The following is a 101145-nucleotide window of genomic DNA, read 5'->3' on the forward strand; positions in this document are numbered from 1 at the left end:
TTCTTTGGAACTCTGCATTCAGATGGGTATATCTTTTCCTTTTCTCCTTTGCCTTTCGCTTCTCTTCTTTTCACAGCTATCTGTGAGGCCTCCTCAAACCACCATTTTGCCTTTTTGCATTTTTCTTGAGGATGGTCTTGATCACTGCCTCCCGAATAATGTCACAAACCTCTGTCCATAGTTCTTCAGGCACTCTATCAGCTCTAATCCCTTGAATCTATTTGTCACTTCCACTACATAATCATAAGGGATTGGATTTAGGTTATACCTGAATGGCCTAATGGTTTTCCCTACCTTCTTCAATTTAAGTCTGAATTTGGCCAGAAGTTCATGATCTGAGCCAGTCAGCTCCTGGTCTTGTTTTTGTTGACTGTATAGAGCTTCTCCATCTTTGGCTGCAAAGACTATAATCAACCTGATTTCGTTATTGACCAGCTGGTGATGTCCATGTGTAGGGTCTTCTCTTGTGTTGTTGGAATCTGGTGTTTGCTATGACCAGTGAATTCTCTTGGCAAAACTCTTATTAGCCTTTGCCCTGCTTCATTCTGTACCCCAAGGCCAAATTTGCCTGTTACTCCAGATATTTCTTGACTTCCTACTTTTGCATTCCAGTCCCGTATAATGAAAAGGACATCTTTTTTGGGTGTTCGTTCTAGACAGTCTTGTAGGTTTTCATAGAACCGTCAGTTTCAGCTTCTTCAGCGTTACGGGTCAGGGCACAGACTTGCATTACTGTGCTACTGCATGGTTTGCCTTGGAAATGAACAGAGATCTGGACATGGGTCTAGCTTGGACTTTAAACTCCATCGGTCATGGCACTGGCAGACGGTTTCTTTACCACTAGCACCACCTGGGAAGGCCAACTCCATCATTCAGGGCTCCGCAGCCATTTGAAATTGCCATAGTTCAACTCATCTTCTTTGAGATCATCTGCGTTTGTGAGGAAACCTTAGTCACACACAACTGAGGACTGGGAGGCGTTCTAATGTTCCAATAACACACGCAACAGAAGGGGTCTAGAAAAATGTGGAGAGAGAGAAAAAAGACTCGAAAGCATTCAGTGTATCGTACGAGCACCCTCTAAGGAAGCTGTCTTTATTTGTATTTTGAGAGTGAACACATATATGAAGAATGCTGTGATGGTGACACAAGGCTCAGTCCCTTTTTAACTGACTTCCTAGGGAGAAAGTCAAAGACATGGGGAAGCAGAACAATGGAATGCGAACACAGAAATTACCTCTGTTCACCTCGGTGAGTAAACACATGGCCTAAATGCAGCCATTCCCAAGACGCGTCTTTGTTGGAGGTAAAGGCTAAGTAAACAAAACGCCAGGCTGTGTGTCTAAGACAGACGTGATGCTGCATATACTGGCCTCGTGTGCGGAGAAGGAATTTTGGTCAGACCAAGAAGAGAAAGGCAGATGGTCACATGGAATCAAAAGCCCAGTTCTCTGTGACCAGGCACATTTCGCTGGCAACAGTTAACTGTACACACGGCCGTTTACTGGAACGGGGGCTTTGGTTTCCCTTCCCATCCCCAAAGCGCAACAGGTAGGTAACGGACGCGGAACAGACGAGCACGTTGTTAACTGGGGGACTTCAGTGCAGCCTGTGGGAATGAATCCATGGGCCGGGCTGGAGTGATGGTACCCTTGGCCGCATTCCCCAGGGTCCTCTTATGTTGTGCGATGGTTATTTACAGGAGGGTTAGACAAAATAGTTAACTACTAAAGGTATCCCAAAAAGGGCCTGAGAAAATCTGGTTAAAATGTATAACCTTGTATTGCTACGGATGGGAGCAGTCGCTTTTATTTCTTTTAAAAATAATAAAAAGATTCTGTTAAAAAATATATTTATCCAGAAAGATGTTGATTTGAACTCTAAAAAGCAACGTGGATTCACCATTTTCCCTTTTGAGTACAGAGCCACTGAGTTCTGTCTGTAGCTCCTTTGCTCATTTCAAGCCCACCCCTTCCTCTCCGGTGTGCCCAGGGCACGTGGTGGGGTCTTCCCAGGCCTCTGGGTGGAGACCTCTAACCAGAGAAGGCGTGGAACACACCCCTGCTTTGGTGATCCTTTGGCCAGCCTGCCCACTTCAAGAACAAACCTCGGGCTGTCCTAGCTGCTCCTTCAGGGTCAGGATTAGCTGCCTTGGGTTTAGCCTGGAGGATCCTGCTCTCAAAGGAACTGCCTTTATAAATTCAAATCAGACCCCTCCTCGACAAGAAGAGGAGTGAGGTGGTTTGAAACTATCAGTAATTTTTAAGGCTAAGGCAACTTCTGTTGTCATCTGTGTATCTTAATTTGATGCAAATAGTTAACCCTAAATCTAAAATAGATCCTGTACTTATCTCCTCTTCAGCTGGGGTGGGAAGGGTGGAATAAGGTGGCGGTGGCTTAGGAACAGTGAGGGTGCCCTGCATACCTTGTACAAAGGTAAAAATTAAAGAGCAGATCGGCACAGGTGGTCCATTTCTTTGGTGAACTGTAAAGAAGTGTCTCCTAGGTCCTCATACACCACGCTCTGCAAAGGCTACTGCTCTCCTCTCTGAAAGCACCCGACTCTGCAAGAACTCATCATCACTCCTTGATAAAAATTAATCTACAAACCTTGGGGGAGGGGCAGTGGGAGGAGGGGCTGGGTTTGTATCTAAAGCTGGTAAGTAAAAAACGTGACCTGCAAGCCAACAGAGCTAATGGAAAGTGACGATGCTCTCCTCCCCTGATGCCTGGAGCGCAGGGGCGGCGGGACCCCAGCCCCTTCACCGGGGAGCGTGGCGGGTAGGCCCAGAGGAGCCCCGGCACTGCACCTCTGCAGAAAGCAGGGGACAGCTGCCATCTGCTGCACCCGGGTGAGGTGCAGTCCCGCGCAGGCGCAGTTCCTCAGCCGGGAGGGGAGCGCAGACAGGGGGCGGGAGGCAGGCGGGCCTATTTCTCAGTGAGTGACAGCTGGAGGACTTGCTGCAGCTCCGCCTCCTCCTCGCGCAGCCGCAGCTCCCGCTCCTCCAGCTCTTTGGCGGAGAGCTCCATGGCCAGCTGCAGTTCGCTGTCAAAGCGGCTGGTCTCACTGGAGGTGCCGGAGCCCAGGCCTTCGGAGCTGCTGAGGAGGCTCTCCTGGATGGCCCTGCATTAGAACCAGAGGGGAAGAAACAGTCACCCCCGCGGGCCAGCAACACCCATGTTTCTCAGCCCGGGACCCAGTGCCCGCAGTGCCATGCGCTTCCTGTCCGCTCAGTATGCATGAGGCCATCAATCTCACCTAACTGGGGCTGCAGGTACTGGTACACACCTGCCCGAGATTACCCAGCCTCTAAGGGCAGGGCTAAGAATTGAGCTTGGATCTATTTTAAAGCAAATCCCAACTTCTTCAACAGGTATTTATATGTGCCCAGACTATAGGAAGATGCTCCATAAAATGAGTCTTTCCAGTTTAACTCCTCCTCAAACGGATAATCTGGCAACTCCCCAGTGGTCTGGTGGTTAGGACTCAGAGCTTTCATTGCCAAGGGCGTGGCTTTGATCCCCAGTCGGGGGAACTGTATAAACTTCCCACTAAGGGCAACTTAGCCCTTCTGTGATCGTATTACATTCTTCACAGAAAATCAGAACACCTTTAAAGGGTGCCTTTCTGCCCATGACACTGGCAGAGGAACTGGTCAGCGATTCTATCACCAGTTCCTGGAAGCTCAGCCACCGCAAGCTTAGAGCTAATTCAATGAGGAACTGCCACAAAGGACGCAGGAGAGCCAACATTTTATCAAGTCTCTCCCACCAGGCCTGCTGCTGCGTGTCCCAGGCACCTGAACCAACCTCGGGTTAATCAAGAGTCATGTCAATCACCTCTCATACTGGGCGTCATAGGCATGTGCCTGGTTGATCCCTCCATTAGAAGCTGGTCCTGAAAGCTCCTAGGAAAGACAAACAGATGCATGTGAATACCCCTTAGAAGGAATAAAGTGTTATACTGACAACAAAATGAAAGCAGCAAGAACAAGATTAACAATATTTCAAGTCCATTATCACCGGTGCTGGGTGAAAAACTAACAGGGACTGGGATTATTTTAAAGTAACACCCAAACATCACGTAGTATAGGGTCCGCTACCCTGACTGACAGCTACCAGTTTCTCTTACTTGATATCAAACCAATCTATTTAAAACTACTCAACCTTAGGCAAAGTTTAAATGAACAGAGTAAGACCAGAATATGTAACTCATTATTGGTCATCTTTGGCTACTCCTCTTTTCAAAATGTATGGTCAAGGTTGATGTAGCTGTTGGGGGAGAAATAAGCTCACTTAGAATGGGGAAGCACACTGGATTGATGGTGAGGGTGAGGGGAGGGAAGCCGCTTGGCAACATGCCAGCCCTGGGGTCTGGCCCTTGGCCCAGCAGCCTCAGAAAACAAAATGGCTCTAAGAATGGGTCCATGGGAGAGGGGGGCTCATGTTACCAAGCTCTGAGACTCCAGGAAAAGCAAGAATGTGAAAAACCTCGGCTGGGAGGACACTGGAGTGTGAGCACCATTCTCAAAGATTAGTGGCTCCATGAAGGCAGGCACTGAGGCTGCTTCACCATGGAACCTCCCAGCACCTGGCACAAGCCTGGGACAAAGCAGGCACTGTGCAAACATCTGCTGGATGAATGATGTAAGGAAACCAGTGGATAGCAGGAGCCCAGGACCACACCAAAGGGCAGAAGCACACCCCACTCTTGTAGGGCAGGAAGCCACCAAGTCTGGCAGGGAACATCCTGTAAATGCTGCTGACGGGGGCTACACACATGGTCTTATATAAGAAGCTTTCATCAAAGACCAGGGACATAAAATATAATCTAGGTAAATACCACAAATATGCCAAACTTGTCATTTAGAGCCAAAGACTGAGGCCAAAGGGGAGGGTAAAGCCTTCCCAGCCCTGCCACTGGTTCTGATACATGTACCTGGCTTCGGCTGGACTCCAGTAAGCTCTGCTGGATGGCAAACTGCATTATCTCGTAGTCTTCATCCTGCAGGTGCACGTTTCTGCCGTTGTCTTGAACGTGGTAAGACTCGGGGATTTCAAACACAGACTGATCAACCTCGAAGTTTGTCAGAGGGGAAGCTGAAACACAGACGGTGACAGTCCAGTGCCTGAGTTAGCAGGATAAATTTCCACTTCAACTTCTAGAAAGATTTTTTAAATTGATTAATATCAAGATTTGCTGCTAGGTGAGAGAGATTTCGAAGAAGAATAACCTCGACAGGGGAAAGTACTAGAATACTGTTTTGTTTTTTTTCCCTTTTTGCCTCGACTTTTTTTTTTTTTTAGTAATATAATGCATAATCACCAAAAAAAAAAAACACAAAAACACAAGACTGCAAAATTAAAAGTGAAGATCTGTCTCCCTACACCCCGTCTCCTATTTCTAAATGCCAGAGGTAACTAGTGTTTATTGTACCATAATAAAAAAGAAACAGAAAAAAACCCAACTAAGTTTCAATATAAGTGAGTAAACTGGAAAATAAAACTAAGAAACAAACCCATTTATAACAGCATCCAACATCTGAATGGGACTGATGGCAAAGAGCCTGAGGAAATTAGGGGGGGTTAATGGAAATGTTCTGTATCTTGCCTGTGGTGATGGTTACATGGGTTTGTATACATTTGTCAAATGCAACAAACTGTCACATTTAAAATGGGAGGATGTGATTATATGTCACACCTCAGTAAAGTTGTTTTTTAAAATAGGCTGTCTTGTTAATTCAAGAGGGGTCATATTCATACATTCCTACAAATTTTTTGTTTTACTTAATCGAAACTAAATCTAAAATTTTCTTTCATTCAGGACAGAAATCAACTTCATAAAATACTCTTAATTTCAAACTGAATAATCAGTATAATGATTAAATGTATGAATTTTTTTTAAATCACAAAATCCAACTTTTTTTTTACCTGAATCAGGCTGGGTCCCTTCCACATGTTGAGATACAGTTTCTTCAGCAGTGCTACAGCCATTAACATTTCCAAATGTAATCCGTGCATTTAAGACATGAAACAAGGGAATTTCTAACAAAATAAAAGCTTTTATAAATAAACTTTATACAGAAGAATAACAGCCACCACTTACTGAGCACTTACTATGCTGGTACCATGCTAAGTGCTTTCTATAAGTATGACTTCATTTAATCATAACAACCCTTTCCCAATATTCAGATAGGAAGACTGAGATTCAGAGAGGTTAAGCGACTTCTTCTAGATCACAGGAAGTGATCAAGCCAGGATTCAAATGTCATGAATATACAACTATCCAAAATGTAAATTCTTCACAAGCAATTATGTATGTGGTATCATGCGCACTAATTCAAGCCCTAAAACATTAATGTATCAAAGGATCTTAGTGTCAACTGTCTTCTTCAAATAGTAAGTCTAATTTGAAGTTTCACTTCAGTAAGGTTTGATCTTAAAACAAGGCATGTGTTCCCTTTTTCTGCCTTTTTCATCTGTCAGCATCATCTGTAAACAGCACTGATGGCTGGGGGAAATTCCTAATTTTGATGTGCAAAATGAACTAAGAACCAGGACACTTCTGTAAACCACACTGAACTCAAGGACAAGTCTGCCCTCTCCCATTAAGTCCCTTGTCGGGTGCTCCTCTGCTTGACTGAATGGTACCTATTTTGACGGGAAATCCGGGCGGGAATTCCAGTTTGATGAAGTCTCTCAGCCGGGCAAAATGTGCGCTGGTGCGGGCCATCAGGTCAATGATGGGGACTACCTGCTCTACCAGGGACAGCGGGAACTCCTCACACATCCACAGCGTTGCTTTAAACCTGCCGGATTGGGCGAGATGAGACTGACTGAGGCCGGCTCCCCGAGACGGGGAGACTGCGGGATTCCTCTGCAGTAGCCTAGACAGCTCCCGCTTCCCTATGCCCCAGTCTCCCCAGTTCTCTCACATCCCCTGCGTCAGAGCTGGGAAGGGATGAGAGCCACAAAGAACTCGCATTAACCCGAAATCGGGGCAATTGGGGGCAGACGACCTGCGCCACAAGCCTTAATTGATAGCAAGCAGAGAGTATTGGTAGTGGAGGTAAACCATTTCATTCGATCAGTTGAGGCTTGTCAGCAGATAAAAACAAAAAAGGAATTCTTATATCCAATCTATATTCTATTTGGAGAAGGGCTAATAATAAGACAGGACATTTACTGTCACCTTTCATCAGATAAAGTGATTTTAATTTTCGTGGGGGGCGGGGGGCGGTCACTCAGAATGCAGGATCTCAATTCCCCAACCAGGGGAACTTGTGCCCCTGAAGTGGCAGGGCAAGAAGTCTTATTAACCAAAAGACTGCCAGGGAAATCCCAGTAATTTGAAATTATTTTGCAAGGGAGGGGCTGGAAGAAGAACCATAACATGGTAAACAGCGCAACAAAACAAATAAGAATCTGTGAGTTGAAAATGACCGCTGAGTCGCTCTTACTTTTGCGTCCTAATCGTCAGCTCCTTCGGCCTTCCGATGTCCCTGTCTTTCAGATCGAACCCTTCGTTGAAGTACTCGTCAGGCGTGATGGCTGTGGGGTTGTGGGCCGTGGCGCACTCTGTCGTGAGGTCCTGCCGAGCCAGAACTCAGGGGAGTCAGAAATGCCAATGCTGCTGGCAAGTGGAGGTCTATGGCACCCAGCCTCTGAGGTGGCTGTGTTAACCAGCTACAGAGCAGGAAGTTCTGGTCATTAACTCTTTTTCTTTTTTAATTAAGTTACTGCACAGAACACCTACAAACCTATTACCAAACTACATGGCCAAGCCTAATGGATTTCTCCATTTCAAATCATTTCTCCAATCTCCTGCCTTTCCTGATTAGAAAAAGGAAAAAGAAAAGAGATATAGACAGAAATATCTGAAAGCGTATCTTCAGACTGAACCCAGGGTTCAATCCCTGGGTCAGGAAGATCCCCTAGAGCAGGAAATGGCAACCCACTCCAGTATTCTTGCCTGGAAAATCCCATGGATGGAGGAGCCTGGTGGGCTACAGTTCATGGGATCTGAAGATTTGAAGATCAGGGTCCAGCTCTGTCCTTCTCTAGCCTGTGACACTGGAAAGGTCACTTCATTTTTCAGACCCTCAGTGACATCCACGGCAGCAAATTTTACACAGTCATTGGGAGGACTGAGTCAGAAAATGTTTGTTAAGGTGCTCTATTAAAATATAAAGTTCCAAATCCCTTTTTTTTTTTTCGGTCCCATTTTTATAGGGAGGTCCTAGTTTAAAACAGATACGAGAGAAAGCACCTGATTTCTGTGATCACTATCTGCATCTAAAAATCTTTTATTTTCCAAGACTTACTCATCTTATTCTCTTCCAAAAGAACATCTCCGATTTCAGCTGGGGAGTGCTCTTAAGCTTTTTCAAATAAAGTGGCCTGCTTAGGATGCAGAAAATGCCACCAGAAGCACAGAAAAGCCATCTCCTGTTAAACCATGCTGGAAATCACACTCTGACTTACCCCTTGAGCACCAAACTGGTGTTCCACAGTCCCGAGCAGCGATTCCAGCGGGTTCCTGTCAGCTACAGAGGGGGCAAAGTTTATTTGACTTGACTTATGATTACAGAAAGATTCCCATTCTACCTTCACATTTCTCCATCATGCATTAGGAAATCCATCCTCCTGAATAGGCCAATAAAATCATCTCTAATAACCATCAGCTAACATTCTTTCTGGGGGATCCCCAGGTCGCTCAGTGGTAAAGAATCCGCCTGCCAATGCAGAAGACCTGGGTTCCATCCCTGGGTCAAAAAAGATCCCCTGGAGGAGGAAATGGCAACCCACTCCAGTATTCTTGCCTGGGAAATACCACAGACAGAGGAGCCTGGGGGGGCAACAGTTCATGGGGTTGCAGAGAGTCAGATACAGTTGAGTGACTGAGTATTTCTAAGACACTTTTATTAACGTCTCTAAGCTGGATGAACAGAGTTTTAAGAATTCAATCAGAATTACTACAAAGAGTTTACATTTAGGAATGAGCCAGATCTGATACCAACTGTACCTTGTGTGACTGAGGCCTTAGCTTCCTCATCTGTCAAACCGGACTAAAGGGAATAGTGGTGGAGGAGGGAGTTAACAGTGATTGCATGCTTACCACGTGCTGCAGGCCCTGGTCTCCAATGTGCAACAACTCATCTCATCCTCACAATGACTCTTAAGGCAGGTCTGGTAGCTGAGTGGGTAGGTAACCTCACAAGGCCCCACTGGCCTCAGCGAGCTGAGATAAGGTGGCCACATGCTGGCCACGTTTCAGTTCAGAGCCCAAGTCCTGGCTGACTCTCCCACCGTGATGCTTTGCACTAACTCACTTCAGTGATAAATACTCTTCAATATCTTTATCTACTTTTTCGACTTGATTTCAACAACTGTTCTTCATAAAACATCAGCAAGGCCTTGTGAATGGCTTTAATTACAGCTGATGCCAACTACAGGGAAGAGCTGCCAGGAGTGAGTCAGGCAAGGGAGAAATTTATAAGGAGGAAATTCGGATGGCATGACCCCACCACACTGACCCCCGAGTTTAACAGAGCTGATGAAGGTGTGCTCTAGGCTAGAAGTGGGGTGGGGGGGGAGCAGGGAGAAGGGAAGCGATTACCTTTATATCTCTTTTTTTCTTCCTCGGTCAGATGTTCTGTCCGTATTTTGGTAATCACACTCACATTGTTCACTGTGTAAACCTTGAGAGGTGTGTGCAAAAGGAAACAGTGACATGGGGAATCAAAATTCAACAGATAAGCAACAGCAAGAGCAAGAACGCTGAAGCCAAAACAAAACAAAGCCAAAAAAAAAAAAAATCCAGCAAAATAAAAATGAGAAATGGTTAAACATTCCTTAGGACTCTTCAGAGTAAATGCAACAGCTACTGCCTTAGAAGCGTCTCAGGAGTTACTCTGTATCCCTGACATCTTTCATGGCCCCTGAGGGGTTGACAGGGACAGGCTGCTCCTGCCTACTTGCCCTTCGTGTTGCCAAACCCTCTCAAAGAGGGGCCTGCAGTGTAGGCCTCCCAGCTGAACTTCTCCTAAGGGAACTGAACCTGTGTCGTGCCCTTGGACTGATTTTTGGTAATCTTATACCAAGACTGACCTGGACAGCCATCTGCTGGGGCAGAAGGAAAACGGAAGGAACACAAGGTTCTCTATACCAGTAAGATTTAGAGAAAACCAGCAAGCCACTGCTTAAAAGGTATTCCGTTTATTGACCCCAAATTATTTTAACTGCCAGGGTCAATGCTCTTGTTTTCAAGGTTGACTAAGGAATACTGGGATCTGGAAAGTCAAGTGTTATGGTTCACAGAGAATTAACTGAGGATGCCTAACACGGGATTCCCAGCGTTCAAAGATTCAGGAACACTCGCGTACTTCTAAGTGCATCTCGCTGAGTGTGACGTAAGCCTTCCTTGCTCACTCAGAGGTCACCAGAGGACCCTGCCGCTCCTGGCAGTGTGGCTGTGAGCCATCAACCCCCACTGCACTGCAGGCCTAGCGAGAGGCCAGGAGACAGCTTCCCAGTTGACAAAATGCCAGATGACTCGAGCGACTGTCGTCTCCACTCTGACAGCTGTGTTCGAAATTCACTGACGTCATGTGGGTGGGCTGGGAGCCTACTGGTTTACAATGAGGTTGACTAAGAATATTGGGAGACTCCTAAAAGCTATTTTGCAATATAAATTTTTTAAACCTACTGAGGTGATTGAAAAAGAAGAAAAGGAAAAAAGAACAAGCATGTTAAGTCTAGTCCTTTCTTTTCCTTTTGTTTTTAAAGAAAAAAATTGTCACTCCCACCAGGACAACTGATAATGGGGCTCATTTCTCTACAGCAGTTTCTCTTTGGCCTAACTAGAGACCTCCTTGGGATGTGCTGGTTCACCTCCTGCAGGTCAAATAGGATACAAATCCAAGGAAGAGACACGCTAGACAGAACTTATTTCCCAGAGCACCTCCTCAACACAGATGCATGACAAAGTCTGAACAGACCCCTCATTTGCATAGAAGCTAAAGAGCTGTATGAAATCTTATTTTAAGAGTGTCCTTTTACCTTTGCTTCGTAACCATTAACAACTTCTGCTTTATCTGTCCTCCATCCCCAGAATCCGGATTTAGTTCTGATAAAAAGTGAACACCACAAATTTCCACATGTACAATATACCATTCAGATTCATCCCTGCAGCCTTTACAGGTTTTCTTCCCCCAGCCTAAGTGAGTGAGGGACACTTGGAAATTAGGGTCCCTCTGTCCATGGAAGGATGTTGCTAATGACAGATGGCTCAAGCAGCCCCCCGCACCCCCTCCCGCAGTTATTCATCAATCTGCCTCACCCCCTTGGCAGAGAAAGCCTCCCCTCTTGGCTTCGTGACAAAAGCTGCCGGCAGAGGCGACAAAGGCTGTGACACTCGTGGGACAGCTGTCTCGGAGGAGTGAGCACAGATGACAGCGCCCAGGGGCTCGCCACGAGGTTGGGGAGCCTTTACCAGGTCATCCCGATCACAGGCACGACAGAGTCGGCAGCTCCAGCCCTCTGAGCAGCCGTATCTCAGTCTAGCAATTCTTAGATCCGTGAGGCACAGGCATCCTGCTCCTCGGGAAGAAGAAAGCAGGTGGGGCGGGAACTCATGGCTGTGGGGAGCTGTGTGCAGAAGCCGTGAGCACCATTAAAAAGCCTTGGGAGGCAAGCCCTGCGTCCGGTTTGGTGCAGCAGTGGTGGGAACCACGTCTCGAGTGGTTTTTTAGCCTAGCCCTTGAGTCCAGCTCCATCGGAGCTGCTTTAAAGCAGTCAGCACTTCGGCAGCAGCTGCAGCCTTGGTTAAGTGCCTGAACCCCTCGTTACTCCACTCAATATATGCCTGGAAAAAAACGCATTTAGGAAGCAAAAGCAGCCAAGAGGCTGTGGATTGTTTTCAAGGCAGCTCACCCTGGGAAACACTCCCATGCCCCGGGGAGCCCTGCCCAGACGGCCCCTTTGTCTAGGACATCACATCCCAGCTCCTTGTGACTGCTGCACTTGGGCCTGCCTTCTGCCCCGACCCTGAGGTGACGCGGGGCACACACAGGTGGCAGGGAGGGGGTGACCCGCACCCTGTTTTTCAAAACAGTCTGCTTTTCATCTGATGAAATCTGGTCAAAGAAATTAGTCCAGGCTGGGGAGAAGGAGTTTCAGGTGTGTATTACAGTCCATCAGAGAAAGGAGGGGCCAGAGCCTTAGTTTTCCTATTCATTATCTGCCATTAGTGCAACACCAGTCTGCAAAAACAAGACCAGGAGCTGACTGTGGCTCAGATCATGAAACTCCTTAATGTAGAATTCAGACTTACACTGAAGAAAGCAGGGAAAACCACTAGACCATTCAGGTATGACCTAAATCAAATCCCTTACAATTATACAGTAGAAGTGACAAACAGATTCAAGGGATTAGATCTGATAGAATGCCTGAAGAACTATGGATGGAGGTTCTTGATATTGTACAGGAGGCAATGATCAAGACCATCCCTAAGAAAAAGAAATGCAAAAAGGCAAAACGGTTGTCTGAGGAGGCCTTACAAATTCCTGAGAAAAGAAGAGAAGCGAAAGGCAAAGAAGAAAAGGAAAAGATATACCCACCTGAATGCAGAGTTCCAAAGAATAGCAAGGAGAGATAAGAAAGCCTTCCTCAGTGATCAATGCGAAGAAATAGAGGAAAACAACAGAATGGGAAAGACTAGAGATCCCTTCAAGAAAATTAGAGATACCAAGGGAACATTTCATCCAAAGATGGGCACAATAAAGGAGAGAAATGGTATGGACCTAACACAAGGAGAAGATATTAAGAAGAGGTTGCAAAAATCCAAAGAACTATACAAAAGAGATATTCATGACCCAGATAACCACAATGGTGTGATCATTCACCTAGAGCCAGACATCCTGGAATGTGAAGTCAAGTGGGCCTTAGGAAGCATCATTACAAACAAAGCTAGTGGAGGTGATGGAATTCCAGTTGAGCTATTTCAAATCCTAAAAGATGATGCTGTGAAAGTGCTGCACTCAATATGCCAACAAATCTGGAAAACTCAGCAGTGGCCACAGGACTGGAAAAGGTCAGTTTTCTTCCCAATCCCAAAGAAAGGCAATGCCAAAGAATGCTCAAACTACTGCACCATTGTACTCATCTCACACGTTAGCAAAGAAACGCTCAAAATTCTCCAAGTGAGGCTCTAACAGTATGTGAACTGAGAACTTCCAAATGTTCAAACTGGATTTGGAAAAGGCAGAGGAATCAGAGATCAAATTGCCAACATCCGTTGGATCACAGAAAAAGCAAGAGAGTTCCAGATAAACATCTACTTCTGCTTTATTGACTAAGCCAAAGCCTCTGACAGTGTGGATCATAACAAACTGTGGAAAATTCTTAAAGAGATGGGAATAGCTGACCACCTGACCTGCCTCCTGAGAAATCTGTATGCAGGTCAAGAAGCAACAGTTAGAACTGGACATGGAACAACAGATTGATTCCAAATCGGGAAAGGAACATGTCAAGGCTGTATACTGTCAACCTGTTTGTTTAACTAAAATGCAGAGTACATCATGCAAAATGTCGGGCTGGATGAAGCACAAGCTGGAATCAAGATTGCCGGCAGAAATATCAACCTCAGATATGCAGATGACACCACCCTTATGGCAGAAAGTGAAGAGGAACTAAAGAGCCTCTTGATGAAAGTAAAAGAGGAGAGTGAAAAAGCTGGTTTAAAACTCAACATTCAAAAACTAAAATCATGGCATCTGGTCCCATCATTTCATAGCAAATAGATGGGGAACAATGGAAACAGTGATAGACTTTCTTTTCTTGGGCTCCAAAATCACTGCAGATGGTGATTGCAGCCATGAAATTAATAGACACTTGCTCCTTGGAAGAGAAGTTATGACAAACCTAGACAGCATATTAAAAAGCAGAGACATTACTTAGCCAACAAAGGTCTGTCTAGTCAAAACTATGGTTTTCCAGTAGTCATGTATGGATGTGAGTTGAACCATAAAGAAAGCTGAGCTGCTGAAGAATTAATGCTTTTGAACTGTGATGTTGGAGAAGACTCTTGAGAGTCCCTTGGACAGCAAGGAGATCAAACCAGTCAATCCTAAAGGAAATCGATCCTGAATATTCATTGGAAGGACTAATGCTAAAGCTGAAACTCCAATACTTTGGCCATCTGATGTGAAGAACTGACTCAATGGAAAAGACCCTGATGCTGGGAAAGACTGAAGGCAGGAGGAGAAGGGCACAACAGAGGATGAGATGGTTGGATGGCATCACTGACTCAATGGATATAAGTTTGAGTAAGCTCCAGGAGTTGCTGATGGACAGGGAAGCCCAGCATGCTACAGCCCATGGGGTCGCAAAGAGTCGAACATGACTGAGCAACTGAACTGAACTGAGTGCAATGCGACCCACTCAAGGAAAGAGAGGTCTCCTAAAGGGATGACCCTGCAGGCTAGCTGTCTCCAATTCACATTCCAGAAACACATTTAGGGACCACACCTGACTGATCAATAAACCCAAGGCCCCTTTTCGTCAGCGATCAGTGAAAATCCAGATCTTCCTTTGGGGGAACCGATCGATCCTCAGTTCCTGTCTCTCAGTAAGAACTCAATATCCTGGCACAAGAAATCACAGGTTTCTGGCACCTGGTCTTCTGAGGGACCAAAGGATGACCCCGTCTGCTCCACGGCATCCTTTGTGGATGCTGAGAAATCAGAACCACGCTTTCTCCCTGGGAACCACCAGGCTCCTCACTCACCCACCTCTGCACCATCCGCCATCCCGCTGCTTCATCACCTTTCCCATGTACACTCTCTGATAGCTTAGTTCCTGAACTCAACATCTACATCCTGTTTTAAAATCAAGAATCTGGTTTTAACTTCTTGATCCACTGTATGTTCAGAGGCTCTGAAAATGACAGGAGGAAACCCAGCCTCCTCCTCGGCCATTTTCCCTCTGCCTGTCTCCGCTGAGACCAGCACCCCAAAGGCCGCTGAGCTGGTGCTGGGCTCGAAGGCTGCCTCACGGGTTGGTGGCCAGGGCATGTTCTGTTTGAGGTGGGCGGGCAGGAACCTTTCAGACAAGAGAAAAATTCAGACTGCAAACAGAGGGTCTATACCCACAGGCCAAACTTGAATGCGGGACAAGTACATGTTTGCAAACATCAAGCTCCGAGTGACAGATGAGAAGAAAGAAAGGGAAGAAAAAGACTATCTGAATATATCAGACCCTCATCTACTAAATTTAATCAGCTGAATGCTTGCTCACACCTCACTCGGGTAAGAAGCAGGCAAGCACACTTTTTCTATTTCTACCAGCAAACCTCACCTCGTGAGGGTGAGGGTCCTTGCTCGAAGCACGAGAAACTCACTGAGCACATATTTCATTCTGAGCCCCACCAAAACAGCAGCTGCTTTTCAGAAAATTCTCTTTCAGCAACTCCCTGTCAGCTGCAAAAGGAGGGTTAGCCTGAACTATCTGAAAACCCCAAGGCCATAGGAATACAAAATGCAACTCAGTACAAATGGAAGGCGCGGTCATTGCCCATCTACCTGCTGGGTAACAGCCAGTAACCATCACCTCTCTGTAAACGACACTTCGGACCAAACAATGACCCTGCAACTCTGCTGCTGAACTAGAGGGAACAGTGGCTCTTCTCATGACATCTGAGATTTCAGCTCAAGATTCGCTCTTTTTCTCCTTTCAGCTGAGGAAACAGAAACCCAGAGACGAAGCCGCTGGCTCAAAGCCGCCCAGGGAGCAGCTCCGCCAGTGGCGCCAGGTTCCTCCAGCCCTCGCTCTCCCGTCTTCCAGCTTTCAGAGCAGAGCCCGAGGCAGGCGGGCCCTCCTGCCCTGCAGAGACAGGTGCTCAAGCCTGGAGATGTCTTCCCAAGACCCTTCCAGGTATGGTCAGTCCCTAAACCTTGCTGTCCCGGGAAGACAGCGCTGTCACCTGGTGAGACCGGTGCCCAGAGGCTGACGAAAGGGCACTGACCTTGCCTCAGGGGTGTCGCTCCCAAGGCAGCAGATACCTGACATTTTCTCTTCTGCTACCAAACAAACACCTTAATTCCACAGCTTGGTCTAAATTAGGGGGAAGGGGCACTTAAGTCTTACGTCTGACTACACAGAAGACTCTTGGTTTTAGTAATAAATTTTCTAGTGGAAAGAAAGATGAAAAGAAAAAGACACAACAGTTCATACACTCATTAAGAGAGAAGACAGCCTGAGTCCAGGAGAACGCTGTCTGTGTCGGCTCAGATGAGGCGGCTTTGGTCTACAGGGAGCGGGATGTGGCATCCTAGGCAAACACTCAGGGCTCGTGTAGACTCCCTGGGTTCGGTGTGGTCTATGGGACAAACTCTTAGCCTAACTAATAGCTGTGACAGCCTGTGTCTCCCTCACAAAGCCCTCCCCGCCTCGGCGCCGCCCCTGGGGAAGACACCCAGAGTCGGTGTTCTGATCTGGCTTAACCGCGGCAGAGACCTCCCCAGAGGTTGCTCCAGATAAAGTCTGGAATCAAACTGAAACCCTCCAGACTCTTGCTCGAAACCGTTAGGCCTCATGGGGAAGCAGAGGGTGGGCAAGGGGGAGAACCACATTGAACTGTATGCCAAGTGTGAATCTGACTAATAACCTCATTCGATACTGGATCGCTTCTGCCTCAGAAACTCAAACGCTCCATGGTCTGGGACAAGGGAGTTTTGTGGACTGCCAAACACAAAAATCAAATTCAAGTAAAATCTGTTAGAAAAGGGCCCATAAAAGAATATGAAGATGTTTCTCCAAGACTTCACCAACATGTGATTAAAATGCCATATGGTGGAGGATGTCAGCTGTGGTTTCCATTTGGTTGGAGCAGAGATCAACTTTAAAGCCCACTAGTGAATTTCTTACACCATTAAAAAAAAATTTTAATCCACCCATAGTTTCCAATTAATATATACATGCTATAAAAATGGCAGTAATGGGATTAGGTATGAAAATGCATAACTTAAATTGGTACCTTTCAAAAGCAATGTTTTTAGTATCAAGGCTGGTGTTAATGACGGGGCTTGTGAGCCGCCTCTCAACCTCCCTGCTTTTAGGTTTCATCAGGTCCAGAGTGAGGCGTTCCATTTCCTGGGAAAGGTCAAAGTGTTCCGTGGTGACCACTTTGTCATCGTGGTTGACTTCCATCAACTCTGCCCAGTTGTCTGTTAATAGAAATAAGGGCATAACTAAGCACAGCGCAAGGAAGATGCTAAACCAAAGAAGCTTCGTATATTGAACCGCATCATCTTTTTCACACACACACACACACACACACGAACACATTTCAATGGTGAAAAATCACCCTGAACTTAGCAACAGCAGTGACGACTACAAGGGAAACCACTCACCTTCTCCTTTAAAGATGAAACTCCGCCTCCCTCTTATCCAGCTCATGTTCTCAAAGCCCAGCAGCGTGATATCCACACGCAGTTTGGCACCGCTTTTCCAAATGCGACAGACGTCATTCGGACATATTCGGGAAACCAGGGGTACTGGAGAAGAGATGTGTACTACTGAGAAAAGCCTGAGGGCCCAGCAGAACAGTCAGGCCCCGCAAATCAGGATCCTGACTTTACTGAAAGGACAGGAGAGGTGAGATGCCGACGGTCATACAGAACTGGGCCTGGCTCCTGTGCTTATGATACAAGAAGTCATTCTTAAGGAATGAAAGTGGACTTTCAGTTCTAGAACTGTTTATAAAACTGCAGATCTATGCCTTGCCCAGAGAAAATGCTAAATCAATTTCTCAAGTGTGTTCTCAGTCCCAAATGAACCCCTCTTATTGACCACCATTAGGGCTAGTGTGTGTCCATCTGGCCTCAACCCACTATACTGTCATTCCCACGAGTCACGAGATCAGACGCCTAAAATATGCTGCTTTATCGAAACCTGGGGTCAGGGTTATTATCTTCATTAAAAAGAACTCAGATTTATAGAAGATTTTCAAGTTCTCTTCCTTCATTTACTTTTCACTTCGTTTAAATGTTTCATGGCAAATATGACTTCGTGCCTGAAAGGGAAGTCTGGAAGTGAAAATTGCTGAGGCTCTGGGAGTTGGAAGCTGTCATTAACTGATCTACAAGACACAGAAGTAGAACATCTAGGAAAATTACTGTCAGTCAATTTGCCTTACATAAGATTTTGGAGCAATGCATCCATTTTGTTAAAAAATGAGCTATTCCAATATCATCTCATCTTCTTCCTTAGAAAAACAAGTTTAAAAGAATCACATTGAACTACATAAGGAAACCAGTAACTGAATTACGATAAATCTACTTACTAAAGACTTTAGCCCCTTTAAAGTGACATTTTAAAAAATTGAATAATATGGATAAATGTCAGCCACAGGTAACAAAAGGAGACAAAATTGTCTATATATTCTATTGACATGCTTGGGAGAAAAAGTCCCATGCATGTGGGATAAGATTGGAAGGAACACACCTACAACAGTAAGCACTTGTGCTTAAGTAGGACTGTGGGCGACTGTTACTCTCATCTATGTATTTCCTACATTTAAAAAAAATAAATATATAACTTCCATAAAAGAAAAATAAGCCTTTATTCAAGCTGAATAAATTTCAAGCTCACAGCCACTCACCCCAGCTGGTGAATTCCCATTTCATCTGCACGTAAAAATCCGGAGCCTGAAGGACAAAGATTTAAAAGAAATCACTCCTGCTATCAGAAACTAACACAACACTGTAAATGTGACCATACTCCAATAAAAATTAATTTAAAAAATAAAACAAATTACCCTTGGTACCATTAGCTAAACACAAACACAGTAAGGGTTGATAGGGTTGTTCAAAAGGGAGAGGGAGAAAGAACAGAGACAATAAGAAGAAACATAAATTGCAAACCCATCAGACTAAATGCCTATTTTTATATTCAGGCTGTTATTTTATCTCACTATAAAATACGTCTAGACAGTAAAGTTAACTGCAGGCGACAAGGTTGGAGGAAGATAAAAGTCAAATCCGATTTAAGGGTTCAATTGGGTTCCTAGCAGTGAGGGTCACAGGCTGGTCCAAGCAAGGAGAAGGAGCGTGGACCCCACCGGTTCTACAGGGAGCTTGACTGCAAAAGGCTGTGTGTGCTGGGAAGGGTGGAGTGTTTATCAGACCACTCTGAAACCAGGAGGGTATGAGACATCACTGTCCCCAGGAAGTTGAGTTTTCCCTCTAGACTTTTGCCCCCCATTTTCTTCTTAAACTTCTAGAATTTGGCTTTTTGAGGTTTCACACCACCACAGAAAGCCTGTTTAGAATCATTTTCTGACCCACCATGAGTTCCCATAGAAGATTCTGGGAGAGCTACTTAAGAAACCCAAAAAGACAAGAGCTAGAAATTCCAGATTCCAAAGATGGGTGAAGTCACTCCAAGGAACAATGGAAAAGAAACTCGGGCATACCGTGAGGAGACGCCATGGAAAGACAGGCCGTTAGGCATGGCCTCCGGTGCCACAGAGCACCAGGTCATTTGTGGGCTGTCTATAACCTTTAACACAGGGTATAATTCAGGGCAGCTCACTGCTATGGATCAACACAGGTGCAAAAAAAAGTCTTTTACATGGAATTTTAAAATGGCGGGGGGGGGGTGACTCTAGGTAAAACAAGTCATTTTCTGCTTTGTCAAATGGACAGATGACGTTTCTAGTTCCTCCTACAGTGAGTTAGACAAGAAAACAAATCTATGTGATCTTTGTGCACTCAAACACACATCTATTTTAAAATCAATGGATACAACAACTTATAGTTCACGGTCGGTTTCTGTGCAGTATGTGGAAAATCAATGTCTTAGGGAGGATTTAGCTTAAGTGTTAATATTTTTTTAAGAAGAATGCTCAGATTGTCTCACAGCAAAGTTATTCCTTTTCTCAACAGAGCTGTTAATTTTTCTCAAGAAGTGTGGGAAGCTGATTTATCTAGCAAGTATCTTTGGAAGTACTTGGGGGAGCTCACTTCTGTGCTTAAACTGAGAATAAATGACGTGAAAACTGAACTGCTGGCTGCCTCAGGAATACTGCACATGACTGACCAATAAGACAGCTATTGCAAGTGACAAAGGCTATCCGAAGAATGGTAACCATCATCCCAAACAATCCAAGAGGGACTTCCCTGATGGCCTAATGACTAAGACTCCACATTCTCAATGCGGGAGGCTGGGGGTTTGATCCAGGTCAGGGAACTAGATCCCACATGCCACAACTAAGAGCTTCCATGCTGCAACTGAAATACCTGCAGGCTAGGCCGAAGATCCCACGTGCTACAACTAAGACCCGGAGAGGTCAAATAAATAAAGAAATATTAAAACAAGCAAAGAAAACAAACTTGGGAGCTTAGAAGTAAAATCTTTTAAGAAACTTCTCCAAATGTTACAGAGCCCATACCCTTTTACTCACAAGACAGATAAACTGCCCCAAAACTAGCAACTCTAAGTTCAGGCAATGGATTAGAAGTCACAGAATACTAATGGCTAGAAGTGACAGAGGTGTCAAGGAGAGTTGCACACAGACTTCTGAGCCTCAACAGGCCCTGAAAATCCCCAGACAGTAACGAAGTTCATCATAATTTCCCCAAGATGACCTGAGCTCAGGACGCTACTGTTAGGAAAACAGGCAGCTAGACAAATTAATTGCCTGATGTCCATTTGTCCTTAGTTCTAACTTTTAAATAGCACTTAAAAGAGTCGGTCTAGTGACCTGGAAACATACTTTGTGAGAGACATCATACATTTAACAGACTGCAAAAGCAAGAAATCATGCTATTTGGTATTCAATACATCGTTTTCACAATCCTTAAAACTGTTTGGGAAGGCGCACAAGGATGTCAAACTGTCTGCGGCTGCTGTGTCAGCATTCAACTCCACTGATTGTGCTGTCAGTTTTTGTGGCTACCTCGAGAATTTTCTGGAGCAGCTCCGGAACTCCCTCGAGGGCCATGGACGTGTTGTGGAAGTCTCGATGCTGAAGGACCGTGTACACCATCTCAGGGTCGCCGGTGCTCACAGCCTCGTGCAAAACTGGAAGGCAAAAAGATGTAATCTGATCACCCTGTATTCTCATACTTACTCACAAATTCCAAAGCCAGCTTGAAAAGTATCTCTCCGGATCGAAGGCCAACAATTTCTTTAAAGTGGGACAGAGGCTCCAGCCCCACCCAATCTTCATGACCACGACTACTTACTTTAACCCCTACCTGACTGAGCAGAGAACAGAGTACTCTCACCCTCTTGAGCAAACCTGCCATTATTCTCTTTCCCCGGTTTCTTACTACTGACTCTGAAATCCTGACGGTGTCTTCAGAGCTGGCTTTCACTGTGTGATCACACAGCTGTGGAGATGGGCAGCCAGGTTGTGTGTATTCTTGATCAGTCAACCCCAAATTACTCGGGCCAGTAGTACGAGAGCTTGCAAACAAGTGTTGTTGTTTCGTTGCTACGTTGTGTCTGACTCTTCACAATCCCACGGACTGCAGCACTCCAGGCTCCTCTGTCCTTCACTGTCTCCTGGAGCTTGCTCAAATTCATGTCCATTGAGTCAGTGATGCTATCAACTATCTCATCTTCTGCCACCCTCTTCTCCTTCTGCCCTCAATCTTTCCCAGCATCAGAGTTTTCCCAAATGAGTTGGCTTTTTGATCAGGTGGCCAAAGTATTGGAGCTTCAGCATCAGTCCTTCCAATGAACATTCAGGGTTGATATACTTTAGGACTGACTGGTTTGATCTCCTCAAAGTCCAAGGGAGTCTCAAGAGTCTCAAAACAAGTGAAGTGCCAGGATTTCACTGGAAAAGGATACTACTTTCAGCTATAATTTTTTTTGGGGGGCCGGTGGCGGGTGGGGTGCTGAGATATGACCTTTATTTAGCTTATCCACCACACATTTTTTCTTTCGGTATAGAAAAAATGTTTGTGCCAAACCAAATGTTTGTTACTATAATTTCTACATCACAATTAAAATCCAAACAGTTTCTCAAAAACAGTCAACTCAATCAAAACCCACTACTTCAGAATCAATAGCTTCTTTGAAGCCACAGTAACACTTAAACATGGTTAAGACTTGAATGCAGAAATTTGGCTTGTTGGAAGGCTAATTAACCTTCCAACTTGCACTAACAGAATTACAGAAAAGGCAAAACTGTCTTATTCCCACTGGAATCACCAACACTAGATAGCTGTTGGGGTATTTAGAGTCCTGAGATAATAAGGAATCCAGGCTTCCTTTAGAAGTCTTCTGTTATCCTCTCTTCCCAGAGATTTGTGGCTGTGGACTGACATCACCACTAGCAACTGTAGCCTTGATGAGAGAGTCCAATTCTTCATCTCCACGAATAGCAAGTTGCAAGTGATGAGGCGTAATACATTTTACCTTCAAGTCTTCTGACGCATTTCCTGCCAATTCAAGTACCTCTGCGGTGAGGTACTCCAGGATGGCTGCGCTACATACAGCGGCAGTCACATCCACACTCCATGGCTGGTGGGCCTAGATTTTAGGTATGGATGAATACGGTCCCCCAGGAACTGCAGACTGGCTCTCTGTGAATGAGAAAGTGCCTTTGTGTTGGCTTTTCCAGAGTCCTTCCCAGCCTTACCGTCAGCCGTTTCAAACAAGCAAGGCAGAGAAAGGACTAGTCAGACACCCAGCGAGAGCCTGCCGCCTACTCCTTCGTCACATGGCGATTCAAACTGCCTTTCATTTCTTTCTGACTATCTTATCAGGATGGCTTTGCTGGAGTTACCGCCACGCTCCTCAGGGGAAACCGGGGCTCACACTCATGTCTGGTGCACTGAGAGCTGCTTTCTGGATGAGGGGTCACCCCCTACCCTGGGCGCCTGGCCCAGGACACAATTGGGACCATTGTGCTGCAGACAAGCCAGCGGCCTCCGAGGCTCTCAGCTCCTTCCCCGGCCCCAAGTCCCCAGAGAGACAGAGCTCAAGATAAAGATGACTCTGAGGACAATGAGGACTGAGGCTACCCTGTATTCAGAGAGAGAAAACAAAATGGAAGGCTTTATGTTATTTCGCAAGTACACTTGCCTGTCCAACCCTCACGATTTTCCTTTGTCACATCTGCTTTATGTCGGAGCAGGACTCTGGCAGATTCCAAATGTCCCAAAGAAACAGCAAGATGCAACAAGGTGCGACCTCGAGGATCCAGGGCCTCCACGTTCTGTAAAGTAAACACTGGCATTTATGTAACTGGATATATATATAACTGGACACAAAAACATGAAAAGGAGTTTCAGAGGTTAATAATAAGTATAGAAATTTAAAATAGTATTTGCACACTCAAGACAGCAGTACATGGGAAAAACAAATGCTTACAAGTGGGCACGAACTGAAATGTGACTCTGGGGGCTATAAATAAAGGTGACAGTTACTGAGTTCCTTTTTCTATAAAGTTAAGAGCCTCATAAATAAACACCAGCTACAGGCCTCCGATCATCAAACACAACCCCAAGCACTACAGCACTCAAATTAAGTCTAAATAAGGCTAAGGGCTTGCATGGAAACACAGCCACCCCGTGGCGTGGAACGTGGGGGATTTCTCCAGCACATCTCAGCATTCAAGTCCAGAACAGGAAGTGCAAGGACTTTAATCAAAACTGAAAGTACAGAAGATAATTTGGGTCAGAATAAAAGTACGTTCTCTAGGTGGATTCCCACCAAAACACCACTCTCGTTATTGTGTGTTGAGCTCCAAGTGCCCCGACGTGGCAGCATCCGTGGGTCCCACATACAATGAGCGTGATCTGCCAGGCACGCGTGTGGACGCAGGTAAACATCCATTTGGCTTCTACTCTTCATTCCTATTCTGGTCCTCCCTCCAGCACCTGCACTGGGGTCCTGGGCTCCATCTGAACGGGTCAGTGCTGCCTTCCAGAGAAAGCTCTGAATGTTCTTCCAAGGATACAAGAAACTTCCATGGGGCTGTTGGAAAATAAAAACCTTTAAGGGGACTCCCCTGGTGGTCCAGTGGTTGGGAATCTGCTTGCCAATGTATGGGACACAGGTTCAATCCCTAGTCCAGAAGATCCCACGTGCTGCGGGGCAACTAAACCTGTGAGCCACAACTACTGAACCCACGGACCACAACTCTGAGCCCTTGCTCCCCAATAAGAGAAGCCACAGAAATAAGCCTGCACATCTCAATGAAGAGTAGCCCCCACTACTAGAAAACAGAGCCTGTGTGCAGCAATGAAGACCCACCACAGCCCCAAATCACGAGACTGCTTGCTTAGAAAATGGGCTTGATGTTGATGTGCAAGGCTAGTTGTGGGGCAGCCCCCAGAGAGATCCAGGACAAGCCACTGTCGGCCACAGGAGAGGAAGGCAAGCAGGACCGTGGGTAGACAGCCACCATCCAACAGCGACCCGACCTCCCTGTTTTGCTAACTGTATCACGGCCATTGTGAAGTGAAGACAGACTGGTATCGAAGAAAAACAGAAGTGGCTGAAGACATCTCGCTAAGTGAACATGTCTCCTCCTGGACCAACTCCAGGCCTCAGGGTTCTCTCAGGTGCTGAAATGCCATCACGTCTCCTAGAACAGGGCCCACACCACCTCCTGGGACTTCCTGACTTTTCCAGCGGGATGGCCTGTTTATCTCACTAGAGAATTCCAAAAGGCAGGATCTGAATCTTATATTTCTTAGCTTCTGCCACCTTAGTCTCTAATTTGCATTAAGTCATTATTCTTTTTTTTCTTTTAAGCAATGTGACTTAAAACTATTAACTTAGCTGAAGTTTAGCAGGAAAGAAAGACTTAGCAAAGTCATTCTTATCTTTCACGTCTGATATAGATGATGCTTTCTTACTCAACAAGTTTTATCTACTACATGAAAGGTGGTAGGGTTAGCATGCTGCCAGACACAGGAGATGCTTAACAATATTTACCAGGCAAAAGGGGAAACTACTTACTTTAATTCACACCCTAGAACAAAGCCAATATCTAGGACTAAGAAGTAAGGTTCAAGTTTCTGGGCCACTAGATATGATGTATACAATCAAATTCAAATATATTAAGTTAACTTTTTTCTACTTTTGACCACAGGGCAGAGGTGGGGCAACTGTATGTCTGAGTCCCATAGCTGCACACTTTGCATAGATAATTATAACTGTGCAGGGCCTCCTCTGCCCCTCCTTCTCATCTGAAAGGAGATAAGGGAGGAAAAATGATATATTATAATGACAGTGTGATTTAAAACAATGGGTGAATAACGATTAGAGTGGAAACTGGTAAAATGTAAAATGTGCTATGATTAGTCGTGACCGACTCTTTGCTACCCCACAGACTGCAGCCCGCCAGGCTCCTCTGTCCATGGAATTCTCCAGGCAAGAATACTGGAGTGGGTTGCCATGCCCTTCTAGGGGGGAAAAAAGATAGAAAATCAACAGAGAAATATCAACAAAACCAAAAGCTGGCTCTTGGAAAATATCAACAAAATTGACAAACTTTTGGCTAGATGGACCAAAAGAAAAAAGAGAGAGAAGATTCAAGTTACCAAAATCAGTAATGATATAGGGGATATTACTATCAACTCTACAGAAATAAGAAGTATTATAAACGAATACTGTAAACAACTGTATGCCAACAAATGAGAACTTAGATGAAAGGCACATATTCCTAGGCAGCCACAAGCTAGCAAAACTCACTTAGGGAAAAAAACAGAAAATGTGAAATAGTTTATAACAAGTAAGAAGATTGACTCAGTAATTTTAAAATTTCCCAGGGGGAAAAAACCTCAGACCCAGAATGGCTTCACTGGCGAATTCTACCAAACTTCCAACATATAATTCCAATTCTTTACAAACCCAAAAACAGAAAAGAAAGAAAACCTCCCAACTCATTTTATAAGCCCAGTATTATGCTGATGACAAACAAATCACACAAGAAAGACAACCACAGACTAACATCGCTTATGACTATAGATACAAAAATCCTCAACAATATTTTAGCAAAATAAATTCAATAATATATGAAAAGGGTTATTGTACACCATGACCAAGTGAGTTTATCCCACAAATGCAAGGGTGGCTTAACACCCAATAATCAATTAATGTAACACAGCATATTGATAGAAAAAAATAAAAAACATATGACCATCTCAATAAATGCATGCTGTGGTCTGAATGTGAAGTGTCCACCAAAAATTCATATGTTGACATCCTAACCTCCAAAGATGATGGCATTAGGAAGTGGGGCCTTTGGGAAGTACTTAGATCATGAGAGTGGAGCCCTCATGAATGGAATAAGCGTCTTTAGAAAACAGGCTCCAGAGCTTGTGAAGCCTCTCCCACCAAGTTAGGGCACTGTGAGGAGACACGTGCTGTGGACCAGGAGGAAAGCCCTCACCAGACACTACCCAAACACACGGCCCCATGATTGGGAACTGCCAGGCGCCAAGACTACATAAATTCCTATTGCTCATAAACTGCCCAATTCACGATCGTCTGTTACTGCAGCCCAAATGGACTGAGATGAGGCAGAAAAAGCATTTCACAAAATCCTACACCTCTTCATGATTAAAAAAACCCCAAACATTCAACAAACCAGGAATGAAGGGCATTTCCCCAAACATCATCCATCTATGAAAAACTCACAGCTAACATCATACTTAACAGTGAAAGAATGGATGCTTTCCCCCAAGATAAGAAATAAGACAGGGATGTTCTCTTCACCATATCTATTAAACATTGTACTAGAGGTTCTAACCAAGGCTCTAAGGCAAGAAAAAGAAAGAAAAGGCATCTAAAGAAAATGTAAAACTATTTCTACTCATAGACAACATGATCTCACATATAGGAAATTCTAGGAAATCCACTTTAAAATATTAGAACTAATGAGTTCAGCAAGTTGTAGGCTACAACAGCAATGTACAAAAATCAATTGTATATTGATACATTTGTAACAACTCAAAAGTGAAATTTAAAAACTCCATTTATAATGACATTGAAAAGAATAAAACATTTATAAATAAGTAACAAAAGAAGTATAAACCTTATACTCTGAAAACTATAAAGCATTGTTGAAAGAAATAAAGATCTAAATAAATGGGAAAACATCCCATGTTCTTGGTTCAGAAGACTTAATATTCTAACATGTCAAAACTCCCTAAACTGAGCTATAGAGTCAATGCAATCTCCATCAAAATTCCAGCTTATTTCTTGCAGAAATGAACCAGGTGATACTAAAATTCTTAAGGAAATTCAGGGGACCTAGAATAGCCAAAATCATCTTGGAAAAAAAAAGAGTAAAATTTGAGAAATCACACTTCCCAATTTCAAAACTTACTACACAAAGCTACAGCAATCAAGACTGTGATACTGGCAAAAGGGGAGACATATAAATCAGTGGAATACAATTTAGAGTCCAGAAATAAACTTATATACATTTATGGTCAATTGATTTTCAACAAGGGTGCCAAAATAACTCAATTGGGAAAGAATAATCTTTTCCACAAATGATGCTTGAACAGCTAGATATCAACATGCAGAACAAGAATGAAGTATTGTATAGACTAAAGGCAAAAATTAGCTCAAAGTTGATCATAAACATGAATGTAAGATAGAAAACAACAAAACTCTTAGGGGAAAACATAGAATTACATTTGTGTGACCTTGTGTTAAGCAAAGTTTTCTAAGATACAACATCAAAAGCGTAAGAGACAAAAGAAAATATAGGTAAATTATACTCCATCTAAACTGAAAACTGTTGTACTTCAAACGGTATAAAGAAACTAAAAAGGCAACCCAAAGACAAGGAGAAAATGTTTGTAAGTCATATTCTTATTAAGGGGATTCATGGGGTCGCAAAGAGTCGGACACGACTGAGCGATTGAACTGAACTGAGTATTTAGAATATGGGAGCTTCCCAGGTGGCCCTAGTGGTAAAGAACTCGTCTGCCAGTCAGGAGACACAAAAGACACGCGTTTAATCCCTGGGTCGGGAAGATCCCCTCAAGGAGGGCATGGCAACCTACTCCAGTATTCTTGCCTAGAGAATCCCATGAACAGTGGAGCCTGGTGGGCTACAGTCCATGAGGTCACAAACAGTCGGACACAAGTGAGGCAACTTAGCATGTGCACATCTGGAATATATGAACTCTAGCCATGAATAAAAAGACACATGATCCAGTCTTAAAATGGGCAAGGGATTTAAAGACACTTCTTCAAAGAAGATATGCCAATGGCCAACAGCACATGGAAGATGCTCAAATAACTAATCGTTGTGCTGAGCCGCGCTTACTTGCTCAGTCACGTCAGACTCTTTGCGACATGATCTGTAAGCGCTCTGTCCATGGGGATTCTCCAGGTAAGAATACTGGAGTAGGTTGCCATCCCCTCCAACAAGGGATCTTTCCGACCTAGGAATCAAACCCAAGTCTTCCGCATTGCAGGCGGATTCTTTACCATCTGAGTCACCAGGGAAGCCCAAGAATACTGGAGTGGGTAAACTCGACGGATATGAATCTGAGTGAACTCCAGGAGTTGGTGATGGACAGGGAGGCCTGGCATGCTGCGATTCATGGGGTCGCAAAGAGTCGGACACGACTGAGTGACTGAACTGAACTGAACTGAATCTATCCCTCCTCTAGGGGATTTTCCTGACCCAGGAATGGAACCGGGGTCTCCTACATTACAGGCAGATTCTTTACCAGCTGAGCTACCCGGGAAGCTTAGGGAAATGCAAATCTAAGCCACAATGAGATAATACTTCACATCCATTAGGATGGCTACAATCAAAAGGACAATAACAAGTGTTGACAAGGATGTGGAAAAACTAGAACCATTATACATTGCTGATGGGAATGTAAAATGGTGCAGTCAAACTGAAAAAACATTTGGCAGTTCCTCAAAAAATTAAACACAGAATTATAAGACCCAGCAAGTCCTCTTATAGGTGTTTACCCAAGAAAAATAAAAACATACAGTCATACAAAAACCTGTACACAGATAAGCAGAGCAGCATTATTCATAATAGCCCAAATGTCCATCAACTGGCTAAGGAATAAACAAAATATAGTATACACACACACACATGGGAATACTATTCAGCCATTAAAAGGGATGAAGTATTAACATCTCCTACGACATGGATGAACACTGAAAACATCATGTTAGGTTAAAGAAGCCACACACAAAAGGCCACGTATTGTATGATTCCATTTATAAGAAATGTCCAGAAGAAGCAAATCTATAGATGTGTCAAACTGCTTAATGTTGCCTGGGGCTAAAGGGTTGGGGGGAAATAGGGAGTGACAGCTAGTGGGTGTGGGGTCTCTTTCGGGGGTGATGAAAATGTTCTGGAATGTGGCTGTGGTGACAAGTTGCACAACTCAGGGAATACACTGAAACCAGTGAATAACACAGTTAATGGGTGAATTGCATAAGGGAACTGAATCTCAATAAAGATGCTTAAAAATCAACCTGTGTATGTGTTTTATGTAACACATAAATCTAATCTACGATCTACATGCTCTTTTGACTAGTTGCCTAACTCCTCTTGAGCTTCAGTATGCGAGCTTGTAAAACGGGAACAATAAGAACAAAGAACAAAACCCACCTATCTTACAAAAGTCTTACAAGGGTAAACCTCATGGCAAGCTCTTAGAAGAGTCAGCTCTTAGGATTATACACCTACACTACATTGCTTCACATAAGCTGTCGCTTTCTCCCTAAAAGGGATTTATTGAAATCTCCTTACAGCTAATAGGGGAGCTGAGGGTCCTAAACTAATGACATGAGTTGAGTTAGCAAGAGCTCAGAATTTCACTGGAATTCACTGTCATAGCCGATCATTTAAGTTTTTCCTTTAAGTTTCTCCAATGATAAGCTGCACCAAATTAAAACTGCCCACCCTCTTAACGATCATAGTGCCCCCGCAAAGAAGAAAAGGCGTGAGATTTCTCCATGTCTCCTTATGTGCTAATTTTTAAACCCACCAACTCTTCTCATCCAAGCCCTCTTTGGTAGCCTGCTGTTGTGCAGCTGAGTGCGGGCTTCAGTGTCTGACAGCAGGGTCCACTTCCGGGTCCCTCACTAGCCTTGTGGGACCCACTATGAGTGGCACACAGTCAGAACTTCGGAAACTATCACAGGCACCTCCTGGGGGGAAGGCCTCGGGTAAGAGGCTGCTAACTGGCCCTCCCTTTGCTTGAGAGAGTCTACCACCCTCATTCCTGTGCGCGCTCAGACAGCCCTGGTCCTCTGTGGCCAGCCAGGGCCTGAGCTGGTTCTCCCACCCCAAGTCCGGGGGAGGTATAGATGCGTGCCTGGTTTCGAAGATTCAACTGAGCCCGAGGGCTGAGGAGGAGCACTTGAGAGCAGGCTCCAGGCTCTTTCCCTTGGATCCAAGGCTCTGGCTCAGGGCGGGCCTCCAGCCAACAGGCACTGGCTGGAATGAGTGCCTGTGGCCTCACCCAGCCTTGCCCCGGGCTGCGATGAGAACCCCAGGTGGTTTCCAGTCAGGCTCTGAGCACTGCCGCTGCCTAGAACGTCCTCTTTTGCCCAGATTTTGTGTTTTCACTGCTGGCTTCCTAACCGAGGGCTGGCCCTGGAGTCAGGCCTCATCTGCCACCCTCTACCCCACTTGATCCCACAGGGCTTTCCCTCCTCTGCTAAGGTGCACAGACTGTCCTTTGCATCTGTCCCCTTAAATTTTCATTCATTCTCCCAGCATCGGCAGGAAGGCTGAAAGATGTTTAACAGACCTCTCTGGCTAAGTGACAAATGACATAACCAGAACACAAATCATTTCATCTGCACCGACCAACTTCAAGGCCCCACTGAATATTAAAGACAGTGGAGCTGATGGGTTAAGAGGCACTTAATAAAGTGCCTCGGTTGAGTAAACGTTGAAAACTTGGAACAATCTCATCTCTGGCGAAGTTATACAAGCAGTGAACTTTGGCTAAATGAACAAGACACGGTGGGACTGGGGCTGACTCACACACATTCAGAAACATGTGCTTATTCTTCTTCATCTGGATAAACTTGATTCTTTCTGTGCTGCTGTTCCTAGAACAAAATAAAAATTCTTACAGCTACCAGTGAGCCCGCTTCATGTCTCACTCATGGGATGGAAAGAATGAAGAACCGACTGCAGAAAAGTACTGGCAGACAAAGCCTTAAGTGAAACAGCTGGCTCTACTGCTGGGGTGAGGGGAATTTTTTGTTTTTAATTATGCAGCCAATACGGGTTCCCTGTAGAAAAACTGGAACATACATAAAAGGAGCTACATTCCCAGGATGATGATGATGACATTAACAGCAGCAGCTATGGTAAATGTACTGCTTCCAGGTAACCCTGGGCCCGTACCTTCTGATCTGTTCCCTTCCTCTTTCGCCAGAATCCTGAAATGGAGGCACTTTTACCGAAAGAAGGAAAGTGGGAGGGTTAAGAATACAGGATTCTTATTCTGTGAGAGTGACTTCCTCAGGGTTGACATCTTGGTTTGATGACTTGGTAAGCAGGTGACTGAACCTCTCCACTGTTTCCTCATCTGTAAAGTGGGAATCACACAAGCGCTAACCCCTGGGAACTGATGTGAGAATTAAATCTAAAACTGCACATAAAACATTTTAAGGGACTTCCCTGGCAGCCCAGTGGTTAAGACTCCATGCCTCCAATGCAGGGTGTGCAGGCAGGTTTGATCCCTGGTGGGGGAACTAAGATTCCACATGCAGTGCAGAGTGGCCAAAAAAAAAAAATATATATATATATATATATGTATGTATGTATGTATGTATGTATGTAAGTATATGCATTTTTTACCTACAGTATAACACAGGGAACTCTGCTCAATGTTAAGCGACAGCTGGGATGGGAGACAAGTCTGGGGGGGAATGGACACATGTATATGTATGGCTGAGTCCCTTTACTGTCCACCTGAAACTATCACCAACATTGTTAATCAGCTATACTCCAATATAAAAGAAAAAGTTAAAACAAACCAGAAACAACAAAAACATTTCAGCACAGTGCCTGGCAAAATAGTAAGTGTTTAGTGTTAACGCTCCGCATTTTGACAGCTCATGAACTGATTTGTTAAGGGTAAATTAAGCACCCAAGCTTACAATTTAACCAGTATTAGTACTGGCCATTAACCTAACTGCCTCCAAGGCAGAGGAGTAGATAGCTATTTCATAATTAACAGAAGATCTCAGTAAATATGAAAGCAACAAAATATTCCCTGCCTTGCATTCTAATGGTATCAATGATCAACTTTTTGATCCTGAAGCAGCTGCATAATTCACAGGACCCAGATAAAAATCAACATGCAAGGCCCCTTCTTCAAAAGAAAATAGTAAGATGATGACAGATGATGACAACAGAGCATTGAACCAAGCATAAGCCACTTCTGAGGATAGGGCCCTGTGCAACTGTCGAGCCTGCACACCCGTGAAGCCAGCCCCATCTCCACCCCTTCAGCGGCCAGAGTTTCAGGATTGCAATTGGACTGCGAGGTCATGACAGTCCAACTTCCACAGTCAAGATGTTTTTTCTGAATACACTTCAACTATCTCTCCCCCAGAGAAAACAGAATCTTGTGACATGATCTGCAGTTATAACAGATAACAAAGTCAAAACCAAATAATTAGCAAAGATGCCTATTCTTTCTTGACCTCCTTGACACTAAGGCACTAAGGATCAATGTATCCCAGGACTACTTTGCTGCAAAATTAGAATTCGCTAATCACCTGTGTCCTTAATGTTTTTCAAGGTAAGAGGCACAGAGAACTTTCAATGAACATTTCTATCACAAGTTGCAGGAAAAAGAAATAATTCAATCATGCCACATTTTAGATTACAAACCAAGACTCTGTTCTTATGGACTGAGCTTTTCTATAAAGAAAGACGGTGCTTCGTTTTAACTCTCTTCCTCACCTCCCATGAACAGAAAGCCTGCTGTTTTCTGAAATTGGTATTGAACATGTGTGTGGTTCAGTGACGATGTGGAACCACTCTATCAGATAGGATTTTAGTTTTGTGACTTTCCTTGTACTTTATCTCAATATTTCACAAGAAGCTGTGAGGCTCCGATACTGAGGAAGTACAGAGGCAAAACACAGCAGGCCTAAAAACAAAGACTGTCTGGTCATTTTTAAAGTGTCTAAGGTGAGACTTAAAGCCGAGAACAAAACGATGGCGGGTTCCCTCTGAGCTATGTCTAGTAAGAGAAAGGGAATTGAATCATCAGGTATGCTGTGATGCCTAACTGTTGAAAAAAGGGCAACTTTTGACTTCCAGTGGGTGCTCAACAGGCTTAAGAGAAAGATGGCAGGGTACAAGAACACACTTAGGGCTTCCCTGGCGGCTCAGGGGTGAAGGATCCGCTTGCCAGTGCAGGAGACACGCGTCAGATCCCTAATCAGGGAATGTCCCACATGCCGCGAAGCAACTAAGCCTGGACTCCACAACTACTTAGCCTGTCTCTACAGCCTAGGAGCTGCAAATGCTGAGCCCACCTGAGCCGCAACTGCTGAAGCCCACTTGCCTAGAGCCAGTGGTCTGCAACAAGAGGAGCCACCGCAATGAGTAGGCCCCACTCACCACAACCAGAAAAAAGCCCGGGCAGCAGTGAAGATCCAACACAGCCAAAAACAAAAAACACACTTAGCAGTAACTGTTCATCAAGGAGGGGGTGGGGAGGGTTGGCGTGGGGGGGGGCGGGCGGGGATGCTGACCTTGCTCAATTTTTGCAAATCAGAAGAAAACCAATGCCCTCTTTCCTCTAGAATTTCTTGACAATTAGAGCATCAAATTTGAGCCATTCAAAAACCAGAACTTTAATACACTAGATAAAATGAAGTCAACCAGAACAATTACACAAGATAATTACAAGTCTCTATCCTAACTGCTTGGTGCTTCCCTGGTGGCTCAGACTTAAAGAATCTGCTTGCAATGCAGGAGATTCAGGTTCAATCCCTGGGTCGGGAAGATCCCCTGGAGAAAGGAATGGCCACCCACTCCAGTGTTCTTGCCTGGAGAATTCCATGGACAGGAGTCTGGCGGGCTACAGTCCATGAGGTCGCAAAGAACCGGACACGAATGAGCGACTAACACACACATACACATCCTAAGTGCTAAGTCTGTCGGTTTGTAACTTGAGGGTACCAATACCTCCCAGAATCACTGTGCTGCTCTGAAGACAGGGTTTCTCAAGCAAGATGTTACTGACATTTTGGGAAAGACAAATCTTAACTGGGGAGGGAGATGTCTTACACACGTGGAGCAGCCTCTGTGGCCTCTACCCATTAGATTCCAGTAACACCCACTCCCGGCGTGTAACAAACAAAAATGTCTCTATTAATTACCAGATGTGTGAGATGAGGGAGGAAATCACTTCCAACTGAGAACCACTGCTTATAAAGCTGGGAATAAATAAAAAAGGAATCAAAGCACTTTAGAACAGGAAGTGATTTTAAGGATGCTGTGCACCAGAGATTCTCAAACTTTGGTGTATATCAGCCTCCCTGGGGAGCTTTTCCTGGGCATCACCCCAGACCTATTGGTAACAGTCAAGTACAGAATTTGCCCACATGGGTATCAACACCCTCATTCCACAAAGAAGAGAACGTGGGCCAAGAGAGGGAAAATGCCTTGCCCAAGGTCACAGGGCAAGTCAGAACCTGGGCTCCAAACCCAACCAAGCCTTTCCTGACAAAAAGAATGGGTGGGGTGAGAGGTGTGTGTTGCTCACACATTTTGGAGAAAGGCAAGAATAATTGGTTAAGACGGTGCACGCTGGAGCCAGTTGGCCAGAGTTACAATCTCGATTTGGTGTTTATTAGGTAAGCGACCTTGTGTAAGAGACATAATCTCTGAGCGCCTCAGTTTCCTTCTCTGTAAAACGAAAGGATAGTACCTACCTCCTAGGGCTGCTGGAAAGATTAAGAGGGAGAATGTATATAAAACCTTCGACACACGGCCTGGCACACATTAAATACTCAGTACACATCCTGCTGTTATTATTGTCCCTCGATTGCTGAGCGGAAGGGGACGGCAGTGCCCCGTCCCTTTCCCCAGAGGGCTGGAGATGGGCTCAGGGAGGCGTTACGATCCCCGACTCCCCGGCTCCTCTCGCCGGGGTAAGACCCTCGCCTCGCCCCCTCACCTGGTCCCGCAGCTCCTTCTCCAGCTGCCGGTAGTCGTTGTTCCAGACCAGGAGGTGCAAGGGGAAGTCGCCGCTAGCGTCGCGGGGCGAGGACATGGCGAGGGAGGCCGCAGCCGGGCCCTCACCGCCCGCTTGCCAAGCCTCAGCCCCCGGTGGGGGTCTCCGGCGCCCGCCCGCCGGGCGGCCGGCGAGCGAAGAGAAGCAGGCGAGTGAGCGAGGGGGCGCGGTACGCGACCCGCCGGCCTAGCGGGACGGGTGCAGGGCACGCGCGGGAGGTCGGGGGTCGCGGGCCGGGTCGGGGACCGGGGTCGGCCGCGCCCACCCCGCGCCCCGCGGCGCTCCCGCCCGCGCTGACAGCTCGCGAACCGACTTCTGCGGGCCGAACTGCCCCAAACAGGGAAGTGCGGGGAGCGGACCACCGCGCGCCGCGGCGCGGGGGGGAGGCGAGGCTAGCCACACGGGCCGGGGTCCGCCCAACCTCACCCACCTCCAATCCCATACCGGGAATCAGAGCATCATACCGAAAACAGAAATAAAACTCTCTTGCTTAGCCTAGGCTCTCGACCTGAAAAACTCGATCCAGCCTTTATCATCCCCTTTACTCCTGCCCCAGGTCCCTCATATGGTTCGGTCCACAACTGGGCCTCTTCCATCGGCTCTGCGGTCGGGGGGCGGGGTGACAACAGGCTCCTGGACCAAACCATTCTAGTTCCTGGCTCTCTTGCAGCCTTTTTGGACCTGGGCAGATGCTGCCACGATTGGTCAGGAGCCATTTTGGAAGTGGGCAACACCAACCAATTTTCAAGTAGGCATCATAAACTCTTGGAGAAGTGGCGTTAAATAGCTGCCGCATGAGAGGATGGTTCTAGCTCAGAGCTTCTCAACTTCAGCACATTTTGAACCACAGAAATTTATTTGTTTTTGCTGTTCTGGTAACTCTAATTCTTTTATTTTTTACTTTGGATTTATTTTTAGTTTTTATACAGTTTTAAAAAGTTGCTTTCCATTTACAGTTTTTACCAAATATTGGTTATATTCCTGGTATTGTACAATACATCCTTGAGTCTATGTTACACCCAGTGGTTTGTGCCTCCCACTCCCCAACACTCATATTACCCCTCTCTCCACTGGTAAGGACTAGTTTGTTCTCTGTGAATCTGCTTCATTTTTGTTATGTCTACAACTTTGATGTCATTTTTAGATTCCACATGTAAGCGATATCATACTGTATTTGTCTTCCCCTATCTTATTTCACTTAGTATAACGCCTCAAAGTCCATCCTTGTTGCTGCAAATGGCGAATTTTCATTCTTTTTTTATGACTGAATAGAATACCATTGTAGAATGCTACATACTGAGGGAACGTACTGCAATATAATAAAGACTGCATAAGACAAACCCACAGCTAACCTCATACTGAAGGGTGAAAAGCTGAGAGCATTTCCTCTAAGGTCAGAGGCAAGGATGCCCACTTGCATCACTTTTATTCAACAGAGTTTTGGAAGTCCTAGGCACAACAATCAGAAGAAAGAAATAAAAGGAATCCAAATTGGAAAGGAAGATAGGAACCACATAATACTTCACGTGGGGATGTCGGGCAGAATCCCCGCTGTTTCTACCCACTAGATGTCAGTAACACTCCCACCAAAATGTCTCCAAATGTCCCCTGGAGGAGAAAAATTCATACTCCTACCCCCCCACTTTGAGAAGCACTCTTCTGCCTCAACTCCAGACTGGGTTATGATTCAAAGTTACCTAAGTTGCTGGTTTATTCCACATACGAGTATCCTTTATTTTTGAATTTGGGGTTATGGCCGAAAGGACTAATAGATAATACTTACACTTGACCACAGTCAGCCAAACTTAAGTTCATTCTTTGGGTTTCAACCTAAGACAGTATAGTTCCTTGATTCAATGAAGAACCAAGTCAACTCACGGCTGCTCGCCAGCCTGAGCTTTCTGCACAGCTGTCCACAACTTGATCACATAGCCAGGCAAAGTTATTTGATGAATCCTGAAAGCATATTCTCTGCCTTCTCTGCTTGTGGACACCAGCTTTTCAGACGCCTGCAACAACAGCTGTTCAAGAATCCTGGCCTAATCTTTTCTCCACACATGTTGAGGCCAAAAGATTTGTGAGTCTGTGAACCAAAACAGGATGCAGAAGCATCAGGATGGAACCCAGAGGCTCTAATTGTGGAATGTGTGGGATTTATGTGGTTATGCCCACACCACACATTTATAAAAATGGAGAGATGAACCAAAGACCGGTGCTCCTGAGACCCCTTCCAGGACTTCTTTTCCTTTCAGAAGACCTGGGCAATTTAATCCTCTGCCTCGACATCTTTCCATATTTATTGAACATTTCTCTTAATTTATTAGTGAAAAAACTCCACAATGGCTGCTCACCAGAGTACCTGGAGGTCAAGACAGTTTCTGGCCCACAATAGCCACGGAATATTTGCCAAATGGCAATCATAGTTGTGCTTACACATATGTAATACATACAGTGTTCATTAGCATTAGGACCACATCTCTGCTTGCTTTCAGACTGATTAAATTCATCTCATTGTGTTTATGTAGTCCTGTAAATTAGGTTATCTAAGGCAATGGCACCCCACTCCAGTACCCTTGCCTGGAAAAATCCCATGGACGGAGGAGCCTGGTAGGCTGCAGTCCATGGGGTTGCAAAGAGTCAGACAGGACTGAGCAACTTCACTTTCACTTTTCACTTTCTTGCATTGGAGAAGGAAATGGCAACCCACTCCAGTGTTCCTGCCTGGAGAATCCCAGGGATGGAGGAGCCTGGTGGGCTGCTGTCTGTGGGGTCACACAGAGTCAGACATGACTGAAACGCCTTAGCAGCAGCAGCAGCAGCAGCATTCTCACTCTCAAAGAACAAAAAAAAAAAAGTTGTGATTAGGAAATAATAGCAGTATCTAATTCCAATAATAGGAGCAACTATTATTGAGGGCTTACTATGGGGCAGGCACACTATATGCTTCTGCAAGTTATTCCATTTGTCCTTAAGTAAATATTTTGCTTTTGCATGTCATGTAAGAGTCTTGCTGAATATTCTTTGTCCTCTCCCTCTTTTTTTCCTCTTCACACCCCTTTAAAAATGTAAAAATCATTTTCAGGTAACAAGCTATACAAACGTGAATCATGGGCTTGAGGTAGACAGACTACCTCCACTTTCCAGATAAGATTAAAACTGCAGCATGGGGAAACATCTAATATATTCCTACTTATTTTATTGTAGATCTACTACAGTTGAATGTAACTCCATAAATAGAGAAAATTTCGTCTTCTTGGCTCACTGCTCCTTCTCCAGTGCCCAGAACAGTGTGTGGAACATAGTACATGGTCAATAAATGTGCATTCCTGATAATTTCCATCTGACTCTGCGACTCCAAGGACTGTAGCCCGCCAGTCTCCTCTGTCCATGGAGATTCTCCCGGCAACAATACTGGAGTGGGTTGCCATGCCCTCCTCTAGGGGAATCTTCCCAACCCCAGGGATCAAACCCAGGTCTTCAGCATTGCTGGCGGATTCTTCACCTCCTGACCCACCAAGGAAGCCCAAGAATATTGGAGTGGGTAGCCTATCCCTTCTCCAGGGGATCTTCCCGACCTAGGAACTGAAACGGGGTCTCCTGCATTGCAGGCGAATTCTTTACCAGCTGAGCTACCAAGGAAGCCCTGGTCAATAAATATTTGTTGAATAAAGGAATGAATAAATAAGTGAACTTGACCAAAGTTATGCTAAATGACTTGACGAATGATTGCCTCAAGAAGCCTGTGGCTGCATACCTTTGGTCACTACATTTTGCTGCTTCCCCTGGTACTAATCAGCACTGGGAGGAAGTGAATCTCTTCCAGAGAGGGAGAACCCCAAATCAAGGAGGTTTGGAAACAGGAGAGGAGACACCTGCCCTCACTCAAAATGGCGACAAGGAAGCGTGCCCTTTCCGGTCACATGACCTGCCCGTCGCTGAAGGGCACCACCCCGCGCGTGCGTGCTGCGCCGCGGCTGTGAGGCGCTGAGGGGAGAGGCGGCCGCCGCCAGCGCCGCCGCGGAGACCCGTTAGAGCGGAAGCGCAGCAGCCGCCGCCGCCTTCACTGTCCCGGGGCCCCAGGTTCCCGGCAGGTGGGAGGCGGGAGCCATGTCGAAGCGGCTCCGGAGCAGCGAGGTGTGCGCTGATTGCAGCGGGCCGGGTGAGTCGCACCGGCCGGGCCCGCTCCCCTCAGCTCTCCTGGCCAGGACCCCTGCCCCGGGGCCGCCCCCTCGGGCCGGGAGGGTCCAGGCGGTGGAGCTCTGCACCCCATGCCCCGGGTCGCGACGAGGAGGCGCCTGGGCGGCCGTGGGGCGGGACCCGTCCCGGGCCTGTCAGAGCCGGGCGGGCAGGGGGCCGCCGCCCTCCCGTCACTCCCGTCCCTCTCTTCTTTCTCGTCCCCTCTGTCCCAGGCCGGGCGGAGAGGCGGCGGGGTCGTGGCCTCTTTCCCAACAGGAAGGGGCTTGGGCAATCCACTAGGAGGCCAATTAGAGAAATCAACTGAGAGCGTCCTCCCGGCTGCGGCCCCCAGAGGCTGCAGGTGTCATCCCCCCTCCCCACAGCCCCCCAGACCCCCGCCCCGGGGTGGGGGGAGGCCCTGTCCGGAGTGGGCGACGCTCGCCGCTTCTTTCCACTGAGACTCGCCAGGGGACCTGCAAGGATGAGTTTTGCCCCGCTTCTCTTAACATCCCGCCTGCCACTCTGCCGCGGACAGTCTCCCGGATGACGGGGTCTTGCAAACGCCGACCATCACTTGAGGAAGCAATGCTTGTCTCAGGTTCTGAGATCTGAACTAGCCGAGTTCAAACTAGATTTTGCCTCTGGGTGACCTTGGGCTGGTGACTTCATTTGGCCGAGTCTTGATTTCCTCATTTTTCGAGTAAGGATGATTGAGAGTACGGTGTTCAGGGGTAGAACAGTGTCAATGAATATGCTTAGGATCGTCTCATCGAAGGTGGTTTTTGGGGTTGTTGTTTTTATTTTTCCTGTTTTTTTGTGTTGTGTACAGAACCTTCACAGCCCCTTAAAGCTGTAGTTGAATTTCTAAAGTATACATTAATTACTACTTACAAAACAAACACACCAAATCATTGGCAACTATAACCATTTGGGTATTCAGGCAGTTTAGGCATACGGGAACACTGAAGGGCGAAAACCATCCCTCCGGTCCCATAGATTTAGAGTTCAGATCTATCTTAGCGGTTGGAGCCCAGTTGACAGGCCTCTGTGCTGTTTTCAGTGCTTGGATTTATCTCTTTTGAATTTGAAGTAATTCAAAAGGTAAGATGGCTTCTTTGGCACAATAGTGTCCAATAAACAATGAAGTCATTGAGCACCACTCTGTTTTAAACTTCATCTTGTCATATGGAGGTGCAGACCGATTTTAAAAGGACTATGATAACTCAAACCTTATGTGGTTATTTCATGGTCTCTATAATGTAAGTGGGGTTACCAGTTTCTTTTGAAGATAGGGAGAACGGGTGGAGGAGTTTCAAAAGAGGTGTTTTAGAAACTAAGTTAGCTTGTCATACAAACTCCATCGGATTCTCTAAAAATGTTATTTGCTCCACTTCCTTCTTTTCTTGCCTGTTTTTGGTTGAACTTTCTGTGATGTTTGATTCACATGAATCTAGATTCAAACTTCCTCTTGAAGCGCATATTCTTTGCTTCTCAGTGGATGGTATACGGGGCACAGGAAAATTGCATCTCTGTTGTCATGCTGAATTCTGTACGAAATACTGTCTTGCACTTCTGTGGCGTTTTGTGCGTTTGAGAACATTTTTCTCTTCCATTGTATCTTTTTAGTTGTTGTCTCATATGCCTAATCTACAGAGACTTGAGTCACTTCCTTCCTGTTTTGAATATAATTAGGCTACCTTGAAATGTTCTGAACTTGAGCAGCTAGGAATTTGTGCTGCCTTTTCTGCAAACCCCTAGTGAGAGAATAACCCTTATGGTTCAGGATCCCTTTGAAATTCTGATGAATGACAAGACCTTCTCCCCCCAAAATACACGCGCACTTCTCCTTTCACGCAGAATTTGTTAAGATTTCTCAGTGGGATAATAGATGTTTCTGAAGCCCATTGGTTGTGTTCCTAGAACCCATGTTAAGAAGCCCTAGCATAAAATGATCACATAAATTGGAAGGGGTTCACTGGATTTTACTGTCGTTAACATTCTGATATTCTCTTCATGTGATTCTGATTCATGATGTTAAAATGACTAGTGGAGAGCCTTCCTTAGTGTGTGTTAAATCCTTGCTGTCTTGTCCCTATTTAATTTCTTCCGAAAGGATTGTGAATTCTCTGAATGATAGGTGAAAACCAAGGCTGATCTTCAAAATAAAAGTCTTTTTGTATGTGTGTCAGTAGTAGTACCACACTGCAAGAGGCAAAGTTGTTATGTATCTTTGCAGGGATCTTTCATCTTGATGTTTCCAGTCTTTGTTTTTTAGAGTGCTTTAGTAGTACTGACATAGTTGTACTTCACTGAAGAATTTTGTTTGAGCTTTTGTTTCATGGCAAACTTTTGATTGTTGCTGTTCAGTCCCTAAATCATGTCCAACTCTTTGCAGTCCCATTGACTGCAGCATGCCAGACTTCCCTGTCCTTCACTGTCTCCCAAAGCTGGCTCAAATGCGTGTCCATTGAGTCGATGACGCCATCTAACCATCTCGTCCTCTGTCCTCTGTCGTCCTCTTCTCCTCTTGCCCTCAATCTTTCCCAGCATCAGGGTCTTTTCCAATGAGTGGGAATTCCAATGCTTTGCAACATGGCAAAAATAAAAATAAAAATAAAAAAAAGATAGGTAAACTAATTACTAAGATTTGATGATAGTTAATCAAATGTTTTGGAGCTTCAGCATTGATCCTCGCTCCTCGCAATGAGTATTCAAGGATTGATTTCCCTAACCAGTCAATCCTAAAGGTAATCAACATTGAATATTCATTGGAAGGACTGATACTAAAGCTGAAACTCCAAAATGTTTGATTAACTATGATCAAATCATAGTAAATAGTTTATCTTTTTTTTTAAAAAAAAATTTTTTTTTGCCATGCTGCATGGCATGCAGGATCTTAGTTTCCTGACCAAGCACTAAACACGTGCACCCTGCCGTGGAAGTGCAGAGTCTTAACCACTGGATTGCCAGGGAAGTCCTTTTACCTTTTTTTTTTTTTTTTTTTTTTTAATGAATCTAGTTCATATCCTATTCTGAGTTCAACTACCTGAAAACTCCATGAGGTTTTTCAGTGTAGTAAGATAGTGTTCATGTGGAACATTCAATGTTTCGAATAACAATCAAAGACTTTCTCTAGTGGCCATGAATTGCAGTGAGCTCTTGAAAATACTTGAATGGTACTTACAAAATAATTGGGAAAAGTTATAGCAGCTCACATTACTGAATACTTACTATATGCAAAGAGCTTCACTTACTCTTTATATCCTCACCGTACTGAGATGTGTTGTTCTCCTATTTGATCCCTGATGAGCACCCTCAAAGCAATAACTTGCCTAAGATCCTTGCGCAAGAAGTGGCAGAGTTGGGGTTCAAACCCTGGACTGCTTGTCTCCAGAGCCAGCCCTCTTAACCACCACACTCTCTGACTCCCAGTTTGTCTTTGATTGAAATCCCATAACTTTTCATTATATGGTTGGAAGGGGTTTGAATAAACTGTTCGAAATGGTAAGGATGGTGTACATGCATTTTAGAGATTTTTGTGGACGTTGGAGAATTTTTAAATATAACCCTCAAGCCAAGCAGCTTGAGCGGTACCTATTGTCACCCCTTGTGTGAATCTGATGAAATGTAGAAGGTCTGTCTGTGTTTTGAGTTTCTAAATATTTAGTTTACTTTCCCAGCATGAGTTATTCTTACTGCTTACCAAGTGTGCGTTTTTCCTTGTTTCAAAGGGTGTCTAATGAGGCTTTGTCGGACTTCACAGGAAAAAAAGTATCATGCGCACATCAAAAATATTGCTCATTTGTATTTTGCATCTTTTTTCTGTGAGGCTGATGTTTTTACAGCTTCTGTTCTTTCAGGTCCATGGTGAGATCAGACTCAACAGTTTATTTAAGACAGCTAATGGATATCCTAGCACATTTCCTACTGGAGGAGGCCAGGTTTCCCAGTCTGTTTTCAGAGCCACCGAGGCTGAGCTATTTTATAGTTGTGTCGCTTGCAGCTTTCTGCTAAGCCCAGAGGCGTGTCGGTAGCTGTCTTTTCACCATTCACTTCACATAATTCTGTGTGGATTGTTCATGGGCAGTTTTGTTGTCCTGCCGTTTGTGGAGATGGAGTCAGAATGATTCAGGTGAACCCTCTCAATTTGCTTCTCTTATGTTTAAGGAAGGAGCACACATCTGAGATAGTAGATCTTACTAGGGCTACAGATTGTGGCCCTGGACCACAAAGCAGGTAAGTGCTCACGCAGGGCTTCAGTCCATGTTTTCCATCTCTGTTAACATTGTACCCCCAGCCAAGATAGGTGGTATCATCAGACAAGCTCCCCAGCTTAACATGTTGACTAGCATACCAACACAACAGGAATGTCTTGTTTTCCTGAAACACCAAACCTTGGTCATCTTTTGCCACCTGGCAGAATAGCAACCACCTGGTATCCTTACCACTGATCTCACTCTTCTCTCCAGATCCTTCCTGGGCATCCGTAAATAGGGGAACTTTTATATGCGATGAGTGCTGCAGTGTCCATCGGAGTCTGGGACGCCATATCTCTCAAGTGAGGCATCTTAAACACACACCATGGCCTCCGACATTGCTTCAGGTAAAGAATAAGAATTCTCCTCAAGAAGTTTAAGTTTTTAGGATTTACTGTTTTAGCAACTGAAATTATACTTCTTAAACCTTACAAAAATGTTGGAATCCTAATTGAGTAGAGGTGCCAAGCTTATCAGTGCTATATATAAGTATTGAATTTGTTATTTAAGATTATTTTCCTCCTAGTGAAAATCTGGAAAAGCTCGACTATAGGTAGACAGATAGTCATTAAAATTCTTCCTAATGTTTTACTGCCGTCTTTCTAGAATATCACCAGAAATTGTTTTTAAACAGTCTGTCTTTTCCCACTTACCACGATGAATATTCCTGAAAGCAACTGCCTTAGAAACTTTTCATTAAGTTTCCTGCTTTGATAGGAGTCCTCCGAAGTTTCTGATGCATCTGATTTAAGTTCTCTTAAAGTTCTTATAACTTGTTAGAGACAATCAAGTTCTGTTTTGATTGAATGCCTAACACCCTGCCAAGTATTCAGTGGCTCTTAGTTTTATTTGGGGGTCCATTATCGTGTCACCGGGTACTTCTATTTTGGGGTACACATTCTTTGAGTTCTGTTGGAACTCAGACTTTGGCATGTGTTTTGCCTTCATTTGTCTTGAGTACATATTTTACTAAATCTGTGGCAGCTGCACAGCCTGTCCCGAAAGGGTGAATTTAGATCTCTGATATGACAGTATCTGCACTGTTGTAAAAATCAGATGAGGCCTTGTCAGGAGGCATGCTCGGAAATGAAAATGGTTTGTTATTATTAATAACTTCTGCTCAGAAGTTTCTAACAGCTCATTCCCATGTGAAAATGGGTGTTTACTGCTGTCAGATTATACAGAGTACAGATATTATGTCATACCGTATATTATATTGTAGGATATGAATAAAGTCCAGAGATGAGTAGTTTAAAATGCCAGACTTGACCCTAGCACAGCAGTTCCCCAAGTGACACGTGGACCACTTGTGGTACTCGAGGTTGATGTGCACGCTCAATCGTTCAGTCGGTCCACCTCTTTACAGACCCGCCAGGCTCCTCCGTCCATGGGTTTTTTCCCCGGCAAGAATACTGGAGTGGGTTGCCATTTCCTTTTTCAGAGGATTTTCCTGAACCCACATCTCCTGTGTTGGCAGGTAGATTCTTTACCACTGATCAAAGGTAGATGTAGGTAATACTCAAATATTTATTTCAGTGGTTGCATAAAACTATAAGTAGGGCATCAAATTCTAATTGCTAGTGAAAGTTTTAGAAGGTAAGTGGATTTAAAGAAAAAGATTAAGAATCTTGAAAAATAGTATTTGGATGCTCAGGCTTGGGCAGTGCTGTCCTAAAGTGTCAAAGTGCTCTTTCTTCATCATGTATTAGAAAATGTAATCAAACCCATTGAAGTATTTAGCTGTCCTCCTGGTCAAACTTGAATCCTGCATGTAGGTTCTTCTTTCTCATTCTAAAACAGAAAATAATGAAGTGTGTGATCTCCTAGTCATGCTAGTGTTTGTAGTAGAATCAGTTCAGTCACTGATTTCCCTGCAATGTTTGTAGAAAGAAATTAAAATGTGATTTTATACTGCTTGGTTTTAGATGGTTGAAACCTTGTATAATAATGGTGCTAATTCTATATGGGAGCATTCGTTACTGGACCCCACCTCTATTATGAGTGGAAGACGCAAAGCTAATCCACAGGATAAAGTACAGTGAGTGGAATGTTTATAAATACTCTTATTTTTTCTTAACCCCTGGGGCCCACTGAAAGGAGCGCAGCTGTCTTGGACCAGCCTCCACAGGGGCAGCGCAGGAGTTGGTCACCCAGTTGTGTGTTGAACTCTTTGCCGTTAGGAATGCAGAACGAAGCCAGGCATGGGACCGTCTCTTCCGCATGGCTACCCAGCACAAGTCTGGTTTATCCAGTTTAAGACTAAGGCTTGGTGGCTGTCGATGTCACTGGGTTTGCGCTTAGGTGCTCAACCAACAGGCAGTCAGACCAGACATTTGGATTCTTACAAGATGGGACAAAGAGCTGCTTCCCCCCAAGGTTGCTAGGTCACTTCAGAAAATTACACAGAGAAGAAAGATACTATAAAAAGCAGGTATTCTGCAGTCCTGGCCATTATAATGACTAATGTACGTTTTCAGACTTCAGGTCTTAACACACTGCCAAAGCTTACTTCAGTATTGTTCCTTTTATTCTTGAGTGGGGGATGTAGGTCACTTCCTCTTCTCTTTACAGTCTGAAGAATGGGGAATGTTGTATCTGAACTGCCAGTGAACTGTTTTCTTTTTTTGTTCTCAAACCAGTCCTAATAAAGCAGAATTCATCAGAGCCAAGTATCAGATGTTAGCGTTTGTCCACCGCTTGCCCTGCCGGGATGACGACAGTGTGACCACCAAAGATCTCAGTAAGGTGGGTCACACCTTTCAGAATCCTGAAATTACTGGATGAAACAGCACATTGTCCTGTTTGGGGAAAAAAAGACTTAGAAAGAAAAGAAAAACAACTCCTTTATGTACACAAAATAATTAGTAACAGCTTTTTTTGCAGTTGGTTTCTTCTCTCATCTTAATTCAAATGGCAACCATTCATATTAGTGGAGGTATACTAGTGGGACAAAGGAAAAAATAAGTATCCAGGAAACTATTTGTGTTTTCTAGGTCTGGTTCTAAAGTCGTATTTCTGTAAGTTTTTGTTTGCAGAGCTTTGAAATAGGAGCCACATCATAGTTTGTTTTAGGAGGGACTACACAGTCTGTGGGACTTGTGCAGGTTTCTAGGTTGCATGCCGAGTGAGGTCTTCAGGAAGTAGGGCATCACTCAGAGCCGCAGTCCATGGGATGGTTTATTAAACTCACAAGATGAGTTGACGGCTTTCTTTATGTGGGCCTTTGCATGTTTTTGAGAGATGCCACAAATCGCGTATCTTAATTTTCAAAGTGCTGCTTTTGGCAGATGCTCATCCAGAGCAGAGGCAATCACAGTTCAGAATTTTAAATTTTGCCTGAAGGTGGATGTGACTGTTAACTTCCATTCATTGTGGTTTTAAACCACAATTTTTAAAAATAAAATTAATTAGGAAAACAAGGCCTGGATGCAGATGTTAGAGTAGCTCTCTTCAATCCTGTGGTAAGGATGCTTGCATTTTGGACAGTTCTAGGGTTGAAGGAAGAGTTGCAGGAAGGCAGCTTATCCTCTGACTGTATAAGGGCTTTTCTGCAGTGCTATGGAATCTGATATGCCACAGGCCTGTTTCCACCCCGAAAGACTTCATTAAATCATTCTGCACAAGGCTAAGACTAGTGTTGTGGAGAGGGTGTGATATAAGGCGGAATCTTGTGATTTACACAGCCTAGGATCTGAAACTCTAAAGCCCTAGGTTCAATATTAACAGCTAATAACAACAGCAATAATAATATCAGCTGTTTTCTTTGGGCATTTCCTGTGTACCAGCTCCGTGCTCTGTTGTATCATCGATCCCTTATAGTTGCCCGTGAATAGGTGGCATTTTTATCACCATTTTAGAGATAAGGAAACAGGTTCAGATTGCTTTAAACACTTTCTCAAGTTCACACAGCTTGAGGGGTATATGGTTTGAAATTCAGGTCTGTCAGACTTCAGAGCCATGCTTAACCCCTCCTCACACTCCCTCTCACTCAGAGACTGGTTGCGCCACTTAGACAGATCATGCCTTTGGGCGCATCAGCCTTCCCAGCCCTAGTTCCCTTATCAGTAATGTAGGCCTGACTCTGCCTTAGAGCCCAGGGGTAGCTGTTACCTGCAGAGACGGCTTCATTCACCTTGCTAAGCGAGATAAAGATGTTGTAGTGCTTCGATAATGTAGATTGCAGTGGTCTGCCAGCTGCTTTGCTCCCTCATTCTTGACAATTTTAACAAACGTTCTTCTCTCGTTTATGTATTTTTCAGCAACTCCATTCAAGCGTGAGAACAGGGAATCTCGAAACCTGTTTGAGGCTGTTATCTTTAGGAGCACAAGCCAACTTTTTTCACCCTGTAAGAAAGCACAAATTGGTTCAGATATTAAGTTGAAACTAAATGGGTTGCATTTGCTTAGCCTTCGGGTTATTTAATTCGTTTCTTTTTGTGTACTTTGTATTAATGATCCTTAGGAGAAAGGAAACACCCCCCTCCACGTGGCCTCCAAAGCAGGGCAGATTCTACAGGCGGAATTGTTGGCAGTATACGGAGCAGACCCAGGCACCCAAGACTCCAGTGGGAAAACTCCTGTTGACTATGCCAGGTGAGAGACTCGACTCTGTTACCTCTCTCTGGTTGGGATTATTTACCTTGTGTATGATTCATTGTTAAAAGTGGCTAAATTGTGCATGGGTAGCATTTAGCTCCTTCAAAGATTGGAATTCTGTTATTTTGCAGATGAAGATATTTCAAGTGCATATGATCTTAGAGCCACTCAAAGCTGGGGAAGGTAGACCCGTTAACCACTGTGTTTAGCTTTCAGTCTTTCATTTTTTTTATCCTTTGTAACGTAGTGGTATTTGAGCCATGGTTGGGATCCACATCAAGGATAAAGAGCTGCAGAACCCCCTCCTCAGTTTTTTTTGAATACTTTTAGTCACTGCTTGGACTTAGAGACAAGTCTGTATGGGTGTGCCTGTGTGCTCAGCCGTGTCCGACTCTTTGCGACCCAGTGGGCTGCAGCCCACCAGACTCCTCTCTCCATGGAATTTTCCAGGCAAGAATCCTGGAGCAGATTGCCATTTCCTACCCCAAGGGATCTTCCTGACCCAGGAATTGAACCTACATCTCCTGCATTGGCAGGCAGATTCTTTACCACTGGCGCCGCCTGGGAAGCCCCAGTATGGATAGATATGTGGTCCAACAAGTATCGTAAAATGTTGATTGCAGAATTTAGGTAGTGGACATCTCAGGGCTCCCTATAAAATTCTTTAAATTTTTCTTCGTTTGAAAATTTTGGCTGTGAAGTAGTAGAAAATAAAAAAGTAAATCCACAGATTAGTCTTTAATATCATTTAAATGACAGAAGATGGATCATCTTTCCTTCTTTTTCCAAATTAACTTAACTGCAAAGAACGATGCTCTGCACAGGGTAAAATGACAGTTGACAACTTGAAAATGACAAGTGAAATGACAAAACTCTGCCCCCCCAGACTTTACTCTCTCATGGAGGAAGGATTCATAAATGCATGTAAGAGTTAAATGAGGCAAGATAATGTAGAACTCATTACCGTAATGGATACATACATAGTATTTCTTCACTGTGGCCCAGGACATTAAGTAATGTCTTTAGTTGGTCTTTGAAGAAAGGATTGGATTTGGGTGTGTGAAGAGGAGCTAAGGTATTTCAGAGAAGAAGGATTTGGGTCAAGTTCTGAAGGGAGGGGTGGACAGGGCACATATGCACAGCAGGGTCCTGACTGGATAGAGCAGAGTGTGTCTGGGAATAAGAGCTCAGGTGCTGAGGAACGCAGTACTTCATCAGGTCTAACACACCATCGTTTACATGTGTGCGTGCTAAGTCACTTCAGTCGTGTCTGACTCTTTGCGACGCCATGGACTATAGGCTGCCAGGATCCTCTGTCCATGGTATTCACCAGGCAAAAATACTGGAGTGGGTTGCTATGCCCTTCTCCAGGGGATCTTTCCGACCCAGGGATGGAACCCGCATCTCTTATGTCTCCTGCATTGGCAGGCGGGTTCTTAACCCTTGGACCACCAGGGGAGTCCCCTGTCTCACAAATTAATCAGAGAAAAGGGGTAGTGGAGATTTTGAAAGCAATTTTATAAGAGTGGAAATCGGAGTTGACCTTGACAGTTTACCTCACACAAAAAGGTAGATTATTCTGAAAAGTCACATTTGATAAACTCCTCAGGTGTCTCGGGGGTGTCTCTGTACTTTTCTAGCACCCGGGACCAGTGAGTAGTATAAATGGCACTTTGTCTTCTCTTGTAGGCAAGGAGGGCACCATGAGCTGGCAGAGCGCCTTGTAGAAATTCAGTACGAGCTGACTGACAGACTAGCCTTCTATCTCTGTGGCAGGAAACCAGGTGAGTGAAGCAGAGCAGCCTCTCCACAGCTGCAGCCAGGCAGGCCCTGGGAGAGCAAGTCAGGACACTGCTGTTTATGGTCTGTGCTCTAACGTATCCTTGAGAAAACTGCAAATCAGGATTTCTGTGTGAAATGATGACTACGGCATATTTTGCTATATGTGAAATACATAACATCAGTCACAGCTTGACAGTTTAGTTTTTAAAATGATTGCTGTACAGTTTGGCCATTTCAGGAATCAGAGAGCGTCGCTGAACCCAGCCTGAATGCGGCACCACAGTTCTTGTGGTTAATGGGAGTCAGCATGGAAGAGCAAAGCCTTAACCTCTATAGTTGTTTGCAGAATTCTGCCAGCTAAGGGATGGGGGAAAGGGAAAAAGTGAACTTTACCATTAACCTGCTTTGTTCATGAGGTAGAACTGGGGTCAGCAAACCTTGGTCTGTGGGCCAGATACGCCTATTACGTTGATTTTTAAAAATAAAGTTTTATTGCAACATAGCCATGCCCACTCATTTATGTATTATCTGTGACCGCTTTCACACTACAGCAGCAGAACTGAGTAGGTTGAGTAATTACAACAGAGACCATATGGCCACAGAACCTAAACTATTTAGTTTGACCCTTTGCAGAAAAAGTGGGCCAACCCCTGATACAGCATATCCACATATGTGTATAATCACATAACCAGTGGTTCTCCACCCTGGTTGTACAACAGAGTTAAGAGCCCCTGGTATGGTTCCAGTTCCCAGTGAGATGGAGTAAGCGCACTTCACCCTATCTCTCCTTCTGAACACAGTAAAAACCCTGGACCCAAAATGCATGGAGTAAGGACTCCAGCAGGCAGGCTAGGGAACTCACAGTGACATCAAGCTGGTGGTGAGTGTCCCCTTTATTTTACTTCTGATATGGCCTGCAGAACAGCCCCAAACCTGGAACTGCACAGCAAGAGCAAAGAAGCCTTCTCTGTGTGATCTGAGGAGCAGGAAATGGAACTCTGACAGGACTGAGAATCGGGGAGTTCCCACAGGATTTTTCTCTTTTCCTTTCCCCACTAGTAATCCTGTGGCTTCAGTAATGGCAAGCACAGGTGCCTAAATCTCTGACCAAGAGCCTGAGGGGAACCCTGACGGCTTTTATCTTTAGTCTTTCTCACCACTTGGCCCAGGAGGCAGAACCTGCCTGGTCAGGTGCCTGCTAAAACAAAATATTAACATTCACCACAGAATTCAAGGAAGACTTACAGTTCCCAGTGAGATGGAGTATGTAAACTACTATTTTACATACTATGTAAAATATCTGGGATACCATCCATAATTACTTGACATGTGAAGAAACAGGAAAATCCCAAAGACTTGCATGGGAAAAGGTAGTTATTAACAGATGCCAACCCTCAGTGATTCTGAGGTTAGAATTATCAGATAAAGATTTTAAAGCAGATAGTAATATCATGCTCTTAAGAAGTAAGTGTGAACATTATTGAAGCAAATTGAATAAAACCTCAGCAGAGAAACAGAAGATATAGAAAAGAACAGAAATGTTAGAACTAAAAAATACAATAACTAAAATTTTAAAACCCACTGGATGGGTTTAGTTAGGATGGAGATGACAAAGAAAAAAGTCAGTGAGTTAAAAACAGATCACTAGAAATAATCCAGTTTGAGCAACAGAGAGAAAGAAGAGTGGGAGGAAAAGGAGGCTTAGCAGAGCTTTAGGGACCTATGGGACAAAACCAGAACATTTGTATCATCAGACTCCCAGAAAGAGAGAAGAAAGAATGTGGTGCGGAAAAAATATTTGAAGAAATATTGGGTAAAAACTCTAAATTTGGCAAAAGACGTAAAATCACAACTTGAAAAGCTCAGAGAACTCCAAACAGGATGAACTCCAATCATCACTCAGACACCTCAAACTCAAACGGCTAAAATACGAAGAAAGAAAATGCCTTGAAAGCAGCCAAGGAAAAAAAACGATACTATATAAAAGAACAATTATGTGTATGACTGTGGATTTCTCATCAGAAACCAGAGATAGAAAGGAAGTAGAACAATATTTTTTAAATGCTGAAAAGAAAGAACTCTATTTCCATGAAAATAACCTTCAAGAATGAAAAAAAAAGAGACATTTTAAGATGAAAGAAAAGAGAATTAGTTGCTCTAACAGAAATACTAAAGGAAGTTCTTTGGGTGGAAGGGAGTTGATGAACCAAAGAGAATCTCGGAACTTTAGGAATGAAAGAACAACAACAGAAATGATAAGTATTGGATAAATACAATAGCCTGTTTTATTCTTAAGTTTTTTAAAGGTGTGTATGACAGTTTAAAGCAAAAGTTATAGTATTGTATGGTGTGGTTTTCAGCATGTGTCAGTAATATATTTGACAGTTACAACATGAAAGGGGAGAGGGTAAAAGAAATATGAAGGTAAGTTTTTGCACTTTTCTAAAATGGCAAAATATTATTTCTGGTAGATTTTAACAAGTTTTGCATATTATAATCCCTAGCATTTAAAAAAGACTATGCAATCATATATGGTCAGAAACTCTAGAGATAAATTAAAATGGAATGTTAAAAAATTATCCAAATAATCAAAAGATGTTTTGATTTAAAATATTCAAAAAAAGAGAGCAAAGAGGAGAGGAACAAAAACTGTGTAGTGAGAGGAGCAAAACATAAATTCAGAAACTAATGGTATTCCTTTACAGATCTTACTAGTATTTATACAAATGAAACTCTGGCTTGGTTTCCATTTCAGATCACAAAAATGGACAGCACTTTATAATACCTCAAATGGCAGACAGGTAAGGCCATTGAAATGCCAATCAATTATATCTGTCATGAGTATTTTCCTTGGTTTTTTAGTGTATAAGTGTATTATATTTTGTGTTTAACAAAGCCCATACATTTTTCTCTTTTATGGCTATGCGCTTTGGAAATAAGACGGCTGTAAGTAAACCACCATATAAAATTTTAAGTTTGAAAGAGCGCAAGTAACAAATTTGCTAATAAGAAAATCAGAGTCTGTGATACTGTCATAGTTTTAGCCAGCTGTGACAGTATATTGTGTCTCTAGATATATCACAGAATATATCTGTGTTATAAGAGACTATATCCTCTGTCTGTAATAGGGATCAACACATTTTGTGGTTGTTGTTGTTAAGGGCTAAATAGTAAATACTTTAGGCTTTTTGGGCCACACACCCTCTGCCGCAGCTACTCTGCCAGTCGTAAATGAAAGTATTCGTGGGCCCTGTAAATGAAAGGCATGTCTGTTCCAGTGAAATTTTATTTCTGGATACTAAAATTGGAATTTCATATAATTTCCACATATTACCAAGTATCATTTGTTGTGTTTTTTTCCCCCCAACCACCTAAAAATGTAAATTCCATACTTAGCTCAAACAAAAAGGGGTATTATAATCTGTTGACCTCTGGTCTATAAGGTCAGATGAGATCATGGCTGTAGAAATGAACTTTAAACCCTTATATAGCTAATAACCTTTGCACAGATCCTATCAAGAGTTTGTGAAAAGATTAATTGCTATTCCATATGTAATCTTGCCATTCTGGTTTCTAACATTCTGCCCCTTTTATATTTTTCTTCTATTGTGCTGTTAAAAAAAATACTTTAAAAATTATGATTTCTCACATACACACCCTGGGGACTAGCATGGCAATAGTTTTTGCCTTTTGGTTAGTAGGTGGTTATTTTTCTCTTTACCATGAGAAATGTTTGCATGATTGTGTTATTTCTAGGAGATAGTCTTACCAAGTTCTGTTCAGTTTCCTCACTGACTATTGGGCTAAAGAATGTTGACATCTGACCTTGTCCATGAGCTGTAATGAGTATCTTGATCCCTTGGCTACCATAGCCTTTTACAGAGCTCACGAAAATGGTTTTATTTGTTTGCTTATCAGTGTTGTACATTTTCTTAGCAGCCTGGATTTGTCTGAATTGGCAAAAGCTGCTAAGAAGAAACTTCAGTCTGTGAGTATCTCTATTTCCTAGTGAACTCCCCTGTGGAAAACCATGTGTCCGGCTAACACCTGTTCTCAGCCTGTTATCTAGTACATCAGATTACTCTGTTTCATGCTCTCAGATGTTAAATCAGAAGCAGACCATCGAGTCTGCAGTGAAGGAGAATGGAAGTACTAAGTTGAGTACATCCAGTTCACTGGCTCTGCTTCAAATACTGCCATCTTTCTCTGTCATTTTAAAAGTGAGGACTGTGCCTTTGACTTTTAGAAAGTTGTTTCTCCCTGTAAGAGTTCCCTAGTTTCTCTCAATGTAAACTAGTGAGTGGGGCACTCCTTGGGATGACTTCCTATAGCCTCGTGGGATGCTAGAGACTGATAAAAAGCTCACTGCCACTTGGGATCCAGCCCCCACTCACTGTCGGGCATGTTCTACACCATTCATCAGAGCTTTGTAAAATGTAGGCTTTTAATAGCCAGTTCTGCCCCGGCTGTGTGCTCAGAGTTTACCCAGTTCTTCAGGTAACAAGCTCACGTTAGTCTGCGTGTTTCTTTCCAGCCTGTCCTTTTCAGCAATCAGGCCCCTGAGAAATCTGCTCCTCTGGGAACATAGTCTCTATGTTAAGTCCCCGCAAATGAAGCCTCACGTGGTGCTTCCCCAGCCATTCTAACCACCTGACTCACCCACCTTAGCTGTTCTCTGTACTCTCAAGATCAGAACCAAGAGCCTTCTGGTCATAACCTTGAAGGGCATCATCCCGCTCTCACTCTTCAGTTCTGGCCCCTCTCCCCATCTGGCTCCCGCTGTGTGTGCGAGTGGGAGTGTGCATCTAACTATCTCTTTGAGGGCTAGCGCCCTCTCAGGCCACCTTCAGGTCTCCTTTCAGGAGCCCTCTTTTCCCAGCTGTCCTCCCTTTCATCATTCACGTGGCTGAAGTCTGACCACCTTCGCAGTGTAGGTAGGAGTATTCTTAAAGCTCAGCTCTGAATTCGCAGCTCTCCTAATTCATGTCTTACTCTTCATCCCCCTTGTAATAGAAGACTCTTTACTAGAACTTCATATAGTACTAAGGACTACACAATACATAAGATGACTTTCTCATCACTAGCATTTACCTGTAATGTGCAATAAACGTATTTTATGCAGTTTGTTTGGTGTCTCTGTGTTCTGTATCTGCAGTTCTGTGTGTATGTGTTTTTACTGCCTTTCTTAAACTAAGGAGGTCCTATGGTTAAGATGATAAGCTTTGGAGTCAGCACTGAATGTTCTGTGTTTCCTTTTATTACTTACAGTGTGTAAGCCAATTTTTATTTTAAATAATAAAAACATTAAAAAGAAAACCTCAGCTGCCCTTGACTATGCTGTTTTGCATTTGCTTGGCTGAAAGCTGGGGTTAGGTCTGTAATATCTCCAGATGTTAAAGGCACTAGATAAATATCTGGGACAAATTCGAGTGTAGCTCTCCAGACCCTGGGCTCTGGGTCAGACTGTTGAGGTACAGATCTCTGCTCAGACGAGCTCCGCACCGCTCCGTGCCTCGATGTCCCTCCTAGAAAGCGAGACAGTGGTCCGTCCAGCAGAGCTGCGAGTCAGAGCTGCTCGGTGTCAGCTGCCCATGCCCTGTGGGCTCCTCGTATCAGTGCCAGTTTAGTGTTCATCCTGCAGTATCTCCCTAGTGAACAGCTGGGAGAAATATAAGCCGACTAGTGTGTTCCTTGAATTCATACATTTTAACACTTTGAGAGAAACTTGCCTCTCCAGTCCCTCACTTCTTGGCTCTGTGACTTGAGGCACGCTAACTTCTGTGCCTGGGTATCCTCTCTGTAAAATGGTATAACTGTAGTTCCTGTCTTCAGAGAGCTGTAGTATTTGCTACCATGATGATATTAGCAAGGCACCTCCAGTATAAGCCCTCAGCAGTATTGCTGTTGTAGTGATTGTTAGTAATAATAACATTAGCTTGTTAGCCCCTTGGAGGAAGCACACTGGGTGTTTATGATGCAAGTTCAGTTTCCCAGTCCTTCATCACCTTATCCAGCAAGTCTTTCAGAGCTGATTTTTAATTATAAACGTAGTGTAACCACACTAGAGAAAATCTGGAAAATAGAGAAAGGGAATCATCCTCATTTACTATATTCTTTTTTTTTTTTCACTTACTGTATTCTTAATAAGTTCAGGCTCAGTATTTTGGTATATTTTTCTGATTCTTGTTTCAGATGCCTGTGTTTTTTAACTGAAGCATAATTACAGAATTGTTTATTCTGCCTGTGTCACCTAACAATGTACTGTAACCATTTTAACAAGTCCCAGTGAGGTATGCACAGCCAAGTTTAAATTCTGCAGGAAGTACCTTCTGGTCAGTGCATGAATGGATATTTAGAGTCCCATTTCAGTGCTGGGGCCTGTATGGGGATGAAGGGAATAGTAGAGAATGGAACGAATTCAGCATCTGCCCTCACAGAGCAGGGCAGCAGTCACCCCGGAAGTAACATCTACTGGGCAGCAGGGTTTCATGAGGGAGGAAGTGCAGGGAGAGCTGGGGCCAGCCTGGCGAGGGCTTAGTCACCATTGGTTTGAGGAAGACCTGACTGCTGCCAAGCAGGCGCCCCAGGCTGTGGGGACCGTTTTGCTGGGACACTGCACGGTGTACTGATTAGAAAGGCTGTCCTTGGTAGGGGATGCTCAGGTAGTTCTTTGGGGGTTTGGAGGACCCCTACCTACTGAGGAAGACAGCAGAGAGACTTAACCCAGAGGTCTGGGTGATAGTTTCCTGCAGGGCACGTTTTATCCTCTTGAGATGGCATGTTTTGACTTCTTTATCCTACCAAGGGTTTAAGATCCCTTACAATGGGGGCGGGGTGGGGGGGGGAATGGCAAACGTTTTCCAGAAAGAGCAGAAGAGACTAAGGTGATGTCACACGACAAGTGGAGAATGGACTGTTGTCTTTGAGATTTGCACTTTAGCTGCCTTGTGCACCTCTTATCTGCATGTCTGGAGGGAGGCTGCAGCGGGCGGCAAGTGTTTTTAGAGGATCTGTACCATTTTGGAAATGCTATTCTCTGTTTAACGGTGGGTATTTGCTAAGTAAGCACTGGCTTTGAATAAGATGTTGGAGGTAGAAGGGTGAATAAGTCACAGTCCTCACTCATTCTCCTAGTGTTAATCCTTGTCCCTTGTGTCCCTGATATGTTTTTGCTTTCAGCTAAGTAATCATTTGTTTGAAGAACTTGCCATGGATGTGTACGATGAAGTTGACAGGCGAGAGACTGATGCAGGTGACTTAACATGTGGCTCTGTTTACTAAGCTTCTGTTACCATAGGCAGCAGCAAGCTGCCAGCCTCAGTGTTTCTCCTTGCCCAACTCCTGCTGTCCTGATAACACGTGTGTCAACACTGACTCTTGTGTTTGTTGGCTTCGGAGTGTGCTACCCCAAGTCTCCATAGTAACGCGGGAGCCGCGGCTCTCAGAGGAGCAGCAGCGCCCGTGGTGATGAGATTCTATCTCTGGCTCTTTCCTCTGGCTAGTCTGGCTCGCCACGCAGAACCACAGCACCCTGGTGACCGAGACAACCGTCGTCCCCTTCCTTCCAGTCAATCCCGAGTACTCATCGACACGGAACCAGGCAAGTGGCTGAGTCCAGAAACACACTAGTAGTGATCTTTGATGAATGACCGATACTGTGGTATTTTATTTTCCCAGGACAGGTATTTAAAATGTTTTTGACTGATTACAATGGTAATATCCTTTACGTACCCACACAGACATCACAAATTGATAAGAAAAGCAACAGAAGTTAATAAGTGACTGAGAAAGAACGTAAGACAGTTCACAGAAGAATTACACATGGCTTTCAAACGCCTTTTAAAGAAATATTTCACCTCACTAGTAATCAAAGAAAGCAACCTGAAGTCATTAATGAGCGTTTCATCCATCAAAGTAATAAGTTACATGATAAAGGAGACTCCACACTGGTAAGGATGTGGCATTCTTATGCCACAGAGAAGAGTTTAAATTGCTACAGACTGCAGAGAGGCAGTTTGTTAACTGGTTACAGAGGCCTCAAAATTAGCTGCATCCTTTCACCCAGGATACCAAGTACCTTTCATCCAAATACCTTATTTGGGAATATGTCCTAATAAAAGTACAAAGCTTTATGCATACTTTCATAGAAGTATTGTATGTAATGATAGAACACAGAAACCAAGCCTAAGCATCCATCAAAAGGAGAGAAGTTGAATTAATTATGAAGTTCTTTTCATTTTTATTGATTAATGTTTATATATAGTGAGAGTCCCAGCATCTAGACTCTTATCTTGAAATTTAAAAATCTGTCTCTTCAAATTGATTTTTGACTAGTAGCCCTATTTCAAAACAGAATTGATAATAGAAAGCATTAAGTAGAACCATTTCGTTTCAGTTCACAAAAAGAAATATGCCTTGTGAGAAATGTTATATCGTTCTATTATGTAAATGGTTTTAAACTATCCATAGAAACAAAGTTTGATTCAGTTATGGCTGTGATTGATGGTACTTTGAGCATGCTGGAAGGCCTTTGCTGAACTCTAACAATAGTCTGACTAATTTTATGTGAACATGTGTGTATTTTTATATCTGGGAATATTTCCAATTATTTTTTCACCCTCAGGGCAGACAGAAACTAGCTCGGTTTAACGCCCATGAGTTTGCCACTCTGGTTATCGACATTCTCAGTGACGCCAAGAGGAGACAGCAAGGCAGCCCTCTCTCTAGTTCAAAAGGTAACTGTTTCAGACCTCTAAATGTTTGCTTCTTTGGCCTTCTGAACTTCACACACGTGTTAAAGTTATGAAAAGAATTAAAGCAGTCATCGATACCACAGCTTAAAGCCCTGTTAAGTTTTATTGGTACTATGTTGTGATGACAAGTTTCTCTCTTTGAGTCCTGGTGAATTATGAATATCTCAACATTATTAACTGTGATTCACATTTGTCTTATATATGAGTTTTTACCCCTTCAGTCATGTGCCTTCCTTATAAAGTTGCATTCTGAAATTAATTCAGGTATGACTTAGACCTTGTTAAAGGATATCTGCACTGAGAATTTTGTGTGTTTAAGGTTGTGAAGAGAGCACCTAGCACATATTTCCAAGGTGCCCTTCGAGTCTTTTCCAGTAGCTCAGGGTCCTGTCTCAGTGCTTGAGAACACACTTCCGCCCCAGCCCTGATACTGTATTTTTATTGTTTTCATTTTAAAATTTAAACAATTTGAACAGGAAAAATACATTCAATAAGAGTTCAGTTTTCAGTCAGCATCTTATCCTCAAAGACAGTAATCATTAACTGACAGCCATTTGTCCTTCTTGATTTTACTGACTCAACCAGACATAAACAAGTTCTAAGAAACTCGATTAAATTTTGGTGAAGGTACAGTGATAAGGGTCCATTCATAAATTTGAAGTCTCAAAATGTACAACTTCCTTTGACTTGGTGGGTCCATCTCTAGGTGTTAGTTGAGGAGAATTAGAGATGTTGTCTGTGTGATACATATTACACTGGAAACAATAATAGAGCAATTTTTAGTTTCATATTTGAATAGGGCACACTTTTTTCAGGGACTACGGAATGATGTAATATAAAATAATTAATTTTTTGAAGAAGCTTTAGTATCATCCCAATTTTGTAAGGAAAACATTTATGTACATGCATATGTACAAATGAATATCTTTATTTATCCCCATTACTCCCAGATCTCATATTTGCCAGTTCACCTGTTCATTAAAATTCATTTATTACCTTGAGAATTCCCTGGCAGCCCAGTGGTTAGAACTCTGGGCTTTAACTGCCAAGGGAGCAGGTTCAATCCTTGGTTGGGGAACTAAGATTTCTGCAAGTTTCATGGGGCAGCAAAAAGATAAATAAATTAAAAATTATTACCTTAAAATCTTACAGCACTTTGATGGTAATTTGTGGATCTGTACAGTGTGGTAAAAAATTTGAGTCACCCAAAACACATGTTCCCATGTGAGACTGAGCAAGGCCATGCTCTTCCTTTTATTTCAGCTCTTATACTGTAAGCAGGTAGCCTTTTTGATATTTATTTAGTGCCACAGTTTTTCACATTTTTTGATAATTTCACTGTTTAAAGTGGTCCCCAAGTACAGTGCTGAAGAGCTGTATAGCATTCCTGAGCACACGAAGGCGGTGACATGTCTTACAGAAAATACATGTGTTAGATTAGCTTTGTTCAGGCCTGAGTTACAGTGCTGTTAACCATGAGTTCAATGTTGATGGATCAATGATATATATTCAAGATGTCTTTAAACAGAAACGCATGTGAAACAAGGTTATGTATTTATCAGTTGACAAAAATGTGACCAGATGTTTGCAGGAACCTAACTGTATTTCCACTCAGAACAGTGGTTCAGTATTTGCTGATTTGTTCTTCACAGCAACTTTATAGACCGTGACTGCTACAAATAGTAAAATTTACTGTCTGTATTTGTATATGCTTGGGAAAAGACTGGCAGAAAATAGAATGACATGTATCAATAGCTATGAATGACTACTCTTATCATTAGTTTCAATTTTTCTATATTGAGTCCTTACTACTTCTGTAATCTGATGGTATATATATATATTACATATTCATTTTGAAAACTAAAATTCCCTTTGAGTAAACATAATTTATCACCCAGATATTATCCTTCAAAATTTCCATAAACAGTGTTGGAAATTTGAGGTTTGCTTGAGTTGCCTGAAAGAGAGATGAGAGACTTGGATAATTTGCGAAATCTTTCATTCATAATGTGTCAGAGCTGATAGAACCATCGCTACTTCCCAGTAACCATATGCTCTTGGTCTGCATGGTCTGTATCCAGTGGGTCATTTTCTTTCTCTCTCTTTCTCCCTGGCGTTCAGTTAAGGAAAGGCCAACGTGCCTATTCAGTGGTCTCCTAGTTTCTAGGCTTACTTTAGCAGTTTTCTTTCTGTTTTGACTTGATGTTAAATCCTGTAAAAGAGTTACAATTGTAACTGAATTACAGTTAATCGTACTTTAGTTACAGCTTTATTTTCGTGATTTCGAGCTATACTGTTTCCTTGAATGATTACAGATTTGGGAACCTGCCACCTTACATGAGCAGCTCTTCCCTAGCCATCTAATTCGTGCCCATTTTTGGCAGGTATCTCAGATGGTTGCTTCACTCTCTCTATAGTTTTCAGTAGACTCTGTCCGGTTGATAACGTGCTCTGTTATCCCTTTTGGGGGTGAATAGAACCTTGCTATTTCTGTCATTTTTCTTCCAGTCTTTTAAATGGCTCATTTTTCTTTTAGGAAAAAAGAAGTTCTTTTCAAGCCTGAAGTAAAGTTATTTGCTTCTGTTGACAGACAATGTAGAACTGATACTGAAAACAATTAGTAACCAGCACAGTGTTGAGAGTCAGGACAATGACCAGCCAGACTACGACAGTGTGGCGTCAGACGAAGACACGGATCCGGAAGCCACTGCAAGCAAGGCCCACAGGCAAAAGGTAAGGTGGTGCATTGCACACAGAAAGTGAGCTTATGTTCTTTTTCAGATCTTTCCTCCTAAAAATTTGCCTGATTTGTAAAGCATTCGAGGGCTAGGCCTGGGAAAAGTGCTCTGGAGGTAAAATTGGGTTTTCTACTAGTTTGGCCCAAGCAAAGGTCAACAAGGTAAATATTTTAAAGTTTTAAAATAGGGGGTCCCTTGCCCCTGAGTCAGTTGCTGACTCACAGCCCGGCTGCAGTATTAACTTTATAAAACCTATGAGGAGGGACGGGTGGGTTTTACTCTTTCAACAAATGTTTACTTTTGTTGGGTATTACCCAAACTTCTCTGGATAATACTCTCCTGAATGAGGGCTGGTCTCTTTCCTCTGTGAGGCCGTCCTCACCAAGAGGAGAGGGAACCGCGGTTCGAGGGTCATAAGTGCAGACAGGAGCGGAGGGGTGGGAGCAGGCGATCCACAGACACAGCCTGTCACTGACAGGGAGTGTCAGGGGAGGCTGAGAAGGCCCGGGACGTGGGCACGTGGAAAGGCAGGGAGGGGTCAGACTGAGCGGAGGTGAGACAGGCATCTGGGGGACGTCTGGTCACGTGGAGAGGCAGCCTGAAAGGAGAGGGAGTCTGAGCTGCGGCAGAGGGCGGGGATCACACCGTGCAGGAGCGTGACCCCAGACTGAAGAGCTGAGACCTTGGCTGGCAGCGCAGAGCCCAGGAAGCTTTTAGGCAGGGCGGGAACACCATGTCCACCTTGTTGGGTCCTCTGTTTGGGGAGGACCGTTCTGGTGGGTCAGGAGCGGAGGAGAGGAACCCAGGCAGGGAGGTGCCGACAAGGTCCAAACAAGAGCTGACGCAGGCTCACCTCAGGGCCTCTTCAGCTGGGAGGGTCTGGATGGAAAACAAAAGTCACCGTTGCAGAGAGTGAGCCCGAGGCCAGGGCAGCAGGGGCCTGGCTGGCCTGCCTACCGCTGAATATCCCTGACCTGGCCCACAGGGGGCTCAGCAAACACTTGAGAATGGGCAAACAGGAAGACAGAAAAGGCAGGGCTTGGGGACAAGTTAGACATTGGAAGTGGGAAGGTAGATTTACCCGAGTTGTGTCCGGAGTTTTCCAGCTTACACAGCTGTGCGGGTCAGTGGTGCCACCGGCAGATGCAGGGAACATGGAGGGGATGGCAAGAGTCAGCTGTCCCATCTGAAACATCTCCGCCAGTCTCCCCGGAAGTGCTGAGTTCAGTCGAGTGAAGGCGGGTCTTGACTGGACCCTGCACGACAGGGTCCCTGCACTGGCTAGCCTCCCCCTCCTCTGGGCCTTGCACACCCACGCCCTCTAGCTGAGTCCTACCACAGGCTGGAGCGCTGTCCTCCAGACAGCCACCTGACTAGTGACCTCCCCTCCTGCAGGCTGTTGCTCATGTCCCCCCACCCAGCTGTCTAGTTAAAATGCACCCACGTCCACCTCTCTTTCAGCTCCCCAGCCCCTCACTCCTCCTCTGTTCTGTTTATTTTCCATAGCACTTATCACATTCCCCTATACTATGTAGTTATTTATTATTATTTTTCTCCCTCTCTCACTCAGTTGGGATGTAAACACCATGGAAGCAGGAATCTTTTTCTATTTTCTTTTCTTATGTAACCTAAGCCCCTAGAACACTGCCTGATGCTTAGTAAAAATCTGTCAGAATGAGTGAAATAATGAATCAAAAAAGAAAAATGAATGAACAAGAGAAAGGCAGATGAGACAGGTGTTCAGAGTCACTGTTAGAGTAGATTTGTGGCCCCACTCTCTGATCGCCAGAAAATACTGACTTGAAAATTTTTCATCTGTTGTAGGAGCCCTACCTTTCTGTTTTATTTTTGTATTCCTCTCAGAAGCCTTGATTTGGTTTGATTAACTTTGCGATCCAGCTGGCACAGTCAGAATTTTAAATTCTTGAGCTGTTAGTCTTGAATGTTATCATCGTCTCAGATTGTGAACGTTTTCCCCAATTTATTTTTAGAGCCTAGATTCAGATTTATCAGATGGACCAGTCACTGTGCAGGAATTTTTGGAGGTCAAAAACGCTCTAGTGGCTTCTGAGGCCAAGATACAACAGCTAATGAAGGTGAATAACAACTTGAGTGACGAGCTGAGAATTATGCAGAAAAAGGTAACATGTCAATAAATGCCAGGATGGTTGCTCTTTAACCCCATAGTATATAAGGAAGAATCCCAGGCATGATGCTTGTGATCAGAGGGAAGAAAAACAGACCTGAAAATCTTTGGGCCAAGCTGTCTCTTTGGAAGCAGTATGAATTATGGATATTTTCAACGAAGTAGCTTTGATTAGATATAAATCCAGTTTAAGTTGCCCAGGTAGGAGAACATCATAACCTATTAAGTAAGTATTCATATCAGTTTTAGAGACCCTTGCAAGCGTCCTGTGTTTCCTGGGAAGCTAGACACAGCTCCAGGGGTGTGATTCTTACTGTTTATTGCTCATTCTAATCACCCCGTGAGACAGAGCAGACCAAAGCCCGGGACAGGGTGTGTGTCTACCAGCATTTCAGAGCGCCCCCATACCACACATGGCTGCTCTCCCTGCTCACTCTTATGTGTTGTTACCCACCCCGCCCTGGCAGCCCTGTCGCACAGTCCCACTCCACTGTTGGCCAGTTCCTACTGCTCATTTATGATGTCCTCAGAGTCACAGAATAGATACTCAATATAAGAAAACCTTTCATGCACACAAGCGAGAACTGTATGCTGGTAAGAGACAATCCCATTTGCTCAGCATTTGCTTGTTTGCCACCTTTTGAGAGAGTCAGAAATACGTGAACATACTGATCTCTAAAAAGCGTGTGGCTAATGGTAGCAAAGAATATGTTGAAGAGAGGATTATGTATGTCATTCTTTATAAGAATGCTAAGAAGAGGAGGTAGAAAAACTCTGACTTCTGCCCTAGACTTTGTCGGCCCTGCTCCCACCATTCAGTGCTCTACAAAACGAGATGCACACATGCTTCCCTTAACCAGAAACAAAACAAAGTATGTATCTGTGTCTTCCTGCTATCACTTGAAGAATAACGCTTCAGAATCGTTACCACCACCAGAGGACATGGCGCACCTTGTTTGTGGCCGGGCCCTTTTCAGCGGTGCTTCCTGAAGGAAGGCTGAAGAACTAAGGGGCCCACGCGCCTCTGCTTGTCAGGAAAGGACACGGCAGTGCACCCTCACCTAGGGCTTGGTCCAGGATTCTTTTTGAGTCTAGATCATTTTTTGGAGACATTTTGAGATAGATGGCTTCAACACCTGTAATAGAAAGGGATAAGAATACCTGAAGATCAATCAGATTTTAATCAGACATTTGTTCTCTGCCACCCTGGCCCTGTCTAATGCTGGTGTGCAGCCATGAATGAGACAGACCAAGTGCCCTTTTGCCATAATGTACAGGGCTTGCACTTCTCTCTTCTCTGAAATTTCTTTTATTTAATGAATTATAGTTTATCTCATTAGTTGAACTAATAGATGGGTTTGGGGTGACTTTTTCTGAAACAAGCTGACTTTGCCACTGCAAATCAGTCTGCTAAGCATTACCATTTTTATTCCGTTATGCTCCTTTTAGTATTTGTAGAAATCACCAGAGATAACCTTGAATCTCTGAAAGCAAATGTCTCGAGCTTGTTTAAGAAATGTTGAGTGGAATTACTTGTCATCATTGATGGATTATCTCCTTGATTCTTAGAAAATGCTCTCGATTTCTGAAACTATTATCTGTAACTTTTCATTTCCTGTTGTACTCCTTCCAAACAGAAAAAGTATAGCCTGGTTCTTATTAAGATAAGCATCATTCAGGTTTATCCAAGGACATCTCGGTAAATTCAGAGTACTAAAACTTTTTAAAGTTGAGACCAGCTGAGATCTCGCACATTGAGGTGAGATCCAGACTGGATGTTCTACAGTGAAAAGTGTGAAGATGAAGTTTCAGATTTCAAGACCTTGTCTAAAATCCTCTAGGAGGTTTCCACATAGATAAGCACTTGACGAGATCCCCCCATCCTTCACTGAGGGCCGTGTGTCAGTCATGTTCCTCACTTTTTGGCCCTCGACCATTTCACTTTAGAACATGGGTTCCCTAGGAAGTAGTTTTGACAGGCACTTTATGCCTGTCTGTCTCCTGGAATGTAGGACTTTTCAGTAGATGCTTATTACTTTGCAGCTGTTTGCAGATACAAGTTATGGCCTGAAGCATAGGTGTAGAAGCATCCTCTCATTTCTCAGGGGTCATGCTTTGAGAAAATAGAAAACAAGGGTATTTCTGTGGCAAAGACAGTAAGTCAGACTTTCACAGGCGTTTGGCACTACTGGTATAAAGTATGTGGAACTTGTTTATTCAGTGAAGAAACGTTGATTTTATTTCAAAGTCAGGTAAAGTTTTTTAATATAGTAGTCAACAAAGTAGCATGATTTGTGTCTGATCTTTCACATTTAACAGTTGCTTGGAAAAGATGCTAATTAATGAAGAGGAGCAGCCACTATTGGTGTATTTGTCACAGAGCGGTGCTTTCTAAAATAGAAATTGAAAGTAACTCCTAACACTGAATGGGTTGGCTATTGGAAAAAATGATCTTCTGGTGCAGACACAGTTGCTTGTGGACTTAAGCCTTGGCCCTGGTGGGGAATTTGGTCAGATTTTTACTCTCTCTCAAGGAGTAGACAGCTGAACTCACACCACACCCAGCTTATAAAATGCTCTGGAGGATGGAGGAGCACCAGAGGGGAAGGACGTTGTACAGCCTGGACTCAGTTACTTGTGTGTAACATGCCAGATGGCTAAAGAGGAGCCCGATTCCTTGCTGATCCCTGTAACTCTAATTCATCCAGCACCATGAAGCAGCCTGCATGTGAGCAATGGGAAGAGCGTTCAGGGCCTCCAAGTGCCAGCCTCTAACTAAAACAGGGTGGTGCCAGGCAGCTTAGCATGTTTAAAGCTGACACCACCACGGTCACATTTCTGGGCGACAGAGCCAAAGGAGAGCGAGGCCAGGTCTTCCGGCCCCGGCTGAAAGATGACTGATCACCAGAGGGCGGCGCGCGCCAGTGGAGCGTTCAGATGAAGATGTTGATAGTTCAGTAGGCCTCCGGTTCTCTTCGTGATATGTTTATAGAGCAAACTTACCATGATCCGGTTCCCTCCCTTTAAGAAAAACAAAACAAAACAAAACTCAGTTGTTTGGAATTTCAAAGAATATATTATATAATAAAAACTTGTTGATCTTAATTTTTCCTGTTGGCTTTTTGGGCAGCAATAGCTCATCTGATTTTTTTTTTTTTTTTCGTAAACTGGATTTCACTGTCTTTCTCGCTTTGCAAAGCAACTCTAAGTTATCTTTGTGCTGCTTCCATGGTGTCTGCTGACATTTTTGGCATTTCTAAATTGCTCAGGGCACATCTGAAAAGCAGGTTACTTAAATGATGTCTTAATGATCTCAAGCTCTTGCTTGAAACAGCCTTAGAACCAGCCAGGGCACAGCCTGCCTGCAGACAAATTTCAGGGCCACCGTGACCAGTCTTTAAGCTGTGAGAAATTTTGCTTTAAAAAAGTCCAAACTGCAACTTTTCCACAGTCAGAAATGATTTCATTTGCTTAACTGATTAAGTGAGTTGACTGCATTTCACTCATTCTAGAAGAAAGAGTTTGTCTTTGTGGTTGCCTTTGACTTTCAGCTCAGCAAGCTGTTACTGTTCTTATTGTTAAAGCTGGTAGTTGTACGCGTTTACTTGGTGTTTGCTTTTTCTGCTTGCTATAGAAAAACACAGTCCCACTGCCAAACATGTCTTTCAGCTTCAAACACTCCAGAGTGAAAATTCGAACCTCAGGAAACAGGCCACAACCAATATATATCAGGTGCAAACTGGTTCTGAATACACAGACACTTCCAACCACTCCTCCTTAAAGCGACGTCCGTCTGCCCGGGGCAGTAGGCCCATGTCCATGTACGAGACGGGATCAGGTCAGAAACCCTATCTCCCAGTGGGAGAAGTGAACCATCCCGAAGAAAGCAGGACGAGACTCCAGCCATTCCCGGCGCACGTAAGTAATACCACCAGTGCTTCCGCTCTTTACTCTGTCCAGCCTGACCCCTGCCTTCCCTCTTCTCAGCTTGCAGATCCCCAGTCTCCGCTTTGCCAAATGGGGCTATGAGAACCGTCCTTGTGTTTGCTGTATTAACATGTCGACCAGTGCTTGTGGTGTTCCCACAAGCACTCCACAAGCACTCAGGGCCCATGGCCGAAGGTGTCCCAGCAGCTCTGGGGATTCTGGCTCTTGCTCGGCCCCCTCTCCCCCTTTTTCTGCCCCGTATCCATAGTATATTTCCCGAGAGGCCACTGTTGGAACTTTTTTGGTCATGAACTTCCTTCCCCATATCCAAAACCAAAACTTTATAAAGGTTACCACGGGAAGAAAGTACCGTCTTCTTCCAGGTAGGCGGGTGTGTGCCCACTTATGCACCAGAGCCCTTAGAATTCAGAGTGCCTTCTCCACTCTTCTGAGTGGAGCAGGTGGCGTCTGTGGCCTGGGGGTGCAGGCCTGGTCGGGAAGCCTGTGGGCCTCAGCAGCCCTGCACCTGTGGTCAGTCTGCTGGCTTAGCTGCTGCCTCCTCTTCCTCCCTTGTTGGGAGAAAGTGTTGCTTTTTCATTTCATGAGAACGAGATGTAAAAACTCCTATATCAACTTTACCTGCTTTATGTTCCAGAGATGGTATTCTGTAACAGGCTGCTAACACTCTTGTTTTTCCCATGGAATAAGTATTGTGTTGCGAGGTTTTCAAATTATATATCTTTTGGATTAATTTATTTTAAAAACCTATGTTTTGACAAAATGTTTTCTGCATTTTGAACCTACGTGATTTTATTTTTTCGGAGAGTAATACTTACCTTTTGGAATGTCAGTTGTTCTTCAGTCCACTTTTATAGGAATTTCCAAAAAAAGTTCTCAGGGTCAATAGTAAAGAACATGGCCTGGGAAATTATACCCTATTCAATTTTGTCAAGGTTTAGTGTGATAAAATTACAGTGTTGTTATTTTTTAATTGGGAATCTGCTGCTTCAGCTTTTAAAGTTGTTTGGGCTAAACATTCTAAAACAATTGATTCAACACATTTGGTGTAATGGGAATGCCATTGAACTAAGTTAAGAATCTTATTTTTGTATAACTGAGAACAAAATTTAGGAAAAGCCACTTTGTTCATTTTCACAGTGTACTTTTTGATTTTAAAAACATTTAAAATGTAAAAATGTCTTATTATTTTAAAAGTTCTATATCTGTACTGTATCTGATATACATAAACCAACTTTAAATCATTTGTATAGATTTTCATTTCATATCATCTGTCCTGATTAAAAAAACGAGTATTTGTTTAAGACTATTAAAAAAAAAAAACCATTGGCACTGTTGACAGATTATGCTAGGTATTGTCTTTTCCCTCATAGAAAAGTAGCCTTACAGATTCTGAGTAATTTCCGAGAGGCATTTATTTCACTGAGGGATTAAACATCTCTGGGGATCTCATTGGCTAGCGTGGGCGTTTCAGCACTGATCCCATGTAGTGAGTTGCTCCTTAGGTGTCTTTTAACTGGGAACCCAGGCGAAGCCAGGGTGGGTGGCAGGGTTTCATGTTTGTTTTGTGTTTTCCCGAGTGTGTCTCTTTTTCCCCTTCCAGATCGGGAGGAGTGCGTTTGTGACCTCCTCTTCATCTCTGCCTTCCTTCCCCTCCACACTGTCCTGGTCGAGGGACGAGAGCACCCGAAGGGTTAAGTACACTGAATGGTCTGCTCTCTGGAGGAGGGGCCTTGCTCCTGGGCGCTTGGTGCTTCTCCTGGCCGTCCTGGCCCTCCCTCCTCCACTAACCACCCTTCTGTCCTGCATGAGGCCTCGCACGCACACCCGCACGCATGTCTGCAGGAGAGGGCCTCCCTCTCAGCTAACTCCACATAGCTCAGTCTCATGTGACGTTTAACACGGTCCGCAATTCGCCCTGTAACATTGATTCTGAGCGTTCTGTCTATTTAAACAATCAGAAAATTAGCTGGCTGCTGGTTAAACATAATATGGCAAATCTGTCCAATTTTGTTCAAAGTGTTATTAGGACTAACAGAAACACTGAGACACCGTGTTTCTTGTTTTGTTTTGTTTTGTTTTTAACGTCTTGACATGTGTTATGTCAGCCCCTGACTTGACAGACCCAGGTTTTGCAGTCCCTGCATTCCACATCCAGATTGGAGGTGTAGGCAGCTGTTAGTACAAAGCTGTTCACTCTTAGTTGGTCAAGTCCAACTTGCCAGTGTATAATTTACATTCCCAGTAACAGCGTGTGATTCAGGTAAGCTTCCTTTAGAGTAGCCAGGCAGCAAGTATTTATCAAGCACCTTGTCCACACCCTGCCTTTCACAAAGTCAGTTAAAGAGTCCTAGGAAGTTAGGTGACACTCCTACTCTCAAAGGCACTGTCAGTTTAAAAAATGCCTTGATGCATGAAGAGTACATGACAGCAAGCTGGGAAAGAGCACAGGCTTTGAAAACCTGCATTCAGGTCCTGGCTCTCGCGTCTTTTACTGGAAGGGTGGTGTCCCTAAAATGAGAGGAGGGAGGGAGGCTGTGGGTGAGGGACCACCTTGACAGACCAGGGGAGATTTGCACCAGGCCTTTGTCTATTCCCTCCGCTTTTGGCTGGAACTATGGAGAGTCTTCTTTCCCACTGAGGAGAGATTTCCCAGTGCCTCACAGCTCACTGTGGCCCTTCAGGGGCTCTTTTCTGCACGTTTGAGGTAATCTATTGAAAAGAAACCTCTTGACATATGTATGCTGCTATCTTCTGAGCGGTTCTGAAGTTGAACTGCACTGTTTTTACTACAGTATTTCAGTTAAGGACTTTCCTGGTGGCTGAGTGGTAAAGAATCTACCTGCAATGCAGGAGACCCAGGTTCCATCCCGGGGCAGCTAAATAGAAATGATATCTTTCTTGAAATGCTGTTGCTAAGAGTCAGGTAAACCTTTTTGTCCACTGTGAAAATTTTTTTTTTAATTTTTGGTAGTTTTGAAAATTATTGCCAGGACTGCTTGCTGAGACAATGTTTTATACACATTGTTTACACTGGTGATCCCAGTTGCTCCTGATAGCTTCACATTGAGTTTAGGCTTTTATGGCACATCTGTATTCAGAGAAAGCTACCAATCTCTTAAATAAACTGAACCAGCACCAACTATAAGGTAACTTCTATTAACAGCTTTGAGAGAGCAGCACTTTTAACTAATAGACCTGGGTTCTGCATGTTGACAATAATTTCCTTAAAATTAACACTGACTAATTTTAAAGCCCAAAATATGCTTTTGTTGACAACAATGAAGGATTTAATGTAAGTAACCGATTTCCTGGGTGGTTATTGCTGTACATTGTTATCTGTATTCAAGAAGCATTTCCTGAGTACTTTGATCAGATAGATGAGTCATTACTCTTGTAACATGCTTCAGTGAAACTTGGTACTTTTGATCATGGGTGATGCATTTGATTTGTAATTGTCAAATTTACATCAAGGAAGACAAAAAGATCCATTGTAAATAGATGGGATTTTTCTGGGTTTAATTCTGTTTTCTAGCTTTTTCACTGGAACTACTCTGGACAAATTTCTCAGAATACTTATTTAAATGCAAGTGTTTCACATTCCATTTTATGCTCTGTATATGTGTACACACACGGAAGCACACACTCATCTTTGTGTGTATGTATATATAAAAACTAAAGGAAAGGAAATTTAAAGATTATTCAAACATGCACTGTGAAAGGTAAGAATAATTTTTTTTTTTTTCGGTTTGGTTTTGTCATGTCTTGTTTTTGTTTTGCTTTTTTGAGATATCTCTGGAAGAGCCTGGTTTCACTATTCCCTTCCTGGGATATAGTGCCTGCTTTGGTCTTCCATCTAGACAGCCAGTAGCCAGTAACTCACTGATTGGTTCATGAAGCCAGATCAGAGGCACTGCTTGCTGGTAGGAGGTCGAAACAAAGGGATCTTGAATGTTGTAGTTTTTACAGAACTTAGCTCTGCAGACTGTACAGCTGCCAGCCAACACTTTCAATCACTTGCCAGATGAACTCAAGTGGTTAAAGCACAGACCCTTTAGAAGCCCATCGCAAGTGTCTTGCATTAAGTGGCTGGAACCAAATAGAGCATCTGAGGGAGACGTGAAAGACCTCAACACACACAGACAAAGAGCTTTCTACCTGGGAGAGGACTGAGAGAGGCTAGCAGGCAACACGTATTCTGGTAGAGAAGGAAAGAAACCATTTCTGGATCCACTGTTTATCAGTTACTAAAAATTTTTTCTTAATTAATAAAACTTTTTTTGGCCTTGCACATAGTTTGTGAGGTCATAATTCCCCAACCAGGGAACAAACGCAGGCCCTGGGTAGCGAAAGCACCGAGTCCTAATAGTATTGTGCTTCTAGAGAGGCAGAGTAGGGGCTGCCTGCCTGCCTGCTCACATAGGGCCTTCAGAAGGCCAAGCAGCATGATCAGTAAGGAGCAAATAATTAAACTTGAGGGAGGCTTTCTTAACTGACTCACTCTAAGGGAACCATTCTTATGAGTGAAGCTATGGGGACTCCATGTGTTTAAAACAGGGCTCTGAATTTACACATGAAGAAATTCTGAATTTGCAGCTATCTCTTATTACAGTTGGAATAAAATTCCTTAGTCACACGTTTTGATTCACTTGGATTAAATTCAGGGTATAGAACTAGAAATAGCTCATGTTTGTCTTTTGCAATTGGTAATCAACCTAGGTTTTAAATCGGCTTCCACTGATTTCTATTCAAATGAGGAAATTCTCAAGCACTATGGATAAATAATGAGAGGAAATCCTCTGTATTAAATACTCCAGAACTAACACAGTTCCCTTCAAAGGAATGTGGTCCCCTCTAAATGTAGTACTCCCCCACCACACCCTGAAGGCTCTGTACTTCCTTAGTGGTGCTGCCATTTGCTCAAAACAGTTCAAGGGTTCCTGCATCCCTTTTATTTTACACTGTATCTTTATGTTTTAAGGGATGGATGTTTGGGGAGATGGATGAAAATGTTTGGAAACCAGTTGTCACACCGGCTTGATCCATTTTGGCTGACAAACAACGTGTGGCAATGAATGAGTGATTTTGGCTTCCTCCTGGGGCTCACAGAAGCCGTCTCTAAGGGTGGTTCTTGGAGAGCCAGATTGAGAGCGGTGGCAGGCCTCAGAACCCCAGGCTGGGGCATCTCGGGCAGCAGGAGACAGGAGGCCCCAGGTTTTGGTGCAGGTTTTCTGTTGACTTTTTGGCCTTGAGGGTGACCCCCGGCTCTTCTGGCCCTTCCTTTTCCCATCTGGTATTAGACCAGCTTCCCTGGTGGCTCAGAGGGTAAAGCGTCTGCCTCCAATGCTGGAGACCTGGGTTCAATCCCTGGGTCGGGAAGATCCCCTGGGGAAGGAAATGGCAACCCACTCTAGTATTCTTGCCTGGAGAATCCCATGGACAGAGGAGCCTACAGGTGGGCTACAGTCCACGGGGTCGCAAAGAGTCAGACACGTCTGAGCGACTTCACCTCACCTCACCTTTCCCATCTGGTATTAGACCAGCTAATCTGCAAGCAGCTCCCAGCACTGACAATCCAATCTATGGGTATATGGCATGTTTGCTTCTTAAATGGGTCTCTTTATATTATGGTTAAACTCCATACTTCTTAGCTAAACGTGAGTGTTGCCTTGCGTGTCTCTGTTAATTTGTATCAGGGATCTGGTTGCAGAGCAGCTAAGGAGTGAAGATGAAGATGGGGTGGAGAAGGAAAGAAAGCATTTCTGGATCCACTGTTCATCAGTTACTAAAAAAAATTTTTTTGTAATTTTTTTAATTAAAAAAAAATTTTTTTTTTGGCCCTGAACATAGCTTGTGGGGTCATAATTCCCCGACCAGGGATCAAACCCAGGCCCTGGGCAGTGAAAACACCAAGTCCTAACCACTGAACCACCAGGGAATTCCCTGTTACTGAATTTTTAATAAAACATTGGCCCCTGTCCCAGATGAGGTCTAGGGCATGAAGGCCACGTGGCCTGACAGGTAAGGGTTCCTGGGAGGGCACCCAGGAAGTACCTGGTGGTTTCAGCTAACGGGACCACCTTTTCTCTTGTAGGCATCCCGGCTGGAGAAGCAGAATAGCACGCCGGAGAGTGACTACGACAACACTCCCAATGACAGGGGCCTGGATGACATGGGGTACTCGCGCAGGAAGAAGGCCTCGGGGCTGGGCTCTCTAACCAGAACCCTAACAGCTCGGTCACGCCCTTCACCACCTCCACCTGCTTCTCTGTTCTCAGACCCTTAAGGTCCTCAGATACCGAGACATGAGTTCATAGTCCACACCTCTCCTCATCTCACCTGATTGCCCCAGGGGCCCTTTTTCCTTTTACCAGCAGGTTAGACTCATCTCTGAGTCTCTGTATTATGCTTAAAGTCAGTCCTGCACTTCAAGTCAACGTTAGGTTATACCCTGCATCACTGTCCCAAGAATTGGCCTTGATTCAAATGACTTGATAACCACACAGCGCTTCCCATTCGTTTGCTCCCTCCCTTTCCCCATCGTTAGCCTTCCTATGAGGGTCATCCCATTCAGCCTCGTGGTAGAATGAAGCAGCCTCCCTGTGAGCAGTAGCTGCTGCTGCTCAGCGAGCCTTACCCCAAGTCTCCTGCCAGACAGGATAAAGGAAACCACAGTAGCAGCCCGCTCGTGCCTCCAGCAGATGCACACGCCGAGGCTTCTAGAAGCAGAGAGGCCACCCATCAGCACCTGTCACGTTTAACCACTTCTTTAACGCTCACAGGTCAAGCAGGAAAGGAAGGCAGAGGAGCTCGGTGTGGCAGGGTGACAGCTCAGGCCCAGACACGGCAGAGCCCCATGCGGCCCCCAGCCCCATCCTCCCCAGCACCGAAGACGTCATCCGGAAGACGGAGCAGATCACCAAAAACATACAGGAGCTCCTAAGGGCAGCCCAAGAAAATAAACATGACAGGTAAGGGGGCTTGAGAATCCTGCCTGGCTCCGGGAGAGACGCTGCCGCTCTAGTTACAGACGGGACTGGGTTTTAACATGCTGACGTCAAAAGGTCGGAAATTTCAGGTTTACTTAAGACACTTAAATGTGTAAGTTTGGGTTTTGCTTGTTTGTTTTCTATGGTAATTTTTTCTTTCTAAAAAATTTATTTTGAATTGAAGGATAATTGCTTTACAATATCGGTTTCCTTTCTGCCATACGTCAACATGAATTAGCCTTAGATGTATATACGTCTCCTCCTCCTTGAACCTTCCTCCCCCCTCCCACTCCTCACCACCCCTCTAGGTGGTTACAGAGCCCCTGTTTGAGTCCCCTGAGCCCTGCAGCAAGTCTCCGCTGGCTGTCTGTTTTGCATATGGTATAGTGCATATGCTTCCATGCTACTTGTCTCCATGCGTCTCACCTGTTTTATATGGTATTTTTAATTTTTGACGTCATGAAATGCTCTGAATAAAACTGCATCTAGAGATAGAATTACAGCATCTTTGGGGTAGTGACATTCCTAGTTCTCGAGGTCAAAGAAGCTGCCTCAAAACTGGCAACAGATTCTCCCGGCTGCTCTGCTTAGCTGGGGAGGAGTGTGTGCCATAGGTTTCCTGAAATGAACCTGATTTCTTACCCGACTCCCTCACGTATGCATGTGCACGTCTAAGAAGCAAGTGGTTTACAAATAAAAGTGGGTCTAATCATCACCCAAATCATTCTCTGCTCCTGAAAGAAAAACCTGCTCAGTCTGGGCAGAACAGCATCCCACAGAGTTCTTTCCAGCTGCAGAGAAGGGCCTGGCCCCTGTTTTAACCCACCCCTTTCCTCTCGGGTAAGTTATTAGCAGTTGCACGTTGACCCTAGTTTCAGGTGTTGGCTGGCCTGCTCCAGACACATTGTTTAACATCATCCCACTGAATTTGTGGAAAGCAGCAGAATTTGATCAAAATACAAGAAAACCTCATTTTTTTGAGTAGGTCAGCTAAATTTGGCCTTCCCAGGTAGCCCGGTGGTAAAGAATCCAGGAGATGTGAGTTCGATCCCTGGGTTGGGACGATCCCCTGGAGGAGGAAATGGCAGCCCACTCCAGTATTCTTACCTGGTGAATCCCATGGACAGAGGAGCCTGGTGGCCTTACAGTCCATAGGGTCGCAAGAGAGTCAGACGCAACTCAGCGACTAACCAACAGCAAAGTTTAGTGCTTCCATGAAGAAGTTCTCTTCATGCCTCTGCACAAACAGGAGTTGTTCCAGGAGCACCATACTGCCCCTCCCTCTTCCTCTGTGCTCCCTTCCACAGAAAGCTGGGCCAGTGTCTCTTGCAGTCTCCGTGTCCCTGGCAATGTCACGTTCACCTCCCCGTTTTCCACCCTTTTCATTTTGCTGTACAGCTCAGACTTCTCCCAGTGGCATCATTTCCCCGCACCAGGAGAGGAGTGGGCAGTGTTTATTACCGGAGCAGAATTAGTCTTCATGGGTGGATGGCTGGAGGAGCATCAGAGAGAAAGAGGAACCTACACGATTTCTCAGCCTCCTTCCGTGAAAATCATATAACCGTTCATCTCCCCTTCCCTGGGGCATCCTGTTTATCACATGCCCCTCCTGCCTCACATGCTATAGCTGTGCAGTACCTCTGCTCAGCACCGCGGCCTGGACAGCAGGCTCCTTCATTGCATCGTTACATGAAGCAGAACGTTCCCCACCTTCCCACATATGGTCTGTTAGGGTCCTCGATAACATGGTACACCCCTCCCCTGGCGCTCTCCCACTGACGGGCCCCACGCTCCACTTCCCATCTCACCCCACTCGGAAGTGCGCCGCTCGTGTTGCAAATGACCAGAAAAACATGCTTATGTTGTGTTTCTTTCAAGAATATAAACATGTGTCCTGGGGCTGCTTTCTGGCTTCAAAGATCGCAATATGGTACTTGCTGCAGTCTGGGAAGTTTGTCATTTTTTTAAGATGTACAAATCCATTCAGCGCATGTTGTGATCTCAGTCTTCTGTGGCTCCCCCAGGCTGTTATGCGTGTCGCCTGCATCCATACCTGGAGGCTGTTTTTACACGATGGAATCAGCTTTGAAGGATGGGGGCCCCGGGTTTATCCCCGAGTGCCTTGTGTTGGTGTGGGATCCACAGCAGGCTGGCTGTGGCCTCAGCCCCTTTATTACGGGAGTGTAAATGGAAACGTATTCATGTCTGAGTGTTCTCTGTCTCTGAATTATTTTTGCTGTCTTTGAATAACCTTTTCAATATTCTTGCAGTTATATTCCCTGCTCAGAGAGGATACATGTAGCTGTTACAGAAATGGCAGCGTTATTCCCCAAAGTAAGTCACTCCCTGCTTAACTTGGTTTGGATCCTTTTCAATGAGCTCCAAGAAATTTCTTGATGACCTTTACATTACATTCATCTTTTTGTAGCACAGAGAGTTTTAAATATGCAAACAGCCATATAGGGCTATTGGTTTGGGTTTAATAAGACAAGAATGTATAAGCCAAATGCTGCAAGGCAAAGCATTAATAGAAAAAAAATTTTATCTGGAATATTTCACCCATGTAAATACTTTTTCAAATACTGCTTCAGAATAGCACTAGTAAATGCATACTGCTAAATATACTGCATGCACTCTGAACTTTGAGTCAGAGCCCCCAGAATCTCCTACGCTGTAGGTTGCCAAACTTGTGGTCTTTCACACATCCCCAGTAAAAACATGCAGGACACAACTGCCGTTCACTGCAGAATAGTTTGAGTTGTCTTCCGAGGAATGCTTGTCCCTGTTCTCGGAGGTGTCCGCCCTGCAGTCCATAGCGAACGGCTGTTTTTCTGTTTAGAAACCCAAGTCCGACATGGTGAAGACCTCCCTCCGCTTATTGACGTCCAGTGCCTACCGACTGCAGTCAGAATGCAAGAAGACCCTCCCGGGGGACCCGGGCCCGCCCACGGACATCCAGCTGGTCACGCAGCAGGTCATCCAGTGTGCCTACGACATCGCCAAGGCCGCCAAGCAGCTGGTCACCATCACCACCAAAGAGAACAACAACTGAACGGCAGGGCTGGCCCTTCTGTTTCCTTTTCCAAGTCCGGGTTCCACTTTAGACATGGAACTCTTGCGATTTTTGCAGACACAAGCATTTGATGAAAGTTTAAAACTTTTTAAAAAGAAAACTCAGTATTATTTTTGCATGTTTTCTAACAAATTTTCGACTATTAATTTAACCCACTTGCCTTATTTTGTGCCTGTTTGCCAGTTTACCTTCTGACGTTCTGTTGTGCTGTCCGTGACCATTGAGTTAACGACCATAGACACCCGAAAGCAGAGCTTCGTTGTTTAAAGTTTGTTAGACCTTCTCCATCCCTTCAGACTCCTTGCCTGTGGCCAAGACTATAAGTGAGGTTCTTAGTGAAGCATTCTCTGGAGAGAGTTGTCTAATCCCTGTCAAGCATTGTGCAATAGGCAAGTTTTCCAAGCTCTACTGCAGAACCTCTTTAAGTTCGGGGTATCTCCAAGCAGGCGTGTAGAGAAAGGACTTTGCCACTTTCTGAAACTAGCGTAATAGTCTCTCTTGGGGGGAAACAATGAAGCGATCTGTTTACTGTCCTGCCACACTCAGTGTTCTCTCAGCTGATTTTCCTATCTTGTCTTCTGTCCGTTTCTGTTTTACGGTCACCCTGAAGTCTCCATAGCGATAAGCACTCATCCCCATGTCCTGTGTGCCTTGGCAACGTTGTCACGCACAGGTGGAGGACCCCCAGTCCCACGAGCCAAAGCTCACCCCATTCAGACAGCACTGCCGTAAACTGTGACGAGAGAAATGGTCTCCTCCCCTCACTCCTTTAGCCGCTTAAAGCCTTCTCACACGACCAGCCCCACACGTCTCACCACCTTTAAGGAATTTGGATAAGGTAAGATGCGTACAGTCACCGGGGTTCGTTTCTCCTCTGGCACCTCGTCGCTGGTACTTCAGCATCAGACATCACATTTCAGGAAGTCCCTGCAGAGCGCTCTAGGTGACTGTGCGCGATCCCAAGGCTACAAAAGCCTGCAGGTGTAAGGTCTGGGATGCCCTGAGGTTGCCTTCTAAGAAGAGCTGGGTCGTTCTGGAAGCTAAAAGTGTATTCCTTCCTGCTCGTGGCCGCTGTTTTGTGTGGGCGTGGCTCAGACCCTGACCTCAACCAGCGGGGCCAGGTGGTAGTGACAATGAATGAAGTGAGCCAGGTGCCAGGGACAGCGGGGAGCCCACGGCATGTCAGTGGGGACAGCAGCTGCCCGGCTCCACTCAGGCTGCCGTGTAAATAAAACGGGCCTGGAGTTGCCGAAGCTTTTGACTTGTCGGAAGACATCAGATATTTCTGTGCCATCTCTCCATCTGTAAACGTCGGTGACTTGTCTAAACGTGTTCACAGCACAAGTGTGGGCACGCTGCGGCCTTGAGGCTGCTGGCTCCCAGCTCTGCTGTGGATCGCGAAGCCTGGCTTCCCTGGCCTCCCCGGGTTTAGCCTCTGAGCCCTATTACCTTTTGCAGGGCTGCCGTACCCTGTGTTAAAGTTGATGTTGGTCCTTGTTTCATCCATCTGTTCTGTCCCATAGCGCTCGTTCACACACATGGAAAAGTCAAAATCATCACAGTTGCCCCAAAACATGCTCGGTAAGCCTGTATTTTCACAGAACTGTTTGATTCACAAACACCTCTGTAGCCTGACTGAATGCTGTTGGAAGGAGGCTGGTGATGGTGTCTGGTTACTCAGTCACTGTGCTGGGTGCGTTCCCCGGCTTTTTGCTCTGCTGAGTAGCGTGGGGAAAGGGTCCATGTCTCCAAGGCTTGTCTGCACAAACCTAAGTGCCACGCTCTTGTCAGATCAAAGGAGGTCTTCTACCTCCAGTTCAGGCACCGTCTGAGAACCATCTCTGCACACTGCACGGATGGGCTGTCCCTCCTCTTCCTGGCCAACATGGGCTCCTTGGGCAAGGCCCGGCGCAGTCGGGTCGGCGCCCTTGGCCTCCTCCATCGGGAGGACGGCCTTCTGGATGATGAGCTGCTGCAGTGGGTGAAGCAGCGTCTTCACAGGCATACTCAGAACCTGGAGTGGAGGGTGTCATTTCGTGCCCCTGGAGAAAGTCAAGGAACATGAGGGCCAGCAAAGCATGCCCAGCCGTGAGCACACCACAGGAGTTCGCCCTGCAGACCCACAGTGCCAGCACTCGAGGAGGGAAGCTCCCAGGTGGAGTGACACCCAGCGACAGGCCTAAGGGGGCCCTTCTCCTCCAGCCCCCTGCGCGTTTCCTCGAGGCTGGGGTCAGTGACCTGCGGGGCCTGTGGACGTTCGCACCTCGTCTGAGCAGCCATTCACCTTTTGCACATGGGTTCCCAGGCCTTACGCTGACATCTGAGCTCTGTCATGTCATCCTCTTCCCCTTGATTCTCAAATCCCCGCCCCCTCAGATGCCCTGAGGAGCTGGGAGGACACAGGTAGGAGAATGACCGGGAGGCAGCTCTACCTGAGCGCCTCCCACTGAAGTCCTCCTCTGCCTCGGAACACAAATAGTTCTTATTTGCCAAAGAACGACGACTCGGACCCAAAGACTAAACACAGCATTTCACTGATGGGAACTGGAAACGCACAACTCAGGAGCTGTCCTCCGACTCCCCCAGCGATTTCAGCTGCAGAACCCGGGCAAGCCCGGCTTGAGTCTGTCCCCTGCAGCCACCCTGAGCTCCCCACGCAGAGGGTCTTCCTTCTTTCCTTGTCCCAGTTGAAGGTCACCTTGATTTTCCAAAAGAAAATGCTGCATAGGAAAAATGAAATGCCTTTTATCCCAGTGTCTTCTCTCCATGTCACCCATGATTCTGTACTTATTTTTCCTGTTCATTGTACATTTGTATCCCTGTAATTATTGTTCAACCCTGTAAGTGTTGTAAAATCGTTTTGGAATTTGTGCCTGCTAGTTATGCAATAAACAGGCTCTGTAAGTGTCCTTGGGGTACTGTGTCTGCCATCAATTAGCTGATGTTTCCAGATACTCGATCAAAGTTCTGAGGAAGTTGTCCCCATGGAAACCCATCTTCCATGAGAGGCGGTACTGCAGGTGCCTCCACCCTGGGAGCTCTGTCAATGGCCTTGTCCTCCTCTGTGCTCAGCAGACAGCTTTCTTAACAAGAGGTCCTGCATCATGGGGTCACTTCCAGGTATCTGATAGTGAGGCCTTTACTCCTCACGTTAAATTTTTAAAATTCGGCGAAAGCCGGCCAAGCATAAGTGCCGTCATCTCTGAGTGAGTAACCGGGGCATAGTCTTCTTTTGCCAAGAAGTTGTGTCCTACCCTTGAGCCCCAGGTGCCAGGACCCCCGCAGCGTCTATGAAATAACCGACTGAAAGGACTGTCCACTGGCTGTGGGGCTACACAGAGGCCATTGGCCTCACCACAGGGACAGGTTGGGGGCCATCTGAGGGTGACGTGCCGAGAGGCTGTCCAGGAGCGGTCCCCGTGGCCAGAGCCATGGAGATGGCACGGACCCCACAGCTTTCTGGGGTCACGCGGCAGCTCACCACACAGCAGCTCCCTGGTGGAGGGGTGCTGCGGACAAGGGGAGGTCTGGGGAAGCTGGGCTTCATCCTCCCGCCCCTACTCCCAGGCCCTTACAAGCACAGTTTCCCTGACCACACTCCCCAGAATTCTCAGCGCATCTCCCATCCCAGTGCAGCTGCTCCCCGAAACTCCTCTCCCCCCCTACCCCTTCCCATCTTGGGACTCGTCTTCCCCCTTCTGTCTGTCCCCTCTCAGGCTTCTCTCCCTTCCTCCCCGGTCCTTGTAGTATTGCCTATGGCCTGCCGCCCGCCAGTTCTCCACCTCTGCCTTTCAGAACCCCAGGTAATTAACTCCCTCCCACCTGGCCTAGCCTCCTCTCACCTTTATCCTGTAAGGACCAACTGGAAGGACCGTCTCTCTCCCAGACCCTGCTTTCATCAGGAGCCCACAGTGCATTACAGACAGGGTAGTTTTGAAATCTAACTTGGTCTTACAATTTGCACACACACACACACACCCCACTATGGCCTAAGAGTAGCTGTTAGGCCCCTCTTGCCCCACACCTTGCTATCTGCTTCCCTCTCCTAGCCCTCCCCTCCCAGGACCTCTTCCGATATTTCCCTACCCCACCCAGCCCCCTTCCTTTCTGAGGGGCTGAATTGCCTACATAATTACCTATATAGGCGCTTATTGTGGGCAGTCCCTGGCTAAGTGCAATTTCCTACAGTCACAACTGAAACGACCTCCCATTTTGCAGATGAGGAAACAGCCCAGTTGGTGGTGGCAGTGGTGCGGGTCAGCACATAGGGCCTGTGCTCAGCCACAGGGTTCTCACTGTCCAGGGGAGCTTCCAGGGTGTGGGCTGCAGGAACACAGTGGACGGCAGACCTTCTGGAAGCAGGAGAGGTGAGGGATGGCTCCACCCTGGACAGAGGTGGGGGGCAGACCCAGAGGCACTCCTCTGGTCTTGGAGCATCAGGGCGGGAAGGCAGGGATGCTGGTCTCTGCCCACCGTGGGTGCTGGGGGCTCTAAAGGAATGTTGAACACCTGGGTGGCTGAGCTTGTGTTTGGTTTCCAATTCCTTGTTTTTTTGCCATAAGTATTTCTCTTCTCTTCTGTCGGTATCAAATGGAGACATGTGGAAACTACTGCTCAAGTCAGACTCTGATCTTTTGAGTGGAGGACACTGCCCAACTCAGCTGTCTCAATGTTCAGGGCAGTGTTCTCTACACAGTGTGTACAGAAATGGAGGACTGGGTATTTAGGGGCAAGAAAATGAACAAAAGGGAACTGCAGCCTTTTAAACCAGCTAATAACCAAAATAAAGTGAGGGAGAGAAAGAAACCACTACCACACTGCAAGGAGAGCATCACAGCGTGGCTTTCACGTCAGCATCACGGAAGGCTGAGAGAGAGGCCTTCCAGCTGCCTAGCTAGAGATGATCCTAAATGCATGCGACTGAAATTATGTGTCAGGATGTTCACAGAATCCCAGTTTTTAAAAGAAAAAACTGGAAGCCAAATTAGAATGAATAAATAATACCATTTACATTAGCACCCCAAAATGAAACACTTAAGGTATAAAGTCTTAATAAAAAATTTTTTTTAATTACATGCTTATATCGGAGAAGACGATGGCACCCCACTCTGGTACTCTTGCCTGGAAAATCCCATGGATGGAGGAGCCTGGTGGGCTGCAGTCCATGGGGTCTCGAAGAGTTGGACACGCCTGAGCGACTTCCCTTTCACTTTTCACTTTCATGCATTGGAGAAGGAAATGGCAGCCCCCTCCAGTGTTCTTGCCTGGAGAATCCCAGGGACCGTGGAGCCTGGTGGGCTGCTGTCTATGGGGTCCCACAGAGTTGGACATGACTGAAGCGACTTAGCAGCAGCATATCCTTTGAGGTAGGTTTTTCCCTACCTTTTAGCACTTTTGAGTAATCATAACATTAAGTCATAAAGTAAATAACCCTCTAAAATGAAGACACGATGGTGTCAGACTCCCTAAAATAAAATTCCACGTGGCTTCATGGCCAAATTTCATCACGGTCAGCAAGCACTGCTGATGCTAATGTGTTTGAAGGTATTATGATGATGCTCTGTATTTTATGAAGACTGAAAACTACCTAAAAACCCAGATTGTAAAAAAAAAAAAAAAATTCATTATGGGACTTCCCTGGTGGCCCAGTGGTGAAGAATCGTCTGGCAGTGCAGGGGACACAGGTCCAATCCCTGGTCTGGGAAGATCACACATGGGAGCAGCTGAGACCGCGGGCCACAGCTACTGAGCCGATGCCCTCTCAGAGCCTGCGAGCCGCAACTGTAGAGCCCACACGCCACAGCTAGAGAGTAGACCCTGCTGGCCACAATCAGAAAAAACCTGGATGCAGCAGTGAAGAGCCAGTGCAGCCCAAAACAGATTGTCAAAACCGTAAATATTAATTTACCCATAAGGAAATACGGATGCACTGAATATGTTTATTGCACAAATGGTTCCTTCAGCCCCATGAGTTACAGCTGGCTCTGTGCCTGCCAGGGACATCTGCTCATTCGTGCACTTGTTTGATTCCTGTCCCTGTTCTTGTTCAGCTTTGTAACTTCCCCAGGCCTAGCAGCACATCCTCCCTAGAGAGGATATATGTGCTGAGTGAGCAAAAAGAGTGAAAATCATTCACATACGGAACATGTGAGTAGTGGCTTCAACACCATCTGTAACAACTTGAACCGTGCAGGAGAATCTACTGTAGAATGATCCACAAATCGTTAATTCTACAGTAAGTAGGAAAAGTTGCTTAAAATAATAAAACCAATATATGCAACCAATAATTACGAGCTAAGAAGAGTACGTGCTACACCAGAAATAGTGAAGACAGTGGATGCTCCAAATCTGGAAACAAAGATTGAGGCCCAGTTCAGAGAGGAAACATTTAAATATATTAGGGCAGAGAACTAGTGTAACAGAGACTGCAGAATCCCAACCACTGGACTGCCAGGGAATTCCCTGTAATAAACTTGAATGCTAATAAGACTGCTGCCAGGCTTCACGAACAAAAATCTCAAGGAAATAAAAAGTAATCAGTAAATACATGAGTGCCTATTTACCAGACATTCTGTCCATTTTGAGTTCTATCCTGGAGCTTGGACAATGTATGACTGCTAGTAATTCCCTGTAGTTTTACTTAGAAGAGGTTCCAGTGGAAATGAGAACGGAGACAATACCACTGACACAAGAAAGTGAAAGTATCCAGACCTGTTAGAGATGTGGATTAAATCAGTAAAACTCTTATCATTCTATACAACCCACTTTGCAGCAGTTATTAAAAGCAACAGTGACAAAATCTTGGAAGCAGTGCCATCAAACCAGAACTTTATTTCACAATTAACGAACATCTGAGAGGAGGAAATATGAACATGCATAATGAAAGCAGTGCTCAGGGGTTCATAGTCAAAAGAAATTTAAGACAAGAAAATGAAAACCAGGCTAAGGATGTAGTTCTCAGCTCCATTTGTTTTTATGGCACAATAGAAATGAAAGGCAGTGCCACCCTGAGACTCGGGATTTTTTAATAAACTCTGGTTTTTAATAACCTGGAACAGAGCCCTGTAATTAGTTGTAATTTACTGAGATATGGAATCTTGAGCACAATATAATGAAAACTGAAATCTCAGAGGAAAAATGTGAAAAAAAATACAAGTCATAAAAATATGATTATTGCCACAAGGAACTTATAGCTATTTATAGAGATTAATCTAGGACTATGTCACATTGATAGGACAGTGAGAAGAGACATTTTTGGCTGATCTGCAGTTGAGTCTGATCTAGTTTCTTCAGGTTCAATGCCCCTTCCTCTGGGGACATAAATCTCAAAAGGCCGCACATGGCTGAGCCCTATCCAAGACACTAGAGGCCCAAGGTGTCCTACCAAAAGGTTAGCCAGCCAGGTGACCTTTTGAGGCTCAGTTACATGTTGGGGCCACCCATCACCCCCAACAAGGCTCTATGCAAATTCTACCAAAATGCTTCTAAAACGAGGAAAGACTCATTTCTCACCACCTTTTCAGAAAGCATCAATGGACGCCACCAAACTGTCTTAGGGTTCATAGTTCTTTTCTTCCAGAAAACAAGACATAATTGTTTGGGGACCTAAATTAGTAAACCCTGAAAATAATAAACTAGACCAAGACCCACAAGTTTTGTTTTCAATAGAACAAATTTAAATGGCAATTTTAAAAACTGAAAAACCTGTCTCCTATCTGTAATTAAGAGTCCTCACTGGAGGTGGACAATTAGAGGTGAGACAACAGGAAACCCGTAGCCTGTCATGGGATACAACTTATAACTCCTAGCACCAATTTAGAATCTAACATTATTTATCAACATATCACAAGGCTGTGACAGCACTGTCAACGTGTGACTATCAAGTCCCCTTCTGGGATAAAAAAAGCAGGAAAGGGCCTCCTGTATAGCCATCATAGCTTAAAGTCCAGCCAGACCCTCACGCCATTTAATCGTGGACCTGAACATTCACTCAACTATTTTACAGCGACCTGAACACTGGAACAGAGCCTGTACAATGGTCTGGCGGCAGCATAGCAGAGACCTCACCATCCTCACTCTTTGTTCTTCCAGCACCAACTAAGTCAGTTCCAAGCGATTCTGGGATGTCCATAAGGCTGAGAAGAAAGAAAACATAAGACTGATTAAGTCAGTAGTCGCTGGAGCATTAGAAATTAATCTCATCTCAAGAAATAGCTAAAAGCGCCATTTTATAAATGGCTGTTTTCATTTTACAGCTGAAAAGTCTCTGACCCTAAGCCATAAATGAGGCACTCTGATTTGTTAAGTACCAGCCCTAAGTAACACTTCACGTGGCTCTGTGAGTCCCTGATCTGAGACATGCACTGATCCACGGTAGAGGAAGTTTAGAAAACGCTGCTCCCTGCACTCGAGAGCCCCGGCTGGCTAGGACACTGGCGTTCTGCAACAGGTGTGCGACCTACTCTGCTCCATCAGCTTCCCAGAGTCTCTGACCAGAGGAGCCGGCCTCTGTCTGGCAGCACGTGAGTGCCAGGGTGGCCCTGGTCAAGGAGGGACAGCAGCAACGTGCCTGCTGAGCCCTCCGTCACTTCCCTGGTGCTTTACTCATCAGCTCCCCCAAAGCACGGGTGATGGCCCTCGCTTCTCTGTGCTCCCCTGAGGTCCTGACCCAGGGGTCATTCAAGTACGTGGGGAGACAGAGAAAGAAGGAAGGAGAGGACCAGACGACAGGGAGGGGGTGACCACAGTGCCGAGGGCAGGAGAGGAAGGGACCCAGGTCCCGATCACCCGCTCAGCTGGGCACCGCTGTCCCGACAGCTAGGACCCAGCCCCACTGCACCTTCCCCCCCTCACCAGCCGCCCCAAACCTCTTCCCAGATTGCTCTGTCCCAGACAGGGTCGCGAGGCACCAGCAGAGCAGTCGGGACCTCAGTCATCAGGCTGCAGCGGCAGGAGCCAGAGCAAAGTTGCTGCAAGGTCTGTTTGAGGCCCGACGAAGGATCGAACAGACCGCGTCCAGGCTCCCTACCGGTCAGGAAAGGAAGACACACACGGGAAGAGGAGCAAGGAAGAGCCAAGGTGCTGGGAAGCAGCCCTGTGCCCGGGGCTGTGAGCGGGGGACCAGGAGGGCAGGGCCGGCTGGGCAGCTCCCTACCTTGGGCCGGTAGCCCTGCTTGGCCATCATCTTCGCCTCCTGCTGCAGCAGGGCAGCCGTGAGCTGCTCTTCCCGCCTCGCCTCCTCTTCCTCCTCCTTCTCCTGCTGCTCTGCCTCCCACGCCTGCAGCTGCCGCTCTGCCACCTGGGCACCAAGAGGAAAGTCACCCTGGACAGGCCACGGGCAGGACCCTGCCTCCGATCTCGAGGGACAGCCTGGGTTCCCCTCACTGGAGCATCAGCACTGAGCACCAGTGCCCTCGTGGGAAGGATGCTTGTGGACCCGGAGAGGTTATGTGTGTGGTCATATGTACCTTGTGAAACACTTTGGATGTGGCCACGTGTTTGGAAGATTCTTTTGTGTTAACTGTTAGGTACTGAATTGAATAAAAGAGACTTGGGGCCAGAGAGCCAAGTGCTTGCAGAGGCAACCAGGAAAGAGGTGAGGGGCAGGCACAGTAAGCACTGCTTTCCTGGGAGATGGAGGACCTGGAGCAGGGCTGGACCTACAACCAGAAGGGTCAAGGTTCCAGTGGGAAACAAAAATGGATGCCCTGAGCTCCTGATTGTGGGCTTCCTAGACAAAGTCCAGGCCAGGCTGTGGAAGTAAGTCAAGGGCCCCTGAGCCCCGTGCCTTGACAGCGCAGCAACCCCAGCAGGGCCTGCTGCCTGTGCGCTCGTCCCAGGGCTCAGCCCCACCTGGGCTTCCAGCTCCTGCTTCCTGGCCGATTTCAGTTCCTCACTCTCCTCTTTCTCACGACGAGCTGACTCTCTTGCCGCCTCAAGATCCTGAATAAGTTTCTCTCTGTGTCTCAGGGATTCCTCCTGCGCCCGTCGGTTTTGTTCAATCTTTTCCTGGATCTGTTGTTGTCTTCCGGTCAATACCTATCCTCAACAGAAAGAAGAGGGGAGGTCTTAGTTAGACTTTAACAGATGCCTCTTCCACCAGCCGTGGACCACTCAGCAGCTACACAGACACCAGCCTAATCCTCAGCCTCAGGCCCAAATGCACCAGGCAAGCCTACTACAGGGTCAGCCCAGACAATTGGCTGTACTTCCCACATGTCCCCATCACACACAAGGTTCACGTGGACGGTGCGTGTGGAGACAGCCAAGCACCAGAGAGACGGAAGCAGGCAGGGGTGGAGCCCCATCCCCACAGACACACAGCCGCAAGATGACTCTCACTCCCTATCAGTGAGTGCCAGAAAAAGCAAGAACCATGAGCCACGCAGGCAGCCAGAGGTAGGAGTCGGGGTCATCCCGCCAACCTTGTGGCTGTGAATTCACTGCTCAGAGCAGCAGAAACCTGCTGTGCTTGATTCTGGAGGATTCATCCAGAACACGGTCCAGTCTCGGGAACCACCTGCCATTCCAGACAGCCAGGCTCTCTGGACAGGACAAGTGGCCACAACAAGGAGGGATGTTTTAAATGGGAGGGAAAAAAGTCAAAAGATGCTGGAGAATATCTGGTATTCCCAAAAGAGCACCAGCTGGGACCCACATTCCCACAGGTTCTAAAATGTAGCATGCTGGCATGCACAGAATACAAGATCCATTTTAAACTACTTTAAGATAACTTTCAATACATGGATAATAAAGGGTTTCTTCCCCCAAAAGACTTCCTTTGAATTGGGGTGTGTCTTATAACAGACTACTTCTAAATGGCAAATGAAACAGTCACGTTCTTTAGTCCGCTTCTGGTGTTGCACCCCAAGAAAAAATCCTAAATATGGAGAAGGTTTCTGCACCAGGTGTTCATCGCAGTGTTTCTTAAAAGGCTCCAATTAGAAAAAAATGGACCCACAAAAGGAATAGAAAAACAAACTATTGTCTACCCACGTGATATGTCATCAAAATGATATTTACAAAGAAGATATAATAATATATTAAAATGATAGAAATCAAATAGCTCAGTATAGTAGTAATATGTAGGAAAAATGTTATGCATAGAAACAGAAGCACAGAAGGAAATAAATGGTGGCTGTGGAGATGATAGGGGTCTAGGTGACTTTTCGGTTTTACTTTTCTGTACTGAAACTTTTTTCTAGTAAACATATTACTTTTATGGTGATATAAAAGATGACAAAATAACCTGAGGGGACTCTGTTCCCTGAGCATTTGGCAGGGTCAACACATGGTCACCAACCCCAGACACCTGCCCAGCCGAGCTGCAGCCCCTCCCGGGCTTACCTCGCTCATCAGCCGGTCTCGAGCGCTCCTCTCCCGGGCCCACTCTGCCTCTCTCTTTTCCCACACTTCCTTGGCCTCTTCCCTAGGGAGACACAGAGCGGATGACAGCGGGCTCCTTACCACCGCCAGTGGCAGAAGAGAACCAAAGAACAATCACGGCTCCAGGGCGCCAGGTAATGTACACTTTCTGCGGGGTCAACCTCCAGGTAAACTTTCAATGGATTACAGGTAAGGATACTTCACAGAAAATACTACTGTTGCAAGCACTTTCAAGTTCTCTTTTTTAACACTCCCTCTCCTTACAGAAAGCACTGGTGATGACATGCACCCAGGACATTTAAACACAGAAGTGAATGAAACCACTGGGACTGGAGAGGAGGAGGGGCACGCCAGCGGCTGAGCTCTGCTATCACGTTTCTGCGGCCCCTCTAGCTCACCCTGTGGTCCGGGCAGGTGAGTGGCCTTGACTATCTGTGGCCCAAGTACTCTGCGAGCCTAGCACCAGCCTGGACATCAGGATTAAACAGGAGGAGGACCGTAATGCACTCAGCACTGCATCTGGCACACAGTAAGTGCTCAATAAGCGTTACCTGTTATTCCATTACTTCACTCTACCAGATGGAGTTTTAGGATCCAGACTCATTTATATAGGCCTAAAACTCACTGCAGATGGTGACTGCAGCCATGAAATTAAAAGACGCTTACTCCTTGGAAGAAAAGTTATGACCAACCTAGACAGTATATTCAAAACAGAGACATTACTTTGCCGACTAAGGTCCGTCTAGTCAAGGCTATGGTTTTTCCTGTGGTCATGTATGGATGTGAGAGTTGGACTGTGAAGAAAGCTGAGCACCGAAGAATTGATGCTTTTGAACTGTGGTGTTGGAGAAGACTCTTGAGAGTCCCTTGGACTGCAAGGAGATCCAACCAGTCCATTCTGAAGGACATCAGCCCTGGGATTTCTTTGGAAGGAATGATGCTAAAGCTGAAACTCCAGTACTTTGGCCACCTCATGCAAAGAGTTGACTCATTGGAAAAGACTCTGATGCTGGGAAGGGACTGGGGGCAGGAGGAGAAGGGGACAACCGAGGATGAGATGGCTGGATGGCATCAACTGACTCGATGGACGTGAGTCTGAGTGAACTCCGAGAGATGGTGATGGACAGGGAGGCCTGGCGTGCTGCGATTCATGGGGTCGCAAAGAGTCGGACACGACTGAGCGACTAAACTGAACTGAACTGAACTGAACTGAAGATGCATTCAATGTCTCCATAATTTATAACAATTTCCTTTCAAATTTCTAAGATTTCAGATGAACAGATCCTTACTTTAAACCCCAGTGGTTTCCACCTTACATAACCCAAGGGAAACACCCACAAGCTAGGTCCATTAGCAAAGGTGTGCACCTCACAAACGATGCACAGAAGAACAAGGACGGGCATTTCAACAGCAGCAGACAACCCTCATGGTGACCTGCTGACCTGCGGGGACTGTGGCACACGGGGACATCAGGATGCCACCTCTCACCTCAGCAGCATCTGCAGCTCCGCCTCCCGCGCCCTCTCGAGCTCCAGCTGTTCCTCAATGACTCGCTTCATCCAGGCCACGTCGGCCAGGGCCTGCTCCCGCCGGGCCTGGTGCACACGCTGGTTCTCCTCCTCCTCCTCTAACAGCGCCTGCAGGATGCGCTTGTCCGCCTCCTAGAGGACAGACGAGGAAGCGCAGTTACCGCAGGTAACAGCCTTCCTCCCTGACCGCAGGTCTTCTGGGAAGTCGTGGGCCATTTCCAGAGAAGGCAGGGTGTGATCACTCAGGGCCACCTTAGAGGCCACAAACACCCAGGAGCTTTTCTCTGCCCACCACCAGGAGAGACTCTCTGCACCACACGCACAGCCTGCCCTCGGACACACCTGGCAGCCCAGCTTTCTAGAACACAATTTGCAAGCAGTTCCACTGCAGAGGACATAAGCTACAGAAATGCTCAAAATGCTTCCTGCAGCTGTCCTGTGAGAGGACAGCCAGCCAGGATGAGAGATCTCTCCTGTCCCATCTCAGCGAGGGAGTCCGTCTAAATACTTGCCAGAAACACTGAGCTAGCCAGAAAGGGCAAGCTCAGTTTAAGAACACTGGTCTTGAGGTCTGAGGTGTACTGTTAGGTACTGTGTTGCACAATGCCACATCAAGTGCATTCAAAAACGAAACCAAGAAGCCCCAAACCCACCACTCCCCTGAATGTGTACGGCTCGCCCCTGAACAATGTGGGTTTGAACTGGGCGAGTCCACTAACCACAGTTTTTTGTCAATCAGGATAGTACTTGTATTTTTATTTTATAGATCTTTAATATTTTAATTTTTATTTTATCTTGGAATATAGTTGATTTTCCATATTGTGTTAGTTTCACGTATATGGCCAGGTGATTCAGTTATAATGGAATATATCCATTCCTTTTTAAAATCTTTTCCTATACAGGTAATTACAGAGTACTGAGCGGAGTTCCCTTTACAGATCTTTATATTAACTAAGTGGGGGAGAAGCGTCTGACTAGAGATTACAGTGTGCAGACTCAAAAGAGCTGGGGTTTGAGTCCTGATTCTGTCCAAACTATCTTAGCTTCCTGCCCTTCAGGGAGTCATTTATCAGTCTCTATCAGTTCCTTTGTTTCTGAGGCAGAAACAACAGTTCACAGGTTTTCAATTCCATAGGGGTCAGTGCCCCTAACCCCCATGTGGTTCAGGGGTCAACTGTATATCCAGAAAGATGTATACCCAGACACCTCTGGGGAGGGGCAGGGATTGCGAGGGCTGCTGGTCAAGAGGGGATGACCCTTGGTTTCTCATGAGAACGCACCCGTTACTAAGCAACGAAAAACATGGTTTTCAAAAGAAAGTACAAGCGACACCATGCTGTCACTTCAGACTGACCAGTTCCTCTTGGATCTGCTGTGTGCGTCTACTGAGCTTCACATTATACTGGTGTCTCAGGAAGCGTCTAGAAATGAGAAGATATGGGTTGCCTTTAATGTTTATGATCATAAAGAATTCTGCAGAGGTTAGACTGTTACTTTCTACAGACTGTATCCCTTCTGCTTTCAGGGTTAACAGGGCAAGCCTGAGAAAGTGAGAGGCATCGCTGGTCTGGGATGGGCAGGTGAAGGGTGGGGGCCTTCCCACGCGTACCCCAGGTCTGCCTTCTGCCGCAAGGCTGCCATCTGCCTCCTCTCCTCCTCCAGCCTCTCCAGCTCCCAGCGCTGCTTCAGCAGATTCTCCTGCTCCTTCTTCAGTTTGGTGGCCTGTGGTTACCGGACAGCAAACCCGGTTAGGCTCGTCATCCCTCATCTCCCTTTCTAGCAGACACGATGCAACAAGGGCAGCCTGGCCACCTGGTACCCGGGATCCCCTCCCACTTTCAAGGCACTAAGCCCTTTGGCCCAGCTCACTCAGTCATCCCGGCTGGGTCTTTCCCAACCCCGCCGACAAGAATGAAACCCTGCCCCACATGACCCTGCACTGCCCACGCTTACTGCAACTGAACCTCTGTCTCCCCAACCTGACACAGCCCCCAGCTGTATTCCCAGCAGCCAGTCTAGTGCTTGGGCACAAAGGACCCAGTTCTCGAATCACTGAGGCCTGGGGAGGGGGGCTGCTCCCCTCAGAATTGCTGGGCACAGGATTCTTGGAACAGCCTCCTGGACCAAAGATCCTCATGGTTTGTCCCGAGACCCCAAAACAACTAGCTGGGGAGAGCTGTGGGCTGGCTCATCAGACTAAGTCAAGTCTACCAAGCGCCCTTGAACTCCGGGGTCTGAGGCCCTCAGACAGCAGGCCTCTACCCACATCTGCGGGGACAGGTATGATCCCCCGAGGGTTAGCGTTCAAGAATCCGGCACACAGCGTGAGTGTGGAAGAACCACTGGTGAGACCACATGTCAGGAGAACCCAGTGTGGCTCCCCTTCTTAGAACCACTTCCCGGATGCCATCTCCATGCGGAGCAGCTTCTTAGATGCCTGTTTCCTCACAATGAGCGGCTGCAAGTGAGGAGGCCTGGCGGCCGGGGCACGGCCTCACCTCCATCTCCTTCGCCTTCAGCTCCTCCATCTGCTGGCGCAGCGCCTCCGCCTGCAGCTTACTCTCCAGCTGCCTCCTCTCCTCTTCCACTTTCATCCGTTCCAGCGCTTCCCGGCGGGCCGTTTCATACTCATTTTCAAATCGTTTTTCCTTTTCCTCTTCAGCGGCTTCTTGCTGCATGGAGCCAAAGGAACGTAGGGGTCAGCGTCTGTAACACGGAGCCAGTGAAGACCTCACCGCTGGTCAGCAGGCCGCAGGGCCCGTTCTTCACTCCGACACGTCTACACCTGAGCAGGCTGTGCACTTATCCGCCGTGAGGCCCGGGCTCAGCTCTCACAGTGGGAACCATGGGTGTGGTGCTGCCCTCAGAGACGAGGCTGGGAGCACAGTGCCCGCCACGGGGCAGGGAATCAGGGACACCGGGTTCCTTCCCTTTCACAAGTCAACAAAGCACTTTCTAAAATGAATCCAGAGGCAAAGCGATGGGTCCACGAAGTGTGGACTGCCATCACCAGAAGTGCTGCTGTCAACACGGGTTGAGAGTTTATGATGTGAATCATATCCAGAGGGTACTGGCAACAGGACACCCTTAAGGATGCATACTCCATCTACCATCAGCCGGCCCTGGACACCTGGTCTTATTCTGTCCCGAGAGGGGTCACGTGGGATTCTTGTCTGTGCAAGAGCAACAGACATTCCATTTTAACAGGTGTTAAGTAAACCAGGCAAAGGTCTATTTCTGGACTGGAGTCACTAAGATGGAAAACAAGAAACAAATTCAAAGACTTGGAGAGAGTCTCCCAGCACATACCACACCTGTTTTTTCTCCTCTTTCTGCGTTTCCCAAGCGTTTATCACATGCCTCTTGTGAAGGTCCGATTCGATCTGAGGATGAGAAGGCAGAAAATATAAACTTCCTCAGTGGCTCACAGGATGGATGTTCACTGCTGAGCACCGCACCATGGCCTGGAATGTGACCAGGTATCTTACAAGGAAGTGCATGGTGACCCCACCATACATAGTCTAAATGCAAGTCAGTAAAAAACCAAAGGACCAGGCGATTCTAAGCCATCTCAAGAACTGGAACAAAGTGTCAAAAAATTTTCTCCCGCCCAGTCCCCTTGGAGCTGAGCAGACACTGAAATGGAAATCCAACCTCAAAGGCAACTGTGGTGGGTCTAACGCCTGTCAGGCCCCAGGGCAGCAGGACCTGGGTGAGGAGCAGACTCAGCTTTTTGCCTGGCTCCCCAAACCTCCCTCTCCAAAGGAGCAGCTGTGAAAACACACCACCTGTATCAATGGATGCAACAAATTTGGGATTATTAATAAGAGATCTGGGTTTAAAGAATCTCTTGGATCAGAAAATGAATCGTAACAATGTCCAAAGGCTTTTGTTTGGAAAATTGTTCATACAAGTTTTAAATTTTTCTCAACTTACAAACATAAACATTTGCAACTAACTTGATTGTTCTGAATAAACAACTGAGTACCTGACTTCGGAGGAGCCCCTGAAATCTACAAGTGGCCAAGGAGAGGTTTAGTGCTAACCACATGGCATACCAGAGCAGCCAGATACTCTATTATGACCGGCAACTTCTAAATGTAGTTACGTGCACATAAATTAACACCACCAAATAAGTTGCTCAGACGGTAAAGAATCTGCCGGCCAATGCAGGACACCCAGGTACGATCCTTGGATCAGGAAGACCCTCCTGGAGAAGGGAAGGGCAACCCACTCCAGTATTCTTGCTGGGAAATTCCACAGAGAGAGGAACCTGGTGGGCTACAGTCCACGGGGTCGCAAAGAGTCAGATAACGACTTAATAGACTAAATACAAATATATACACAAATTGTAAACTGAACCAACTTAATGATTCCTGTCATGGGATTCTCTCCCTGTAGCCCAATCTCTGCTGAATGATGTCACCCCAGCCACAGTGCCCCCTTCTCTCCTTGCCCCAAAGTCTTGTGGGTCTGCCCCCTTTCTCCTGCCACTCCAGTTCTGACCACCATCACTCACCTGGGCTGCAGCTGCAACCCCTCAATTGACATCACCCCTTCCCGCCCCCTCGACCCTGCTACTGCTCCCCAAAATGCAGCCAGGGCCCCACTGCACCTCTGCTGAGAATCTCGCAGGCGCTCCCGGGTGCCTCCAGGGGAAGGCCACCCAAGGCTGTCCCAGGTGGCCCCATCTGCCTACCCAGCCTCCACTGTTGGGTTTCCCCCTTCCTATCAGATGTCCCAACCTCTTGCAGCCTCTTGTAGATGTTAAATAACCAAATGAACCAGATCTTCTGTGTGGAGCCTCTTTCCAAAGCGGCTGGAGTGATCTCTTTCATCCCAGCACAAGATGCAAATTTAGAAACAAGGCGAGCAACGTGATTTCATCTACTTAGGCAAACCAATGGGAGGATCTCTTTGGTTTTCACCTCTCGAAGTTTGGGGTTGTTCTTTTTCCAGTGTTCATACAAAAGTCGTTCAGCAATCTGCCAAGAAAACACAAAGAGGGGAGACTGACATCGCTCTTCCAATCCATCCATGTTTCAGGTAACCCACAGTGAAGTCAGGTGAGCCTAAGAGCTCCTCCACTGGCAGCCAGCACCGCACCTGCCCTTCAGGCTTCCCTCGGGCCTCAGGAGGTGTCTGGCTCTCAACAGACACCAATCAGGTGCTGATAAATGACTCATTTCTTTGGCTACGCCAAACGACTTGTGGGATCTTAGTTCCGTGATCAGGGATTGAACCTGGGCACTCAGCAGTGAGCGTGGAGTCTTAACCACTGGACCACCAGGGAGTTCCCACAAATGACTCTTATAATGGTGATAAAAAGGGGCCAAAATCTGATGCTACAAATGGGTCCTAGATGCTAAAGATCTACTTCAAAATATACAGCAGGCTTAAAAACACAGCTTAGAGACCACCACTACACAGGACTACTTTGGAAGTTAAGTTAAAATACACCAGTCCCAGCCTTTCATGGGACCAGAGAACTAGAATAAAGAAAAGGGACTCAGATATAATGATTTAAGGGGCCCAAGAGAATAAAGATGACTCCTGGAAAATACACACGAACAACGACTCAGAGTCAGCACTTTTCTCAGCTGGCTCTGTAGTGAACTGCCATCTCGGCCCCTGAGGGAGACGCCTCGTGGCCTCACCGACAGGCCGGGGACTCGGGCTTCGCACCCTGCTGAAGAGCTACGCGGAGTTACCAGCTTCCTTTGCTCCTCTCGGGCCGCCTTCAGGTTCCCGTGCTGCTCCCGGATTCTCCCTTCCCTCAGGTTCATGCTCAGCCTCAGCTCCTCCAGTTGTCTGGCCAGCAAGTCCTGCTCCTCCACCAGAAGCTGCCTGAGTCTCTGCCGTCGGGCCTCCAGACGCTTCCTGCCCTCCTCCTTCATCTTCTCCCGCTGGTAAGCATGCATGCTGGGCGAGAGGGGCCACCATCAGCCTGGATGCTTCCAGCTGCACAGGGGCTACATGGCTGGCTGTGTGGGTGACAGGCTGAGACACATGGAACATGGTGACCTGGGAAGGCGTCCTCCAGCCAAAGTGAACAGGCCAGGTAATAGAACCACTATGCATAATAGAATCTTGTTCTTGCAAGGAAATGTACAAGAGGCGTATCTATGCACATGGTAATATTATCTGAGTAGTTACCATGTACTACATAACCTGGATGGTTTTTATAGTAGTCATGACATAAATCCTATAAATTAGGTTCTGTTTTAGCCCCACTTCACTGATGAGGAAACTGAGGCTCATTCATACAGCAAGTGACACAGTCAGAATTGCTATCTAGGTCTGTCCGACTCCAAAGCCCATAGTCAGAATTGCTATCTAGGTCTGTGTGACTTCAAAGCCCATGCTTTTAACTTCCGTGTTTTCGTATGTATCTCTCTCTATAAAAATGGGTGTATGCTTGTATCTATATTTACACACAAAAACAGATGAAGAAGTGTACGGGAGGTTACGGACCAGACAGTTCACGGTGGTTCTCTCCTGGGGAAATGGGGCTACCGGGGGACTTCCGGATTCTACATACACGTCTCATCATCTTATCTTTTTCAGTCAAATGTGTTACTTCACTGCTGACCTTCTTTTCAGTTTCCAGTTGGAAAGACATCGCCATGCGAGTATCCACGGAAATCATCACATTTCCATGCAAGTATCCACGCCGGCCAGCCACCCTCCCCCAGGTCCTTGAGTCAGTCACATCTCCCGGCAGTAGGTGGCCCTCCAGCCCTAAGGGAAGGTGCTCACCGCACAGTTACCTCCGCTGGTAGGAGGCCCTGGAGCTCCACTCTGCCTGTTTGGAGCTGCGGATGTCGGACATCTGGAAGTAGCGGCTGTTCTGGTCCCACTGCTGCCGAAGATGCGCCTCCTGCTCCTGGCGGCGCTGTCGGGCGGCCTGCTGATCTGGGAGCCGCCGGCTGCACCAGGAGGAGGGCAGCGTGGGGAGTGCCATCTGAGGAGAACAGCAGCGCTAAGAACAGGAGCCTGCTGCAGCTCCTCACCCCTTTGAGGCCCGGTCCTCACCCTGGGCTGCACACTGGGATCTCCTGGTAGAGCCTGGGCCCCAAGGCAGACCAATTAAGTAAAAAAAAAAAAATCTCAGTGCAGGCTCCCAGGCACCAGCATTTTAAAAATGACTTGCTACCAGGACCCCAAATCATCTAGCTGAAGAAGCCTGGACTGCACCCAGCTGTGAGCCTGACATCAGTAAGGGCAGTGCAGAGACAGGGAGCCAGTGCTGACGACACTGGACTGGCACACGGAGGGTTTCTGCGCTCTGCCTAAGGTAACAGAGAGGATAACTGCAGGCATGCGGATGTGGGCCAAGCCCTTGACTTATATGACCTTTTTCATTGTTACTAGCACCCTGCTGTTTTTGGCAGCTGAGGAAACTGAAGTTCAAAGAGGTAAAATGACTTGAAGATCACAAAGCCAGGAAGCAGAGGAAATTTAAACAGGAGCTGGGAGCCTAATTCATGTTAGCCTGGGATGAGGGCCCAAGCTCTGTAGACTGCAAGATGGTACTTGTTGGGACCAACATGCCCTGGCTGTGAAGTGAAATGAAAGTCGCTTGCTGAAATCAAAGTCCTGTCCCACTCTTTGCAACCCCATGGACTGTAGCCCACGAGGCTCCTCTGTCCATAGTATTCTCCAGGCAAGGATATTGGAGTGGGTTGCTATCTCCAGGTGTCACACCTGGTAATGTTCTGGATGAGCATGGAGGGAGATCCCTCCTTCTTACAGATGGAGAAACTACCACCCAGAGGGAAGAATCAATTTGCACGGGTCAAGGGGGCGATCTGGGGACACGGGCGGAGACTCGAAAGCAGAACCAGTCTCTCCGGACATCTCCCCCCAACCACTCCCGGTCCAAAAGCTGCCCCAGGTGCAGGGTCTACACAGTGCCTGGCTGTGACAGTGCTCAAGGAGCTTCTGGCAAATAAACAAACTCAGAGTCCTCCGAACCGGGAGGAAAATGATCTGCGTCTATGAGTCAAGCTTAGCCTGAGACTGCCAGGTCAAATCTGTCTTCAGACTGTGGCAGGCCTGACAGACATTTTTCTTTGCCCCATAGGCCGCCTGCGGATAAATCTTTGCACGAGGATTGAGGAAAGTGAAGATTCCGGCCCCAGATGAACCATCAACAACAAGCTGGGAGGCTCTCTGAACAAGTCGCATCCCTCTCTCAGCCACATACAACAAAAGAGATTACAGAGGAAAGGGTCGGACCCAGGCCGCGCGGGGAGCCGAGTGAGGACTGGAAGCCGAAGCCCCGGGCGCCCCGCGATCGCGTCCCGGGACGGCGGGCGCGCTTCCCGCCAGCGCGGAGCCGACTGCGGCAGAGCTCTGAGGGTCCAGACCCCAACGCCGGCCCCCGACCGAGCCCAAACCCCCGACTCACGTTTCTCTGCGCGCCGGAGTTTCCCAAGACTGCCCCGGCCCAAGGTCCCGCAAGCCCCAAATAATCCCTGCCCGGGCCACGGCGACCCTCTCCGACAGCGCTGCACTTACGCCGGCCGTTTCCCCGCTCGTTGCCGAGGCAACGGGCCGGCGATGGAGCGCCGCGAGGGCCAAGCCTCCTGCAGCGCGATTACTCGGCGCGCAGAGCAAGAAAAGAAGTCTGTGTTTTTCTCCGATGCCCCCTCGTGGTGGGCGGGAGCTCAATCGCAGACATCGCTTGTCTAAGGAAAAGAATCCATTCACTACACCAAATTCAGGATGATGGCTACCTGAGGGAGGCAGGTGAGCGTCGGGGAAAATCAGAGGGATATAATAGGGAAGGGAATTATAAGCCAGTCACCCTCAAACCTGGCTGCACAAGAGAATCATCTGGAGAGCTCTGAAAAATCCAGATGTCCAAACCGGACTCCAGACAAACCCCATCGAGCACTCTGTGGTTGTCTAAGCCCCTCAGGTGTGTTCAAGGTGTAGCCAGCTCGAAGAACCGCTGATATAAGTAGGTTCGAGCTATTGGCAACTTTCTATTGTTTTAGGATGGTGGTGGGTTCAAGGGTGTTCCTTCTGTTAGTATGTTTTATAACTCACATGCTACGTGTATCATTCTATGTACCAACTATTCTCTTAAAAAATGAAATTAAAAGATTGGAAATTCCCCGGCAGTCCAATGGTTAAGACAGCCCACTGTCACTGCCGAGAGCCTGGGTTCAATCCCTGATTGGGGAGCTAAGATCCCACAAGCTCTGCAGTGTGACAAAAATAAATGAAAAGCAAAAGTATTAACTCTTTTATTCAGGCTCTTTTCATTTTCCCATTTTTGTCTTCATTTATTCTTTCCTTCACCCTTTCCTCCTTTTTTTATTTAAATTTTATTTATTTAGCTGCCTGGGGTCTTAGTCGCGGGCACTCCCATCTTCTAGTTGTAGCTTGTAGGGTTAGGTGCTCTGCCACATGTGGGAACCTAGTTCCCCAACCAGGGATCAAACTTGGGTCCTCTACATTGCAAGCTGGACTCTTAACCACCAGACCACCAGGGAAGGCCCGCCCGCCCGCTTCCTTCTTTTATTCAATTCTCTGTTTTCCCTGGATGCAGTATAAAGTCTGGTTGAACAGAGTGACCTCTGTTGCAGCCTCCACCACAACAGTCGTGTGGTCTGGACAGGTCACTTCGTCACTCTGAGCCTCCGTGTCCTCATCCGTGAAATAAGAATGTTCAAGTAATTGAAAAAGGAGCCCATTAGACTGGGAAGGCTGTGACACCTCCGTAGCCGATGCAGGTCAACCTAAACCTAGGCCAGAGCCAAAGCACCCAAATTGGAGAAAATGAAATTTAGCACTCACAAACAGCCAACTGGGCTTTCCCAAACAAGGCAACCTCTTAAGTTACAGCCAATCAAACGATTTCCTTGCTTTCACATCTTCTTTCTAAAAACCTCTCCTAGATCCTGCCGGTAGAGTGTTCTGAACACCTTTCTTTTGCCTGATTCCGATCAGCAAGTCTTGAAAGTTTTACTGTGCCTCAGATTAGCTTTAAATAAGAATACCGACAGGGCTGCTTTCTACAGTTGCCCTCATGAGAGGAAATGAAAGTTTAAATGGAGCGGCCTCGGGAGCAGAGCACCTGGTGCATCTCAGGAGAGCATGCGCTCGCATACCTCCCCCCCTTTTTTTTCTAGTTTTTTGGCAGCATGCAGGACATGCAGGATCTGAGTTCCCTGACAAGGGATTGCACTGCCCCCCTCTGTAGTGGAAGCACAGAGTCTTTACCACTGGACCACCAGGGAAGTCCCTCTCACATCTCCCTCAGAACCTGCCCTGCCCTGTGCGTGAGATCCTCTGGAGTTAGCCTGTGATTGGTCCCAACCCCTTGGGCCAAGCTCACGGCCAGTCACCCATCCTGTGTCCACAGCGGAGAAGGGAAGCAGCCACCCACTCTCCTCAGCCCAGCCAGAGCCATCCACATAGCAAAAGAGCCTGATTAAAATAAATAGTTGTTGATAGGCCTTCTTGAGTGTGATAGGAACTTCAGAAATGCGTGAATTGTGCTGTGGGAGACGAGCCTTCAGGT

At 45.8% G+C, this 101145-nt stretch overlaps 3 protein-coding genes across 22 annotated transcripts; 1 reads left to right on the forward strand and 2 right to left on the reverse strand.

Annotated features, from left to right (window-relative positions):
- Positions 1-1063: 1063 nt before the first annotated feature.
- Positions 1064-35557, reverse strand: ANKRD13A (ankyrin repeat domain 13A). The gene is made up of 15 exons (XM_004017428.5): positions 35184-35557; positions 23101-23233; positions 20960-21084; positions 18662-18707; positions 17412-17555; positions 17036-17225; positions 11062-11128; positions 9620-9701; positions 8485-8546; positions 7461-7591; positions 6652-6809; positions 5932-6045; positions 4940-5100; positions 3841-3908; positions 1064-3124 (listed from the first exon to the last, which is right to left on the reverse strand). The coding sequence occupies exons 1-15, from the start codon at positions 35277-35279 to the stop codon at positions 2929-2931; spliced, it is 1773 nt and encodes a 590-aa protein (XP_004017477.1). The 5' UTR covers positions 35280-35557; the 3' UTR covers positions 1064-2928.
- A 3648-nt stretch (positions 35558-39205) lies between these two features.
- GIT2 (GIT ArfGAP 2) lies at positions 39206-80603 on the forward strand. Of its 19 annotated transcripts, none has more exons than XM_004017430.5 (20): positions 39206-39399; positions 43886-44019; positions 45598-45710; positions 46312-46417; positions 47932-48018; positions 48135-48265; positions 49958-50052; positions 52806-52851; positions 53987-54038; positions 57230-57302; positions 57553-57650; positions 58674-58785; positions 61394-61536; positions 63533-63682; positions 67357-67605; positions 69236-69325; positions 73727-73809; positions 74415-74603; positions 76892-76955; positions 77461-80603. In XM_004017430.5, the coding sequence occupies exons 1-20, from the start codon at positions 39348-39350 to the stop codon at positions 77671-77673; spliced, it is 2280 nt and encodes a 759-aa protein (XP_004017479.1). In that variant the 5' UTR covers positions 39206-39347; the 3' UTR covers positions 77674-80603. The 19 variants fall into 19 exon arrangements, 18 of the variants coding, with proteins under 18 accessions (XP_004017479.1, XP_027812430.1, XP_011953316.1 ...); XM_027956629.2 differs by having other exon boundaries at positions 63533-63637; XM_012097926.4 differs by having other exon boundaries at positions 53990-54038.
- Positions 80604-84495: 3892 nt separating this feature from the next.
- On the reverse strand, positions 84496-99134 carry TCHP (trichoplein keratin filament binding). 2 transcript variants are annotated; one of them, XM_004017435.6, is made up of 13 exons: positions 99022-99134; positions 97379-97572; positions 96320-96530; positions 95537-95593; positions 93923-93991; positions 93107-93280; positions 92218-92330; positions 91963-92029; positions 90568-90740; positions 89041-89122; positions 87547-87732; positions 86849-86992; positions 84496-85829 (listed from the first exon to the last, which is right to left on the reverse strand). In XM_004017435.6, the coding sequence occupies exons 2-13, from the start codon at positions 97570-97572 to the stop codon at positions 85797-85799; spliced, it is 1503 nt and encodes a 500-aa protein (XP_004017484.3). In that variant the 5' UTR covers positions 99022-99134; the 3' UTR covers positions 84496-85796. The 2 variants fall into 2 exon arrangements, with proteins under 2 accessions (XP_004017484.3, XP_060256782.1); XM_060400799.1 differs by having other exon boundaries at positions 97368-97572.
- Positions 99135-101145: the final 2011 nt, after the last annotated feature.

The sequence above is a fragment of the Ovis aries genome, chromosome 17 (genome assembly GCF_016772045.2).
Source record: "Ovis aries strain OAR_USU_Benz2616 breed Rambouillet chromosome 17, ARS-UI_Ramb_v3.0, whole genome shotgun sequence".
Taxonomy (NCBI): Eukaryota; Metazoa; Chordata; class Mammalia; order Artiodactyla; family Bovidae; genus Ovis; species Ovis aries.

Coding starts and splice junctions, on each gene's coding strand:
- ANKRD13A (XM_004017428.5), bottom strand. CDS start 35,279: ATGTCCTCGCCCCGCGACGCTAGCGGCGACTTCCCCTTGCACCTCCTG. Junction 18,708..20,959: donor TGCTCCAGAAAATTCTCGAG/GTAGCCACAAAA, acceptor TTTGTCCTTCAG/GCTCCGGATTTTTACGTGCA. Junction 11,129..17,035: donor AAAAACATTGCTTTTGAAAG/GTACCAATTTAA, acceptor ACTTTTTATCAG/AACTAAATCCGGATTCTGGG.
- GIT2 (XM_004017430.5), top strand. CDS start 39,348: ATGTCGAAGCGGCTCCGGAGCAGCGAGGTGTGCGCTGATTGCAGCGGG. Junction 54,039..57,229: donor CTAAGAAGAAACTTCAGTCT/GTGAGTATCTCT, acceptor TTTTGCTTTCAG/CTAAGTAATCATTTGTTTGA. Junction 57,651..58,673: donor ACTCATCGACACGGAACCAG/GCAAGTGGCTGA, acceptor TTTCACCCTCAG/GGCAGACAGAAACTAGCTCG.
- TCHP (XM_004017435.6), bottom strand. CDS start 97,572: ATGGCACTCCCCACGCTGCCCTCCTCCTGGTGCAGCCGGCGGCTCCCA. Junction 96,531..97,378: donor AGGGCCTCCTACCAGCGGAG/GTAACTGTGCGG, acceptor CCTCTCGCCCAG/CATGCATGCTTACCAGCGGG. Junction 85,830..86,848: donor AGCAGGGCTACCGGCCCAAG/GTAGGGAGCTGC, acceptor CTTTCTTCTCAG/CCTTATGGACATCCCAGAAT.